This window comes from Musa acuminata, chromosome BXJ2-3 (genome assembly GCF_036884655.1).
Source record: "Musa acuminata AAA Group cultivar baxijiao chromosome BXJ2-3, Cavendish_Baxijiao_AAA, whole genome shotgun sequence".
Taxonomy (NCBI): domain Eukaryota; kingdom Viridiplantae; phylum Streptophyta; class Magnoliopsida; order Zingiberales; family Musaceae; genus Musa; species Musa acuminata.
The window spans coordinates 29,875,079-30,019,257 of record NC_088340.1 but is presented as its reverse complement, the minus strand read 5'-3'; the positions used below and the strand labels follow the sequence as shown (position 1 = coordinate 30,019,257).

The 144,179-nt window shown below is 39.9% G+C and overlaps 3 protein-coding genes, 2 long non-coding RNA genes and 1 pseudogene across 10 annotated transcripts; 2 read left to right on the top strand and 4 right to left on the bottom strand.

Annotated features, from left to right (window-relative positions):
* Nucleotides 1-41,470: 41,470 nt before the first annotated feature.
* On the bottom strand, nt 41,471-44,293 carry LOC103978323 (uncharacterized). Of its 2 annotated transcripts, none has more exons than XR_010485224.1 (2): nt 43,960-44,293; nt 41,471-41,803 (listed from the first exon to the last, which is right to left on the bottom strand). It is a non-coding gene; the product is annotated as an uncharacterized LOC103978323 (long non-coding RNA). The 2 variants fall into 2 exon arrangements; XR_001977060.2 differs by having other exon boundaries at nt 41,471-41,796.
* Nucleotides 44,294-47,384: 3,091 nt separating this feature from the next.
* Nucleotides 47,385-72,730, bottom strand: LOC135586302 (protein SPIRRIG-like; annotated as a pseudogene).
* A 5,370-nt stretch (nt 72,731-78,100) lies between these two features.
* LOC135607671 (protein SPIRRIG-like) lies at nt 78,101-93,831 on the bottom strand. 3 transcript variants are annotated; one of them, XM_065099651.1, is made up of 5 exons: nt 93,235-93,831; nt 79,058-79,190; nt 78,532-78,957; nt 78,408-78,451; nt 78,101-78,201 (listed from the first exon to the last, which is right to left on the bottom strand). In XM_065099651.1, the coding sequence occupies exons 1-3, from the start codon at nt 93,438-93,440 to the stop codon at nt 78,808-78,810; spliced, it is 489 nt and encodes a 162-aa protein (XP_064955723.1). In that variant the 5' UTR covers nt 93,441-93,831; the 3' UTR covers nt 78,101-78,201; nt 78,408-78,451; nt 78,532-78,807. The 3 variants fall into 3 exon arrangements, with proteins under 3 accessions (XP_064955723.1, XP_064955724.1, XP_064955725.1); XM_065099652.1 differs by having other exon boundaries at nt 78,106-78,201; nt 78,408-78,442; XM_065099653.1 differs by lacking the exon at nt 78,408-78,451 and adding an exon at nt 80,681-80,750 and having other exon boundaries at nt 78,121-78,201; nt 78,901-78,957; nt 93,235-93,830.
* A 2,190-nt stretch (nt 93,832-96,021) lies between these two features.
* Nucleotides 96,022-101,300, bottom strand: LOC135607670 (uncharacterized). Of its 3 annotated transcripts, XR_010485222.1 has the most exons (5): nt 101,168-101,300; nt 98,031-98,255; nt 97,127-97,655; nt 96,553-96,920; nt 96,022-96,409 (listed from the first exon to the last, which is right to left on the bottom strand). It is a non-coding gene; the product is annotated as an uncharacterized LOC135607670 (long non-coding RNA). The 3 variants fall into 3 exon arrangements; XR_010485221.1 differs by having other exon boundaries at nt 96,022-96,923; XR_010485220.1 differs by having other exon boundaries at nt 96,022-96,920.
* On the top strand, nt 97,195-99,434 carry LOC103978324 (protein IQ-DOMAIN 19). Its single transcript, XM_009394082.3, has 4 exons — nt 97,195-97,617; nt 98,036-98,269; nt 98,395-99,039; nt 99,141-99,434. Exons 1-4 carry the CDS (start codon nt 97,195-97,197, stop codon nt 99,159-99,161), a joined length of 1,323 nt encoding a protein of 440 aa, XP_009392357.2. The 3' UTR covers nt 99,162-99,434.
* Nucleotides 101,301-127,943: 26,643 nt separating the features above from the next.
* LOC103978326 (sulfate transporter 3.1) lies at nt 127,944-131,687 on the top strand. Its single transcript, XM_009394083.3, has 12 exons — nt 127,944-128,324; nt 128,410-128,617; nt 129,086-129,257; nt 129,477-129,542; nt 129,702-129,815; nt 129,898-130,014; nt 130,086-130,212; nt 130,292-130,578; nt 130,652-130,842; nt 130,913-130,998; nt 131,092-131,168; nt 131,268-131,687. The coding sequence occupies exons 1-12, from the start codon at nt 127,970-127,972 to the stop codon at nt 131,448-131,450; spliced, it is 1,983 nt and encodes a 660-aa protein (XP_009392358.2). The 5' UTR covers nt 127,944-127,969; the 3' UTR covers nt 131,451-131,687.
* Nucleotides 131,688-144,179: the final 12,492 nt, after the last annotated feature.

The following is a 144,179-nucleotide window of genomic DNA, read 5'->3' as shown; positions in this document are numbered from 1 at the left end:
TATTATTGAGTTAAGTGTGCATGATTAACTACGATAACCAGAAAACACAAAGCAATAATACCGGAGTCAAGATCGATGGACGTTTAAGAGTCCGAAGAATCGTCGGAGATGCTGTCGGAACCAACCGAGAAGAAATCGGGAACCTATCAGAATTTTCGGAAGTTCGCTGAAGAGATCGTCGGAGGTTCACGGAGATCACCGAGAAGGCTCGGCTACTCGTTAAAGTCATCACAAGATCGGGAGCTTGATGGGAGTCCGTCGGAAGAAGTTCGTCGGAAAGCTCGCCGAAACAAGACTCGACGTTCGCGGTTGAAAGCTTGCTTAGGATGTGTTTTTGTTATGTAGTTCACTTGTAATTAGGATTAGGATTAAGAGATAATCCTATATCCTGGTTAGGGGCCAACTGGGCCCAAAGTCAGATATGGTTTGGGCTAAAATTAAGCCAAACCAGTGAAATCGGAGAGCCAGGCGGTGGCACCGCCTGGCTGGGCGGTAGCACCGCCCAGCACCCGAGAGCTGGGCGGTGACACCTCCTGGGCTGGGCGGTTGCACCTCCCAGCACCCGAACGTTGGGCGGTGGCACCGCTTGGCTGGGCGGTGGCACCGCCAGCATCGGGAACCTAAAGAGAATTCAAATTTTGGAGCCCAAAATTTGAATCCTCTTGAGGCCTATAAATACCCCTCAAATCTCAGCTGAGATTACAACTTTTGAGAAGCATTTTGATTGAGAGAAAAGTCTTAGAAAGTCTTAGCAAGTCTTGTTTTCAATTTGCTAGAGAGTTCTCCTCCTTCTTTCTTATTGAAAATTTGTAAGAGGTTGAGCTATTTGTAAAAGGTTGTAAGAGGGGTATTTACCCTTCCATTTCAAGAGATTTGCTAGTGGAAGGTGGGAGCCTCATCGAAGAGGGGCCTCGCAAGTGGATGTAGGTCATTTGACCGAACCACTCTAAAATCGGCGTAATCTCTGGTTTGCATTTCATTATTGCTATTTACATTATTGCAAACCTTCTTACATGCTTTAGTTCCTTATTACCTTTGCTGCGTAACTTCAAGAATACGCTTTCAAGTTAAGTCTTTCAAGTTCCGTTCTTATCATACGAAAGATTTTTCTAAAACCGAAGTTTTAATCCGCTGCACTAATTCACCCCCCCACCCCCTCTTAGTGTCGCTCCGATCCTAACAAGTGGTATCAGAGCAAGGTTATCTTTCATATTTGGTTTAATACCCAAGAGAGATGGCTTACTCTGGCATGCAAGAGGGCCACTCTATTGCACGACCACCTTTGTTTAATAGGTCATATTACACATATTGGAAGACTCGCATGAGGATATTTCTCATTTCTATGGACTTTGAGCTTTGGTCAATTGTTGAAAACGGATTTCAAAAATCTTCTCTTCCGGTGAGCGAATGGAATGAATCGGAGAAGAAGGTTTTTGCTTTAAATGCAAAGGCTATGAATGCCTTGTTTTGTGCACTAGACAAAAATGAATTTAATCGTGTTTCAATTTGTGATTCGGCCTTTGATATTTGGAGAACTCTTGAGGTCACTCATGAAGGCACTAGCCGAGTAAAAGAGTCCAAAATCAATATCCTTGTGCACTCTTACGAACTTTTCCGAATGAAACCAAGTGAGTCCATCAGAGACATGTACACCCGGTTTACGGATGTCATCAATGGACTCAAAGCTCTTGGTAAAGATTTTACTAACTTTGAACTAGTAACTAAAATCTTAAGATCTCTCCCTAAAAGTTGGGATCCAAAAGTTACGGCCATTCAAGAGGACAAAGACCTTAAAGCATTCCCTCTTGAAGAACTCATTGGGTCTCTAATGACCTACGAAATGACATGTCAAGCTCATGACGAGCTCGAGAACCCTCTTCCAAAGAACAGGAAGGATATGGCACTCAAATCACAAGAAGACCACTTGAAAGGAACATCAAGTGATGAGGACAGTGACAATGACATTGCACTTTTGACTCAAAAATTTAAGAAATACTTAAGAAAGAACAAATTTAAAAATAATACAAAAAACAAATTTGAACAAAAGAAGGACCAAGTGATTTGCTATGAATGCAAAAAACTGGGACACTACAAGAACGATTGTCTTCAAGCCAAAAAGAGAACATCAAAGAAGAAGGCGCTCAAGGCAACGTGGGATGATTCAAGCGCGTCCGAAGAAGAGGAGTCCAAAACCGAGCAAGTTGCTCATTACGCGTTAATGGCTTTAGGAGAAGAGGTATGTGATTTATTTAATGAAGATTTATCTTTTGAAGAACTCTCTATCGCTTTTCATGAATTATTTGATGAATGTAGAATTGTTAGCAAGAAGTTAAGTATCTTAAAGAAAGAGCATGCTTTGCTTCAAGATAAGTTTGAGAATCTTCAAACTCCTCCATGCTCTAAGTGTGAGCATTTAGAAGCAATAAAAAATAAAAATTTGCTTCTTAAAGAAACCTTAAACAAGTTTAAGGTTGGTAGCAAAGGATTAGATATGATCCTTGCACACAAGGGTCACATCGCAAATAGAAATGGAATTGGATTTGTAAAAGGATTACATCAAAATCCTACCACTTTCATAAAAGGACCTACATTACATGTTTCCTCTTATATGAAATGCAACTTCTGTTGCAAATCCGGACATATTGCCTACAAATGTCCATTTAGGAAAATTAGTTCACAAAAATTAATATGGGTTCCTAAAGGAACTATAAAGGATTCAATAATAAATAACAAAATTAGTGGGTCAATTTTTGAGGCACCCAAAATCAAATGGGTACCTAAAAATCATCCTCTTTTGTAGACAAACCCATAAGCTAGGAGCAATAGATGGTATCTCAATAGTGGATGCTCAAGACATATGACTGGAGATCCATCTCATTTCTCTATGCTCACTAGCAAAGAAGAAGGGTACGTCACCTTCGGAGACAACAACAAAGGCAAAATCATTGGCAAGGGAACTATTGGTAACAAATTTAGTTTTTCCATTAATGATGTTTTACTAGTTGATGGATTGAAACACAATCTCTTAAGTATTAGTCAACTATGCGATAAAGGTTATATCGTTAGATTTGAATCAAATATGTGCATTATTGAAAAACCAAATCATAACATGACTATGATTGCTTTAAAACAAAATAATGTCTATACCATCAATCTTGATGAACTAGGTAATGAAATGTGTTTCTCCGCCGTAAATGATGATGCTTGGCTTTGGCATAGAAGATTAGGTCATGCAAGCATGAAAACAATATATAAAATCTCATCTTAAGAATTAGTACGAGGGATTCCAAATATGAAGTTTATTAAGGATAAGGTATGCGATGCATGTCAACTAGGCAAACAAATAAAAACAAGCTTCAAACCAAAAAATCAAATTAGCACCACTAGACCATTACAATTGATCCATTTGGACTTATTTGGACCAATTGATACAACAAGTCTAGGTGGAAGCAAATATGCTTTTGTGATTGTGGATGACTACTCTAGATACACTTGGACCTATTTCTTAGCTCACAAAAGTGATTGCTTCAAGTATTTCTCTAAGTTTTGTAAACTCACTCAAAACGAAAAAGGCTTCATGATTTCATCAATTCGGAGTGATCACGGTGGTGAATTCCAAAACCGTGACTTTCAAAATTTTTGCGAAGTTAATGGGTACAATCATAACTTCTCAACTCCAAGAAATCCTCAACAAAATGGAGTAGTTGAAAGGAAAAATAGAAACCTACAAGAAATGGCAAGAACTATGTTAAATGAACATAGTTTACCCAAATATTTTTGGGCCGAAGCCGGAAATACGGCTTGTTACATCATGAATAGGGTCCTAATAAGACCATCTCTATCAAAAACTCACTATGAATTATGGAATAACAAAAAACCAAATATTTCTTATTTTAAAGTTTTTGATTGTAAATGCTTCATTTTAAATGAAAAGGATGCCCTAGGTAAATTTGATGCTAAATCCGATGAAGGCATTTTTCTTGGTTACTCCTCCGTTTCTAAGGCCTTTCGTGTCTTTAACAAAAGGACCTTATTAATAGAAGAGTCTATTCATGTAGTTTTTGTTGGGAAATCATAGGGGGGGCGACATCATATGCGCAGCGGAAGAACAAGAAAACAAAAATCCCCGATTCCCAAAAAGATGTTCATCGTCGTGCGAAGATTGGTGCGCAAAATCCGCAAAAACACAAAACTGCGTATAGAGATTGTGTTACCTAGGGAGATCGTATATCCCTGTTTCCTTGCAGATCCTTAGGAGAGGGTGAAGGAGGTCAAGCGTCCTCCTCTCTAGCGGTGATCCACACAGCAGGGTTGCGACGACGCTCCTCAAAACTCCAGGCCTACTCTGAGGTGGAGAGGGAGAGGAGAATAGGAAGGGCAAGCAAAGACTCTAGCCTATGAGGCTGTGAATCCCTCCTATTTATAGAGATCCCGTGTCAAAACCCTAATGGGTCCTTTCCCTAGTGGGTATTGGATCTGCATCCAATAAGACAAGGGCTCCGTCGGATATCTCATATCCGAACCTCTACTCATCGCAATGCCTACCATATGTGTGTGACCCTCTAGGCCCAATATCGAGCTGGCCGTGAGTCATACCTGTCAGAACTCCTTCTAACTCAGTGAATTATTATCTCTGTAATAATTCACTCGACTCATCGACTACGGAAGTACTAGGCTACTACGCCGTAGTCCCCAGACGATACAGGGGAATCCAATCCATTGGACCTGTCTGTCCTTAGTTACCATGTACCTATAGTCCCTCATCCATCTAATATCCCAGAGACCGTATATTGAGCATGGTGCTGTCAGACCCATACGGTTTCTACTCGAGTCTCGCTCTAATCGGATTCTCCCGGAGAACTCTTTCTCTCTCAACCCGAATGACCCTGGCCAGGGATTTGTCTGAGCAAGAACACATGGGATATTCCTCTCATGATACCGAGAGTGGATGATCCTCTATCGACACTCAATAGCCCTCGTAAGGTCGACTACCACTCCCAATAACCAGCTGTACTAGATCTGGGAACAGCCAAACCTATAAGTCTGGTATCAAAGAGTGGAGCACTCATACAGGACATCCTTGGTGTCTCAAGTCTAAGAACCAGATACACCACTAGGACTACGGAATTGTTGTCTGACAATAAGGCATCATCAACCATCCAGCATTCCGTAAGCGGATCAATCAGTGAACTCATTCTCCAATGAGCACCTGTACTGTATCCCTAGTGTCCCTACACGAGCAGCTATGAGACCAGCTGCATCCATCATATGGACGGGTATACAGCACACCAGTCTATCCGGTTATCATGATGTCCCTCTCGAGTAACCTATGACCGGGATTATTTAGGATATGTGTTTAAAGGTGAATCGATCTCATTATCGTGATCTCATCACGATCCGATTCCCATTGCACAAATCCAAGGACATCACAATATATATGCATTTATGCAATAGTTATAAAGTGATATACGCCAAAATATAATAAGCAAAAAGATTCTGTATCAAGTCACACGTGCCATCACTCACGTGATTGGCTTGCTGGGCACTTATGACTAGCAATCTCCCACTTGACCTAAAGCCAATCACCTATGTGTCTGATCCCCATCAGACCCCTGTGACGCTCAAAGACAATCTGAGACAATGGCTTTGTTAGTGGATCTGCAATGTTATCTTCGGATGGAACTCTTTCCACTGCTACATCTCCTCGGGTCACGATCTCTCTGATAAGGTGGAACCTCCTCAGAACATGCTTAGATTTCTGATGAGACCTAGGTTCCTTCGCTTGAGCAATTGCCCCGTTGTTGTCGCAATATAGGGAAATTGGCTCCTCACTATCTGGCACGACTCCCAAATCTGTGATGAACTTCTTCAACCAGACTCCCTCCTTTGCTGCATCTGATGCAGCAATGTACTCCGCCTCTGTGGTCGAGTCAGCAGTGGTATCTTGCTTGGAACTCTTCCAGCACACTGCTCCTCCATTCAAGGTGTACACATACCCTGAATTCGACTTGCTATCATCGACATCAGACTGAAAACTTGAGTCAGTGTAGCCTTCAACCTTAAGGCTATTACCTCCATATACTAGTAAAAGATCCTTAGTCCTTCTCAAGTACTTAAGGATACACTTTACTGCTTTCCAGTGCTCCAAGCCTGGATCCGTCTGATACCTGCTCGTGACACTCAGAGCATGCGCTATATCAGGCCTAGTACATAGCATGGCATACATGATAGACCCTATTGCTGAGGCATAAGGTATCATATCCATGTTCGCCCTTTCTTCTGGAGTCTTTGGGGACATACTCGTAGAAAGCGATATCCCATGTCTCATCGGTATGAGACCTCTTTTGGAATTTTCCATGCCAAACCTTTTGACAATAGTTTCTATGTACCTGGACTGGGACAAGCCAAGCATCCTTTTGGATCTATCTCTATAGATTCTAATCCCCAAGATATAAGATGCTTCTCCTAAGTCCTTCATGGAGAAGTGTCTAGATAACCAAGCCTTTATTGTGGATAGCATTCCTATGTCATTCCCAATGATGAGGATGTCATCCACATATAACACCAAAAAGCTAATAGCGCTCCCACTTACCTTTCTGTATACACAAGGCTCATCTTCGTTCTTAACGAAGTCATAAGATCTGATTGCCTCATCAAATCTTATGTTCCAACTTCGGGAAGCTTGCTTTAGTCCATAAATGGATCTAAGCAACCTACACACCTTATCTGGGCAGTCCTTGGACACGAATCCCTCAGGTTGCATCATATACACCTCCTCCTCCAGGTTCCCGTTGAGGAATGCGGTTTTCACATCCATCTGCCAGATCTCATAATCATAGTGTGCTGCAATAGCCAATAGAATTCTGATGGATTTTAGCATTGCTACGGGTGAGAAAGTTTCGTCGTAGTCAACACCTTGCCATTGACGATACCCCTTAGCCACTAGCCTTGCTTTATAGGTCTCTACCTTTCCATCTACTCCGATCTTTTTCTTAAAGATCCACTTGCAACCGATGGGTACAATACCTTCGGGTGCATCAACTAGGTTCCAAACCTTATTGGAGTACATAGAATCCATCTCAGAATTCATGGCTTCTTTCCACTTCCCGGAGTCTATACTCATAATAGCCTCCTCGTAGGTCTGAGGATCAATATCCTCTACATCCTCTGCTCTAATATGTCCCACATATCTCTCAGGAGGATGGGATACTCTATCAGACCTGCGTAAAGTTGAAACTTGTGTATTAGATACCTGAACAGACTCGGGCTGTAGAGTGGTGCTTGAGCTTGGTTCTCCAACCTCGCTCAATTCTATCATTCTCCCACTGTCTCCGTCAAGAATGTGTTCCTTCTCAAGGAACAATGCTCTCTTAGCTACAAAGACCTTTTGGTCCTCGAGATGATAGAAGTAATACCCACAAGTTTCCTTGGGGTATCCCACAAATTTACATCGCCCTGTCCTTGATTCTAACTTATCGGGGTTGTGTCTTTTAACATGGGCAGAGCAGCCCCAAATCTTAACTACTTTAAGATCAGGCTTCTTCCCTTTCCATATCTCATATGGTGTAGACACCACCGACTTAGTTGGAACTCTGTTCAGAAGGTAAGCTGCGGTTTCTAGGGCATATCCCCAGAATGAGATGGGTAGGTCAGCGAAACTCATCATGGACCGTACCATATCTAATAATGTACAATTTCTCCTTTCAGAGACAACATTGAGCTGAGGTGTATAAGGAGGTGTCCATTGGGATAATATCCCATGGTCCTTGAGGAAGTGAGTAAACTCTGTACTTAAGTACTCATCTCCTCGATCTGATCGAAGAGTTTTGATACTCTTTCCAGTCTGGTTCTCCACCTCATTCTTATACTCTCTGAATTTCTCAAAGGCCTCGGACTTGTACTTCATTAAGTACACATATCCATACCTTGAGAAATCATCAGTAAATGTAATGAAGTAGGAGTAACCTCCAATGGCATGAGTTGACATGGGTCCACATACATCACTATGTATGAGTTCCAACAACTCAGTGGCTCTCTCTCCAGTTCCACTAAATGGAGAGTTGGTCAGTTTTCCACGAATGCAAGGCTCACAAGTTGCATATGACACATAGTCGAATGGATCTAGATATCCATCATTTAGCAACTTTTGAATCCTTCTTTCATGGATGTGACCTAGCCTACAATGCCACAGGTATGCACTGTTCAACTCATCTCGTTTCCTTTTGGACACATTTATATTCATGATATGTGGAGTGGTGTCTAACATAAATAAACCATTATGCAATGTTCCTTTCGTGATGATCTTATCATCTAATAATATCGAACAACCATTGTTCTCAAAAACAAATTTATATCCACTAACTGTTAAACATGAAATAGAGATAATGTTTTTGATAATAGAAGGAACAAAATAACATGCATCTAATGCAATAAAAGCTCCACTAGGCAGATGTAGGGCGACCTCGCCAACAGCTAATACAGCAACTTTTGCTCCATTACCCATCTTGAGGTCCATCTCGCCTCTCTCTAGTCTCCTAGGCCTTGCCAGAACCTGCAACGAATTGCATATATGATAAGCACTACCGGTATCTAATACCCATGTGTTATCATAAGAGTTTGACAAATGGAGACTGATCATGAATGTACCTGAAGCTTCATCAAGCTTTTGTTTCGCCCTTTCTGCAAGGTACTCTTTGCAGTTTCTCTTCCAATGCCCATCTTTACCACAGTGGAAGCACTGGCCTTTGTCCTTTGTTGGGTCTTTCTTAGCAACCTTTGCTTTACCTTGTTTGCCCTTGCCCTTTCCCTTCTTAAGGGACCTTTCTGCTTTCCTTTTCTTTCTGGTCTCACCAGTGTAGAGAACTGGCTTCTCTTTCTTAATAGTACTCTCTGCCTCCTTCAACATATTGAGGAGCTCTGGGAGAGTCACCTCAAGCTTGTTCATATTAAAGTTCATTATGAACTGTGAAAAGGAATCTGGTAGGGACTGAAGCACAATGTCCACACACAAGTTATCCTCTAGGACCATTCCTAGACCTGTGAGTTTCTCTATCCACTCAATCATCTTTAGGACATGGTTCTGAACCGGTGTCCCCTCAGTCATCCTAGCGCGGAAAAGGCTCTTGGATATCTCATATCGTTGAGTCCTTCCCTGTTCCTCAAACAATTTACGGACATGTAGGAGAATGGATCTAGCATCCATCTTTTCATGTTGTCTCTGTAACTCTGGAGTCATAGAGCCCAACATATAGCACTGAGCAAGAGTGGAGTCATCAATGTACTTCACGTAGCGAGCGATCTCATCCTCGCTTGCCCCTTCTTCGGGCGTAGGCATCACTGTATCAAGGACGTACATGATTTTCTCCGCTGTGAGAACAATTCTCAAGTTACGGAGCCAATCCGTATAATTTGGACCAGTGAGGCGGTTGACATCAAGTATGCCACGTAAGGGATTTGAAAGCGACATTTTCTGAAAATAAAGATGTAGCAAAAATGAATAACATGCAGATTTTGCAAGAAATAAACTATCAAGATATGGACTTCTATCTTAATATGCTCCCACTATTTTACTAACGAGTCACGCGACACCCTCAGCACGTGAAACGGAAGTCTCCGGCAGACTTCTAGTGGGGATCAGGATCCAATCAGCGTCTTAGTGTAACCTCGAGGGACTCGACCAATCACACTAAGCCTAAAAGGTAGACAACTCTTGCCGATCACAACTCCTTGTGATTCCCGTCCTGTTCGGCCTCCGAATCACCATGGCCTCGAGGGACTCGACCAACCATGATGCTCGGTTAAGTCAACACCTTCGTTACAAGATGAGTCTGATTTGATGATATACCCTCGAGGGACTCGACCAAGCATATCATGCCCTCAGGTCACCGGTGACATCTCTATGTCGTAAGCAAGATAGCGAATCGCGATATAGGTGAGTCTCGAGGGACTCGACCAACTCAACCTACACCGGGATTCGGTTCCTACTTATAACGATGGAAGGCCACGTGGGTCAATCTAATTGCCTCACGTTTACCGACTTAATATTATCGAGAGATGTTTCTATGATTTGGTCTCCTAATATGACATGTCACACATATACATATTTAATATATATCTACATCACATGCAAATATATATACATATCTAGTATGTGTATAAGCAATCACACCAGATGATCATGGACCACAACCTAATATGATTAGGCCCGAGCCAGTAGGCCTAATCACTCACATCAAGATCTATGTGTGCAACGGTGCATCTCCATGCCTTGTGATCGTCCATCTCGTCCTCGTTGGTTCCGTCGACATCTTGATGCATCTTCATGCATCACGATCGTCCGTCTCGTGGGTCCCGCTATGGCTTCCACGCTCCCGCTGCGCCTCCTCATGTGATTACAACTTAATCATAGGCACGCAGGCCCGACAATAAACGAGAAATATAATGGAGGTTCGCAGACCTCAATAATAATAATCACAAGTACACACATCACACGGTCCATGATCATCCGTCCACTCATCATACATCACATGTATAAATAATCATCATCATGTAGGACTACTAGATAATAATAAAAATAATAATCAACTAAACCTTTTAATTAATTAATATTTTCTGAAATCAGGGATATATAGGGAATTTCTTAATTCCTAAGGGTATTTTCGTAATTTGGACAAAAGACAGAAACTGGAATTTCTCAAATTCCGAGGGGCAAAATTGTCTTTTGCGCAGAAAACCCTAATACCCTTTCCCCTTTTCGCTGCTGCGCCGCCGCCGCCGCCACCCTGCTGGCGGCAGCTTGTGCGGCGAGGGCGAGGGCACTGCCCTCGCCTATAGGTGGCACGCCCGCTGGGGTCGCTGCCGCTGCAGGTGGGCGCCCCCGCGGGCGCCGCCGCCTTCGCGGGCGGTTCTGCCCGCGAGTCAGCGCCCGCAGGTGGTGCTGTCTCGCTGGCGGCCGCCCCTGCGGGGTTTTTGCCCGTGGGAGCAGCGGCCACAGGCGCCGCTGCCCTGCGGTGCCTCAGCCCGCACTGCTGCCCCGCGGCGCCTCTGCCCGCGGGCTCAGTGGCCGCAGGCGCTTCTACCGAGCGGGCTCCCAGCCCCGCCGGCCGCAAGCCTGCTGCAAGCAGACCGCCGGCCGGCTGCTGCAGGCACAGCGCTTGCCCATGCGCCGGCGCTGTGCTGCCTGGCTGCGGTTGCGGCTGGCTGCAGGCATGCAGATCGAGGGCAGCAACTGTTGCTGCCCTTCCTTGCTTTTGCGTCAACGATTTTGACGTCAATATTCTTCCTAAACACAACACACGCAGTTCAAAAACCAATCATTCGCACGAACAACCTGGCTCTGATACCACTGTTGGGAAATCATAGGGGGGGCGACATCATATGCGCAGCGGAAGAACAAGAAAACAAAAATCCCCGATTCCCAAAAAGATGTTCATCGTCGTGCAAAGATTGGTGCGCAAAATCCGCAAAAACACAAAACTGCATATAGAGATTGTGTTACCTAGGGAGATCGTATATCCCTGTTTCCTTGCAGATCCTTAGGAGAGGGTGAAGGAGGTCAAGCGTCCTCCTCTCTAGCGGTGATCCACACAGCAGGGTTGCGACGACGCTCCTCAAAACTCCAGGCCTACTCTGAGGTGGAGAGGGAGAGGAGAATAGGAAGGGCAAGCAAAGACTCTAGCCTATGAGGCTGTGAATCCCTCCTATTTATAGAGATCCCGTGTCAAAACCCTAATGGGTCCTTTCCCTAGTGGGTATTGGATCTGCATCCAATAAGACAAGGGCTCCGTCGGATATCTCATATCCGAACCTCTACTCATCGCAATGCCTACCATATGTGTGTGATCCTCTAGGCCCAATATCGAGCTGGCCGTGAGTCATACCTGTCAGAACTCCTTCTAACTCAGTGAATTATTCTCTGTAATAATTCACTCGACTCATCGACTACGGAAGTACTAGGCCACTACGCCGTAGTCCCCAGACGATACAGGGGAATCCAATCCATTGGACCTGTCTGTCCTTAGTTACCATGTACCTATAGTCCCTCATCCATCTAATATCCCAGAGACCGTATATTGAGCATGGTGCTGTCAGACCCATACGGTTTCTACTCGAGTCTCGCTCTAATCGGATTCTCCCGGAGAACTCTTTCTCTCTCAACCCGAATGACCCTGGCCAGGGATTTGTCTGAGCAAGAACACATGGGATATTCCTCTCATGATACCGAGAGTGGATGATCCTCTATCGACACTCAATAGCCCTCGTAAGGTCGACTACCACTCCCAATGACCAGCTGTACTAGATCTGGGAACAGCCAAACCTATAAGTCTGGTATCAAAGAGTGGAGCACTCATACAGGACATCCTTGGTGTCTCAAGTCTAAGAACCAGATACACCACTAGGACTACGGAATTGTTGTCTGACAATAAGGCATCATCAACCATCCAGCATTCCGTAAGCGGATCAATCAGTGAACTCATTCTCCAATGAGCACCTGTACTGTATCCCTAGTGTCCCTACACGAGCAGCTATGAGACCAGCTGCATCCATCATATGGACGGGTATACAGCACACCAGTCTATCCGGTTATCATGATGTCCCTCTCGAGTAACCTATGACCGGGATTATTTAGGATATGTGTTTAAAGGTGAATCGATCTCATTATCGTGATCTCATCACGATCCGATTCCCATTGCACAAATCCAAGGACATCACAATATATATGCATTTATGCAATAGTTATAAAGTGATATACGCCAAAATATAATAAGCAAAAAGATTCTGTATCAAGTCACACGTGCCATCACTCACGTGATTGGCTTGCTGGGCACTTATGACTAGCAGTTTATAATGAAATTTCTGATTTAAAGAAAAATGATTTTGATGATGATCTTGGTTTTGATAATTTGAATTTAAACGAACTGTTAGAACCCTTGCAGATTCTAAACTTGGGGTTGATCACTTTAGGGGATCGGCCTCCTTGGAACTCTATAGGGGTTCCTCCCTCCAAGTTGCTGCTCAAAGGCTGCAGAAAAGATTCATCTGTTGCTTATGAAAAGAGAAGGAATACATGGCTATTTATAGGGCTTCTAAACCCTAACTCCTAATAGGACTCCTACTTAAGACTCTTACTTCTAACCAACTCTTAATAGGACTCCTACTCAAGACTCCTATTCCCTTACAACTCCTAATTCTTCTCTAAGAAAAAACCTCCTACATGAATGCCCCTCACAATTAGGACTCTCCTAGCTAGAGTCCTAACAGAATGTCCCTCTCAATTAGGACTCTCCTAGCTAGAGTCCTAACATTTTTACATGAATGTCCCTCTCAATTAGGACTCTCCAAGCTAGAGTCCTAACAGACCCGCCCTCTTCAAATCAGCCTTGTCCTCGAGGCTGATTATTCATGAATTCTAAGAATTTGATCTTCAAGTCGTCATAGTTCTCCCAAGTGGCATCTTCTTTTGGTAGGTTCGCCCACTGTATTAGCACTTCATTAGTGGGTCGTCGTCGTCGAGTCACGATCCGTCGATCAATAATGCCACTTGGCTGGGTCTAGAGTTCTCTTTGGGTAGTCATATTTGGTGGGTGGCTTTGGGCTGTCTCCAAGCACCTGTTTAAAACTTCTGGTTGACTGTTGGTTTGTGGGTGATATGTCGTATTCCTTTTCAATTTAGTACCCTACATATAGAATAACTTTGTCCAAAATCTGCTATTGAAGATGCAAGTAGAATTTGTCACAAGCACAATGCGTCCCTTATAGTGTAATTCTTTTGAGTCCCAATTGTAATGAGCCATGGGGCTTGGTGCTTCCTCCAATTTTTTTATAATCTTACTAGTATCTAAATCTTCCTGTCATTCCATCTTAATATCCTCAAGGAAGTCGCTGGTCGAAAGTGAAACGGTCGAAACTTCAACTTGCTCGGGTAGCTGCGAAAGCGCATCTGCAAGAACATTCTCTTTCCCCTTTTTGTAAGTTATTTCAAAATCAAATCGAAGAAGTTTTGTTACCCATTTTTGTTGCTCAAGGGAGGGTATCTTTCGCTCCAAAAAGTACTTGAGGCATTTATGGTCGGTTTTATTTTGAAATCGTCGACCAATCAAGTAGGGTCTCCACCTCGTTGCTGCGCGCACAATGGCGAGCATCTCCTTATCATATGTTGACCTATTTTGATGGGAGGGAGATAATGCCTTGCTAGTGTATGCGAGTGGTCGACCATCTTGTATGAGAATGGCTCCAATTCTGACTCCAGATGTGTCGGCCTCAATAATGAAGGGTCGGTTGAAATCTGGTAGTGTTAGCACCGGCGTCGTCGTCATGGCTGCCTTAAGTTTGTCGAAGGCAGCGGAGGCTCTGTCCAACCATTGGAAGACATCTTTTTCTAGTAAGGAAGTAAGTGGTGCACTGATCTTTCCATAGTTTTTCACGAACTTGCAGTAGTAGCCTGTTAAACCCAGAAAGCCATGTAGCAATTTTATGTTTCTCGAGGTCGGCCAGTTTTGCATTGCTCCAATTTTGAAGGGGTCCACTGCCACACCTTCCTCTGATATGATATGCCCAAGATATTCCACCTTTTGTTGAAGAAAGCAAAAATTCGTGGTTGTTGTGTGTTTAAAAGGTGGTTTTCCGTATGTCTTCTTCGCATGCTCGTATTTGATGATACTCGGATCAAAGGTCCAGCTTTGTAAAGATTTGTGCTCTCTTTCATCTAGCAATTCATCTATTATTGGAATAAAGTATTTGTCCTTGATGATTATGCCATTGAGAGCTCGGTAATCAACACATATTCGCCTTGTTCCGTCCTTCTTGCGTACAAGTAGCACCGGCGAAGAGTAGAGGTTGCAACTTGGCCGAATAACTCCTGTTTCGAGCATCTCTTTTATAATCCTTTCTATTTCATCCTTCTGGAGATGTGGATACTGATATGGCTGAGCATTTGCTGAAGATTTGCCTGGAAGAATCATTATACAATGATCATGCCGACAGGTAAGAGGTAGGTTGCGCGGTTCGTCAAATATATTTGAAAATTCAGCAAGCAAAGGAAGTAGATTTGGATCTTCAAATTCTATTGGCTCTCCCTTAGTTTGCTGCTCAAGTTGTACCAAAAAGCCACTGCATGCTTTATGCAAAACATTCTCCATTTGTTGTGTGCAAATCATTGTTATGTCGCCCCCACGTTTCCCGTGCAATGTCACCTGTTTCTCCTTACTGTAAAATTTCATAATTAGTTTCATAAAATTCCAAGAAATATCACCTAATGTCGTCAACCATTTAATTCTGAGCATGGCCTCATGATTGTTAAGAGGGAGAAGGAAGAAATCTGCAATTATCTCTTGGTCCTGCAGCAATAGTTTCTCCTGCAAGCGCCTATGATCATAATTCAAAATCCGTCCGTTGGCGACCTTAGCGACAAACCTGCTGCAATTCTCAATAGGTAAGTTCATATGGACAGCAACCTTACTGTTTAGGAAGTTATTAGTGCTGCCCGTGTCGATGAGAACAGTGATCGGTTGTTGTTTGAGAAGGCCTCCAACTTTCATCGTTTGCGGGTTTGAGTAGCTAGCTAGTGTATGTACCGTAACTTCGATCGGTTGTGGCTCTTCTTCTGCATCTTCTTCTTCATGTTCAAGGCTCTCTTTTGGATGTTCAATGACCTCTTCTTCTATCAGTTCAATCATAAGAAGTCCCCCTTTACTACCGCGATGCTCACAGCTCCACGGCTCGTCACAATGCCAACATAACCCCTTCGCATATCGCTCCCGAAGCTCTTCTCCTGTTAACCTCTTTGGTGCAGGGACTTGGTCGACAGTAGGGGGGGCTGAGGGCTTCAATATTACTAGTTGAGGAGCGACCCTAGTCCTCCGAGCTTCATGGTTCAATTGCTCCTCTTGATGTCGTGCGAAAGAGATGGTTGCCATAAGCGTGTACGGTTGTCACGCTTTAACTTCTCCTCGGATCTCCGGCTTCAAGCCCTCAATGAAGGTCCACAATAGCTGTTTTTGAGACCAATCATGAGTTTGATTAGATAACCTTTCAAACCTGGTTTGGTACTCCTGAATGGTGGAGGTTTGTTGGATCTTTGCTAGTTGTTCGTCAATATTCTCGTAATCGGTTGGTCTGAAGCGAATCAGCAGTCCTTCTTTGAATTGTCGCCATGAAAGGACTCCATAAGTATGTTCAAACCAGTCAAACCACTGTATAGCATCCCCTTCAAGATGTATAGCTACAATTTTCACCATAGATACATCCGCGGTTTTGTGGTACCGAAAATATCGCTCCGCGCGCGAGATCCAACCAATCGGGTCTCCTTCTTCCCATCTAGGGAAGTCCACTCTCATGCATGGATAGTTGGGGTTGGTCATAGAGCCTACCCTCCCTTGGAAGTCATCTCTTCGGGCTTGGTGTGATTGGGCAAAGCTCTCTCCTTGATATGATTTCTTCGGGCTTAGTGGTCGGCCCAATCTGAGTTCGGTAAAGAGCGTCCGAATCTTATCCTCCATTCGCGCCTCCAAGGCTTCGAATTTAGCATTGATTGCCTTCTTATATGCCATAGTATAAGGCCCCAAATCAATGATGTTAAGATCTCTCTTTTGCTGTTGGGTTAAAGGCATGTATAGGTTGAGAGAAGTGATGGTCGAAAGTGTTGGTGGATTGGTGGATGTAGGCTGCGGTTTAGGCTTGTTTTGTGGCTGTTTTGGGTGCAGTTTGAGGGTGTGGTTTGGTAGAGTTTTAGGGCTGTGGATGAAAGTTTTGGATCTGTGGTAGATGGTAGCAAAGGTTTGACAGAAACCTGTGGAAGTTGCAGCAAGTATGTGCTGTCTTGTAAGAGTAGAATTGTCGTCGAAGAAACAACGGTTTCTCGACGTAATTTCCACCAAAAACTTGAGAGAATTGAGGAGGGAATTGATAGCAAAATCACAGTTTATATGACAGCAAGGATATCTAATTTAATCAAGAAAATTTCGGCAGTATAGCAGCAAAGAAATTGGTGAAAGTTGCAATTGCAGAATTATCGTCGAAAAATTTCAGCGGGTTACGATGAAAATTTGCAGCAACATAAAATTATTTTTAGAGATGAATTTCTTAATAGATCAATCTTAGATGGAAGCCAAGATGATATATGAAGTCTATAAGAAATTTCATTCAAAAAAGATTGCAAATAGATGGGTTAAGGCAACGATATGCAGCTGAAATTTTCTGCAGCATAGATTTTCAAGTGCAGCAGATTGGACATAAAAGATCAGTAGTTTATATTGAGAATTTTTCGATGAAACCAAAGGGAAATATACTGTTAGGAAGTGTCAAAGATGTCATAAAAATTTTGTAGAAATTTGGATAGAAAAAGCACAGTAGCAAGATCAAACAGATGGTGCTATGCGGCTTGAATTCTGCAATTCAAGTGCAGCAGAGTGGACATAAAAGATCAGTAGTTTATATTGAGAATTTTTTGATGAAACCAAAGGGAAATCCACTGTTAAGAAGTGTCAAAGATGTCATAAAAATTTCATAAAAATTTGGATAGAAAAAGAACAGTAGCAAGATCAAACAGATGGTGCTATGCGGCTGGAATTCTGCAATGTATCTTTCGTCGTAGAGATGAAAACTTTGTGATGAAAAGTTTATGCAGCAATATAGGAACGATTTTTTTTTTTTTGATTTTCGAATAAGGATAACTAAATTGCAGCAGCAGTAAGGTAGGAAACCAGAACCTGTTGCAATTCACGGGGAGATCAAAGGATGATCCGTGGTGGTGGAGATGATGACGGAATTCGGTGACGATCTTTTAAGCAATTGTGGGAATTGCTTTGGATGGTTGTGGAGGGTTGATAGATGGCTGTGGAAGGGCAGCGAGATGCCAAGAACGCTGCTCTAATACCAGGTGTTAGAACCCTTGCAGATTCTAAACTTGGGGTTGATCACTTTAGGGGATCGGCCTCCTTGGAACTCTATAGGGGTTCCTCCCTCCAAGTTGCTGCTCAAAGGCTGCAGAAAAGATTCATCTGTTGCTTACGAAAAGAGAAGGAATACATGGCTATTTATAGGGCTTCTAAACCCTAACTCCTAATAGGACTCCTACTTAAGACTCTTACTTCTAACCAACTCCTAATAGGACTCCTACTCAAGACTCCTATTCCCTTACAACTCCTAATTCTTCTCTAAGAAAAAACCTCCTACATGAATGCCCCTCACAATTAGGACTCTCCTAGCTAGAGTCCTAACAGAATGTCCCTCTCAATTAGGACTCTCCTAGCTAGAGTCATAACATTTTTACATGAATGTCCCTCTCAATTAGGACTCTCCAAGCTAGAGTCCTAACACGAACCCCCTCCTCAAAATAGCCATTTGAATGCATCTTCTTCCGAAATTTCTTTACCCAAAGAATGGAAGTATGTAGATGCTCATCCAAAGGAGCTAATTATAGGAGATACAACAAAAGGGGTTCAAACTCGTTCTTCTTTCAAGAATTTTTGTGCTAACGCCGCTTTCCTTTCTCAAATTGAACCTAAATGCATTGACGAAGCCTTAAAAGATGATTTTTGGGTCATTGCAATGAAAGAAGAATTGAACCAATTTGAGAGGAATAAGGTATGAAAGCTTGTTCCTAGACCAAGTGACCACTAAGTCATAGGTACTATGTGGGTCTTTAGAAACAAGCAAGACGAAAATGGTATCGTGGTTAGAAACAAGGCTAGATTAGTGGCCAAAGGTTTCAACCAAGAAGAAGATATCGATTACGAAGAAACCTTCGCTCCCGTGACTCGATTAGAAGCCATAAGGATGCTCCTTGCCTATGCTAGTAGTAATAATTTTAAACTATTTCAAATGGATGTCAAAAGTGCTTTCTTGAATGGTTTTATTTCCGAAGAAGTATATGTCGAACAACCTCCCGGATTTGAAAATTCTCTTCTTCCTAATCATGTATTCAAATTGACTAAAGCTCTCTATGGCTTGAAACAAGCTCCTAGAGCTTGGTATGAAAGGCTTAGTTCCTTTCTTATTTTAAATAATTTTACCAAAGGCAAGGTTGATACTACATTGTTTATTAAACATTTTGAAAATAATTTTCTTATTGTGCAAATTTATGTTGACGATATTATTTTTGGCTCTTCGGATGAATCACTATATGAATCATTTGCCAAATGTATGAGTCATGAATTTGAAATGAGTTTAATGGGTGAATTAACTTTCTTTTTAGGATTACAAATCAAACAACTTAGTGATGGTATATTTCTTAACCAATCCAAATATACATTAGAATTGTTAAAACGATTTAACATGGATAATTCAAAAGCAATAAACACCCCTATGAGTACTGCGACTAAGTTAGATATGGATGAAAATAGTGAAAATTTCGATCAAAAAACATATAGGGGAATGATAGGTAGTCTACTCTACCTCACCGCGACTAGACCAGATATTATGTTTAGTGTAGGACTTTGCGCTAGGTTTCAATCTAATCCTAAATTATCTCATCTAAAGAGTGTTAAAAGAATATTTAGGTATCTTAAAGGAACTCCAAATTTAGGATTGTGGTATCCAAAATCTGAAAAATTCGATCTAATAGCTTATGCAGATGCCGATTTTGGCGGATGCAGGATAGATAGAAAAAGTACATTCGGAACATGCCAATTTTTAGGACATGCACTTGTTTCTTGGACTTCCAAGAAACAAAATTCAGTTGCACTATCTACGGCGGAAGCCGAATACATTGCTGCAAGTGCATGTTGTGCACAAGTCATTTGGATGAAAAATACATTAGAAGACTATGGAATTCACTTTAAAAACATTCCCATAAAAATTGATAATACTAGTGCCATATGTCTTACTAAAAATCCAATTCAGCACTCTAGAACTAAGCACATCGACGTTAGGCATCATTTCATACGCGATCATGTCCTTAACAATGATGTTGTTCTAGAATTCATTGACACAAAGCATCAATTAGCAGATATATTTACAAAAGCTTTGAACGAAGATCAATTTGAATTCATTAGAAGGGAATTAGGCATGTTAAATTGTACCTAAAATGAGCTTCACGAAAAATGACTCGTCCTTTTCCTTTCTTTTGTGGATTTGATTTCTTCCTTCTTCTTCAATTCAAAATGATCCATTAAAGTATAACTTATGATCTTGAGGGAAGAAGCTAAACAAAAGGGAGGAAGAAAATTTTTTTTTCTTTCCTCCGCGGGATGCCAGCGGTGGCACCGCCAGATCCGGCGGTTGCACCGCCTGGCGCTCGGGCGCCAGGCGGTGACACCGCTCGGTTTGGCGGTGCCACCGACCGAGCGACCCTTATTAACCCGAGGGGTTAGGGTCGGCAGTGACACCGCCCCCAACCCGAAAAAAGGGCTCTCAAAACCCTCTCCCATTCCCTCTAAACCTCATTCTAACTCTTAGAAGCATTGGAGAAGGATTCTTGGTGGTCCATGCTTTCCATCTCTCAACATAATCTCCACAAGGTAACACTTGAAATCTCTCTTTTTGGTATCCCATTCCCTCTTTTCTTTCCTCTTTCCCTTGCTTATTTTTCACAAATTTCATCATCATCTTGTCTAGATAATGGCTCCTAAGAGATCAAAAGGAAAAAGGATTGAAGGAGATTCATTTGACCATGATCTTTTTAGATCAAAAGAGGTAGCCCTTAGCTTTCCAAAATTTGAAACACGATGTATCCATAAGGGAAAATACGTTGATCTGGATGAACTAGAGGACTTAAAACCCATTAGGTGGTTTGCACACCTAGAAGCTCTACCTCTACTACAAATAGATGAACCAATCTATCCGCGATTAGTTAGATTGTTCTATGCCAACCTATATGAGGACAACGATAGCCTAAGCACTTACCTTCTAGGAACACCCATTAGAATATTTGACAGCACTATTTGTGAGCTAATTAGCATAACTGAAAAAGATAGGGGATGCTATTTTAAAGGTAAATGGGATGTCAACACAATAGGAGCAACCTATACCGAAGCCGTAGAAACAATTTTTGCAAATCTAAACCTTAACTTCCTACCCAAGAGCTGTGAACACTTACTGCCTTTCAACTCTAAAATTCTTCATCACATTATCACAAGCATCATATTTCCCCAAACAATTTCATCTTGACGAAATAAGTCAAATAGAGATAGGAACCATGTATTGGATTATGACCGGTCAGCATAATTGTTTTGGGTACTTAATTCGCCAACACATGTAGGATATTATGGCTAAAGATACTATATTGCCATATGGGAGGTTAATCACTAGATTTCTTCATGCCTATAATATTTGCATTCCACCCGATGAAGAATCTATTCAAAATGATCGATATAACATAATAAATAAAAACCTACTGAAAAGACTTAGGTGCACTTTTAGCAATTGCATATGGGTTAGGCAGCCTAGAAGGACGGATCTAATTCCTCAACCAATAGAACACCCCGAAACACCAATTCTTATGGGAAATGAATCTCCTCCTCCTAGTCCCTTTGGCGCAGCACCTTCAGCTCCTGTTTCCTCCTCTGAAGATCTCATTATGGCGGAACTGTCTCAGATCAAATCTCAGCAAGTACAAATTCAGAATCAACAAGTTGAAATTTTGAAGACACTACGACAAATGAATGAACAAATAGATATCCTGTATCAGCACTGTGGATTACCTCCTAAGGATTAAATTGATGTATCTTTTTATTCTGTTCTGTTTGCTTTTAACAACAAGTTCAAAGTTTGTCATCGATTGAACGATAACTGATCCTTCCTTTTCGATAACTACTGTTTTGATCTGCATAAATGATGATGTCTTTTGGATAAACTATTTCTGGCAAATTTGAATAATGAACTTTGGTTCCTATTAAATGCTAAACCTTTTTTCTATGATCATCAATTAGCTGGCTTGTCTCTTTTTGTTGATGACAAAGGGGGAGAAGTGATGACTTATACCATAACGATAGCATGACTTATATGAATTACAAAAACTTGTGTGATATGAATGTCTTATATGCCTTGCAAAATCCTTGAAAATATCGCAAGATTGATTGATCATATTGAAGGCATGCCTTACATTTACATCATGAAATTCATGTTGAAAATCTTTATCTTCTATCGTAGTAAAAATTGTCTCTTATCATGATTTTCATCGAAGTTTTGTATTTACTATTGCTTAATGAGAATGACGATAAGTTCTACAGTTAGAACTTATCGGTTTATGCTTGAATTCTATGGATGGAATTCAAGTGTTTTCATCTTCTCATAATATGGCATATAGATAGGGGGAGTTATGTTTAACTCCGTCATCAATTGATTGTCATCATCAAAAAGGGGGAGATTGTTGAATCTCGGATTTTGATGATGAAATCAATTGATGGGTTAATTGATCTAATCCATGTTATTGAGTTAAGTGTGCAGGATTAACTACGATAACCAGAAAACACAAAGCAAGAATATTGGAGTCAAGATCGATGGACGTTTAAGAGTCCGAAGAATCGTCGGAGATGCTGCCGGAACCAACCGAGAAGAAATCGGGAACCTATCGGAATTTTCGGAAGTTCGCCGAAGAGATCATCGGAGGTTCACGGAGATCACCGAGAAGGCTCGGCTACTCGTTAAAGTCATCACAAGATCGGGAGCTTGATGGGAGTCCGTCGAAAGAAGTTCGTCGGAAAGCTCGCCGAAACAAGACTCGACGTTCGCGGTTGAAAGCTTGCTTAGGATGTGTTTTTGTTATATAGTTCACTTGTAATTAGGATTAGGATTAAGAGATAATTCTATATCCTGGTTAGGGGCCAACTGGGCCCAAAGTCAGATATGGTTTGGGCTAAAATTAAGCCAAACCAGTGAAATCGGAGAGCCAAGCGGTGGCACTGCCTGGCTGGGTGGTAGCACCGCCCAGCACCCGAGAGCTGGGTGGTAGCACCACCCAACACCCGAGAGCTGGGCGGTGACACCTCCTGGGCTGGGCGGTTGCATCTCCCAGCACCCGAACGCTGGGCGGTGGCACCGCCAACATCGGGAACCCAAAGAGAATTCAAATTTTGGAGCCCAAAATTTGAATCCTCTTAAGGCCTATAAATACCCCTCAAATCTCAGCTGAGATTACAACTTTTGAGAAGCATTTTGATTGAGAGAAAAGTCTTAGAAAGTCTTAGCAAGTCTTGTTTTCAATTTGCTAGAGAGTTCTCCTCCTTCTTTCTTATTGAAAATTTGTAAGAGGTTGAGCTATTTGTAAAAGGTTGTAAGAGGGGTATTTACCCTTCCATTTTAAGAGATTTGCTAGTGGAAGGTGGGAGCCTCATCGAAGAGGGGCCTCGCAAGTGGATGTAGGTCATTTGACCGAATCACTCTAAAATCGGCGTAATCTCTGGTTTGCATTTCATTATTGTTGTTTACATTACTACAAACCTTCTTACATGCTTTAGTTCCTTATTACCTTTGCTGCGCAACTTCAAGAATACGCTTTCAAGTTAAGTCTTTCAAGTTTCGTTCTTATCATACGAAAGATTTTTCTAAAACTGAAGTTTTAATCCGCTGCACTAATTCACCCCCCCCTCTTAGTGCCGCTCCGATCCTAACAGGAAGGGAGATGATGCCTTGCTAGTATATGCAAGTGGTCGACTATCTTGCATGAGAATGGCTCCAATTCTGACTCTAGATGCGTCGGTCTCAATAATGAAGGGTCGGTTGAAATCTGGTAGCGCTAGCACCGTCATCATCGTCATGGCTGCCTTAAGTTTATCGAAGGTAGCGGAGGCTCTATCCCACCATTGGAAGACATGTTTTTTTAGTAAGGAAGTAAGTGGTTCACTGATTTTTCCATAGTTTTTCACGAACTTGCGTTAGTTGCCTGTTAAACCCAAAAAGCCATATAGCAATTTTATATTCTTCAAGGTCGACCAGTTTTACATTGCTTCAATTATGGAGGGGTCCACCACCACACCTTCCTTTGATATGATATGCCTAAGATATTCCACCTTCTATTGAAGAAAGCAAAAATTCGTAGTGGTCGTTGTGTTTGAAAGGTAGTTTTCGGTATGTCTTCTTCGCACACTCATATTTGATGATACCCAGATCGAAGGTCTAGCTTTGTGAAGATTCATGCTCCCTTTCATCCAGCAATTCATTTACTACTGGAATATGGTATTTGTCCTTGATAGTGATGTCATTTAAAGCTCAGTAGTCGATGCACATCCCCCAAGTTCTGTCCTTCTTGCGTACAAGTAGCACCGGTGAGGAATAGGGGCTGCAACTTGGACGAACCACCCCTGTTTCAAGCATCTCCTTTATGATCTTTTTAATTTCATCCTTCTAGAGGTGAGGATATCGGTATGGCTGAGTGTTCGCTGGTGGCTTGCCCGAAAGGATTGGAATCTGATGGCTATGTTGTCGTGTAGGAGGAAGACCACGCAGCTCAGCAAAAATGTTAGCAAATTCAACAAGCAATTGGGCGAGATTTTGATCTTCAATTTCTATTTTCTTCCCCTTTGGTTGCTACTAGAGATTCATCAAAAAGCCACCATTTACCTTGTGCAAAACTTTCTCCATTCATTAGGTGAAATTGGTGGTTACGTTGCTTCTGTGTATAATGCGTAGGATGATCTGTTTGCCTTTATAATAGAATTTCATAATTAATTTAGAGAAGTTCCAAGAGACATTACCTAGCGCTGTCAGCCATTAAATGTCAAGCATGGCCTCATAGTCATAAATTGGTAGGAGGAAGAAGTCAATGATAATTTCTTGGTCTTGTAGTAATAGTCCCAACTTAATGATACTTTCAAAAAGTTATGAGCATTTACTACCATTAAGCACAAAAATACTTCATCACATCCTAATTAGTATCATTCTCCCTAAACAATATCATCATGATGAAGTAAGCCAAATGGAACTAGGAACCATGCATTGGATCATGAATGGATACAACAATTGCTTTGATTACCTTATCCAACAAAACATGATAGAAATATCTAAAAAGAATTTGATGCTTCCATATGGTGGCATAATCACTAGAATACTTCATGCCTATGATATTACAATTCCACCCGACAAAGAAGTTATAAAGCTAGATAGATTTAGCATCATAAATAAAAATCTACTTTGACGGATGAGATGTATATTTAGAAATGGTATGTGGGTTAGAATGCCTAGAAGAATTGATCCCCCTCAACCTGAACCAGAACCAGAAACACCAATCTTTAGGGGTAACCTATCTCCTCCAACTGGTCCCTTTGAGGAATCACATCCAATAGAGCAAGCACCTCCATCATCTATCGAAGACATAGGGATTCAGATGGATCGCTATGAATAAAGACAAGATCGACTTAAACAACGCCAAAATCAAATCCTATCTGAGCTGCAGTAGATTTATTGACAGTTTGACACATTGTTTAGACATTTCAACTTTCCACCACCTGAATGAGCATATGTATGTACTTAGGAAAAGTAGACACAATTCCTCCTTGTCATGTTGTAATACTATGTTGTTATAAACCGTTTATGCTACTCACTTTGATGATCGCAATGCCACTTACTTTGATAATCGTAAGTTCTTGATATGTTTAACTATTGGTATCTATGACTTGATGTATTATTTGGTGAGCATTTGAGGAGTTAGGAATATTGATTTGTCCAAATACATGAATTTATTTCGTTTTCAGACTTTCTTGATTCGATGCTGAAAATTTCATGATACGAATTCTAGTGTGCTTCAATAACATGTTTACTTTAATATTGAAAATTTTGTGCCCTGATGCTAAAAATTTCCATGATGATGAACATGTTTACCTTCATGATTGTAATTGAAAAGCTATAACAAAACATTGTCCGAATGCATGATTTTGTTGTATTTCTCTTCCGGATTTAATATATTTCTTGAATGGAGCTTTCATGAGCCTATGCCATATCGAATTTATTTCATATACATGCTTCATCACTTAATGATTTTTGATACATGGAATTAATTGACAAATGCATCTCTCATGGACTTATCTTTTGTGAATTTTTATTGAGAAATGGATTTGATGTAATAATTCTTTCACATGAATTCCTTCTTGATGAAGGAAGACTTTTTTTAGATGAACACTTGTAAGGATTTAATTTCACATGTATATCTTGATCCTTGTGAAAAATGAAGCATGATTTTATCATTTTGAATGAAAAATGAAATGAAACTCTCTTATCATTTTTAACTTCATTAAAAGTTGGTTCTTAATGGCTTTTCCTCCTTACTTTCCTCCTTCATGCAAAGTTTTGATGATAAGTAAAAGGAAAGAAGTTAATGAATGATATCATGACATGAATGCTTGAAAAATAATTGGTATGAATTTCTTTACAAGTTGAAAAATGACATGAATTTTGACCACAATTACATATATTGTTGAATCGTTCTCCTTTTTGTTGATGACAAAGAGGGAGAAATATGTGATAAATTGATGATAAATGTATGCAATTTTACACTTGAAATGTTTGCATTATGATAAGATATCAAGAGCTTAATTTGAAATATTACAAATTGATATCTTGTCATAGAATAAATTGCTATGATTGTTATCCTTCATATTTGAAATATAAGACTTGAAAATGGATGTCATGCCTTGATATCATTTTCAGAAAGTTATATCATGATAAGAATCATGATGGGTGTATTGATAAGTTTAAATGAACTTAACTTTTCAATATGTCTCTTAAATTCAAAGGCTTTGAATTCAAGAATGACTTTTCTCAAGTATGACATATAGATAGGGGGAGTTAAGGTTAACTCCGTCATCAATTGATTGTCATCATCAAAAAGGGGGAGATTGTTGAATCTCGAATTTTGATGATGAAGTTAATTGTGATTTGTTAATCTAATATATATGTTGAGAAAAGTATACAGGATTAACTATGATTGCAGTAAGACATGCAGCAGGTGTTGTGCCAGAGTCAAGATCAAGATCACGTTGGGAGTACGAGAGTTCGTCGAAAGTCCGGACGTTCGTCGGAAGTTCTACGGGAACCAACCGAGAAGTCCAAGAGCTTGCCATAGAAGCTTGTCGAAACTCACCAAGAAAATCGTAACGAAGTCTAGGAGCTTGCCGGGAGTCCGTTGGAGCATCGTCGAGGGTTCATCGGAAGTTCGCCGGAAGTTCGTCGGAAGCTCGCTGGAAGAAGCGATTGACACACCGGAACACATAATTACAGTAATCATGTCATAATTATCGTAGTTAGAGCATAGATTAAGTTAGGATTGTGAGGTAATCTCACTAACTTAATTAGGGGCCAACTGGGCCCTTAACAAACCCAAATTGGGCCAAATGGAATAGCCCATTCAGACCCAGAATTCCTGGCCGGCGGTGGCACCGCCCAGGAGACTCGGTCTCCCAGGGATTCTGGGCGGTAGTATCACCCCTGTTAGGCAGTGGTACCATCGGTAGTTATTGCTACCAGCGGTGGTACCGCCCTTATCAAGCGGCGGTACCGCCTGAGCTTGGTCTTCGAGCATTGTCAGGCGGTAGTATCGCCCAAACTAAGCGGTAATACTGCTCAGTGTCCGATGACAAGCGGTAGTACTGCCCAGTAATGGTAGTGGTACCGCCAAGACCCTGGAAATCCGAGAATGGATACTTTTAGGCTCCATTTTTGAACTCATTGGGGTCTATAAATACCCCACCCTTTTCTACATGAAAGGGCACCGAAATCTTAACATTATCTTGAGTCTTTGAGGCCTTAAAGTGTTGTAAAAGCTAGAGTTCTCCTCCTTTCTTTCTAAGTGTTGAGATCATCCAAGAGATGAGTGAAAACTTGTAAGGATTGTCTCCTAAGCCCGTCAAAAGGAGAAAGGCTATAAAAGGGTGGTTGGCCTTCGCCTATTGAAGGAAGGCCTCTAGGGGACGCCGGTGACCTCGTCGGAGGAGGAAGCCGATAGTGGATGTAGGTCACGTTGACCGAACCACTCTAAAATCTCAGTTTGCATTTACTTTGAGCATCTTTCCTTTATAGCAAACTGCCTCTCCTCCTTACTGTGCTTTAAATACATCTACATTCACTTTGACGTAAAACATCTTCCGAGATCGGCTTTCTATGAAGACTTTACAAAATCTACGTTTTTTCATTTGTGTGATTTACATTGCTGTAAATCACTTAGTCTTCTCTTGCATTTTCACTTAAGACTTCAAGCTCAAATTTCTTCCGAAACGAATTGAGTTGAGATCATTCTCGTTGAATCGGCTTTAATCAAAATAAGGTTTTTTGAAATAGCGAAAGTTTTTCGCTACACTAATTCAAACCCCCCCCCCCCCCCTCTCTTAGTACGCTCTTGATCCTAACATGGATCACCACTAGAGAGGAGGACAGTTGACCTCCTTCATTTTCTCCCATAAATTTGTAGGTTTTCATGGATATACGATCTCCCTATGTAACACATCTTTCTTATACGTGTAGTTTTTCGATTTTGTGGATTTTTGCGCACCAATCTTCGCACAACAACGAATACCTTTTTGGGAAATATGGTTTTAATTTTTCTATTCTTCTGCTATGCATGTGACGTCACCCCTAGATTTCCCTATAGTGTCAATGGCCTAAGATTTTTCATGTATTAGATAAACATAGCTATATCTGGATAGGTCATCTATAAATATAATGAAATACCTTTCTCTACTAAAACAAGGAATATAGAGTGGTCCACAGATATCAGTGTGAATAATCTAGTAATTCTTTACTTCTTGTGGTATTTTTCTTTGTATATTTAGTTTATTTTTCCTTAATACAATCTATACAAACATCAAAATCAGTAAAGTCTAAATGTTCCAAACTATTATTCGTCACTAATCTTTCAATTCTTTCCTAGGAGATATGCATCAATCATCTATGTCACAATATAGAAGATCTTTCATTATTGAAATTATGTTTCAATCCAACACTTGATTGTAGGGTCAATAATGCCTTTGTAAACTTAAGATTCAAATTAATTCTGTATAAACCATCATACAGAATTCTATAACCAACTTTTATTGAATTATAAAATATACTGAGTTTACCATTACCAAAAGAAAGACAATATCTTGACTCATCAATTCTAGATAGAGAAACTAAATTTCTAAAAATAGTAAGAACATAATATGTGTTAACAAGATCCATCAGATGACCCGTCTCTAGGCATAGACGATAAGTCCCCACTGACATCACTTTCACTTTGAGACGATTTCTCATAATAATGAATCTTTTATGTTATTTTTGTTTTCGGATTGAAAGAAATCCTTGCATATTATTGGTAACATGAGTTGAAGCACCAGAATCAATCCACCAAGTATTAGAAAGAACTTTTGTAATGTTTGATTTAAAACATAAAAAGGTCAAGTTTATACCTTTCTTTTTTAACTAACTCTTACATTTAATGCAATCCTTTTTCATATGTCTTTTCTTGCCACGAAAGAAATACTTTACTATATAAGCTTTATTTTCATTAGTCTATTTAACATTTCTAGACCTGTAAATTTCTTTGATGGATGATGCTTTAATTTTCTTTTTTTATTACTAACTCATTGAGTAGTAGTCATGATATTATATGAACTTTCCTACCTTAATTTCAATTCTTCATGAATTCACATACTAGTTAACTCATTCAAGTCTCACTTATCCTTATTTGTATTGTAGTGAATCTTGAATGAGCCAAATTGAGAAGGAAGAGAATTAAGAATAAATTGCACGAGGAAAGACTCATCAACATTCATGCCTACTTTAAGTTTTACAACTTTATCAGTCATATTGAGGATGTGATCTTAAATTCCTCGAGTGCCATCATACTAAGCCATAGTCAATTTTTCATTAGTGTGCCAGTCAATGACTTATTAGCAGATTTAAATTTGTCTTCGGTAACCTTTAAATATTCTCGTGTGCTAGTTGCAATTGGTAATGAAGTATTTATGTTATTTGCAATTATCATTCTCATAGACATTAAACTAAGCCTATCATATCTTTCCCAAGCCTTCATTTTATTAACTTTTTCCATAGTACTTTCATCAGTTAAGTTTGTAGGCTTTTCAACAAGCAATACTAAGTCAAGATCTAATACACCAAGCATGAATTTTACATGCTTTAACTATTCTAAATAATTTGATCTAGAGAGTACAAGGACACTAGAAGCATAAGAATGTATGGACGGAAGTATCACTGTAAAATATAAAATAACATTAATGCTTTGAGTTTTTCAAAATTTGATGAACTATTGATATCATCCTTATTTCATCTTTGGATAAAATATTGACATATCCAATGTTCACTCAAGATCATTTATGAATGGCTGATACTATCCTTATGGAATAGTATTATTACCTTTAGGTATATAACCCTAAACTATAAGGATATCCAAAACAGTATCATCATATCCTATCACATAATTATTTGAAGTAGATTTTCCTTTGAGATTATCTAAATCTCCTAATTATATGTGTCATTATGAATATTATTTTCTTAATATCATTTAGGATTAAGTTCTTAATATAATTTTATAAGTTATTGGTCTATGTCACTTTGATGGTTGCAAGACCAATACAATAATATAAAATATAATTTAAAATATTCTATAAATGATAAAATTTTTATTGTAATTCACATCCTAAAACCCTATCATCCTATGCTACTTTGGTAGCTACAAGTTAGATAAATGTTAGGGACATGAGTTACAAATAATATTCATCAAATTTCTTTAATTTAATTTATACTAAGCAGTTCAATAATAGAATAACAACCATAATAATAATTAAACATTAATCAGTAAAAGAAAAAAAACTTATATGATAATTATGATAATATATAAATCATGCCTTCATATGAAAGATAAATATTATTGTAAAATTTCAAATATATACATGAGAATAACCAAATGAATATCCAAGAACAATAATTAGATTTTATTTGCTACATGTAAAAATATAATCAATAAGTGAGAAAACTATAAAAGTAAACCGTAATTTATATTTTTTATTAATCAAAATTAAATCCAATCAAATAATTAAAATATAATCATGATCAAATTCAATCACAATTATAATAAATCATACTTATTAATTTTATAATTGAGGATATAAATTATAAATTCTCAATTTGATAAGGGCCAAACTGTAAATATGTTGATAGGACATAAATTGGAATTACGAGATTTGTAAAGGGCAGAGCTATAATTTGATTAAAAAAACCTAGTCTTAAGGGCGCGGGGGGGGGGGGGGGGGTGAATTAGTGCAGTGGATTAAAACTTATAAGTTTAAAGATGAATTCGTGAATACGAGGAGATTTCGTTTCGATAGTAACTTGAGTAGATGAAAACTGAAAGCTAGTAGTAGTGTAAATAACAATTTCAGGAAAGTAAGAACTCACACATTTAAGGAACACACCAATTTAAAGTGGTTCAGTCAAAATGACCTATATCCACTTGCGAAGCCTTCTTCAAAGAGCCTCCCAACTTCCACTAGCAAATCACTTTGAAGGGGAAGGACAAATACCCCTCTTACAACCTTTTATAAGTGGTTCACACTCTTACAAATTTTCAACGAGAAAGGAGGTGAACACTCAAGTAATTGAAAACAAGACTTGCTAAAGACTTTGCTAAGGCTTTTATCTCAATCTATTGCTTCTCAACAGTTGTATTCTCTATTGAGAATTGAGGGGTATTTATAGACCCCAAGAGGATTCAAATTTGGGCTCCAAATTTTAAATTCTCTTGGGTTCTCGATGCTAGCAGTGCCACTGCCTGTTAGTGGTGGTGCCACCGCCTGTTAGTGTTTGACACTGACAGTGTACTGGCAATGCCACCGCCCGACCGCTCGGGTGTTGGGCGGTGCTACCGCCTAGTCCAGTGGTACCACCACCCGATCCTCGGGTTCTAGGCGGTGCCACCGCCCGACCTTTATCGGTCATTGGTTGGGCTTCAAATCCGGCCCAAACCAAGTCATATTCGGGCCCAATTAGCTCCTAACCAGGATATAGGATTATCCCTTAATCCTAACCCTAATTACATGCAAACTATGCAACTGAAAACATAGTCCTAAGCAAGCTTTCAACCGGCAAACGTCAAGTCTCCTTCCGATAAGCTTTCAGGTGATCTTCCGGCGGACTTCCGATACACCTTAGGATTTCTTCCGATGGACTCCCAGCAGGCTCCCGATCTTGTGACGAGTTCTACGAGTATCTGAGCCTTCTTGGTGAACTCCGCGAACCTCTGACAATCTCTTTGGCGGACTTCCGAAAATTCTGACAAGTCCCCGATTTCTTCTCGGTTGGTTCTAGCAACATCGCTGATGAATCTTCGAACTCTCAAACACCCATCGAACTTGACTCTGGTATCCTTGCTTTATGTTTTCAAGCTATCATAGTTAATCCTGCATACTTAACTCAATAATATGGATTAGATCAATTAACCCATCAATTGATTTTATCATCAAAATCTGAGATTCAACAATCTCCCCCTTTTTGATGATGATAATCAATTGATGACGGAGTTAATCATAACTCCCCCTATCTATATGCCATATTATGAGAAGATAAAAACACTTGAATTCAATCTCTTTGAATTCAAGCCTAAACCGATAAGTTCTATCTGTTGAACTTATCATTATTCTCTATAAGCGTGAGCAAATACGAAACTTCGTATTTCTCATAATTTTTAGCTATGAAAATCATTTTCAAGTTGAATGATAAAAGACAATTATCACTTCGACAAGAGATAAGAATTTTCAACATGAATTTCATAAATGTAAGGCATGATTTTATATGATCTAAGAACTTGCGATATTCTCAAAGAGTTTTGCGATGTATATAAGACATTTGCATTACACAAGCTTTTGTAATTCATATAAGTCATAATATCGATGCGTATAAGATATTTTCATTAAGTCATGGTATCGAATTGGCACAAGTCATGCTATCGATGCATATAAGACATTTTCATTAAGTCATGGTATTGAATTGGCACAAGTCATCACAAGTTATGTTTTGCTCATTCTTCTCCCCCTTTGTCATCAACAAAAAGGAGATGAGATTTTAAGCGTACAATTTGTGATCATAAAATCATTAGAAAAGGAATCCAACATTAAGATTGATCATACAAAATTCAGCATTCATTCAAAATTCACCTCATTAAAAAATATGGTTTTCATACAAAAGAAAGAAGATGACAAAACTTTAACTTGGCATTAAGAGTAATCATCGCATGTTAAGGTAACAAAATAAGAAGGCATATCAATTAATCCTTAGGAGGAAATCCATAGTTCTTATACATGACATCTATTTTTTGATTCATTTATCGTAGTTCCTTCAAAATTTCAATTTACTGAATTTGAATTTGCTCTTGCTGTGATTTGATCTGATGCAATTCTTCCATAATGAGTTCTTCAGAAGATGAAGCAGGAGTTGAAGGTGTTGCACCAAAGGGACTAGGAGGAGATTCATTTCCCCTAAAAATTGGTGTTTCGGGGTGTTCTATTGATGGGAGAATTGGATCAGTCCTTCTAGGTTGCCTAACCCATATACCATTGCTAAATGTGCACCTAAGTCTTTTCAGTATATTTCTATTTATGGTGTTAAATCAATCAACTTGAATTGTTTCTTCATCAGGTGAGACACAAATATCATGAGCAAGTATTAATCAAGTAATTAACCCCCCATATGGTAATATAGTGTCTTTAGCTATTATATCTTGCATGTGTTACTGGATTAAGTATCCAAAGCAATTATGTTGTCCGGTTATAATCCAGTACATGGTGCTTAGCTCTATTTGACTCATTTCATCAAGATGAAATTGCTTGGGAAATAATATGCTAGTCATGATGTGATGAAGAATTTTAGAGTTAAAGGGTAATAAGTGCTCGTAACTTTTGGGTATCATGCCTGGGTTTAGATTTTCAAATATGGTTTCTAAGGCTTCGAAGTAAGTTGCTCCGATTATATTTACATCCCATTTATTTCTAAAGCAACAGCCCCTATCCTTTTCAAAAATTCCAATTAGTTCATAAATAGTACTATCAAAGATTGTAATTTGTGTTCCTAAAAGGTAAATACTTAGGCTTTCGTTATCCACACATAAGTTTGCATAAAATAGCCTAACTAACCTAGGATAAATTGGTTCATTGATTTGTAGGAGAGGTAAGGCATCTAGATGTACAAACCACCTAATGGGTTCTAGGTTTCCTAGTTCATCTAGATCAACTTGTTTACCCTTATGTATAGTTCTTGTTTCGAAATTTGGAAACCTAAGAGCTACTTCTTTGGATCTAAAAAGATTTTGGTCATATGAATCTCCTTCAACCCTTTTCCCTTTTGATCTTGTTGATCTCTTAGGAGCCATTATCTAGACAAAATGATAGATCAAGAATATGAAACTGTGAAGAGTAGGCAAAATAATGAGAAGAGGAAGGAAAGATTTCATATTTTACCTTATGAAAAATTCCTTAAAGGATAAAGAGCTTGAACCAACAAGAATCCCTCTCCTAGGCTTCTAAAGGTTGAAATGAGGGTTAGAGAAGTTTTGAAGGAGTTGTGGGAGAGCTTGAACCAATTTCTCACGAGTTGGGGGTAGTTCCACCGCCGGCCCTAACCCCTCTTCTTATAAAGGGGATCTCGAGCGGTGCCACCGCCAATCCGAGTGGTGCCACCGCTTGGCGATCGAGCGCTCAAGTGGTGCTACCGTCGGTTCTGGCGGTGCCACTGTTGGAATGCCATGGAAGAGAAAGAAAAAATTTCTTTCCTTCCCTTTTTTGTTTTTTAGAGGTGTTTGGCTCAAGATAGGATAGGATCTTGGGTTGTACTTTAATATGTCATTTGGAATTAAAAGAGAAAGAAGAAATCAAATCCATGAAAGGACGGAAAGAGGATAAAAAATCTTTTCAGAAAATACATTCAAACAAGCTTATTCTCAGGGATAATTTAACATGCCTAGTTCCCTTCTAATGAATTTAAATTGATCTTCATTTAAGGATTTTGTAAAAATGTCTGCTAATTGATGCTGTGTCAATAAACTCTAGAACAACATTATTGTTATGGACATGATTATGTAAGAAATGATGCCTAACGTCGATATGCTTAGTTCTAGAGTGTTGAATTAGATTTTTGGTAAGACATATGGCACTTGTATTATCACATTTTATGGGAATATTTTTCAAGTGAATTCCATAGTCTTCTAAAGTATTCTTCATCCAAACAACTTGTGCACAACATGCACTTGCAGCAATGTATTCGGCTTCCGCCGTAGATAGTACAACTGAGTTTTGTTTCTTGGAAGTCCAAGAAACAAGTGCATATCCTAAAAATTGGCATGTTCTGGATGTACTTTTTTTATCTATCCTGCATCCACCAAAATCGGCATCTGTATAAGCTATTAAATCAAATTTATCGGATTTCGGATACCACAATCCTAAATTGGGAGTTCCTTTAAGATATATAAATATTCTTTTAACACTCTTAAGATAAGTAATTTAGGATTAGATTGAAACCTAGCACAAAGTCCTACACTAAACATGATATCCGGTCTAGTCGCGGTGAGGTAGAGTAGATTACCTATCATTCCCCTATACGATTTTTGATCGAAATTTTTATTATTTTCATCCATATCTACCTTAGTCGAAGTACTCATAGGAGTGTTTATCGCTTTTGAACCATCCATGTTAAATTGTTTTAACAATTCTAATGTATATTTAGATTGATTAAGAAAAATACCATCACTAAGTTGTTTAATTTGCAATCCTAAAAAGAAGGTTAATTCACCCATTAGACTCATTTCAAATTCATGACTCATACACTTGGCAAATGATTCACATAGTGATTCATCCGAAGAACCAAAAATAATATCGTCAACATAAATTTGCACAATAAGAAATTTATTTTCAAAGTGTTTGATAAACAATGTAGTATCAACCTTGCCTTTGGTAAAATTATTTAAAATAAGAAAGGAACTAAGTCTTTCATACCAAGCTCTAGGTGCTTGTTTCAAGCCATAGAGAGCCTTAGTCAATTTGAATATATGATTAGGAAGAAGAGAATTTTTAAATCCGGGAGGTTGTTCGGCATATACTTCTTTGGAAATAAAACCATTCAAGAAGACACTTTTGACATCCATTTGAAATAGCTTAAAATTATTACTAGTAGCATAGGCAAGGAGCATCCTAATGGCTTCTAATCTTACCATAGGAGCGAAGGTTTCTTCATAGTCGATACCTTCTTCTTGGTTAAAACCTTTGGCCACTAATCTAGCCTTGTTTCTAACCACGATACCACATTCGTCTTGTTTTTTTCTAAAGACCCATTTAGTACAAATGACTAAATGGTCACTAGGTCTAGGAACAAGCTTCCATACCTCATTCCCCTCAAATTGGTTCAATTCCTCTTACATTGCAATGACCCAAGAATCATCTTTCAAGGCCTCATCAATGCATTTAGGTTTGATATGAGAAAGGAAGGCGGCGTTAGCACAAAAATTCTTGAAGGAAGAACGAGTTTGAACCCCTTTTGATGTATCTCTTAGAATTAGCTCCTTTGGATGAGCATCCACATACTTCCATTCCTTAGGTAAGGAAGAAGATGCATCCAAGTTGCTATTTTGAGGAGGGGGTTCATTTAAATTCAAATTTTCAAAACCAAGATCACCATCAAAATCATTTTCATTGAACTCAGAAATTTCATTAAAAACAACATGAATAGACTCTTCTATAACTAAGGTTCTTTTGTTGAAAACATGAAAAGCCTTAGAAACGGAAGAGTAATCAAGAAATGTGCCTTCATCGGATTTGGCATCAAATTTTCCTAAAGCATCCTTTTCATTCAAAATAAAGTATTTGCAATCAAAAACTTTAAAGTAAGAAACATTTGGTTTTTTGTTATTCTATAATTCATGGGGAGTTTTTGACAGAAACAGTCGTATTAGAACCCTATTCATGATGTAGCAAACCGTATTAACGGCTTCGGCCTAAAAATACTATGGTAGACTATATTCATTCAACATAGTTCTTGTCATTTCTTATAGGTTTCTATTTTTTCTTTCAACTACTCCATTTTGTTGAGGATTTCTTGGAGTGGAGAAGTTGTGATTATATCCATTAGATTCACAAAAACTTTGGAAGTCACGGTTTTGAAATTTGCCACTGTGATCACTCCGAATTGATGAAATCATGAAGCCTTTTTTATTTTGAGTGAGTTTACAAAATTTAGAGAAACATTTAAAACAATCACTTTTTTAAGCCAAGAAATAGGTCCAAGTGTATCTAGTATAGTCATCTATAATTACAAAGGCATATTTGCTTCCTCCTAGACTTGTCGTGTCAATTGGTCCAAATAAGTCCAAATGGAATAATTGTAATGGTCTAGTGGTGCTAATTTGATTTTTTGGTTTGAAACTAGTCTTTATTTGTTTACCTAGTTGACACGCATCGCATACTTAGTCCTTAACAAACTTCATATTGGGAATCCCTCGTACTAATTCTCTAGATGAGATCTTAGATATTAGTTTCATACTTGCATGGCCTAATCTCCTATATCAAAGCCAAGCATCATCATTTAAAGTGGAGAAGCACATTTCATTACTTAGTTTATCAAGGTTGATGGTGTAGACATTATTTTGTTTCAAAGCAATCATTGACATGTTTGGTTTTTCAATAATGCACACATTAGATTCAAATCTAACGATATAACCTTTATCGCATAATTGACTAATACTTAAGATATTATGTTTTAATCCATCAACTAGTAATACATCATCAATAGAGAAACTTAATTTGTTACATATGGTTCCCTTGCTAATGATTTTGCCTTTGTTATTGTCTCCGAAGGTGACGTACCCTTCTTCTTTGCTAATGAGCATAGAGAAATGAGATGGATCCCAGTCATGTGTCTTGAGCATCCACTATCGAGATACCATCTCTTGCTCCTAGCTTGTGGGTTTGTCTACAAAAGAGGATGGTTTTTAGGTACCCATTTCATTTTGGGTGCCTCAAAAATTGATCTACCAATTTTGTTATTCCTTATTGAACTATTTATAGTTCCTTTAGGAACCCATATTAATTTATGTGGACTAATTTTCTTTGGACATTTGTAAGCAACATGTCCAGATTTATAACAAAAATTACATTTCAAACAAGGTGAAACATGTAATGTGGGTCCTTTAATGAAAGTGGTAGGATTTTGGTGAGATCCTCTCACAAAACCAATTCCACTTCTATTTGCGACATGACCCTTGTTTGCAAGGATCATGTCCAATCCCTTGCTACCGACCTTAAACTTGTTTAATGTCTCTTTAAGTAGCAAATTTTTATTTTTTATTGTTTCAAAATGTTCACACTTAGAGCATAGAGGAGTTTGAAGACTATCAAGCTTATTTTGTAGTAAGACATGCTCTTTCTTTAAGATATTAAACTTCTTGCTAATAGTTTTACACTCATCAAATAATTCGTGAAAAGCGATAGAAGGTTCATCGAAAGATAAATCTTCATTAATTGAATCACATACCTCTTCTCCTAAAGCCATTAGCGCGAAGTTTGCCTTCTCTTTGTTGCTAGCTTCTTCACTTTCGGAATCACTTGAATCGTCCCGAGTTGCTTTTAGAGCTTTCTTCTTCTTTGGTTGCTTTTTCTTGGCTTAAGGGCATTCATTTTTTAAGTGCCCTAGCTTCTTGCATTCGTAGCATATCACTTGGTCCATTTTAGGTTCAAGTCTATTTTTGGTGTTATTTTTAAATTTATTCTTTCTTATAAATTTTTAAAATTTTTGAGTTAAAAGTGCAATGTCATTATTACTGTCCTCATCACTTGATGTTCCTTTCAAGTGGTCTTCTTGTGATGTGAGTGTCATATCCTTCCTATTCTTTGGAAGGGGGTTCTCGAGCTCTTCATGAGCATGACATGTCATTTCGTATGTTATTAGAGATCCAATAAGTTCTTCAAGAGGAAATGTTTTAAGGTTTTTGGCCTCTTAAATGGCCATAACTTTTGGATCCCAACTTTTAGGAAGGGATCTTAAGATTTTAGTTACAAGTTCAAAGTTAGTAAAATCTTTACCAAGAGCTTTGAGTCCATTGATGACATCCGTAAACCGGGTGTACATGTCTCTGATGGACTCACTTGGTTTCATTCGGAAAAGTTCATAAGAGTGCACAAGAATGTTGATTTTGGACTCTTTCACTCGGCTAGTACCTTCATGAGTGACCTCAAGAGTTCTCCAAATATCAAAAGCCGAATCACAAATTGAAACATGATTAAATTCATTTTTGTCTAGTGCACAAAACAAGGCATTCATAGCCTTTGCATTTAAAGCAAAAACCTTCTTCTCTGATTCATTCCATTCGCTCATCGGAAGAGAAGATTTTTGAAATCCGTTTTCAACAATAGTCCAAAGCTCGAAATCCATGGAAATGAGGAAGATCCTCATACGAGTCTTCCAATAAGTGTAATCCGACCCATTAAACATGGGTGGACGTGTGATAGAATGACCCTCATGTATGCCGGAGTAAGCCATCTCTCTTGGGTATCAAACCAAATATAAGAGTGAGCCTTGCTCTGATACCAATTGTTAGGATCGGAGCGGCACTAAGAGGGGGGGGTGAATTAGTATAGCGGATTAAAACTTATAAGTTTAAAAACGAATTCGTGAATATGAGAAGATTTTGTTTCGATAGTAAATTGAGTAGATGAAAACCGAAAGCTAGCAGTAGTGTAAATAACAATTTCAGGAAAGTAACAACTCACACATTCAAGGAATACATCAATTTAAAGTGGTTCGGTCAAAATGACCTACATCCACTTGTGAAGTCTTCTTCGAAGAGGCTCCCAACTTCCACTAGCAAATCACTTTGAAAAGGAAGGACAAATACCCCTCTTACAACTTTTTACAAGTGGTTCACACTCTTATAAATTTTCAATGAGAAAGAAGGAGGTGAACACTCAAGCAATTGAAAACAAGACTTGCTAAAGACTTTGCTAAGGCTTTTATCTCAATCTATTACTTCTCAAGAGTTGTATTCTCTGTTGAGAATTGAGGGGTATTTATAGACCCCAAGAGGATTCAAATTTGAGCGCCAAATTTTGAATTCTCTACGGTTCCCGATGCTGGCAGTGCCACCACGTGTTAGTGGCGGTGCCACCGCCTGTCAGTGTCTGATACTAACAGTGTACTAGCGGTGCTATCGCCCGATTCTCGGGTTCTGGGCGGTGCCACTGCCCAGTCCGACGGTTCCATCGCCCGACCTTTACCGGTCATTGGTTGGGCTTCAAATCCAGCCCAAACCAAGTCATATTCGGGCCAAGTTGGCCCCTAACCAAGATATAGGATTATCTCTTAATCCTAACCCTAATTACATGTAAACTACGCAACTAAAAATATAGTCCTAAGTAAGCTTTCAACCGGCAAACGTCAAGTCTCCTTCCGGCGAGCTTTCCAGCGATCTTCCGGCCAACTTCCAATACACCTTCGGATTTCTTCCGGCGGACTCCCAGCAGGCTCTCGATCTTGTGGCGAGTTTTGCGAGTAGCCGAGCCTTCTTGGTGAACTTCGTGAACCTCCGATGATCTCTTTAGCGGACTTCCAAAAATTTTGACAAGTCCCCGATTTCTTCTCGGTTGGTTCCTGCAGCATTTCCGACGAATCTTCGGACTCTCAAACACTCATCGAACTTGACTCCGGTATCCTTGCTTTATGTTTTCAGGCTATCATAGTTAATCCTGCATACTTAACTCAATAATATGGATTAGATCAATTAACCCATCAATTGATTTTATCATCAAAATTCGAGATTCAATAATTTTGCCTAAAACCTCCTTGAGCCCCATCGGTGTGGCCTGCCCGCCGGTGTGGTTTCTATCATTGCGCGACCGTCACGTGTGCGGGTTGCTGCCTGTGCGGCTGCTTGCACGATTAGCCTAATGCTTGGCTTGAGTGGTTGCTGCCTGCACGGTTGTCGTCGCCTACGTACGACTGGCCACGACTCCTGCCTGCGCATGGCCATCGCCTAAGCACAGCCGCTACCCACGTATGACCGTCGCTTAGAAAACTAGACTCTTCTTCTCTTTTCTTATCATGTCAATCTGCTCTCTTCCTATCTTTTTATCTTTTTAAAGGAATACTTAGATTGATGGTTCAGGAAGGTCAAGAGAAACTCATTTATTAGATGTCTCATTTAGTTCTTAGATATCCTATTTATTTATAGACGAGAGTAGAGGATCTATGATAAGTTATTACGAGAGTTCCTCCCATCAAGGATATCCCCTCAGGAATCCTTGGTCAATAATTATTACCAGAATTTAAATAGTTCTATTATATATCCAAAATCCTTGATTGTTTCTATTTCTTGATGACTGCAACAGTTCCTTCAGTGGGAGCAACGGATTGACTGCTTGATCTAATTGGATGCATGACTCACAAAGCAAGCAGACTCTGCCCGGGCTGTTCCCTCTGAACAAAGTAGAGTTCTTCAAAACCCAAAGCATAAATTTGGTCAAGAGAATGACAACAGCTTTTGAGCTTGTTTTAGAACAGATTTTGGGCTCCGATAGAATTGGGACATGTTTTCATTTGATAGTTAGAATAGTACTTTCGTGCTGCATCGCCTGCAAAAAGGACACAAAACATCGAATTCTGACTACCAGCTAACGGTCCTTTGAGGGCCTCAAATTGATGTTGATTAGCTACCAAGTGGCAACAAACAGGCATTAATAGCCACCTGATGAGTTCTTTCCCAGGTTTCAAGCTGCTTCCTCCTGCTTCACATCTGCAGCATTTGTGCCACACTTGACCTAATTGATCATTAATTTCCTTCATTACTAGCATCTCTTTCTAAGAAATGTCTCACTTTTGCTGCTGATGCTATGTTTTGTGCTTAAGCTGCCTCCTTCCAAGAAAATGTAGTTTGTTGTGAGATGTAGACAAGTTTCATGTGAAATTAACAGCAGCACTGTAATTGAACATAATTTGAGCTTTGAAAGTGATGAAATCACATACAAGAAATAAATATGAGTGATGAACTGAGGATTGTTTTCTTCAAGATCATCAGCGTGCATCTGCTTTCGATCAATGTGAGAAAAATGAATCACAATTACTTGATTCGAATATTTGAAAGGAATGTAAGAAATTGCTTCATTACTACATATGAGTTGAAGAACTCTTCGAGTGCTTTCTAGGAGACATTGTTTGCAGCAATAGTTTAGCCATTACTGCTGCCTGAATAAGAAAATGGTCAAGAAATACTGGATGCATGTAAAGACACATACAGAAAGAGGGAAGAAGTAGAAAGGAAAGCATCTTATGGTGCTCAAGAATTTGGTGTATTTTTCTTCTCTAGAAGCAAAACCAAATCCATCCATGTTTGCTAGCCTATGGACTAAAGACAACAAATCCAACCGCAATTAAGTACTGTCAACTTTGAGTAAAACCTTTTGCCGATGATCTAATTGTTAGTGCAGCACTGCACAGACAGGAGTATTATGACACAAATGTTAGTATGATAAACTTGATAATGATATAGAAAATGTCACATCCTGCATGCATTATTTGCAGCAATAAAAACAGAGTTTTTAGTCAAGGAATTTTGGATTGATCAAGTAGATATCTTGCTAAAAGTTTAGCCATATCAAAGCCAATGGCTATTTGCCTTTATCATCAAGAAAGTGGAAATCATCAACAATTGAGCCTCCCTATCTTCCTGAGGTTGCAAACGGGTTTTCCAACGCAGCAACAAAGATGATTAACTGTGCTAATGGTTGTCAAACCGAAAGATAGACCTCAAGCACTTGATCTGCTGTGATGAACAAGCTAATGGTTGTCAATCCAAGAGCCTCTCATCTTCAGTTCCACACTGTCCAATAAATGCAACTTCGAGTTCTTCATCTTCGGCAGTCGTGTCTTTTCAACCAACCATACAAATAAGCTGAGCTAAACAGGTCAACTGAAAGGCCACTTTCGCCATCTTGATGTTAAGATCAAGTGACAAGGTATTGCTCGTCATTTCATAAGGACATCCCAAAGATGCATGCTTGCAAACACTAAAGAGGAGATACAGTTCTCGATCTCCTCCATGCAGTAGCAATAAAGATAACACAAAGGTGGATGACTTCCAAAGTTTTTGTGGCATGGATAGCAATACTTCAGCTTCTTTGAGATAGTATGGAAAAGGGATTAGTGCTCTTTAAAATGAGAGGAGAGAATTGAAGAGAGAGAGAGAGAGAGAGAGAGAGAGAGGTATCAGGAGTGTTTGCACCAAGGAAGGGAAGGGATGATGTGGATAAGACTATCTAGATTTGAAGCCTCAGTGCATGCTTGGGAATCTATAAGCATCAACTCCAATGAAACAAATGCTACAAAACAAACTATATCCAAGTGGATGTGCAGGATAGGGTTCTTTAAGAATATGGCAGGAGTGACCAGTGTTTAGGAAAAGATGAGTCTTCCTGTGTGCTTCACAGAGAGAGAGAGAGAGAGAGAGAGAGAGAGAGAGAGAGAGAGCGAGCAAAGGTCCATTGTTCCGCAGTTCAATATATAGCTACAAAAAGAATTGATGACACTGTTGCCATGAGCTTTTCATCAAACCCAGGACATATTTTCATCCTAGAGAAGCCTATTTTTTGTTCTTTTGTGGAGGGAGAAGAGGAAAGGGGGTTTCAAAATCACTAGGGTTCTTGACACAAAATGATGTAAGAATTTGTGGGTGTGAGCACAGTCTGAAACGCATGATTTATTTGGTTTGACATGCATGCAAGTATGAGCAGGTAGGCTTTTGTCTACTTGTAGGGAATACAAGAGTACTGCTATCAGTCTCATAGTCACAGATAAAGAAGAAAGAAAGCTCAGAGAAGCATGTGGAGGTGTTTTTAATGGTGCTACAAACCAGATTGAAAATTTTCAGCAATAGAACATATCTAAAAACCCAACTTATTACTACAAAATTAGTAATAATAATCCCTAGTATCAGGAAACAGAAAAATAACAGCAAGAATTAATGTTGTGGACATGTACAAACTTCAGCTACTTGAATTAAGCACTAGATCTGACCTCTCCATTGTCTCCCTGAAGAAACCCTGATGAATTAGGGTTAGGGTTTTCATGTGCTCCCATCAGCAGATGAAACTGCCAGATGATCTGAGTTTTTTTTCTCCCTGTGGAGATCCATACAACACACAGATCCAGGATATGATCAGATCATGCTGGCAGCTTCAGCTACTTGTGGTGCACACCGTAGGAAGATGGAGTATCGACATGAGATCAATAGAACAGTAGTCATAGGAATTAAGAAAAGAAGAGAAGAGAGGCTTTTGATGGTTGTACAGAAGGAGGCTTTTACAGGAGGGGAGAGGAGGGGATGATGAGAGGAGAAATATATAGGAGAAGAAAGGAAGAGTGCTAATGTGAAGGGGGTTATAGCTTTTATCATTTAATTTGTGGAAATGGAGGTTGGCATTGACTATAAGAGGAGTTAAGAATAATTTTATGGCAGTGGTCCCAAAGAAAAGGCAATTTAATGCTAATGTCTTACCTGCAGCCTAAGATTTCCATATATTTTCCTTGATCTTTAGAGAGAGAGAGAGAGTAGGGGTCCATTTTGCATGGAGTTTTCTATGTAATGCATATGACTGTCAAGAAAAGGAGTGTATATCATCTTTAACCCAGGAAGCTCAGGAGACATACTCCTCTCTCTCTCTCTCTCTCTCTCTCTCTCTCTCTTTTGTGTTGTCTATTAGGATTTTTTTTGTATATAGAATGATGACTTTTATTGGTGAAAGGAACAGTGCTGCCCTCTGTGGCAGGCCCAGTTGGTTGCTCACTTGCAGTCATTAAAGACATCAGCCTCTAAGCGGCAAGAACTGATCTAAGAACTGTCCCCTCTCTTTAAGGAGGTAGAAAAGGAGATGTGTGAGGCTAAAAGCTTCTGACATGCATCATTTGCATGTAATTTCCCTGGAACTGTGCATCCATGGCCGGTCTCATGTATAGAACCACAACTCTCCAATACAGTTAAAACTCCAACCCCACTGTCATAAATGATGAAAACATTCACATATAATTTGTCCTATATCTTTGTTGTTTAGTAAGCCATCCATGGATGAACTGTGAAGGTCCATTGCCAGCAGTATCAGTGATTGAAGTTGAATCAGCCTGAGGTTTAAGGGTCAAAGTCTGGCAGATAGGACAGCCGAATGAACAACCAGTTTAGAGCTGTCTTCTAAGCCATAAACTTTAATGAGTTCAGACCAGTAGGTGATCACAAGATTGTAGGTGTAACTACTGCCATCTAATGTTGAATTGGTCAGCTTCATATAAATGTGGCCATTTACATTTATAGCTGCAAATTTCTATATGAGGTTACAAGGAGATGGATGAAGTTTATAAATTAGGATATGGTGAAATCAGGTGAAGGCATATATGTTGTTGCCCCCACATGGTCGACAAAAGCAGTAAAAGAAAGGAAAAAGGAAAATCTGATAAGCAGCAATTTTCAGCTAAAAACATTTCTGTAGCTTCCTTCATAGGCTTCCTGTTAACATATGATACAGCAGGGAAAACTATGTCCCAAAAAGAAATATTTGTGAGATAGGAATGAATTGTAACTCATATATCAATCAAAGCATATTGCTTGACTGATGTGGGTGGGGGTAATCAGATTGGGGCATTGTTGTTTTTCTCCTCACATTTTTCATCTCTGCAATCTTGCTACAACGCAAGGTTTATACTTATTGCTACATCTACCTCACAAGCCACCTTATAGATAGGTAGATAGACATCAAATCACTCTCTAGTAGCTTGGACTCTTCCATGCTTCTTGAGAAAAGCCAATTTGGCTCTATTGCGATCTGAAGAAGCACATGCAAAAACAATTTGTTGCTATGTTAATCAGATGAAGGTCTACACCATATAGTCTGAAAAGAAAACAAGAAAAAAGAATTGACTTGGACAAAGTCATGAAGGCCTGTAAACAGAAGACTCAACGTACTGCAATATACATCTTGCATTTGCCACAAACTTCAATAGGCCTATGAAATGTTATACATCTTTTCTCAAGCAAAGAATTGGCATCTGTGTCTCAAGGATATTATGGATTATTGGTTTAGATTTTCATATTGCTCCTGTAATTTCTAGAGCTCATCGCTACACCTCGAAGAACATTTTTCTCAGGTACTGTACTAGGAACATTCTCTCGGTGATGGAGAGTAAATTTATGATCCAGTGTGATGAGATAACTTGATAAGATAATTGATTCGTTTAGAAATTGAACTACTAATCGAAAATGCTTAGGTTTAAGTTAACAATAATACATCACTCTTATAAGTCAATCTAGATCTCAATTCACTTTCGATACGAGACTAAATCGAAAGCATTAGGATAAAGATTAGGATGAGTTTCTTCCTGGTAGGTAGCACGGTAGAATCCCGACTGACGTGAGAGTTGAGAGGGAAGAGAAGGATGAGAAGATTGGCCATGTGATGCAACATGCTCTCCTTTCCATTCTTTAGTGAGTGGGGGAATCTGCCATGCTCAATAATGAACAAATGAAGCTGCCAAGCATGACCTAGCTTTGCAGCAGCTTCACTTTTTTCTATCTTAAGTCTTTTCTTTTGTTAGTCACAATCTAATAATACAGAACTTTTTTGATTTCATGCAATCTTAAATCTTTAATCATCAAATCAGGGTGACATCTTCACTGATTCACCCCTAAAGGTTTTTTTAGTCTTAATCTAATAATACAGAACTTTTTTGCTTTGATACCATCTTTAATTTTTAATCATCAAATCAGGGTGACATCTTCACTGATTTCCTTGGGCACTTTCTGAGGAAGGATCGAGTCAAACTTTATTTGGGAATGATGATGGGGATTGAGGATCAAAAGATAAATCCCCAAGAATTTTCTTTTTCCTGGAATGGATAATTTGTTTGAACAGACAAGATAATATATACAAGCACATAGAGACAAAAAGCGCATGCCCAACTTGGGTGGCCAAAGCATCTGAAAGGAGATTGAGGCGTGACAAAGTGAAAGAACCGCTGCCAATAGCATGCAAAGATCTCGAAACATTTCATGTTCCATCTTTAGTCAGCTGTCAAATGACAAAGGTTAGGAAGCTGCAGGCATCACACCATCTCGGTGCAATAAACGGTCCAAAAGTAAAAGCTAAGCACACGCGAGTCAAAGAACGCTTTTCGAACACCGCAACCGGCAACGAGAACAGCAAGAAAGATGAATCAAACACAGATCATGAAAGCAGAGAAGAGGATTGTAATCTGCAACACACCACAGTCAACTGAAGAAAGCAGGAGATGTAAAGCAAACCACATGAAAGAACGGAGAACACACATTGACTCGAAAGGAGTGACAGGTAAATTACACCGAGCAACACTTGCACTGACTCAGAAGCAGTGACACATACTGCAGCAAGAGGCTGTCAAATAGATGCTACTGACTTCAATGTGTGTCATCCACAAAATGAATGAACAATGGGTGCTAAATGACACTCACGAAAATAATCAATGACTATAAATAATGTTAAATTAAGCAATGTGTGTCAATCCCCTTGTCGAAGCCCTTTCCCACCTATATTACCAAAAGCTAGTCATGGTGCCACCGGAATAATTTATGCTCGGCCTATACAATTTTACAGGCATTGCTTATCATGTATTTATACCAAGACAGGTTAATCACGATCAACTGCATGGGATAAAAGAAGCCGCCCTGCTCGCAATGCTTTGCTTGGTCGTCAGCTCAATCATCATTCCACCCGTTAGCTATCGGAGCTTTTAATGCGATGATGAATAATGCTTTTCTCTATCACTTTCAGGCCAGCCTGTGGTTACTCGAATTCACTCGGAATGCACCACCGAGTTAAGAAAACCATGCCCTGAAGGAGAGGACACAGGCTATATCAAACATTTGTAGATCGATCCAGCAATGTCAACCTTGCCTTAAGAAGCTCTCAGGCTATCCTCCAGAAGGATCCATGAGAGCAAGTGCCCGCTTGAGTCACCGCTCAACAACTGCTTCAGATCGCTCGTAAGATGGAGTGTTGTAACAGGATGCTTGTGGGATTTGAGCACTCTGTGCATGGTCAACTTGTACTCCGGTAACCTCCCACTTAAATCCAGCCTTCCCACTTCATCGGTCAGTGACTCACTCCTTCCATTGGCCTCATCTGTGGAACAGTGCACCATGTTCCACACCTCAGTGCTCCGCTCCGGTGGCCCGTTACGTACCAGTTTGTCTTGCCAATCAGAGTGCATCGGACTCATCACTGACAAGATAAGGTCAGAAGGGAGTTGCGAGGTGTTCACCACCGCAAGGCAGTCCCCTTTGATGCTCCAAACTGTAAGCATAATTCCTGCGGCCATCACAACTATCCCTGTGAGTTCATTCACATGGACAGCAGAGACTGGTGCCAGGAATAAAGGAAGCTGCTTGACAAAGACCAGGTTAGTTAAATCCCACAGAATTACACTAGTCTTCAGATCCCATCACGATAAGTGAGTAAGCCTGGCTGACATGGAGGCACATTATCTTGCCAGTATGGGCACAGAGGGCCCTCATCAAACTCAGGCGGTTGTTTTTGTCAAATCTCCAAACTGCAACAACGCCATCATCAGCACCAGTCACAAGAAACTGTGACTGACTCCAATGCATTGAATCTGGTTTCCACCATGAAGATTCTCATGAGTCGAAAGAAGCTTATCCTGGTCATAGCTCATTATTCTCAAACTTCTATCGGGGAAACCCCAAGAGAAATATTTGTTATATGTCAATGGTTTGAGCAGGCTATTTTCCTTAGCAATGAAAATCTTTTCAGTGAAAGTCACAATCTGAGAGATAGAAGAAGACTGACGGACTTGCTGGGGCATGAGATTGGTGCTGTAACAAAGAGGGTGAGGGGGAATTTTCCTGTCAGTTCGTCGCTTAATGTGGGGTTTCAGGAATAATTGCTTAGGTGTCTGCCCAAAATGATTTATCTGAGCCAGTATTGAGGCTTTCATGGTAGGGTCTGAAACTGAATCTATGTCAACATTTCCTTCATATGTGTAGTGATAGAAAACATTAATAGCTTCTTCAGCTGCCTGTGAAAATTTATGATAAAAACAACTATAAGAACTCATCAGATCTGGCATAAGTCCAGAGTGAAACAGAAAAAAAACTCAATACTGATCATAAACTTCATATTAGTCTTCCATACTGTAAATCAGATTAAGAAAAAGCCACCATTATTTTCTACTATATTTTCATGGGCACTGAAATATTCCTGAAGATGATGCATCTAAAGCTCATGCACTTTGAAAATCATTGCTACAGTTTATTTCAAGTATTTTCTACTATGCTACTGTTGAAGGTTACACAGAATGGCAGGGTCTGCAACCTCATTAAGACTTTACAACAGATTGTGAAGTCTTATTCACATACTGGAACCCTCAAAGGTATACACTTTTCAGCTTCCATGGACATATTCACCAAGAAATTATTTTTTTATGCAAATTTAATAGTTTGTTTCACTGTATAAAGTAATGTCGAATTCAATTTAATTTAAATTTAAATAAACAAAATCGGCGGTGTCCTCCAATAGGAACTTGAGAATGGGGATTCAATGCTCATTTAGAGTTATTCAAGTTTTCAAGTAAGAAGATTTTAGGATTTTTCTGTATTGCTAAATGTTTGGTATTCATAACCATGGTTTCAAATACTGGCCAGACCAATCCAGTATTTGTCAGCCTAACCAAGAACTGCTAATGAATTGTATAGCTTGGTAGCGGTTGGTGTTTTTCTTTTTTGTTATCTCTTCAGCAATACCAAGCTGTACAAGTCTGTACACTGACCAGTATACCAGTCTGACAAGTTGTCAAAACATACCCAATAGTCAAAAGTTGCATTCTCTAAATGTTGACAATAAAATCAGGTGACAAAAACTTCCATCAAAAAAAATGGAAATGCTATATGGGTCATAATCCAACATAGCTAAACTAACAAAGAAGGGACAGCAATTCTAAATAACTGAAAAATATAGGATAAGCGATATGGAATGGGTAAAACAGTGAGTTCATGCTTAATAAAAGTCAGTAGTCTTCTTGGTAAAGGAAAAGGCATACATCACCTGAAACATTTGCCTTGAGCAAGAAATTTTTTGTCGCATCTGGTGACAGGGTACATGGCATGCATGATTTCAAACCATATTTTCCTCCACATGAAGTAAGAAAATTTTTCTTTTAGCAAATATAATTTTTGCATGGATAACAAATTGATAGGTTGGTTGGAGATCATACAAAATTTAAGATCATGATCTATGAAGTGCTAATAAAAATGTTGAGTTTAGAGCTCACCTTCCCCCTCTGCTTATATCCAAAGATGAGGTCTATCCAGCAATGCAGATTTTCAGAAACATAATCTGTTTCCAAAGCTTCCCGGTGCTTCCTTATGAACTCTCTAGCACTGCCTTTGGCCCAAGGGGGCAGAACTACGTCACCAACCTGAGAAAGAACTTCTTCTGATTCTCAATGCACTAAATGTAAACAATGATATCCAACAAAATCAAGGAGAACCCGTATGCATATTTATGTTGCATTTGCAAAAGCAAAATCAAAATTTAGCTCTTAATATACCTTTTCACCTGATTGTTTTATGCCCAAATCTAGATTAAACCGATTCTCTAGAAACTCAGGTATGTAAAGGAATTCGGGGATCATTTCCTTTACATCTGATGTGTTACTCTTTCCAGCTGCACTTAACCATGTATCTTTTACACTATTAAACAAACGATCTGCATGGTCAAACTGGCCCCCCTGTAATTTCTGATTTTCAGTACTGAATGGTGGCAGCCTTACGAGATAGAAAAGAACAATCCCGGCACTAGAATAGTGAAATCCATAGTGAAATTTTGGGACATCAGGGTCATCCCAGGTTTCATATCTGAGAAGGCACAAATATGGAAATAAGACATCCATAATATGAATTTTCAAACATGTGCACTAAAGCAGAGAAACTAAATTTAGTGGAAAATCGGACTAACCATTTCCTGAATTCATCCTCTCGCTCTGCTGTTTGGGATCCCATTGGTTTATCAAATTTACGGAAACTTTGAGGACTTTTCAGATCCAGAGTTTCACTCTCATAGTCTGCAAGAACCCAGGGAAATACTGGATATTGAGTAAGATCACTATAGCCACGTCCAGCAAGAGTGTTCAGGAGCATGAGGTATTGAAAGTTGCTAATTTCTCCATTTTGCCATCTCTTTGAGAAGGACTTAGCCATGACCTTAGAAAATATGGCTTCCTTCATTGCCTTCTTGTTTTGATGACCCAGATATTGTTGTGTCCAGCCTGTCAATTTGTTCTCTCAGGGCCGTATGGAATTAGAATGTTGAATTACACAACTATAATCATGATGTGCAAGAGAGACAAAACAGCATATGTAGAAACAAAATACCACCATCCCGGACATCCAGATGCATCATAGTGACATAGAAGTAAGAACTTAAAACCCAGAATCACATTAACTCTACAATATGAAACAGTGATTCAGGTAATTATAACTAGGGATCACCTAAATGGGTATAGTTTAAACTTCAAAGAATTATCAAAACACAAATAGATGAAAGCCACATGTCAAATGGCGTCAACTTTGCTTGATAACTTATTGTTCGACTGCAAATATTGTACCACCTGGGAGATGTTCCCTTTAAGTCATTTCTCATCATTCAAAAACTAAAAAGAAGATACTATCTATACTTTTGTCTCATAACATCTCATTTATTTCTCATAATACACAAGGATTCAGGTCAACAAGGGCACATGTTTTCAATAGAATTAGTTCCTAATTACAAAAAAACAAAGTCACCAAAAAAGACTCTGATTAAAAAAAAAAGGCAGGTACCAATTGCATATTTATGCACAAAACTTCATTAAATACATCACAATAATAAGAGGATCTGGTTGCTGATAAACAGCATAATTAGCTTGTAATTCAGTTTTTTTTAGAAAAATTAAACCTAGTATACTTTTCAAATTGGATGTATTGAAATAGGCTGTCATCTTCTGCCACATCCCAGATTTATAAAAAATAAACCATTATTTCAATATTCATAATTTAAGAAGACTTTTTTTTATTTTTTGAATTCAAATCCTTGTCTTTACAATAATAAATATTTTTTAACTAAAAGAAGATCACATTTTCTTGGTAAGGCCACAAGTGACAAAAAAGTTTCTTCCACCCAAATATCAGATCTACTATAAAGTAGTAGGCTACTCTGAAAATAAATATAAGAGAAAAATACATCAATAACCACACATGCTAGTAGGAACATTTGAAAAATTATAAAAATAATTATAATATTCATGAAATATATATAAATGTTAACAACTTAATACGAAATAATAACATATTAATTCATTATGAAACTCATATATCTGAAAAATAATGATAATTCTTATACAGTAAACAAAATCATGCATTAGTCATATACAACACATCTCGATGATATATATAACAATCAAATAACAAAAGTATATATCACACCTAATAGTACACTCCCAATAATGGATAAAAATACATACTCTATGGGATGGATTCCTCTTAACAACGGATAGAGAGAACCCATATCGCACTCCCAATAGCGAATGAAATGATATCTCTTACTCGCCCAAGTGGGAACACATTCCTCCCAATACCGAATGGAGGAACCATCTAAAACCTGCTTACGGTTTGGGTTTTTCTTGTTTAGTAAGCTGAAGGTGTTTTATGGCCTAGGAACATCTTCCTAAGGCATTTGTAAGTGTCCCTCTTTTATAGTAGTAATTTGCTCCTCTTTCGTTTGTGGATGTAGGTCAATTGACCGAACCACGTATATCTGGTGTTCTGGTGTTCTTGTCGCTTTTATTCTTTCCGCTTTATTGTCTTTGTTGTGTTGCCAAAATTATCCTTTGGTAAATTTCCTGGGGCTAGCTCTAACAAACTGGTATCAGAGCCTGGTTCTGGGATCTTTTGACAACGATGACAATAACAAAGATTGTTGTCGAGAAATTCGACAGAAATGTCAACTTCGGCTTGTGGCAACTCAAGATGGAGGCCATTCTAGTTCAAGACGGAGTTGATTTGGTACTACAGGGAGCCGAGAGCATTCCAGATGATATGTCAAAAGAAGAGCTTGTGGGTATGGATAAGAAGGCCCGATCAAGCATCATTCTAAATCTCTCTGACGAGGTTTTACAGGAGGTAGCTACGGAGACTACGGCTAAGAGCATGTGGGACAAGCTTAAAGCCTTGTACATGAAGAGGACAGTGGAGAATCGTCTCTACTTGAAGCAGAGTCTGTAAATGCTTCGGATGATTGAAGGTACATCTATACTCTCACATCTTGATAAGTTTGATTCTTTGGTTATGGATTTGGAGAATATAGATGCAAAAATTGATGATGAGGATAAGGCTTTGTTACTCTTGTGTTCTCTTCCCCAATCTTTTAAGCATTTCCGTGATACTTTGATTTATGGAAAAGAAACAATTTCTTATCAAGAAATTAAATCTGCACTGAAATCTAAGGAGCGGATAGACAGGAATATCACTGGGGAAAGTAGAGAGAATCAGACTGATGGTCTGGTTGTTAGGGGAAGAATGGATAAAAGAGAATTTGACAGTAGTAGATCTAAATCTAGATCTAAATCCAGCATAGAAATTTGGAATGCAGATATTGTCATAAAATGGGGCACATTAAATCTGATTGCTTTAAATTGAAAAATAAATTAAAGCAAAAGGAAAAATTTGTTGAAAAAACTACTGAATCCGCTGAAGTTAGTGTAGCAACTGATGAGATTGTTGGAAATATTTTTTCTGCTATTGATGACAGCCCGAGGTCTAAAAATGAATGGATTTTAGATTCAGGTTGTTCTTATCACATGTGTCCCAATAGGGATTTATTTTCCACATATGAATCTTGTAATGGTGGAATTGTTTTGATGGGCAATAATGCCGCATGTGATGTTGTTGATAGAGGTACAATCCGAATTAAAATGCATGATGGTATTGTGAGGACGCTCACTAATGTTAGACATGTTCCTGATTTAAAAAAGAATCTCATCTCTTTAGGCACCCTAGAGGCCCTTTGGTATAAATACACAGCTGAATGTGGAGTTATGAAAGTTTCTAGAAGTGCCCTTATTGTTATGAAAGCTTGTAGGTCTGGTAGCTTGTATATTCTGCAGGGAACTACTGTCACAGGTTCGGTTGCAGTTTCATCATCATCATTGTCTGATTCTGACATCACCAAATTATGGCATATGCGTTTGGGTCATATGAGCGAAAAAGGTTTGAGCATATTGAGCAAAAGGGGTCTACTTTGCGAACAGAGTACTGGGCCACTTGATTTTTGTGAACACTGCATTTTTGGAAAGCAGAAAAGAGTCAGCTTCACTTCTCCGGCAGTTCATAAAACGAAAGGTACTCTTGACTATATTCATTCAGACCTTTGGAGTCCAGCTCATGTTCAATCTAAGGGTGGTGCCAGGTATATGTTGACTTTCATTGACGATTATTCCAGGAAAGTTTGGGTTTATTTTCTGAAGCATAAAAATGATATTTTTCTAACATTTAAACAATGGAAGGCTTGGATTGAGAAGCAAACAGGTAAACAGATTAAGTGGCTTCGAACAAATAATGGCATGGAATTTTGTGAAGGTGATTTTGAAGAATTCTGCAAAAATGAAGGAATCGTTCGGCATCGCACTGTTAGGATGACGCCTCAGCAAAATGGTGTGGCCGAACGTATGAACAGAACACTCTTGGAGAGAGCGAGGTGTATGATCTCAAATGCAGGGTTGACAAAGGACTTTTGGGCAGAGGCGATTAATATGGCCTGTTACGTTGTCAACCGCGCTCCTTCTGCAGCACTTAACTTTAAAACTCCGGAGGAAGCTTGGTCAGGTACTCCTGCTGATTATTCTGATTTAAAAATTTTTGGGTGTCCAGCATACATGCATGTAAATGAAGGAAAATTAGAGCCTCGGGCTAAAAAGTGCATTTTCCTTGGGTATGCTTCTGGGGTGAAAGGATACAGATTATGGTGTTCTGATCCCAAATCCCCAAAATTTATAATTAGTAGAGATGTTACTTTTGATGAATTGTTTATGTTATCTTCCAAAGAAGATTCTACTAGTTGTACAAATGATAGTGCGTAGAAGCAGGTGGAGCTTGAGATTGGTAATTCAGATTCTTTTAAGTCGAACTCTTCTACTCAAAGAATGCTAGTACGTGGTCCCGAGTCTACTGACGCAGATGATCCAGAGGAAGAGCAATATTCCATAGCCAAGGATAGACCACGGAGAGAAATTCGACCACCACAAAGATATGCAAATTTGGTTGCATATGCTTTGTCTGTTGCAGAAGAGACAAGTGAAGTTGGTGAGCCTACTTCCTACTCAGATGCAATTTCTTGTGATAATTCCGCTAAATGGTTGATTACGATAAATAAAGAAATAGAATCTCTCCATCAGAATAGAATTTGGGATCTTGTGAAGTCGCCTTCTGGTAAGAAAATTGTTGGATGCAAATGGGATACCATTGCTGAAGGGAAAGTCCTTGTTCAGAAAATTCATACGAAGGACAATCCAGCTGATATGTTTACGAAGCCTCTTCCGGTTTACAAGTTCAAGCAGTGCTTGGACTTGGTTGGTGTTCATTGTTGGTGATTGCCCGTTGGGGCTTTTATGAAGAAGGTGGAGCAAGTTTTATTGGGATATGCCAAGGTGGAGATTTGTTAGTTTGGCAAGTCCCATAGTCCCACATCGGGAAAATTAGACTTGTTGTCTCGTCTTGGAACTATAAATAAGGGCCTGGGCTTTGAAGTCAGATGTACCACAGGCAGCACAAGAGGCACCACAAGAAAACCTGCTTACGGTTTGGGTTTTTCTTGTTTAGTAAGCTAAAGGTGTTTTATGGCCTAGGAACATCTTCCTAAGGCATTTGTAAGTGTCCCTCTTTTATAGTAGTAATTTGCTCCTCTTTCGTTTGTGGATGTAGGTCAATTGACCGAACCACGTATATCTGGTGTTCTTGTCGCTTTTATTCTTTCCGCTTTATTGTCTTTGTTGTGTTGCCAAAATTATCCTTTGGTAAATTTCCTGGGGCTAGCTCTAACAGCCCTTAACGGGGATCCATAAACAATCATGATCATTTATTTACATACATACATTCATTCATGCATGTATCTAAGAAATAGTATGATAAATATTATAGAGACAATGCTTGATGAATGATCTATTAGACTATGTCCATTGGTGGAACCACACTGTATGGGCCCTTAGCTCCTTTCACAAGCTGTACTTCCAATGTGAACCACTAATATAGTTACATATTCTACATGGTAACAATCACATCAATATCATAAACTTAATCTAAAAGAAACTGTAGAAAACCAATAATCATTTCTAAATGACAGATTCAAATAAAATTTTTAAGTTCATCAAATTATAAATGCATGAGACATCAATCTCTTAATAGCCTTCAATCAACTAGAACCCTAATAAAAATAGCCTAATTGACTGAAACCAAACTAAATCCAATTAGGACCTAATGGAACCAATCTTAAATCCTTATAAAACTGATCTGGAATCACCCTAAACTGATCTAATTTAGATTTAATTGATTTCAATTAGGTCAAGTAGGTTTGAACTAGTCAAGTTGTTTTGAAATCACGTTAAATCGGCTTGAACCGATCAAACCTGTCTGATTCAGTCAATTAACAAGCTCAAATCAATAAGAGACGAAGAAATTAGACTATGTCACATAGTGCTAACCCAGACCAAACTGACCCACTTGAGTCTTAATGGTCACATGTGCCGCATATACGTTGAGGTACTAAGTTGGGTTGAGGTAAAATGGTTGAATAGAGATACAAACTTAGTCCTAGGTACTATTAAGTTGGGTTGAGGTTCAATGGTTGAATAGAGAAATATATATAATGTCAGTCACATAGCTAGGTGGACCTAAGCTTAGTGGTCTGGGTTGAGCCTCACCACTGAACTGGGTCACGCTTGACTCGCAGGCTGGGTCGTGCCTAACCACATTGGTTGGGTCATGCTTGACCACATGGGTTAGGTCATGCCTGGCAACTTGAGTTGCACTGTGCTAAGCCACATAAGCTGGGTCGTACTTGGCCATATGGGTTGCATCATACCTAGCCACATGGTTGGGTCGTACTTGGCTACATAGGTTGGGTCATACCTAACCACATTGACACGGACTTAGCTGGATTTGCCTAAGTCGTGCGGCACCCTTGCGTGTCTGTCCGCAAAGGTCAGCCTCCCCGAAGCCTCCCATTGTCCCTTAGGACCAACCAAAGAGAGAACGGGTTAAAAAGAACGCCTCAATCGGGATCCACAAGCAGACATGTCCGAAAAACACTTTATAGACAATGCAAATTACAAACAGACTTTACAAGCTCTGAACAGTGGCACAACAAAGGGTAAAATGGTCCATTACAGACCGAAAAGCTCTCTCACGTGTCCACATGACACTACCTTTATTTACAAGCCTAAAGAGGCCACCAACCCAACTAAAATGGGACTTATAAGCCTTCGGCTGCCCCTCTACACGTTGTACAAGGCATGAACATGCCAACAGACACGGACAGATATAAGCATTACATCAAACATCCTGTTTCAAAGTTTGTCCGTGACATTCTCCCCCACTTATCCCTTCGACGTCCTCGTCGAAGCCTTTGTGAACACTGCAACTCTTCGCCTTTGCTGAGTCTTCAATCTTCCGCTCCAGCTGCAATGCGCCTCCTAGCTCCCAGCTGCTCTCCGCTGCTGTTTTTTTTTTAGTAGTCGAACCTTTGATCCGCCATGCTGCTTCAACTCGCCAATGACTCTGACTCTGGTGTGGGGTTGGCTGAGTTGTGTTGATCCTCGTTGATTCCTGCGGATCCACCAAATGAAGGAAAAGACCATTCTTACTGCGCCAGTTTCTCAAAATTTCCACATGCTGCTTGAACTGGGTGGATGCTTGTTGGAGCTTTAACGAGCATCGCCTCGCAAACTTCTAAAGTTTTGGGTCCTTCCTCCACAAAATCTGCTCATTGACTCTTCTTTCAGTTAGTTGTCACATCCAAGTAGGTTCGCATCACTTCCGCTTTCGATTGGCATTTCGTTGGGAAATGAAGCGGACAATCTACTCTCAGTAGCACTGATCACCGTTGGTGAGGATTTGACAACTATTGTCTTCCATTATCTTCGAAGGGTCTTTGAACTTGTGCAGAGCTCCTCTGCTGGATAGATAAGAGAACTGGGGTACTCGGTTTCGCCCATTCTCTTAAGAGTTGAGAAGGCAAAGGTTACTTGACTTCGCCCGCCTCCTCGAGGTTGTACTTCATGCATCGAGCTGGTTACTGGCCTTCGCCTACTCTTTGCTCACACTTCTGAAGCACTTAAAGTGTTTGCACTCCTTGCGTTGAGTTAGCTACTGTGATTCACCTTCTCAATGCCATTGAACTTCTGGAATGCAGGAAGTTTTCACCCCAACTTGGAGTAATTCTCTGATAGATGAGGTCGCCTCTGGGATTGTACCGTCTTCTCCATCAACCCTGCCGCCTACTCCACTGAGTAGCAAAGGTACAGCACCACGTACTGCCTGCTTCGTTCCTTGGTCGTGCACTCTTGCATGACCCGAAGTCCTTCACTTACGGCTATCTTGATGAGAAACTTGTTGACACCGGTCTTACGAAGTTTCTTGGCCTCTGCCCTTCAGCCTTGTCTCGGTACTTGGAGATTGCCTCTGCATGCTCCACCTCCTCGGCCCCTTTCACGACCAAGCGCTCTCCCTCCGTGAGAGCAAGGGATCAATGACTTTCACGGAAGTCCCGCCTCTGCGGTACCATGGCGCTGCCATGCCCATGGCACTACTATCCGTCGCCTCGCCTCTGAATCCCTTTTCTTCACAATCAGTAGACATGTCTCCGTGGCACTCCTCTGAGTCCACCTCCATTCTGACTGATGCTTGATTTTGGGTAGCTAAGTCCCTCTAGACTCGTCGTCGCTTCCTTGCCCCTTTCGACCCCCTGCTTCAACACCTCTGTGTTCTCCAAGCAGTCTGTTTGGTCGATGGAAAGACAGACTGCAACTCCCATGCATGGCCTCTGCCATCGCGTTGTAGGGTTTGCACCAATTCTGTTCTCCTTAGCTTCCTTGGTAGCAACGTTCGCTTACTCGACCTTGTCCTCTGACTTGTCGGGCTCCCTTAAGCGAATATGAGCTCTGGAGCAGTCCAACTCTCCAGCTGCTTCGATCATACCTCTGCATGATCAAGTCCCTCCCATGGAACTCACTGGTACTTGCATTCGAACTTTTCCCTTGGTGGAACCCAGCCCCCATATGCTGATGACCAAGGTTTTCATCCGATGCAAAATTCGGTGCACGCCCCGAAGACCCGCCTCTGCGGTACCATGGCCTTCACTCCTTGAATCCATAGCCCTTCTTGCCGTCGTGTTGTTCACCAAAGCGGAGCTCCCAGTAGCTCCCGATCATACCTCCATATGATCTCATCCCTCACGGGACACAGTCGTGTGTATCGCATTGCCACGAACTGTTCCACCACGATCCGCTGCACCATGTCGCCTCCTGGTGACATCTCCATTGCATTCTGATCCTTGTGGAATAAACTCGAATTGTGAACCCTCCATGTGTGGCCTCTGCCAATACATCGCAGGGTCACCTCCATCTTCGATTTTGTTCGCTCCTTTGGCAATCGACCTTCATCCACCCACTCTTGGGTCACACCTAGATGAAGCACTGCTCTAGGACAGTCCGTCGCCTAGTAGCTCCCGAAGTCCACCGACTTCACTGTAATTTGTGCACCATTGTCTGGATCCTAGGCCTCTGCCCCTACCAGCACAATCTCCGCTGCGCACCGCTTCATTCATAGCAACTCGAATGGTAACACTGTGGCATATTCTTCAAGAGTACCCGCCTCTGCGTCCTCTTGCCCCGTGCTAAGGCCTTCTGAACCCAACTTCGCCTCCGCAAATTGAGTCGCCTTAGTTCCTCCATCAAATGCTTCTCCGAGATAAGGTGCATGTGCCCCGAAGCTCCCTTCGTCTTTGGCACCATGCAAGATGAGTCTGCTCCGTCAGAAAGAAGGACCCATGGAACAACATGATCTTACTCTTGCCTCTGCAAGAGTTCATGTCCTTGACCTCTGTCTGAGGAAAGCACTGTGCCTCTGCTCCATGTTCCAACTTCTATGCTGGCTCCCTTCATGCGGCTTGGGTACTTCGCCAAGTTACACCCAAGTTGCTCCGCTCCTCATTTTTGCATTGAGTCGATGGTGGCCCTCGTGCCCACCATTCCACGGGTCAGCCCTCCCTTGAGTCCGATCTCCACATCGACTCCAAGTGTGCCTTCATTTAAGTTGCTTTAGGTCGCTCCCCCACTTGATCTCGCAATGCATCCACCAATGCATTCTCTCGAGCGAGATCATGCGACAACTCCTCGCTGCTTGCTCGGTCCATTGAGCTTCGTGGAGTTATTGTTTGTGAGGTACTCCTCCTCAACATGTGAAGTCCGTCTCACATGATTCTCCCTCTGGAGAGCCGAGACTTATCCCTCCTGGATAACTGTCCCGTTGGAGCAACATCTCTCTTCGTTTCGGAGATCACCATCCCCTTGGACTACTCCGATCTGTTGAACAAACTGTGTATTGTTCTGCCTCTTGGAAACGCACTTGCTAGATTGCGCCTCCACGTCAATACAGCCACCGCTGCACCCCTCAAGGCCTAGCAACATGCTGAACTCATTGCACACTTCAGCCTCCTCCGAACGTATCCTTCGCATGCCGAAGAGAAAGTTTCAATGCTCCATGGCGCCGAGTCTCGGTCGCCTTGGGATGGCCACGAACATTCCGTCGTCCGCATACAAGCCCATGCATGAGTACCAAATTCTTCGAGTTAGCAATTCCCCTCACCTCTGTGAGCTTTGCATAACTCTTTTGGTCGTTGAGCAACTCATTCCACCTTGCATGATCTCATTCTTGCCAAGCGCCTCGCTTGCCTAGAGCACCATCAAGTATAGTTGTCAACGTTGAGCCGTAGCTCAAACTCAGCCATCCCAACCTTTGTGCGCTCCAAATTCTTCCAAGCTTGCCTGTTCTCGTGGTGCCTCTTGCGCGAAGGGTTGGCCATTCCTCTGAATGCCAATCTCAGATGCCCACTCCTCTGAGCGACTCTTTTCCCTACATCTCCATGCCCGTTTTCCCTCAAACGGTCGCGCGTGCGCTGACTGCCCTCAACGCAGCCCCGCTAGGTCCCCCACGTTTGCATGTCAAGTGTTTCTATGAGTGCTTGTCTCGCTCTGATACCATATGACACGGACTTAGCTGGATTTGCCTAAGTCGTGCGGCACCCTTGCGTGTCTGTCCGCAAAGGTCAGCCTCCCCGAAGCCTCCCATTGTCCCTTAGGACCAACCAAAGAGAGAACGGGTTAAAAAGAACGCCTCAATCGGGATCCACAAGCAGACATGTCCGAAAAACACTTTATAGACAATGCAAATTACAAACAGACTTTACAAGCTCTGAACAGTGGCACAACAAAGGGTAAAATGGTCCATTACAGACCGAAAAGCTCTCTCACGTGTCCACATGACACTACCTTTATTTACAAGCCTAAAGAGGCCACCAACCCAACTAAAATGGGACTTATAAGCCTTCGGCTGCCCCTCTACACGTTGTACAAGGCATGAACATGCCAACAGACACGGACAGATATAAGCATTATATCAAACATCCTGTTTCAAAGTTTGTCCGTGACAACATGGGTTGGATCATAACCTGGCTACATAGGTTGGGTCATACCTAACCACATGGGTTGGATCATACCTGACTACATAGATTGGGTCATGCCTAGTCACATGGACTGAGCTGTACCTAGCCACATGGGCCGGGTCATACTTGGTCATATGAGCTAGGTTATACTTAAGCATAGGTTGGGTCATGCTTGACCACACGAGTTAGACCATTCCTAACCACATAGGCTGGGTTATGCCTAACCATATGTGCTAGGTTATACTTGGCTACATGGGCTAGTCTAATCAATCAATTTAACTCAGGTCAGACCCCCAATTTGACCCCTCTTATTAAATTAGATTTTAATATTTTTAATTATTAAAAATAACTTAAATCCATGAATTAAATAATTTAGATTCATGGTCTTAAATTTAAAATTAATTAAATCATAAAAATTCACACATAATTCTTGTAACATAGATATATTTAATTAAATGAATTAGAGCTATTATGTTAATTCAAAAATAAAAAAAATAATAATAAATCAATCTTAAATTTATTTAAGCTTAAGAGACACAATGTAAGTCAAATAGTCATTTTGAAATTAAAACAGTATTATGCATCATAAAATTCTAACAATCCTAATATCAATGAATTCAAAACATAAATCAAAACTGGTTGGAAAAGAATATGAGATCCAACCTCTCCTTAGAGATCCTCTCCTCAATCCTCACATCATCGGCTCTATGAGGAATGAGTGAAGAGCCCTTTTATATAGAAGAATATGAGGTCTCCTAAAAGATAAGTAATAATTTAATTTTTATTTTTATTTTACTTTCACACATAAAGATAGAATTATAATATTTATTTCTTATGGTTTACACACAAAAATAGAATTTAAACTATTTACTTTCTAAAATTCTCATCACTCATTAGGAAATACATCAATTAATAATTTAATTAATTAATAAAATTTTTAACTTATCCATATAATTAAGGAAATCAATTTTAATCATTTCCTTAACCATACTATACAAACAAGAAAGTTAATAATTTAAATAAAATATATTATTTATGGTAATTAATTTATGTTGAGAAAAATGATCGATGATTACATCTTTTCACTTAAAATCATTACTTACAGGTTGAGAGTATTTATGATATTCGTAATATTCTATATCTCCTACGACACCACCATAATTGTCTATTATTTTTACTAGATTTTAAAAACAATTAAGGCCATTAATGTTGTTCTAGAAAGAAATCAAGAGAAAAAAATCTATATAGAAGAACTACAGTGACTCTTCAAGCTCAGAATTATGCTTCAAATGGAAGGGATCTAGTAGTGAGTCTGAAAGAAAGAAAATGTGGGAGGGAGGGTTTCCTTTGTATACAGTTATTTATGCTTGAATTTTTCTTCATTTTTCATAAAGCAAGGACTGGTCTACAAGTCAAAACACTAACAGCTAAAAATGGAACTTGATTTTTATTTAATTTTTGGGTAAAAATATAACAGCTCTTATAATGAGAAGCATTACAACTCCTAAAGAAATCTGATGAAGTTTCAGAAAACCCTCCTTTCCACTAAATATGCTACAAATAAGAAAGATATGGAATTAAAAGAAAAGATTAAAAGAGTAACTAACTTCTTCATATTTCAAAATTCACATTTGAAATGAAAAAAAGAGCAATCAATTATACAAAGCACCAATCAATGTGGAGTCTTGGAATGGTTAATGTAAATAGCCTTCACCCTACAAACAAGGAGGCGATTTCCATGGCCAAAACCTTGGTCATTTATATTGCAATGAAGCAAGCTGCAGAAGACTCACCCTCTTGAATACATCTGAAGTAAAGATGCATATGCTAAGTGCTTTCTATTAGCATTCACATCTGAATTCACAATATGGAATTATTGAGTGGTGCAGATCATGACAAACTTGAGAACCACATAGTAAGACAAATAAAGCAGAACAGGGAAAAGAGAAAGGTAAAAGCAAATGAAATGAACATACATGGAATTCCATGGAAGATTCATAGCAATCAAGTTTTTGAAGACTTCGTCTCTCTCCTTCTTGTGGAAAATCAGAAGATCGTTACATCCATCCATGCTAAATATCTCAATAGCAACAGGGCGAAGCTAGTAATCACATTTCAAGAGTTCATAAATACTATCAAGCTTCCACATACACCATGGATGTGGCAGGTTACTACTGCTACAAACCTTCTCCTTTCCCCAAGCACCTCCATTATATGCCCATGCTCTTCCACCAGCAAATGCCTTTGCTGGTGTGCTCCATGTTGATGAGGATTTTAGCTGGAACTCGCTGTTACTTGAAATATCCATTTTCACACCTAAAGCTTGATCAATCACAGATAGTTCATCCTCACATAATTTTTCACATATGCAGCCAGAGTCATCAATATAGAAGTTTTCGATAACATATAAGCAGAGCTCACCTAAAAGAAATATACCATCATGCTTATCAAGACCCACAACACGTTCACTATTATACCTGAACCTTATCTTTTCTGAAGGTTCAAGGTAAGGCCTGATAAGATATTCACCATTATCAAGCAGTTCCTTCTCTTGCTTATCCACTGAAGCTCTCATATTATCAACCTCAAAAGACAACTGCCTTGGAGAGCCCAATTCAGATTTTGTGCCCTCTGCTATCTGAACAGAGAAGGAACTTGACCTGATGCCAAACTCCATGGCAAAGTGAACACTTGGTTCATGCATACTACCATGACCATTATCATTCCACCCAATCTGAGCAGATGATAAGCTTTCGATTTTAGAACTTTCTTCTTTAAATAAGGTCTCTTCATGGTCACCACCATCATAGCCCTTTTCCTGAGCATCATTTGATGATAAATTAAAACACGAATCTGATTCGGATCCAGATGTATGTGCATCATTTTCATGTTTTTCTGTAACCACCTTTGGATTTTTCAGCATAAAATCTCTGGCAAGGATATTACAAATTGTATCAATTTTTAGTTTGCAACGTTCAAGCTTTTTACGCATCCGATATGGTCCTTCAATTGGACAGAGCTTCCATTCAGGTTCTACAGAGGCATGCAGTATAGGAAAAATCCCTCTTTCATGAACAAGTTGTTGAAGCTGAGTTTGCCACTCACTTTCAGCATGAAGAACCCAACCATATTTATCCTGACAAATAGATCTTAGCTCAGTAGACATTAGATCTTGACCAGACTCGAGTGCATATCTTCACTCATATATTTGTTCCCAGTGTTTTATATCTAACTTTGTAGCTTCCTGTGCTTTCCTACTAATTTTCCCCTTACGACGACCTTCCATTCCCATTATTCTGACCCTTGGAAACTTTGCCGAGCCAGCTACATATTGCAGCCACATAATAGATGAACATTGTTCCAAGACTTTGTTGATAGTTTGCTCAGAGCTCTGAAGCCAGTAAAAAAATGAAGAAGGCCTTCCTGTTAATAACTTATCCAGACCGCCATGCAAAACATCCAAAGTATGCCCTTGGTTTGGCTTCGAAACAAGTAAGTCTTCAAGTGCTGAACGACGACGCACTAATAAGTACTTGATGATGTCCACTGCCAGATTTTGAGCAGCTGATCTCTTGTCATGGAGAATAGCAATTAAATTTACACACAGATAACAAATCAGATAAGTATCAAGATTGCTATGGCAGAGTATCAGTTGCTTGTTAGCAATTAACAGCTGCAAAATCATGCATATATCAACTGATGATTCATCTTGCAGTTCTTTGAAAGGTAAGCCCTTGCCTGTCTGAGATTGAAAGCCTAAACTCAAAAGCAGGTCATCTTCACCAATGGACTTCAAGAATGAAGGGTAAGAAGTAGTACATTATAATGTGATTTGCATTTTTCAAGATGGCATTGATATATGCCTCAAGTTGCTTGCCTCCCCTGGCTATGGACAATATTCCTTTTCCTGCAGGTACTGCATCTTCCACGTGACCATCTTTGTTAGCAAGTTGTAACATTGACAACACAAACTCCAAAGTTCTAATTACCCCAACTGGCTCAGGAAAAGATCCCATATATAAGTGATCAACGATCATCCAGCAAAGAGAATCTAAATTTACAGACCAACAATTCTTATCAAGCTTCTTATCATCTTCTTCATCATCATGCAAGAGGCGCCTCTCCAGAAAGTTCATCAATCTACTTAAACACAATCCCTGAAAAACTAAAGTAGACTCAACATCGACATATAGTGGAACAGACTCTAATATATTCTCTACAGACTGGGTTGCTTTCAACTGTTCTGAGACAACATCAGCAAGAACTTCAGCAATAAAATCTAATGTGGTAGCAGCTCCTGCAGAACAAGGACCACCTCCATAGCCTGAATTATCAATTTCAAGTAATAGCTTTGGGTTTATCAGAAAGAACATGCTTGTGGCAGATGATTCATTCAAAGTTCTTATATCAGGAGATGAATCAAACTCATTTAAAGAAAACGATCTCAAGGATGGAGCAGCAGTTAATTTTGCTTTTGCATCACTTTCACTACTAGTGTTGCCAATCCATGAAGTTAAAGCAGGAATGGGAGATGTACTAGGTGTTGCTGCATCTTTCAGGTTTGATCTCTCAGACAGGGCTAAAGAACAAGGCACACTCATAGAGGCAGAGCTGAGTGAATCAGTTGGCTGAATGGGAATTTGAGTTCCATTGGAATCAAGGTGCTCAATATCAGGCACATTAGAAGTAAGAGATACATGCCTAAAACTTTGTTCATCAAGACTCTCGGTCTCAGTTTCGCCACCTTCTCCACTAACAGATATTTTTGGATTTAAATTTGTTGTATCACCTCCTACTTCAGCATCACCTGAAGGATAATTAGGTGACCCTTGCATTACATCAGCATTGCCCAAAGGATAATTAGGTGACCCTTGTATATCTCCAGAGCTAATAGTTTTTTGCTCATGAGGAAAGCTTCTAGTGCTCACGGAAATTTTCACAGACTGCACATTCTCTAGAGGCTCGCTACAGAACATATTTTGAGAATCCTTTGCATCAACATCAATGTTCTTCTCCTCTGGTGCAACAGTTGTGAGATTTTTGGCCATTTTTAATGCGCAATAAGCCCTGGGTAGCAGTATATTCAGTCACAATACAAGAAACAGTAACTCTTTAAGAAAAATATATTATACAGAAGTTAGGAAAGTGCCTAAATTTGTAATGAAATTAAACAAGGTTTATAATCTCAGTCCATCACTGATGCAGACCGGTGGCCAGACTCGTATGGTATCAGAACAATTTAATGTACTGATAACAGACAGAACAGCAAAGGAGAAGCAAAACTTAAATAAAAGATTAAAATTTCCTGATAACAGACAGTAGGCTTACTGCCTGATGTACCTATTTGTACGGTAACAGTCATATTCAACTGAACCTCCTGACACCATAAGTGGCCCAAGCAGCAAGTGGTACCAGGTTGAGAATTGAGATAGGTTGGTTTTTTGAACCTTGGAATTAAACCCATGGATTGTCAGAAATAAATAAAAATACTACGGCATCTAGCAACAAACCTCACACAAGAAAAATATAGATCAACGCAGCTTTCAAGAAACTCTGTTCTCCTACACACAGCAGAGAATGGTGGACATGTTTTTGCCAAGTCAACCATGAACCGCAAAATTGAAGTTGCAGCAATAGGTGCTCCTGTCATCCCACTCATTAAACATGAGGCATATGTCTTGTGCAATAAAGCTTCACCCCGAAGATCTCCTGCAACATCTGTTGTTGCCTCTACAAGCTTTGCAACTAAGCTACCATTGAAATGTGACATATTACCATCTTGATTAGCAATCATTGATTGCATACTAAATCTATCATATGTAGCCTTTGCCATAGCAATCAATATTTCTAACAGGTCTAAAAATTTGAACTCGCCATAATTACCATCATTTGGCAAAAGGGAAAAGAAGTCAAGCATGCGGACCTCGGGTACTCTTGGATAGACAGCCTTACCAAATATCAAACAGAAGAGGATATAATATATTTCAGGAGAATCATGAAAACTTGGAAGAACACGTGACAACCCATGGTAGCTTCCGCTGCTCTGAAACTTAAAAGAAAATGTAGGAGAAGAAGAAAGACAAACTCCCAGAAGAGTCATGATCCATCTCATACTGGTCGGGTGTACAGCTTCATCAAGGAAAAAGGCAATCAACTTGGATGAGACAGTCTTATGCCACTGCTCAAGCAACTCTTCAGCATTAATAGTTACTTGTAAATCAATAAGCATCTCCAGTAACATGTTTCTCACGATAACATGCTTTCCCACTCGAACAATTTGATCTTGTGGAGTCAATTCAGGTGGATCAAATGTCATAAGAACAAATCTGACAACAAGTTCTAACTCAGAAGCTAAAAAACCATCCTCAAGAATGACGCCAAGCAACACTACCAGCTTTTCTAAAACAACAACTTCCACATCACCACGTTGCAGAGTTACTAGTAAATGCTGAACCAGGTTAATATGATGTAAGATTGTCAGGTTATGATGTCTATACCAGTGCATGGACACCATACATTCAAGAAATCCAAGAAGAGCAATTTGAATTGGAACAGGGGCTCTAACCCACAATGTCCAGTCTAACAAGACATGCTCAACCATGTCAGCATTTGAAAGGACAATACAGTCTGAGTTAGCTTCTGACAAACCAGTATTCTCAAGTTCGGAAAAATGACTGATTGAATCCTTTTGAACAGAATATTCATCCAGATCTCCATGTGAATCAACTGAACAAATATCATCCGAAAATTTTGGCAAAGAAAGATCCTCGATACTTGCTTCTGGGGAAGTTCCAGCAGGGAAACTTGTGCCCATTTTTGCTTGAAGCCTTACTGGTTCAGTAAAGGAGGCTTCACATGCTGCTATATGAAAAAAAATGTCAAGTGAATGCATGTCAAACAGTGACATCCTGCGGTGCAGAATAAGTGCGAGCAAATGATATCCCCTCAAGGATTGCATGTCCTTAACATTCTGTGGACACTGCTGAAGTCAACATGCAAGTAATCCCAGTGCCATGTGTAGCATCTCCTTAGTTTCAGAAGCTTTAACAAGAACAAGCACAATGGGGATTCCATCAATGGAGCGTATGCTATCTCCAATCATGAATTTATTGCAGATGTAAATATCTCCAGAAAGATGACCATAGCGTGGTATACCTGTAAATTGAACAAGTGTTACTTCTCAAAAGAGATTGGGGAGAGAAAGAGAGCAAGAAAGAAAGAGAGAGAGAGATGAAAAAAGAAACATGTGTTGCTTCACATATCCCATGAGGTTACTCCCATAAATTCGTGTACTTTACATACCACCCATAGGAGAAGCAGCAGATGAGGTTGGATCAACAAGATTGAGCAAGGACAATGTTCCAGAAGCTCGTAATGCTTCTGAGGATGTTCCATCAAAAGCAAAGATGGGCTTCTTGCCAGAAATCTGTAAAGAAAGATTTGTTAATCTTTCCAAATCCCAAACAATCCCACTGCAATCTGAATTAGTTGTTCCCTGTTTGCCAGAACTATCTAGTCGTTGGGAACTCGAAGCTATGGGCAACTCAGCTTCCACAGAATCTAGCATTGCTATACTACCCCCACCACATGCTTGGTTTGGGACAAACCTTAGAAGATCTGAATCTTGGAATAGTCCCCTATATCCTCGTCCAAGAATATACATGAAAAAAATATTACCTGAAGTGAGCACCTCCTCATAAAGATAACAGCAACAAAGCTTCCATGATAGATCACTGATTTTTGCACAAGAAAGTGGTGTACCAAGAGTAACTTGCAACGATTTGCCAACAGGAGACAGTGAGTAGCCAAGCTTTCCTGTGTGTATCAGCTTTCCATTGACATACAGATATGCTACACTATTTTGGAATAACCCTGCTAATGCTTTAGGCTTACTATGGACAACTGCAAGGTGATGCCACCTTCCTTCTTCCATTTCTACACCAGGAAATGATAACGAGCAAGAGTTGCTTGTTGCTAGAGTTAAGACACCATTTTCTTGGAGGAAGAGCTCTGCATATAGTATGTCCCCATCATTCATTGCACCAACAGAAAAAATACGCAAAACCTGTCCATCAGAAGCATTCCTTTTGCTAAATCCATTCCTGGACACTTGCACTGATTCTTTAATTTCACTTTTCAGTAAATTACCAAACTGAAACCAACAAACAAATGAATAACCGGCAGCTGGAGGCCAAGTTCTTTCTCCTAAAGACACCTGGATTGATGCATGACCCACTTTGCTCATGTCCATCTCAACAAACGGAGCTACAGAAACACCCTCCGATCTGATATCTTCCATTTGAATTAATTTCTCCATCATATCAACAAAAAGCTGACCTGAATTTTTCAACTTTAGTAATAGAATATGTCTCACCAGAACTCGAAGTTCAGAAGAAGACAGCCTAATAACAAAAGAATTATATGTAACTACAAGCAAACAAGTATACACAGTAGTTGGACATAACTGACTTGCAATGCAGCATTACACAAACCTGAATGCTGCTAGAACTTCCACAATTCGCAAAACATGTGTAAGTAGTAGAGATGAGCCCTCAAGGAATGGGCTTATGGTCTCCAGCAAAAGTGCAACAGATCCTAAATAATTGTAAATACAAGAAAAGCATAAATGCTGCATCCAGCATAATAGAAAACTAACAGAGACTTCATATAATATTTTTTGCCTTACCAACAGAAGTCAAATTTTCCTGATTGAATGGACCAGCACAAGCAAGCTTCTCAATAAATTTCAGAATATCCAATTGCACTTTTGGGGTAAAAAGAAACAAGGATTTTACAAGAATGCCTACTGCACTAGCATTGTATATCCGCACACCATCAAACCTAGACAAACCAAGAGCAACAGTCAAAAAAGAATTTGGCTCATCCTTTAACGTATTGGAGGAAGAAGCATTTTCTTGAAGAACAAAAGACGGTGGAAGAACAGTCTCAAGTGCAAGTTCGAACAACAACTGGACAACTTGTTTCTCACATTCCATGCACAGCAAACCAGACTCAGAAAGAAGCTCATAAAAGGTCTGGGATGACATAATTTCATGGAGTCTCAATCGGTTGACAGCATTATTGCATACCCCAGCAGTGATAGCTCGCATTAGAAAACTAAAAACTTTCATGGAAGATTGAATGTCTTTATGCTCACTGCTCTGAAATCCATGTAACATGATTAACAGTAGGGAAAAGCCTGTGGCCTCCCCGAAAACTCCCTACGTTGAATACTTTGCTCCAAGGATACGCCATATTGCACCTAATATGTCGCATTTAGCATCATTTTGAAGTTTATATTGAGATCCAGAAACATTTGTGACCATCCCACTCTTGAGAATCTCAACAAGTGCACCTAATTCTCCTGGATGAGCCTGATGGGAGAGAGAAACTTATTATCAACAAGATGAAAGAAACAATGTTATCTGGGAGTCATACTAAGCCTTTAAAATAGTAAAAAGCATTTTCCACAGTAGAGAAAAGAAACCTTTAGAGGATAACTTGCAAAGCAAATAACTCCTAGATGAATACAATAATCTACATCAAGCAGAATTAGATACTATTACTGTATTGCATACCTGAAGAGCATCTTCAATAATCATGTAAGACAACAATCGAAGAACACCAGAACGATGACTATCTGATATTAAAAAGGGAAGAATGATGCTGACCCCTTTGGATGATCGGAATGATTGTTGGTTAGATTCAGATCTCCTTAACAAAGAAAAAATACAATCCCATGCTACAGCTGTAGTCCCTTCATGTTCAAATACAGAAAATTTGCCAGAACTAGAACCCCTTAGGTTGGATGAAGAAAGAATGATATCTTTGTTGTCGATATGTTTTCTGAAGCTGCTAAAATTTGATTTTGTCTCTGAACCATGGAAATCCTGTTTTATGGCCCCACTCCAGAAAAAAACTTGTTCTGTTTCAGATCATCCAGTAGAACCTCCAGAACTCCGACCTCCCTAAGTACTTTCTTAAACTTCTGATCGAAGGACAGGAGCTTAACAAAGAAAGCAAGGACAGCATGCTTCAGACTTGCGGTAACTGGTTGCTGCAAAAAGCAGCAAAGTGAAAGCAATTCTAGTTCAGGAATACAGTTTACAACAGTCACAGCATGTTCTAATATTTTGAGAATAATTTCCTGTAATGATGAAGGAATGCCTGCCATGTTAAGGATGAAGAGTGGCAAAGTTCGCAGTTGCTGACACAACTTGTAATTGTCAAGATGACATGAAAATCACCTCTGCCTGCAGTTCCACATTGTCAGCCTTCAGAAAGATATCTTGAAGCATCTGTATAGCTTCAAGATCTTTAACCTTGAAATCACCTTTCTCCTCATCACCAAGCCTATCAAAAGAAGGTGTCCAACTTCCGTGGTTTGTGCCTTTACTAAGTAGATTTTAAAGATTTTCCACCAGCAGGTTCTACATGACCTGTTTGTGCTAAATTCACAAGAACATCAAGTAGCTTTATCAATGCAGGAGAAAGATGCGGCGATGAGGCATCACTTTGACTTTCCAGCTGCCCCAAACTTTCAGCTGCATTTGGATCATCCAATTCGAATGACTCTTCATGTGACAATATTGAGCTGACTGACTGCGCAACCTGAACCTTTTGCAAGCTGGATAATTTCAGGGCAAACTGAACAAGAAACTGATAGCCATGTGCATTGTGTACGTCTCCCCTAAGCCTAATGGAACCAGACTCTGGAGATAAAGTAGAAACAGTATTGCATTAAAAACAAATCACCTGGCTAACAATTGATGGGAGGCAACCCATTATTAGTTTAAATTAGCTCCAGCTCAGATGATAATTTGGCTTGATCTAAGCAAAATATCCAAGTACAACAATTAAAACAAGACAATGTGAATTCAAATTACCAGATCTATATGATAATTCAACACATTCAAGTAGCAATTCTACTATCCCCATGGTGTACATGGCATCGCCCTTCTCAGGACTGTCAATCTTTGACAGCCATCAAAAGGACCTTTATCTAAACACGACCAGATAAAGCATTAGATAAGATAACACACCAAAACCAACACTTTTTGCTGAAGACTCATAATAGGATAAGATAAACGAATAAAGAAAGTAAAAATCAAGAAAAGCTCCTATAAACTTCATATTATTTATTTCACATAATGAAACCAATAATATCATAAGCAGTAAAGAATGATAGAGATGTCTCCTGCCAGCACGATTAAAGTCAACAAGCACAACAACAAAATCCCATAATGTCTGAGCTACTACGGGAGGGATATCTAGATCTTTTCCCACATTGAGCCTTGTATTAAATAATAAATCTAGTCAAATTTCGAGTATTTAATTATCTTCTTATTGTTTCCTAGTAAAGTTTTCTTATATCTCTTTTTAACTCTCTTTACAGCAGTAATTCTAATCATTTCACATCATTAACCATTGTATTCATAAATCCTCCAAATACCATCTTATAGATCAGTCACTCGGGCTTACTCTCTTTCTCTCCTTGTCCAGATCACCATCTCCTTTCATCCTATTCCTCTGCCTCCTTTGACAATCTTCTTCCCTCTTCTCTTCTTCTTTCTCTTTGATTTGGGTCATGATATACAATTTCGAATGGTACCGCCCGGTACAGGTGGTACGTATCGGTCCAACGGCATACCGGTATGCGGACCGCCCGCTACCAGATGGAATGTGCTATAGTGCTACAGTAAGAGGAAGAAATATTTAAAACCGCTCGGTATGCCCTGGTGTACCGCTCAATATACGGTACCGTATCGTACCGAGCCAACCTCGAAACACCGGTATGGTACGGTATTTGCATACCTTGATTTGGGTCATACCAATCCATCCCCATTCTGGCTATCAATCGACATTAGACCAAGCTTTTAAACATGTCTTATGTACCTATCTTATATCAGATTGGTATCAGCGTATTTGCCCTACATCAAACATTTCTTTTTCTTTCTTGGTAATTTCACATCCAGCTCAACATTTTAATCTTAACTACACAAGCTAATTATACATGTTTTTTTAACTAAATAGTAGTTAGATTCATAAATCATGGTTGATTTAACAAATGTCTTATAAAATGTTCTTTAACATAAGAGGCACTCAATGATAACTGGATGGTCCACTGTTAATTCCCATCTAAATTAATAAATATGTATTGGTTTGAATGAAATTGCATTCCTTAGTCTTAAATTCTTAACCAATATTATAAAGCTTCCACCATTTCTCGGTTTATAAAGCAATGCACATGATTAAAATTTAAACATTTTTTTATATTAATTAGTTAAATTGCTATTTAAACCATAAAGCAACAGTGATCATACACCATTGATAGCGGCATGTCCTTGAACTTTTTTATTTGAAAAGTTTCCTTTCAAAGAAGTTCACATGACTATGATTTTGCTCAATCCTACAAATAATCAGATTACATTTCTTTCTTTAAATTGTAAATGAAAACAACAAGATTAAAATTTTGGTCATATCCTTCTAACACTTAAGTTCGCTTTTTATACAGGATTTAGAAATTGACATTAGAAATGAACTGGACAAAACCATCAAGAGACTTTAATCACAATTCTGGTCACAAAAGGAATTAATATTATTTTGATATATCTATTCAAGAAAATCAAACTAAGAAGCAAGGTATGCAATATCGAACCGTGCCGGAGTTTCAACGTTCGCTCGGTACTGTACGATATTGTATACCGTTTAGTATACCGTTCGGCATATATATATATAATTCGGTGACGTCACCTCTCTCTTCTCTCAGGCGGGACAACGTCACCTCGTTTATATATATATATATAAATTAATAAATATATATTTATATATAAAAGATTATATATTTATATATTTTTTTTTATAAAAGGCGACGTCGCCTTTTCCTTCTCCCACGCGAGGCGACATCACCTCATATATATATATATATATATATATATATATATATACAAACACAAGGTATGCAATTTCAAATAATACCGTCCGGTACGAACGGAACGATATATATATATATATATATATATATATATATATATATATTTATTTATTTATTTATTTATTTATTTATTTATTTATAAAAGGCGACGTCGCGTCGCCTTTTTCGATGACATCGCCTCGCCTTTTTCGACGACGTCGCCTTTTATAAGAATATATATATATATAAACTCGGCGACGTCGCCTTTTATAAAAATATTTTATATATAAATATTTATAAATATATATATTTATTTATTTATAAATATTTTTATATAAAATATTTTTATAAAAGGCGACGTCGCCTTTTCCTTCTCCCACAAGGGGCGATGTCGCCAAGTTTATATATATATATATATAAACTCGGCGACGTCGCCCCGCGTGGGAGAAGGAAAAGGCGACATCGCCGAGGCGATGCGACGTCGCCTTTTATAAAAATATATATATAAATATATATAATATTTTTATATATAAATATATATATATATATTTATTAATTTATATATATATATATAAACGAGCCGACGTTCGCTCGATATACAATATCGTACTGTACCAAGCGAACGTCGAAACTCCGGTACGATACGATATTGCATACCTTGTATATATATATATATATATATATATATATATATATATATATATATATATATATATATATATATATTTATTTATTTATTTATTTATTTATTTATTTATTTATTTATTTATTTATAAAATATTTATATATAAAATATTTTTATAAAAGGCGACATTGAGTCACCTTGGCGACGTCGCCTTTTCCTTCTCCCACGAGGGGCGACGTCACCGAGTTTATATATATATATATATATTTATATATAAATATTCTTATAAAAGGTGACATCGCGTCGCATCGCCTCGGCGACGTCGCCGATAAAGGCGACGCAACATCGCCTTTTATAAAAATATTTATATATAAATATTTATATATATATTAATAATATATATATATATATATATAGTTCGTTCCGTCCGGTAAAGGACGATCCGTGTACCGGTCAGTTGACGGACCAGTATGTACCGCCCGTACTAGACGGTATTATTCGAAATCGCATATCTTGCTAAGAAGTCTATGCAAAACTAAAGAGCTAATGAGAAAACGAGTGGACCAATTTTTGTTTCACTAATCATCCTATTTAATCCATTGGCTGATCTTTTAAGAAAAATATATAAGATAATGTTGATAATCTCACTTTAACTTTAATTTTCAAAATTTTGTTCTTATTTAGATATTAGAAATAATTATTACAAAATTCAAGACACAACTTCATTTTTTAGACCAAAATCCTCAGATTTTACCTTTTTCACACTTTAGAATGCATTTATCTATTTGCTTATCATTACAAAACTGATAATTCCCTTGATTATTTTAATGTTTTGAAAAAATCTAAAAACTACCAATTGTTTAACTCTATCTTAAATTTTCAGGATTCGATTCTACTTGTGCTTACTATTTTCTCTCAGTGAGACTAACATACACCATTGCAATGATTTGGCATGAAAAATTAATGAGGAAGACTAATTAGGTAAACAATATACCAAATGATGCTTGTGTATGTACTTTGCTGTGCTTCCATTGTCAATGACAAGAAGTAGGCCAAGTATCTGCACCACAAAGAGCAACAAAATCATTCAAATAAATATGCATACGCAGATCATAAATAAATTTCTACAAACATTTATTACGCACGTATAAAGAATAAAACCTGCATGGCATGTCGTTGAAGTTGAATGGTATGGAAAGGAACAAGGCCATCTTTAAATTGGACAAATACAGCCAAAGAACCATTTGCAACCATATGAAAGAGAACCTGAAGTGAATCATCTTCAATCAAACTTGCTGCTGCTGAAGGATGGGTTGCTAATGCCTTCATAATATGCACTATACTTCCCTCTATCTGATTGGAGACCAATGATAATAAGCGCTCATTAGATCATCAATTAATCACAACTGGAAGCGTGAAAACTATGCAAGAATGAGAACCTATACTAGTAGCTAACTGTAACTTTCTCCATCTCTACCAGCATACTTTGACCATTCACTGTGCTCCCAGATGTCTAAATAAGTAAAATTACTTCAGCATGCCTGTTATAATCTCTTAACTTGGAATATACTTATGAGCATTCATGCACAATTGTCCATTCACAGTGCTCCTAGATAAATAAATAACTACAAAGAGTGCATGAATGCAGAATTTCCAAGCTTAAATTGGCATAACTTTTATGGCATTAATGAGCTGAAATACTTCAGTTAGGTTAGAACTAGCTCAAGTGCCTACTTCTCCAAAATTAGTTACATGTGCTCAGACCTCACAGAATTATACAACAAAAAAAATGACAAACTGAAATTGCACCATTATCACTATAGTTTTCCTCTTATCTCTAGAAGGTACACAAGCATGGATTCATGTCTGCATGCATCCAAGTTATATGTTATACTTCTCAAAGAATATCTTTGTAGTGGTACCTCAAACAAAGTTGCATCTTGAACAGATATTTGGTCTCATAAACAAAAAACAACAAAAAAATACATATCAAGAAAACAATAGAAATCAAGAATCAGCTTTGGTTAAGCTGCCAAGTGCAAAGACAAGAAAGTTGACAAACTCCAATTCTCAATCAATCTTCTCTGAGAATAAAACAAAGGTTCAAGGTGAAAATCTAAAGAATGAAGTGATGTCCAGATATACAGGCATATTGTTTCAGTTATCGAACCCTAAAAACCCTGTGTTTTATAGCACTGAAGAAATGACAAGAAAGAAAAACTTGATTTTAAGCTGGCCAGCTAAGAAACACAAGGCAACAGATCTCAATGGCATCTTCTATGGTCACAACTTCAACCAATGATTACTAATAGATGGCAATTGTTAACTCTCAAATGATGGAACTTGAGCATAGATCTAAATAAATGATAACCTAAAAAAACAATATCTATCTTCATAATTTCATGTAATGGCAGCTATCGGCTCTCAAAAGACAATAGAATTTGATAGAAATCTAAATAACTGATATCCTAAAGCAAACAATATTGTCTTTCATTTTATGATAACCTAAAAATTCCAGTTTTCTGTAATATAGTGAAACAATTCAGAACTGCCTAGCCAGGGATTCATTAAGAAGCACGAATAATTTCAAAATGTGGAAAAAAATCAGCACCAAAACATCTTATTTCAAAAATAACACATAAAGCTAGATTTCTAGTTCCTACACAGGATTTGGACTTCACAGCATGAAAATTATAACTCAGGAGGCCTAATAATTACAACAGTCAAATGCAGTGTTCCTCAATCCACAAGCTTTAGTTTACCTCAAGCTGCCGCACTTGAAGAGCTTTATCATCCATCCTGTTTTCACTTTCATTTGATTCTTCTAAGGTGTCCATTTGTTCTCCTTTGGACTTATCAGCATTCAAAAGCACACTAAGAATATGAATAAGACAGCACAGAATGCCAGAATCCAATAGGGGTTGCTTATCAATTGCCTGTGAATAAACGAAAATCACAATTCAAGTGTTAACTCAATCATCAAGTAGATATACTGTCAAAGATGTGCATGTTGGTGAATGTTTAATTTTATTTCTGCCATTAGCAATCTAACTCTTGATAAACTGCATTTGCATAACTATGTTTTGGAATACCATATTAAGGACATTTGTTTCTTGCACAAGGGGTGATACCATGATAATACCTTCCTAACAGTGCAATTCCATGATGTACCAGTTGCTGCACCCCCTATGCCAGACAACATGTCAGAAATTACCCAGCTATAAGTCAGTTATCCGGACATTGTTTTTCATGGTATATGGAATTACCTCTAGAACAGAATGAATTAACCCTTGCTGACACATGCCACTCAGCTCAATCAGTACTTCATCATGTGTGTTTTTCACCTTCCTTTGGTGAATTGGAGATATTGTTATTTGTTCAAATCAGGCAGCAACTTTCCATAGCAAATTCTCCTCAAAAAGTAGCAGCATTTATCCAAGTTACAAAAAGGAATATTAAATAAAATATCATGTAATTCTCTACTCTAAAGTTCAGGTCTATTATAAATACTGTAAGCAGAATATGTTAGCATCAAATTTTGGCTATTCATCACATAAATTTCGAATACACTTAGGACCCCTTGACAATCCTTGAATGCTTTTATTACTATAATTACAACAAGAACAAGAACATACCCCTGTTACAAGAACTTCTACTGCATGCAACAAATTAGAACCATGGCCAATCCCATCCTGCTCAATAAATAATTACATATTAAGTGCAAGCAGCTTTTTTTAATAAAAAAATTTTTGGGTCTTGAATAATGACAAGTCATAAGTCAGAGTGACAGACCTTAACTTCAATAAATAATTTTATTTTGTCTGTCACATTCAGAGAATTTCCCTTGCTATAGATTCTCAACTTCTCCACATCTGTCACAAAGGCTCTTCCAACAACAAAAGAAAGCTTGTGTACTTCTACTAACCTGTAATAAGAATTATAAGAGAGATTAATTTGACTAAAATAAATTCAAGATGTTTACTGACAAGTCACAACTGCTTTTGTGCCACGAAGATGTGAAGTAGGATGTTTAGTAATCAACAGTGAGCAAAAGTATAACCACCACACTTCCAAGAATATATTTAGAAAGTTTTACTTGAATTCATAGAATTTTTGTAACAACTTCTAGTCACAACTTTATATAGAATGAAATATAAAAGAATTCAAGGTGAGTCTTAAATTGCATAATATTTGTTACTGACATCCTTAAAATTCAATTTAAATATTATAAAATATAATATATAACTATCAGAAAAAATATTAAAATCAAATGAATCGATTGTAACTAGAATAAGAAATAGAATATTTTGCAAATTTAGAAAACATGAACCATGAAATAAATAGCTAGTGAAATGGCTGATCAAGAGATATCATAACCACTCCATTACCTTAGGTCAGCAATTCAACAAAAAGTGAAAAGGCAGGGCATTGCAAACAGAAATATAGCATGACATAAAATTTAAACAACGATGCCCTTGTCATATTTTTAATGACTTGTACGACCAAAACAAACAGCCTGTTCTTTGAAAAGCAAAGCACAGCTGGTCATAAACATCTCCATGCAAAGGATTGAAATTTGACAACAATGATCAAGAGATATACTAGGATAGATGGGATCAGGAATGACTGAGCAAGTTGCAGCTAACAGCAGCACATTAGTTGCTTAAAGCTGCCGACAATTATAGTTCAAAATTTACCATGCTCAAACATGCATGCATAAGTAAAAACTCAGTACTGCTCATTTGGGTTTATGACTGAAAACAACATACCAAACTTAAGCTCCAAGTCCAAGAAAAAGTACACCAAACATGACCAAGCTAGGCAGTTTTCAATTTAAATCTTTTATAAAAAGCAAGCCACCGTCAAGCTAAGTTATTGGTGATAGCTGACATTTCCTTCAATAGCTTATTTATTAAGAACTTTCAAGGCTCTCTACTTCTGTCTACTAGTGTAAAGTATAGAAGTAAAATCCCTGCGAAAATAAAGTAGGTAACTTAAAAGTAAAAGATTTATTTTCCTGCAGAAAGTATAGCTTTGACATGATGCCAAAACCACCAAGCAGCCATAATAATAGAGATTGCTAATTGAAAAAAACTGTAACTTCAGGCAGGATTTTAGTCGAAGTATGTTTCAAGAAGACTATAAATGTAAATTAATAGGCATTGTAATTACTTGCAAAAAGAACAGATAGATGAATTTTTAGTTTGTTCAATCTGAATAAGGTGACTGGCAGCCATACTTGGTAATTAAATGAGAGACATTTGGTTGCTGCTTTACCAGTCTACAGAAGATATCTACAGCCATATTTAATGCTGTTTCTTTCTCCTTCATGGGCAGATTTTCAGCATAAGCATCTATGCTTGAATAGCAAGACTTCAAGAAAATGATAATGTAGGAAGCAAGAGAAGCCTTAACCTTTTCGGAGCTGGAAGAACGAAATTCTACCCAGAACTTCTTAAAGTCCAACTCCAGTTTATGTTTCCCTCTGCATTCATGGAATATCAAGAACAAACAAGAATAAACAAACTACAGAAAGTAGTTTTCATTACTTCTAATAGCAACCAGGACCCAATTACATGCAAATAGAACACCAAAGGTCAATCATCTGCAAGAAGTTTGTCATTTGTTCTTGGTAAAACAAAAAGATAAACACAATACAAAATTTCAGAACCAAGTACAAAAAAGGACATTGTTTCAAAACCAATTTAGCAAAAGAAATTTGATTTGTTAACCTAACACAGCAAACATGCAATTTGGCAGTGAGTGTTAATAAAAGCAAGGACTGCTGTACTGCCTGAAATGGTATGGTACAGGCTGTATGTACTGGTCTGGGTGTAGGCCGATACGTGGGCCACCCCCGTTTCAAACGGTCCGGTTAAAATAATAAAAAAATCAAAAAAGTTGTGGGGCCTTGTCCAACTCAGTGTTAAAAAAGAAAAACAATTTAGGGCTCACGAACATGAGCTCTCTTCTCATGTTTGATGCCGCTGCTCCTGCCACTTCACTGCTGCTGCTGTCATTTCATCATTGCCGCTGCCCTTCACCGCTGTTGTTGCTGCTGCTGCTTCAATGCTGCCACTGCTTCCTAGGTACGCTGTCGCTGCTGCTTCTCCTCCTCTTCTTTCTTCTTCTTCTTCCTCCACTGCTTCCTCTTCTTCCTTCTTCCTTCCTCCTTCTTCCTCCTCTGTTCCTCCACTACTCCTTCCTTATCACCCTCCTTTTTCTTACTCGCCGAAACATGGGTTATGTACCAATTTAACAAATTACCGAAACAGGTCTAGTTTACGAGAAGGCAATCCTTGAATAAAAGTATGATGATTCTACTTGAATAAAAGTATGATGATTTGAAAAGACAGGTTTTAGATTCCTAACCCCAGCAAACCCCATCAATCTATGAAAATTGTTTTGTGAATCAAGATAATATCTACTCAAACATTAACCTGTTTCCTACTTTTTTGAATCTAAACTAAATGCAAAATTTAGCCACAAAGGAACCTCCATTTAAATAAAGAACATAAGGCAGCATTTTCTCAGACCTTCCTGCATAGGGCACATACAATTCATTATCATGCATAAAGTTCTGGCCACAGTAACATTTAGCATCAATTCTAGATGTGGTACTTAAAGAAGAGAAAACCAAATATTTTGGTGGTAAAAGATTTTAGTGATCATGGATTCACTGGGTAGCTTTCATTGAAAACTACTGCATATGTAATATCCCAGATAACACTCTTGCATTAATGGTAAAAAATTGACCACAGTTGTCACTGTTATTTATTTCAAACTTAGTATAAATTATTAAATTGAGAAAGCCTTGTATAAGAGTCAAGGAAGAACTGTAAAAGTATATGTCTTGTTAGAAATTCTTACGTTTTAAGATATGTGCAGCTTTTATCTAATTAGAGTTTGCAAAGTTGGATAGTGTAAAACAAGGTAATAAAAGATCAAACTAGAAGTCAACCATCCTATGATCACTAGGAAACATTTACTTTTGTAATTTGTGCAACAATATGAATACTCAAAGAAGATAGTTATTATTAGTGTATTACACATATTTTTCTCTTCCCTGCTCTGTTTGCTCTTTTCTTTCTCCCTTTGTAACCTTTAAAATATTCTATGTAAAAGGCATCTCTCTTTCTGCAGCCCTTAGTGTCACTCGTTTGCCATTAGTTGGCATCAGAGCAACTATTCCTACATTTGCTTCATTGCAAAAAGGACCTCAAGAATCTAAGGAACACGGATCATGACAATCAACTCAAACCAAATAAAGAAAGAGATGAAGAAGTAGATAATTTGTGTCAAAAAGAAGATCCAAACAATTAGAGAAGGTGGATGAGACTGCATGGTTGAATGAAAAAAAACAAAAAAGATGGATCAAGTACTTACTATTCATGACTGTATATTGGCAGTATCAACTCCAATCTTTTGTTTAGGGTGAAACTAACAAGAGTGGAGGACAGCAACATTTCCAAAATCTGGGATGACATATACCTGATTTTGTAATACCAAAAGATATAAGTTTTAAGGAAACATAAGGTACATGATTTGTCCATCCTTTTGTCGCTTACCATTATTCATGTTACTCCTGACCTTGTTGACATTTATTACCACTATAAAGAAACGGCTAACTATATGCATCTACAAGAGTGTTGATGGCTGATGACCCTTCATCCCTTTGTGATCAGCTTTTTTTAACTATTTAAGGTCTCATTTGCAGAATCACACACACATGCACACACACACAAAAACAAAAAGTGTCTTTGTGTCAACATTTCCTCTCTTTAGTGAAAAATCAGTGCAACAATTCCTATTTATCTTCCTAAAACAATAACTTTTCCTTTTAATATAGAAACCTAAGCCAGTCATGTATGTTTCTTATATATTTGCCTAGATATCCTTCTCAATTCAGTTAAGTCTCGCAAGAAACTATTGAATCTGAATTGTCAAATTACTGCATTTGGTAGTTGATACGACATATTTTGGCCCCCAAGACACGTCAGGTCAGAATCCGTACTAAGGCACTGCTCAGCCTCGGGAACCCCGAGACGACGCCGCCCCTAAGACACGCCAAGTCAGAATCCGTACTAAGGCACTGCTCGGCCTCGGGAGCCCCGAGACGACGCCGCCCTGTCACGAACGGTCGTCGCGCACTCGCAACAACTCCATTCAACGAACCATTTGTCGCTCACACCTACATGTACAGCTGCTTGACAGCATATTTTCTCTTGGTTTTGGATCATTTTGCTTGTAAAAATGTAAGTTCGAACAAGCTGCAGCGTTACAAAGCGACCGCTCACCGAACCAAGCAAAACAGCCCCAAAACAGCTCCGTTTTCGCGTGCCGCGAGCTGATTTCTGGAATCTGCCTCTGCTCACCAAAACGTCAGCCATCTCAGCCCCTTTGAACCCCCCGGGTGGCACAGGGCTGGATGGGGCTTCGGATATATACCGGGCGTTGAACACTCTTTCGCAAGTTCGCACGTTGCCTTGACGGGAACTTGTTATCGCGCTCGGGACCAGGTGAGCGGTTGTTTGTGGGCTTGCAGCTGTTCGTTCAACCTTCTAAAGCCCTTGTTTTCCCCCTCTCCCTCTTTTCTCTTATGCACGCAAGATGCTCGCTGAATTGCTTGTAAAGCTTCCCCTTTTCGCGAGACGTCGGGACTTGTCCGTCGCTCGTTCTTTCGAACTAATCAACTTTCTCTTTTTACAGGTCCTTCGGGACCTGCGAGAGGTTACAAGTGGGCTGATCCTTGCGGAGCAATATCGCAAGGGCGAAGCGCGACTTAGGCAACGCAAGCTAAATTCGCGTCTTTGCCGCAAGGGTGACTCGCGACTTAGGCAACGCAAGCTAAGTTCGCGTCTTTGGCCGCAAGGGTGCCTCACGCCTTAGGCAACTCCAGCTAAGGCCGTGACATTGTGGTATCAGAGCGGGCAAGCACTTCGAGCGAGCAGCGAACGAACTTCGCAACTTCGCCATGGCAAAGCATCGTGGCGAATCAAGCAAGACGAGGCAAGCCGGACCGTTGCCCCAAGCAACCGCAGGTGGGCTGCATGTGCACACTCGCTCTCATGCTGTTGGAGTCGCTCAAGAGGAGCGTGGCAACGAACATGATGAGTGAGAAGTTAGCTACTCTCCGCGAGCGGAGGAAGCGTAATCTGGAGCGCTAACTGGGAAAAAGAGTCACAAGGAGAGACTCACAACGGCGGAAACCCACCTGGATGTTCTTGAAGCGAGCATGGAGGAACTCTACCATGGCCAACAAAGGCTTGTTCGGGTAGAGAGCTCGCAAGAGGAAGCGGAGTCCAGGATCGACAAGGTCGAGGCCCTAGTCGACTGACTATCTGATGACACCAAAGACTCCGTGCAACACTTACAGGATGTTGTGGCGGAACTTACTTCAAAGGTGGCCATGCTCACAAGAACACTAAATGCGGGAGGAAGCAACACCCGCGTTGCACCGCCACAAAATTTGAGGGCACCCGAGCCTCATGGATATGGAGGGGCCAGAGATGCCAAAGAGCTCGAGAACTTTCTGTTCGACATGGAACAATACTTTCGAGCTACGAGGCCCGATTCTGAAGATACCAAAGTTTCTATAGCAACATTGTATCTGAACGGAGATGCGAAACTTTGGTGGCGAACCCGTTGGTAGGAGTGTCGAGTCGACACATGGGAGGACTTGAAGTGGGAGTTGAGAACTCAGTTCCTACTGGAGAACACAGAATTCGTCGCAAGAAGGAAGTTGAGACAACTCCGCCAGAGTACCATCATCCGAGACTATGTGAAACAATTTTCTGCACTAATGCTGAACATACAAGACATGTCCGAGAAGGACAAGTTGTTCAGCTTCCTTGATGGTTTGAAGCCATGGGCTCAACAGGAGCTAAATCAAAGGAATGTTACCAATGTGGTCGGGGCAATTGCTGCTACAGAAAGGCTCACCGACTTTGTTTCCTCTGAAGACCCAAGAAGAAGGAAACAATCTTCAGGCAATCGCCCTCCAAAACATTCTCGAGGGAAGGAACTCGGGGGCGAGCAAAAGAAGAAAAGTTCCCACAAAGGGCCGAACTCGAAAGGCAAGGCCTCAAAACCTGGAGGATGTTTCTTGTGCGAAGGACCGCACATGGTGAGGGAGTGCCCACAAAAACAGGCACTCAATGCTTTGACGGCTTCCATCCACCCCCCCCCCCGATCGGACAAGGGCAAAGCTATTGCTCTTAGTTCGAGCAGTTCTGAATCCAGCAACGACGACGAGGAGTCGCAAGGACCCCAAATGGGAGCAATGAGTTTGTTGAACGCTATGCGGGGTCAAGTGGGGGAGAACACGAAGACAAAGTTACAAAAAGCAGGAAGTAGTGAGCTGATGTATGTGGACATCAAGCTAAATGGCCAAACGACCCATGCAATGGTGGACACGGGCGCTACCCACAACTTTATAGCCGATCGAGAAGCACAGCGACTTGGGTTGATCTTGGAGAAGAGCCCAAGCCGAATGAAGGCGGTGAACTCGGAGGCTAGGCGAATCTCCGGGTTAGCGAAGGGAGTTCCCATCAAAATCGGAACATGGAGCGGGAACACCAACATGATGGTCGTGTCATTGGATGACTTCCAAGTGATTCTTGGAATGGAATTTATGCACGCGACGAAGTTGGTGCCAATGTCGTTCTTGAACTCCCTATGTATAATGGGAGGTGACAACCCCAGCGTGGTTCCCGTCTCTCGGAGAGGAACCAAGGAGCCCCAACACATATCGGCATTGCAATTGAAGAAGGGGGTACGAAAAGGCGAACTAACATTCGTGGCAGCTATGAAGTTAGAGCCACTCGACAAGGAGGCTAATCATGAACCTGCTGTAGTGGCGAACATCCTGAAAGAGTTCACTGACGTTATGCCACCCGAGTTGTCGAAGACTCTTCCGCCACGCAGGGGCGTGGATCATAAAATTGAGCTGGAGCCAGGAGTGAAGCCTCCAGCGAGACCACCCTACCGCATGGCCCCGCCAGAGTTGGCAGAACTCAGAAAGCAGTTAGGTGAACTGCTAAGTGGTGGTCTCATCCGCAGCTCTAAAGCACCTTTCGGAGCTCCAGTTCTCTTCCAGAAGAAACAAGATGGGTGCCTCCGATTATGCGTCGACTACCGAGCCCTTAACAAAGTGACAGTAAAGAACAAGTATCCCATCCCGCTCATCACGGACTTGTTCGACCGGTAGGGCAAAGCTAAGTATTTCTCGAGGCTCGACCTTCGGTCGGGGTAATGGCAGGTACGCATTGCTGAAGGCGACGAAGCAAAGACTACTTGTGTGACCAGGTATGGAGCGTTTGAGTTCTTGGTGATGCCCTTCGGCTTAACCAATGCTCCGGCCACGTTCTGCACTCTCATGAACCAACTATTCAAGTAGTATTTGGATAAGTTCGTGGTCGTCTACTTGGACGATATCGTCGTCTACAATCAAACGCTCGAGGAGCACGTCAAACACCTTCGGACAATTTTCAAGGTTCTCAGGGAGAACACCTTGTTCGTGAAAAGGGAGAAATGCTACTTTGCCCAAACTGAGATCTTATTCTTGGGGCATCGAATCGGTGATGGCTCCATTCGGATGGATAAGTCGAAGGTGCAAGCAGTTGCGGAATGGCGAACTCCTAAGAAGGTGCTAGAGTTGAGATCCTTCCTTGGTTTCGTCAATTACCATCGATGCTTCATAGCGGGATAGTCGAAGCGGGCAACTCCACTGACGGAGTTGCTGAAGAAGGAGCAACCTTGGAAGTGGTCTGACATATGTGAAATAGCATTCCAAGATCTGAAGGCTGCTGTTCTGAAAGAACCGGTGCTCAAATTGCTGGACTATGGAGAGCCCTTTGAAGTCCATACAGATGCTTCGGACTTCGCTATTGGGGGAGTACTCATGCAGGAGGGTCATCCGGTGGCCTACGAGAGCCGCAAACACAACGAGACCGAGCGGCGGTATCCAATGCATGAGAAGGAGATGACAACAGTGATCCACTGTCTACGAGTTTGGCGACACTACCTCCTCGGGTCGCGATTTGTGCTGAGGACGGACAACATCGCCCTGAGCTATTTCCAAACTCAGAAGAAGCTCTCCCCAAAGCAGGCGCGATGGCAGGACTTCCTGGCTGAATTTGATATGACAATGGAGTACAAGCCCGGGAAGGCGAATGTCGTGGCCGATGCGCTAAGTCGGAAAGTGGAATGCATGAATGTCGTACAACTGGAGGGCAGAGGCCAAGCAAGTCAGTTGCACTCCAACTTCCTTTCCCGAATCAGGGATAGACTGTATAGTGACCCCCAGGTAGTTATCCTAATGCAGCTCATCAAAGAAGGCAAGGCACGACGATTTTGGGTCCAGGAGGGACTCGTTTACACAAAAGGGAATAGGGTTTATGTTCCCCGAGTGGACAATTTGAGGCGTGAACTCTTAAATGAGTGTCACGATTCCCTTTGGGCTAGACACCTAGGCATTCACAAAACGTTGGCTCTCGTGGAGAGGGCCTTCTACTGGCCGAAGATGGGGACTGATGTGGAGGAATATGTTCAAACATGCCTTACTTGCCAACAAGACAAGGTGGAGCAGCGGAAGCCGGTGGGACTTTTGGAGCCGTTGCCCGTACTAGAAAAGCCGTGGGAGAGCATTTCCTTGGACTTCATATCAAGCTTGCCACTTATAGGGAGACTCGGATCGATACTTGTGGTGGTCGATCGGTTTTCAAAGTATGTAACTTTTATTGCTGCTCCCCTACACTGTTCAGCAGAGGAGGCGGCCAAGCTAATGATGAAGGATGTGGTGAAGTATTGGGGAGTCCCGCACAATATCATTAGTGATCGAGACGCTTGGTTCCTGGGACGATTCTGGACCGAGCCATTCAAATTGTTGGGGTCAAAGTTATACTTCTCTACAAGCCTCCACCCCTAAACGGATGGCCAGACTGAAAGGATAAACTCACTCCTGGAGCAATATCTTCGGCACTACGTGAGTGCCAACCAACGAGATTGGGTGAAACTGTTGGACATTGCCCAATTCTCCTACAACTTGCAGCGGAGCTCTACATCCAACAAGAGCCCCTTCGAGATCATAACTGGACAACAACCGTCAACTCCACATACCATGGCTATTAGATATATTGGGAGTAGTCCGTCAGCTTACCATTTCGCAAAGGAGTGGCATCGAAATGCAGATATTGCGTGGGCTTACTTGGAGAAGGCAGCAAAAAGGATGAAGAAGTGGGCAGACTTAGGAAGGCGACCGCAAGAGTTCAAAGTTGGCGATTTGGTGTTGGTAAAGCTCCAACCTGCATCACTCCAATTCTTTAGGAACAAAGTCCATAAAGGATTGGTGCGCAAGTATGAAGGGCCCTTCCCAATTATCAGCAGGGTAGGCAACGTCTCTTACAAGTTACAACTGCTGGCGTGGTTCAAAATTCACAACGTTCTTCACGCCAGCAACCTAAAAGCCTACCACTCGGATCCGCAAGATGCTTCCCGAAGTGTTCCAACTCGGCTACCTCCCATCACAGCCTCCTACGAGAAGCGAGTTGAAACCATTCTGGCGGACCGCAAGATAAAGCTACCCAATGGAGCTGAGCAGACAGAGTACTTGGTGAAGTGGCGAAAGCTTCCCCGAACTGAAGCCAGTTGGGAGCCTGAAGACACCCTGTGACATGAAGAAGAAATCATCAACAACTACCAACAAGCGTCGACGAGGGCGTCGACAGTTTAAGTGGGGGAGAATGTCACGAACGGTCGTCGCGCACTCGCAACAACTATGTTCAACGAACCGTTCGTCGCTCACACCTATATGTACAGCTGCTTGACAGCATGTTTTCTCTTGGTTTTGGGTCATTTTGCTTGTAAAAATGTAAGTTCGAACAAGCTGCAGCGTTACAAAGCGACCGCTCACCGAACCAAGCAAAATAGCCCCAAAATAGCCCAAAACAGCTTTGTTTTCGCGTGCCACGGGTTGATTTCTGGAATCTGCCTCCGCTCACCAAAACGTCAGCCATCTCAGCCCCTTTGAACCCCCCGGGTGGCACAGGGTTGGATGGGGCTTCGGATATATACCGGGCGTTGAACACTCTTTCGCAAGTTCCCACGTTGCCTTGACGGGAACTTGTTGTCGCGCCCAGGACCAGGTGAGCAGCTGTTTGTGGGCTTGCAGCTGTCCGTTCAACCTTCTAAAGCCCTTGTTTTCCCCCTCTCCCTCTTTTCTCTTGTGCACGCAAGGTGCTCGCTGAATTGTTTGTAAAGCTTCCCCTTTTCGCGAGACGTCGGGACTTGTCCGTCGCTCGTTCTTTCGAACTAATCAACTTTCTCTTTTTACAGGTCCTTCGGGACCTGCGAGAGGTTACAAGTGGGCTGATCCTTGTGGAGCAATATCGCAAGGGCGAAGCGTGACTTAGGAAACGCAACCTAAGTTCGCGTCTTTGCCGCAAGAGTGACTCGCGACTTAGGCAACGTAAGCTAAGTTCGCGTCTTTGGCCGCAAGGGTGCCTCACGCCTTAGGCAATTCCAGCTAAGGCCATGACAGCCCCCAAGACACGCCAAGTCAGAATCCGTACGAAGGCACTGCTCGGTACGTCCACCACGTCAACCTGCATACGACCGACCCACGTGCAATAATATAAAGACCTCTAGCCAGCATATGGCCGGAAGGAGGAAGAAAAAAATCAATGGATCACTCCACTGACTTGCTCATCAGAGGGGCCTCGTCGGGTGATCCCAACGAGAGCCATTTTTGCAGGAAAACGCGGCCACCTCACGAAGACGAGCTGCCAACCACTCGGGAATTGTCATCCAGTGCACGAAGGAGAGCAGCCAATCGGTCCGGATCCCGACCAATGCCAACCAGCACTCCTTCCCGAGGGCACGGCCACCTCACGAAGACGAGCTATCAACCACCCCGGAGAAGGAGAGACGCAGCTCGGCATACACGATGCCCGGATCAGCACACCAAGGAATGCTGATCAACACCCCATCGCGAGGGCCCGATCAACCTCGGCATCTAGCTCAGCCGATAGAAGAATCCCGACATCGACCCGTGGACCAAGCCATGCTGACTCACTAGCCACGGCACATTTGTTCACTAACATTTTGGCGCTAGAAGGAGGGCCATGTCGCAGGAGCATCCCGCGGGAGCTCTCCCCAAGGGAGAACCACCGACCGGTCATCCTTTTGTCGGGCCCGGAGATCAGCCCCTCCCCGTCCTTCGAGATAGGGGGATCCCGGCCTCGACGTCAGATCGCTACGAGCGCCCGTTCAACGACCCGGGGTTACCACCTCCCGGACTTATCACGGGACCCTCGGTCGTGTCGCCCGAGGCGTTCCTCAGCCTGACCAAGCAAGTACAAGCGATGGCAGGGATGATGCAGACGCTCGTCCTACTCATTCCCCAAATCGTGCAGCTAGCAGCTCTCTCGATTGACCCGACCCGGCAAAGACCGAGCAAGAAGCAGGTTGGGACGGGAGACGCCCGAGACCAAACGACGGACCCGAGAGGTCCGCCCAAGCAGAGCATACCCACACCCTACCGAGTCACACTACCCCACTTCGAGCTTGACACTGTATCGGCGGACGACTCGCTTAGGGCCCAATTGTCCCGGGTCAACCAACGTCTGGACGCGTTCTAGCGTGAGTTTCAAAAATCGCGGGGCGAGTCCAACGAATGCGGCTTGGGCGGGTCCCCTTTCACTCAAGAAGTACAGGACAAGCTGGTACCTCTCAACTTCAGGCTGCCGACATTGGAGACATACGACGGCGGCTCCGATCCCACGGAGCACGTCTTCGCATTCCGGGCTCAGATGGCCCTCTATGGTGTAACATCCCATTAGTCCCACATCGGAAGTGGGCAATGAGTATGATTGGCTTATAAGGGTCTGATGAGTGTACTACATTAACTCCCACTTAAGCATTTTGGTCCGTGGTTGAAGGACCAAAAGGGAGTTATTGACCAGTTGGCTCATCAGACTCAAGTCGTGACATTTGGTATCAGAGCCGACCTAGCATTTGGGCAGGGTAAGACGGCTCGAGTAGGAAAGGGCTACCCGTAGTTGGAGTCGAGAACTCATCACAGCGTGGAGCCACCACTGAGTTAAACCTTACATGCACTATGCTAGGGTTCGATTTAACTCCCACTTAAGCATTTTGGTCCGTGATTGAAGGACCAAAATGAAGTTATTGGCCAGTTGGCTCATCAGACTCGGGTCGTGACATATGGCAGCTCCGATGCATTGATGTGCCGGGCATTTCCGACCGCTCTAAGGGGACCCGTTAGCACTCCCTGCAAGGGTTGCTCCAGATCGCTCCCGACTGGCGACCCGTCAGCACCCCAGCTCGATTCCTGCCCGGGTCGCTCCAGATCGCCCCCGACTGGCGACCCGTCAACATCCAATTCGGAGCCGAGCTCACAAACTCGATCCCCAAACTCAATTCGGAACCGAACTTATTTGGTCTCCAGGTCTGATTCAGAGCCGAATCTATCCACTCGACCCCCAGAACCAGCTCTTGTCCAAGTCGCGCTAAATCGCTCTCGATTTACGACCCGCCGGCACCAAAATCCAACGCTCGAGTCACATCTCGGCCAAATCCAACACCCTAGTCGCATCTCGACCAAATCCAACGTCCGAGCCACACCTCACGGCCAATCTTATGCTCGAGTCACATCTCGGTCGATCCAACGCCCGAATCACCGACCTAGTCCATTAAATCCAAGTCGCTCCACGTCGACCCCCGACTCGTAGCCCATCAAGTCTCTAACCGAGCCGCCCCAGCTCGCTCGCCAACTTGCAAACTCAGCATCCGTAACTCCGAGCCATTCCAAACCAATCATCCGACCTATGCCACGTCGTTTTCGCCACGTCGGTTTCGACATATCGGGCCCCTATGTCTCGATCGGCAAAGTCAATCCTGCCCGTAGCACGGGGTGCCGCCCCTCTAAATCACCTCGTGACGAGTTAATCCAGCTTCCCCTTGTGAGTGATCAGCCTCACTCCGACTCAGGCATGCCGCCCGGCCCCTTAAGGACCCCGCGACACGCCTTGGAGGGGGGGGGGAGTAGTGATACGATATATTTTGGCTCCCAAGACACGTCAGGACAGAATCCGTACTAAGGCACTGCTCGGCCTCGGGAACCCGAGACGACGCCGCCCCCAAGACACGCCAAGTTAGAATCCGTACTAAGGAACTACTCGGCCTCGGGAGCCCCGAGACGACACCGCCCCCAAGACACGCCAAGTCAAAATCCGTACTAAGGCACTGCTCGGCACGTCCACCACGTCAACCTGCATACGACCGACCCACGTACAGTAATATAAAGACCTCTAGCCAGCATCTGGCCGGAAGGAGGAAGAAAAAAATCAATGGATCACTCCACTGACTTGCTCATCAGAGGGGCCTCGTCGGGTGATCCCAACGAGAGCCATTTTTGCAGGAAAACGCGGCCACCTTACGAAGACGAGCTGCCAACCACCCCGGAGAAGGAGAGACGCAGCTCGGCATCCACGGCGCCCGGATCAGCACACCAAGGAACGCTGATCAATACCCCGTTGCGAGGGCTCGGTCGACCTCGGCATCCAGCTCAGCCGACAGAAGACTCTCGACATCGATCCGTGGACCAGGCCGTGCTGACTCACCAACCACGGCACATTTGTTCACTAACAGTAGTATAGACCAGTAAGTTGACTTTGCATATGACACTAAATACAGAAAAATTAATGTGACGAAGGCATCCTCGGCAGAAAGATTAGGTGGCCCCACTGCACAAATCAGTTGTTTCCCTCAATATTTGTCGAAAATTATTTTGCAGCATAATATGCATATCATAATAGCACAGCCAGCAATTCCATGTTTCAGGTTACAAATACCAGTATAGAAGAACCATCTTCAACAACAATGCCAACATACTTTTATCAGGAAATCCCAATCTTTTTTTGTTTTCCGGATTGCATCATTTAATCGCATACCTCGCAGGGGATGAAACGGGCGATCCGTATCCCAACGCCGTGGCCGACTCGGGTGCGCCAGCAGCTCCACCATGTTCGGCAGCGAGGGAGAGCGAAGGGAACAGGTAGGAGGCAGGCTGCGGCTGGGAACCGGAGAGCCCGACCTTCTCCCTAAGGTCCTTAGGCAACGAGGACCATTTCATCGTTTTCCGCGATGACTGGAACATAGATGGTCCTCATCCGAGGCGCACCTCCCGATCAAACGCTGGATCCGATCCCAGCTTCTTCAGGAAACCTCCTTGTTCCCGGATACGGTGGCGGGGGAGAAGAACAATGGACAGAATGCAAGGAAGGGGGCCCCGATCTCGCTCTCTGCCCGCGAGGAACCAATCGGCCTCGGCTCGACAACGGAAACCTTTCAACGGCGGATAAGGTTTCGGTAGGGAGCAATTTGTTTCAGAGGAATGATCGCATTTGAAGCCCGGATTGAGGAGACGACCACCGAAACGAGTCTTTCTCCCTCTCTCTCGGTCTATCGATCGTCTCCCTCTGTCAGAGACCCAAAGAGCCTTCTCTCTCTGTCTCTCTCTCTCCCTCCCTCTCTCTCACGTTGTCTTGAGAGTCGAGAGCGAGACCAAAACCGCCGTGTACCCGATGCCACGTAGGAATGAAGCACGGCTCCTCGGGGACGAGGAAAGGACGTGCGGGCCTCGTTGAGGCCGGATCCCATCCGCATCCGCAGATCTTGCAATTCCCTAGCTCGCAGCCCACGTGGCGGACGATCGACAACGACGTGTTAGTGGCGGAGGCGTGGGTCTCTTCACGTGTTCGTTTAGTATCTCCGATGGCGCGAACGAGAGTTCGCTGACCATGATTTAAAAGGCCCGTAGAAAAAAATAAAATTATATGAATAAATTTCCCAAAAAAAATATTTTTTAGGTTTTTTCCAAAGGGAGTAGCCCTCACTTGTAGAATTTCTTAACAACATCTTTTTTACCTAAAGCCAGTCAGTTAATATATTTTTTTCTCTCTTTATTTTTCACATGGAATGGTCCAAATCGATTCCATTATAATATTTTTATATAAATTTTATAAAAATACTACGCTTATAATATTTTTTATTACTTTATAATATCTTTAATAATATCATAAAAACACTATAACCCAGTAAAAAATATTATAATATAGTGTTTTTACTATGTTAAAATATTTTTTTGGTATTATTGAAAACACTATAATGTAGTATAAAAATACGTTCGATCCATAGAGAAAAAAATAAAGGAAAAAAGGGACAAGGTGATTAGGGATATTTCAGGCATCAGGTTAAAAAAAAAGAAAAAAAAATTAAAATGAGGACACTTGTGATGAAAATCTCAAAAAAATATTTTTTTTGGGGAGTTCCTCCCAACTATAGCAAATCATAAACATAGATCTTTAAAGTCATGTGTTCTTTGATAACGTAGCTGGTGATTTAATTTATTAATCTATTTTTATTACTCCCATTAATTGTACAACAATACCAATCGAAGTGGGGTTACAGCGAAGGCGACTGAAGCTCTCTGGGTCAAAACACAACCCAAAGACGCATCAAACAGAATGAATTCTACGCGTGTGAAGCGTCATCCAAAAGATTGGATCAATACGTGGTCAAATTGGAACCCGAAAGCTACGAGCTGCCCGAGAGAGGTGTAAAGGGTCGACTCGAACCTGTTCGACTGTGGCTAAGATCAATTTGGAGAATCTTGAGCGCGACTACCAACATAATCGTGTATAATATGCATGGTATGATGAGCCATGGCCAGAGAGAAGATGGATGAAGGCCAAAGCCTGGCCCATATATGAAGTATCAACATGAGATCCTCCTTTTCTTTGCCATTACTCTCTTTGCGGTAACAACAATGAGGAGTTGTGTGATGTTGTCTCCTTATCATAATGATCGAGACATTGGTTGTCATTTACTTGCATATGAATGTTTTTGCAGTACATGTGTACTTTTTGTTGTCTCTTTTTCTCATAACATGCATCAGCCCAAAAGATCGTTTTCAGATCTACCATTGTCGACCATCTCCCACATGACAGCCACGTGAATTTAAGATGCATCCTCAATCTTTTTTGTTGAATCACTTTCTTCGCTCTAGTATATTCTCTCATTGTGCAATAGAAAGATACAGTAAGCTCTCTGCTCTATTTGCTTGCAGTGCGTTGCCTATCAAAGTTGTTCTCACATATAATGAGACATCAACTACACGGAGTCCAGATTACATTGCATAGCATGAGAGACTTAAAAGTGTTCTCCTGTTGTGGGATTCGGACAATGCTTCAACTCTGCAACATCTCTCTTTTCCTGTACTATCCAGTTTGTACCAGATCTCTTCGCCACCATCTCCCATCTCTGTACAATTGACAAGACTTAGCGAGACTTATCAGTCGTCCACTATGGAAACGAGTGATGCTTCTGCCAGCTTTATTGCGATGCACATGCATGAGCTTTTGGCATGTGGGTCTGGTTTTAACACCTTCTCACAGAGAGAGAGAGAGACGGAGAGAGAGAGAGGGAGAGAAAAGGCTGTTCATAAACAAAGATAAAAGTACACTGAGGGAAAAGTAATCACTTTCCGATTCATCTTGTGAAAATCATTAGTGTCTAAAGCTACTCTTCCTTTTTTTTTTGTTTTTCACTTTTTGATGAACACATTCCTATTATTCTCGATTCCACATCTGTGCCACATCCAAATTTTAAAGTCAGGAATCTATTCCATACCCACGCCATATGCTAGCAGGAATCAAACAGTTGTGACATCTCATTGATGCAGAAGAAAAAGGCTCTTACACTCTATCGGCTTGCATAGTTAACATCACATTCAAATGTACTATGACAAATGAATGTTGTTGGCAATAGAAAGGAGGAAACTATTAAACAAGAGCAGAAGCTGAGTGATGCTGAGCCTCTTCCCGACAAACAGTCAACGCAGTAGTAGGATATGCAGTCGCATGTGACTGCCAACTAATTCCTTACTTAATGGCTCATTAGTTAATTTTTGTGCTGCTCGATGCATCTTTCCTTGCAGGTATTGAAATGGAATACTTTTGACACACATTCTCTTCCTTCCTTTTGGATTAATGTGGCAGAGCTCCCCCTGTCATTAGCGGATAATGCAATCTTATGAAGATCTGCTCCAGATAATGCCAGATTGAACTGTCCAAGTGATTTTGGAGTGAGCAGCTAGATCGAGTCTCGCGATAAATAACATGAGAGACAAAGATTTGAGTCACGGAGAAGGTAACTCTAATTCGAGAGATTGAAACCATAGAATCGATATAAACATGACAGATCCAGACCTTTCTCCTTCGAGTAGTACCGGCACTGGTTTGGGATCATCAGCCCCAACTGCAGGTACAGGGTGAAAAAGTTGAGGCGGCCTCGGTCACTGTAAGCCAATGATGGGATGAACTTTACGTAAGATGCTGACAACCAGAACTTGCTGTCCACACTGATCCACAGCATGTTCATGGCTATTTCCTTCACATGGCTCTCTGGCCCCTTCCTTAATCCTCACACTGTACACTTACCAGAATAACCTTGCTGAATCCCATCATTACTTCACCAGCAGAGAAGGCATCTTGGAAGTGGAGTGCTAGTTATTCTTGTAGAGAATCATGGGATCACTCTTGTAGAGGCTGGCAGCAAGTGGCTTGCAATGGAAATCCTGCTTCATAAATAAACAAGACCGCAGTTGAGTCCACGACCAGAAGAGATGGTGTGAGATTGGCAAAGGAAAAGGAAAATGGGATTGGAGGTACAATATGCATACCTTGTTAGCTATCGGAGATCAGAAAGGAAGAAGGATGAGTTGTTCAGCTAGAAGAAATTAGAAACAGATGTAAAAGCTCTAGATGCCATCAATATTCATACCTTGTCTCATCTAGCTTTCCCAAGCGAATGACTCTTGACCCCTGCTCCTAGTGGTTGTACATGAGAAAATGGGGAAGGCAGGCAGATGGCTCAGGAGCTTCTTGACGGGGAAGAAGGATGCAAATAAGGAGAAAGCAGAATCTTCATCTCCATTGCCAACCAAGACTCGGTCAGTTCCAATCTTGGTGCCTGCTCCTAAGGAGAAAAAGAGATGGAGCTTTCGGAGATCAGCATGTCCAGGGAAGAGCTCGGGTTCCCCAGAGCTGAGCATAAGCGCGCCGGTTCAGGGGCTATCGGAGGCCGAGATTGAACAGAAAAGGCATGCAATGGCTGTCGTAGTGGCCACGGCTGCCGCTGCCGATGCTGCTGTAGCTGCTGCGCAGGCAGCAGCAGCTGTAATTCGGCTAACAACTGCTTCCACCAAACAAAAAACCAGCGCTGTCGAGCAAGATGCAGCTGTCAAAATTCAGTCTGCTTTCCGTTCATATTTGGTACTTCTCTAATCTTTTCAAGTTCCTGTTGGGTTTCTCTGTTCAAAAGAAGAACAACTGTGTCATTGAACTATAAATTATCTCATAAACAGAAACCAAAAAGTGACAATCTAGAATGAGAAATAAAGGGGATACAAACTGATGCATGCCATAGCTTCCTTAATCTGCAATTAGCTTAAGAAGTAGGACCAATCTCGTGAATCCATCAATAACAGCAGAGATACATCATAAGCATTAAACCAGCAACATCTTTGTAGTTTAAAAAAAAAATCTTCTCCATAAAACCAAGATCAGTTGAGTTCAAGTAAACAAGATGCATATAATTCTGCATTATATGTAAGATCTAGGCTAAAATTTATGGGAATTATGACGGTAGTAGAAGATAATACTAATGTAACAGAATCAAATCTTACTGCAGGCTAGAAAAGCTCTATGTGCATTGAGAGGCCTGGTAAAGCTGCAAGCTCTGGTGAGAGGTCACCTAGTAAGGAAGCAGGCTGCTGCTACCCTTCTCCGCATCCAGGCTCTGGTGACAGCTCAAGAGCGAGCTCGAGCCCAGAGGATCCGCATGGCTGAAGAGTCGCATGTTGTCCCACAGAGGCAGTCCATCCACAGGAGATCACCTCAGCACCCACGATCTAGACAATCACATGTAAGTCAAATCCAATGCCTGAATCTACTAACAGAGAAGAGAGTGACAAATGCATTACTAAACTCATTCAAAAACCAATTTTCTAGATCTACCATTGTTAATGAAAAACATTAACATGCCTGTAGGATATGGATAGAAATGCTGAAGAGAACATTAAGATTGTGGAGATGGATCTTGGTGGACCGAGAGGCAATACAAAGAGTAGATACAGTTATTCAATCACAGAAACTGAAGCAAAAGATCACAGGTTTTCTGGATATTATGGCCATGTCCATACACCTTCCAAGATAGTCCAATACCAACAATTCTCACCTGCTCCATCTGTCTTGACGGAAATGAGCCCTAGGACTTACAGCGGACATTTCGAGGATTTCTCGTTCGCGACAGCACAGAGCAGTCCACAGTACTTATCAGCTATTTCAGTGCCTGATCCATCACACTCTTGTGATTATCCCTTTCCAAACTACATGGCCAACACTGAATCTTCAAGAGCAAAGGCAAGGTCACAGAGTGCACCACGTCAACGAACTGATACAATCGAGAGGCAAACAAGCAGGCGGAGACCATCAGTGGATGGAAGAAACATTCCTAGAAGCATAAAAATGCAGCGATCATCTTCACATCTCGGCATGACGGCCAATGGGTATCAGTATCATCCTTGGTCTATCAAGCTAGATAAGTCCAACATGTCCCTCAAAGACAGTGAATGTGGATCAACGAGCACAGTGCTAACAAATATCAATTACTGCCGATCATTGGCAGGGTTTGAGGTACATATTTACAAATGTCAACATAATCTCTTTGATCACATTTAAGATTGGTCTTTTTTTCAGGAAACACTATCTAATATGCCATAAATTTGTGCTTCCAGGTTCACAGAAACAGGCACTGATTCTATTTCTGACCATCTCAATTGCTATATGAAATGTGCAAAGCGCCAAAGATTGAAGCCGCAGACATTCAGCATTTGGCTTCTCAAGAACAGTAGAAGACTAGTGTCAAGAAGCTACTGAGACATAGAATTGCAATTTTTTCTTCACATGTAAATGTGATTAGAAGCCATCTACATGCTATTTCTGCTTATTGTGTACTTCATGTGTCTTGCTGTAAGTGGGTGTTAAGAGATTGACAATTTAACTAAAATTATGCTGATTATTTGTAACTATATTGAAAGCTCAAACTGATTTTGACCTCCATATTCAAAGCGGATGATGACAATCGGTGATTATCAACAGACCATGGAAATACAAATGAACTGGTCGTCATTCCATAGATAATGAAGTACAGGAATGGCTCAAGTTGTGTCCAATAGCCTAGAATGAGTCACCTATCAGCAACTGTCATGTCAAAATGATATGGGACAGTTACAAAGAGATAGCTGTTGCTTCAAACTTGTAATATTTTATAGTTTGGAAGAAAGAAAACGAAAATTAAATGATCAGCAGCCAGGTTGCTGACATAAAGACAACAAGAGAGGACTCTTCTGATGATGAAACAGTGATCAACAAGAAATGAACATACGGTATACAATAAAAGACATGAAGAATGTAGGATCCTACTTCAAGCTGGCTGCAAGGAGATGACAAAAATGTTCCTGCTTAAATTTCTCTATCGCTACAGGCTTGCCAGCAGAATGACAGATAAAGCAAAGCTGATCTCTAGATGAGATATCAGTTGCTTGCCCACCGACCCTAAGCATGAATCTTGCAGCAGAGACCAAATTCTTCATCATGTCAAACAATTGCAAATATGGATCTCACGTGGCTACACAGTAGATGAAAATAATCTTCTGGCTTGCAAGAAAGCATAGATACCTGTGATGCTAGCTAGAACCAAGGGATACATTAGCCCTATTGTTGTTATTACAGAGTTTATAGGAAGAATACCTGCTAATTCTGTCTTCAGTCTAACTAATTAAGATGGAACGTAATTGAGCTAAATTTCTTTATGGATTTTTTTTTTTTTTGCGATGTTCTCTTTAGAAAAAGTACAACTATTTGAAACTGCTCAGCCCGTAATACTTTGCTCTGAAGCCACCACAATGGCCCAACATATCTATGCTAGATGATTCTCAAAATTTGTACATCAGAGTCCTTAAACCTATAGATATACGATTTCCAAAATTGTTATCATCAGACTCCATAACCTATTAGACATAGGATGCACTACTGCATTGTAATTGCCTTCATTTTTGTAAAACCACTTAAAGATCATTCCAGACTGGTAACTTGTGCATACTGTAAATGCAAAGGAAGGAGGAAGATAATTATATACCTATGCTGATTGTCGACCCAACAACAGCAGCCGCAACTCATAATATCCAAGCTTCTCAAAGTGGTACATCAGACTCCTTAAACCTATTAGATACAGGATTCTTAAACTTGGTGTCATCAGACTCCTTCAACCTATGAGATAGGATTCTCTACTGCGTTGTAATTGCCTTCCACCATTTATGTGAGACCACTTAAAGATAATTCCAGACTCGTAGCTTGTGCATATGGTGATTGCAAAGCAAGAAGGAGACAACCTTATCCAGATTCTTAAAGTAACAAAACTAATTAAGTCAATGCCGCTTGATCTTGGAAGTTGTAACAATAATTAAGTTACCCTTAACATATTACCCAATCACTGAACCCTAAACAAAAAACCCCAATACCCAAAATCGCTTTGTGTGACCAGAAGATGTTCCATGAACAGCATTTCCAGTGAGAGGACACATCACAGCGTAGGAAATCTCAAGAATTCTTGCTAAGCAAAAGTTCTGCATCGAAGCCTAGCGTACTACAATGACTAATTTTAGTCAAATATACTTCGGAAAACCCTATAGTGACGATAAAATCCCACGTGCAGTAAATCAAACAGAGAACTCTGCGTGCTGGATAATCGAAAAGCGGTCACCTTGGGGGCTTGGGCACGCGCAATCCCTGTAACCTCGAATCACGTGCTTTCGGGAGAGAGGAACGGGGGATCAGCCCCGAGCGAGGAAGAGCCACCTGATGCACCAGGCTGGTGTGAGCTTTCCGAGTGGAGACGGAGAAAGGAACCGGGGAGGAGGAGCCAATAAGAGGCCGCGTCCAATGGGTCCGTTCAGCTGAAGGCCCATTATGACTCAAGGCCCATTTATGACCCTGCGTACACTTCCTATCTCCAACTTCTTATATATATATATATATATATATATATATATATATATATTATGTAGTCAATTTGTAAGAAAAACTCTTCTTTTTAGCTTTTTTCCGAAAAGTATCTCTCAATTCCTTAATAGTATTTTTTTTCCCTATATCTAAAATACCGTAGCCACCTATCTTTTTTTTTCAATGAATCAATCCAATTATAATATTTTTATATTATATTATATTATTTTTAATAATATTATAAAAAATATTATAATATAATATAAAATATTATAATATAATTGTTAGAATAGATTTAGATTATTTGAGTTGAAAGCTAACTCAGATTCAACATGGTTCTTCTTTGAGCAAGTCTCAAGGTGAAACTTTCCAAGTTGAATGTTCGACAATGTCCCTTTGATACTTAAGTCAATAATCTAATCAGATGAGTTGGATTGAGTTTATTGTGTATCTCTTGGGCATACCTATGTAGCTCCTTTTATAATGGGTGCTTAGGAGCAATATTACATAATTTGTATGACAATGAAAACATAAAAATTAGCCTTAACCACATGTCATCGGTGTCAAACCATTATATTCATTTGTTACGCTAATCAAAATTGCCATCAACCAATGTTAGACTATTATGCATGTTCACCACATTGTTTGCATGATATTATATAGATCGTCTGTACTCATTTTTCAATTATTATTTATAGGATACAGTTACATGAATTTGAACCAGTGACAAAATATTGCTTAAATTGCTCTCACATATCGGTTAGGTGGTTTGACCATGTGAAGATGAGGTATCAAACATAGAATGATAGTGTTGGCATATAGTGCTGATGGATCAGTCATATAATTTTCACCATAACACATGCCTCCCCACTTCCCGAATTGAGAAGCATAGTGGAAATTGGTCTGGTATTGAGAGGTGTGAAGTCTCACTAGGAGGGGACATGATTACTTCTTGGCTATCACTTCGTAATCTCTACATGTGATTGAACGTTGAGTCCTTTCCTCTTTCGCCACTTTCTTATCTACATCCTTTATTTTCTCAGTAATTATTGATTTCATAATGATGTGGCGGTTGGCCTCTTCCAAAAGTTTTTAAAAAATCATCATAAGTTTGAGTGATAACTTTATAGAAAAACTTAAAAAGCTAGAGATCAATGATATACGCATTGATTAGAATAGAGGGGGTTGAGTTAGTGATCAAATGAATCTCGTCGTTGAATCTCCTCATATAATTCTCTTACAAATTTCTTTTCCTCCTAATGTGTATGGCCAAAAAAGAAGTGGTGAATTTTTTTTAGAGTTTATAGCCAATAAAACTAAATTCAAACTAATCTATCCAATTGCCAAAAGAGGAGATTGGCTTAAGGAGGAGCTTGATAAACCATTCCTATGCCACTCCCCTAAGAGTTGTAAGGAAATTTCAACATATAAGAGAGTCTATAGTCTCATAGAGGTCAGATTTTCTATGCTACTCCCTTAAACATCATAATATGTTTTAAGGGGTCAGATTTTCTATCATAAATGTCCAATAGAAAGTTTGAAGCCTTGAGGGATCGATTATTTACTTATATTTTTTTTATAAAAGAGATTGTAAGTATGAGTATATCTCTAGCTACTTTCCTTGCTTTATTTCTCTAGGAATATCCTTCAACTATTGATCCATTTTATCAAGATTGCCTTAAATCTTAGTTGGGAGGTCGATCGATTAAGCGATCAACTCATTCAGGAATTTTGGTTTCAATGGAGGAATTAAGTTTTGAGCTAATGGCGAGGAGTGCATCTTTGATGATACTTGGGCCTAAGCCAGGCAAAACTTGACTACTACGTTGGGAATAAGAATTAGTAGTGGAAAAAAAGTCATGATTAGTAGAGCGAATGCAAATGGGGTTTGATGGGCAAGCTGTGGAAGGTAGAGAGACTCTTTTAATTAAATCTGCATTTGTTGGATTAGGGTATGAAAGATTTTCATAGAAATAATCAGGGTTGCAGGAGCTATGGGAGGTGGTTGGATAAAGAATGAGTCTTGGAAAAGCCATCGGAAAAGGTTGGGGTCTGGCATGGGGAGAGAATTCAGATTGACTAACATTCTAGATTGCCCTTGGTTTGGGATCATTAAAACTAGAAGATTCGACAAGAGAGCATTCGGAGCTGTTAGAATTAGTTCATTCAAATTTGAGGGATTAAAATCCTTTGGATTCATCTGAGATGGGCTCATGAGTTTTTCTTAAGACATATAGGTCGGCCCTCCTTTTAGTGTAATTTGTTAGAGTCAATTTTGATTTTTCAAGCTAGAGGTTAACTTAGATTCAACCTGATTCTTCTTTTAACCTATCTCAAAGTGAAAACTCTCTGAGTCAGACATTTGAACCCCATAAAAATTATGTCATGAGTATTTTTGACAATACCTCTCCGATGCTTAAGTCGATAATCGAGCTGGATAAGTTGGATAAGTCAGATATAGATTGTTATGTGTCCCCTAGGCATACTTATGTGATTCTTTTTATAGTGGATACTTGAGGAGCTATTATGTTGCTTGTATGATAACAAAAGCAAAAACTGACCATAACCGCCCTTCATCAATGTCAAGCCATTATATCAATTTGTTATGCTAGTCAAAATCGTCATCAAATAGTGCTAGATCGTTACGCCCATTCATCATTCAATTTGCACGATAATGAGTGTATGAAGATCGTCCTTATTCATTTTTCAACTAATACTTATAGGATACAGTTATGTAAAATTGAGATAGTGACAAAAGATCACTTAAATGACTTTCACGTATCAATCAAATTGCTCGACCATATGTAGATGAGGTGTTAAAGATAAAATGATAGTATTGGCATATAGTGTTGATGGATTTGTCATGTCATTTACACCATAATAATATAAAAATATTACATCATAGTGTTTCTAGTATTACTGAAAATACTATAATATAGTATTTTTTATCACATTATAGTATTTTTATATTATCAGAAACATTAAATATAATATAAAAATATTATAACTAGATTGATTTACCTTATGAATCGGTTTATAGGAAAAGGGAGGACAAAGGGATAGGTAGCTCACTCTTAAATCAAGAGTATTATAGATATTAAATAAAAAAGGATGCTATTAGAAAATTAAAAAAATGGAGACTCGAGAAGAGAGAAACTTTTCCAAAAATTCAACTATATATATACTATTTTCATATAAAATACTCATATTTTAGGTATTTCCCAAAAGGTATCGCTTTTTTCAAAATAATAACTTTAAATTAAAAAATCCAAAATATCCGTTAAAAGTTTTTTGCCAAATTTTCTCACCTATTTTTTTATTAATTTTTAATTGTTATGGTATTTTCATTTAGTTTGTTTATAGTGTTTTTTAATTGCATTAATAGTATTTTATTAATATGATAAAAATACCATAAACAACATTGAAAAACATTATAGGTGATATCATATGATGCCTCATTGATTATCATTACTCATAAATCATTATAATATTATATTTTTAGACTTATAATTAGTTTGATTGAGGTCAAGAGTCTATTTAGATAATTTATTATATTTTTAATAAACTTTATTATGCTTTTATTGTGGTGATCAAAACACTATAATAAGCTAAAAAAATTGAGAGATAGCTTAGATATTTTTTTAATCAGGAGTCTTATTTAAAAATAAAAAAATAAAATGTGAGTACTGATTGGAAAAATATCAAAATATGAATATTTTCTTTATATATATATATATATATATTCTCTCTCCTTTGTGCAACAAGTTGAAGGATTCTGATCACATATGTGGCTGAATTATATTCTTCAGGGACAAAGTAATCTTGAAAGGTCAGATTATGTTAAGTACGAAGTAGTCTTGGCTTGTCCGCTCAATGTCTTGTTCTCCCCATCAATTACCATCTTCTCACTGATTCCCATGGCCTACACTGTTCATCATGTTATGCGCCCAAGGGACTGCAACAGTGTCACCACCTCTCAATGCGGGACCAGCCATTATACTTCACATCTCTGCCACGGATTCCATCAGGCTTCTGCTCAGACGCCAAAGGGAAGCATGTTCGTGTTGCATGCACACGTCTTAAAGCTCACAAAGCTCAATTATATGATCCATTTTCTTCACTTCATTGCCAAGAGCTGACTTTAGATCGTTCATGTACCCAATGGGTGGATGATAGAGAGCATGCCCGCGTTGGCTGTTGGCCCGACGACCGAGCTAGCTCCATTGATCACGGGGTCTTCTCTCCTCCCACTATAGCCACCTCCATTGTTGATGCGCGTGCGTAAAAAAGGTGGCTTGATGTGTGTGTCTCCCTGTAAAGGAGGGGCCTTTGGTGAACCCACAATACGAGTGGAAGTTCCTCCCCTCCTCGTGTTCCTTAATTCTCTCAGAACAGTCACAGTGACCGGAATATAGAGTGAAGCATCCCATGATTAATCTTGCAGCATAGATTTGTGCTCATGATGGAACAATTAATGTACTTCTCTTTCTAGAGCTATAATTGATGTGACTTGATCAACTGATGAATTGAGTACTCCTCTTGCTTTAAGCTTGTGCAAGCAATTATTGCCCAACTCAGAGGTGGGAAACTATTGTTTAGATACGAATCGAATCCTTATAGGTGGACACGTTTCCCACTAAGGATCATGTCCTTGCTCTCTTAGGGAAAGTGGGAAGTGAGTGTGGAGGGAGAGGTTGAAACTGGCTTCGTTCTACATCTCACTCGTTTCCTGGGGGAGGTTTTACTCAGCTTTTGGTTTATCCAATCATATTAGCAGCTCCATTATTGTGGCTATCACTATAACTTACCCTTGCATGCATATCATGCTATATATATCTCTAAGGAGCCAGAAGCCCAATGTGCTTTCTTTCTTTTTCCATTCACCTTTTGTGATATAGTGGATATCAACAAATCTCATGACCAGTTCAAAAAGCATGTCAAAAAGGAAGAGAAGCACTAATCTACAGTGAAGATAAAACTCGAAAGGTCATATTCATGTTCTTCTGCCACTTGATCAGCAGCTTTGATCTGAGGTAGGCATTATTTTGTTGCATCAAGTGGAGCAGTAATAATTAACCAAGAAGCACTTATCTGAGGCAGCCATCACCTACAATTGTCCCAATGAAGCATGTGTTGCTGCAGCAGTTTGCCAGAGGATGAGAACGAGCAATCCGGCTTTCCGGCAATCCACTTCAAGGGACATATCATAATCACCAAAAACAACCGGTAGGTGCAGTCACAAAAATCTGAATGCATATATTCGAGAGAAAGGTCAAAGAGGACAACTTTACTGAAGAAACTGTCCGTTCCTTTTGGCATGAAGAACAATGTTGCGTCACCCATGGCCAAGATCTCGACACTGATCGAGTCTCTGCATGTTGCCTTTTCACTGCACCCGTTATCTTCTCTATCATCTTATTATTGGTTTTTCCCTAAAACTCGGAGAAGGGAAAGAGAATAATAGACGGACTTTAAACTATGTTTTGGATTGATGCAATTTAATTTTTAAAACAATGAAAAGATCTATTGAATCTCGTATTTTGATGATCAAACCACTTGATATATGTTTATGATTTAATCTGCGTTTTGAGTAACGCAGGATGCTTCGATCAGGATGAGACAATTAAAGTAGGAAAATCATGTTGTGCCGGAGGAACATGTCAGAAGATTGGACGTCGGGCCGGTGGATCGGTCGACGTATCGACAGAAGGCTTCGGGCCGTGGACTCGGGCATCAGGCCAAGAAAAGCGGGTATTATGCTAAGGATATCGGAGTTGCGGAGTCAACTGGCCGATTGGGCAATAGGCTGCAGGAGAGGACGATGTGCCGAAGAATCGGACGAAGCGTCGAGGGACCAATGACATGCCGGACAACTTGGTTAATTGCTTAGGATTAATTGTCTCGATCGAAGTTTTATTTTAAGTGTGTAGGATTAACTACGATGGAAGAAAAACATGCAGCAGGAGTTGCGCCAGAGTCAAGACGATGATCACGTTGGGAGTTCGAGAGTTCGACGGAAGTTCGGATAGTCGTCGGAGGTTCTGCGGGAACAAATCCGAGAAGTCCATGAGCTTGCCATAGAAACTCGTCGGAACTCGCCAAGTGGATCATCGCAAGTACAGGAGTTTGCCGGAAATCCGCAGGAGCATCACCGAGGGTTCATCGGATGATCGACAGAAGTTCGCCGAAAGCTTGCCGGAAGAAGCGATTGACGCACCGGAGCAAGTTGCAGTAAATGTCTTAGGAAAAATCATAGTTAGCACAATGATTAAGTTGGAAATGGGAGGTGATCCCATTAACTTAATCTTGGGGCAATTGGGCCCCTAAAAAACCCAAATTGGGCCGAATGGATCAACCCATTCGGACCCTGATTTCTGGCGGGAGGTGCAACCGCCCAAGCTAGGAGGTGGCACCGCCTGGGCAAAGTCTGTGAGCGAGACTAGGTGGTGCTACCGCCCCAGCCAGGAGGTGGCACCGCTTGGGCTCAGTCTCCAAGCGAGACTGGGCGGTGCAACCTCCCCTGACAGGAGGTGGCACCGCTTGGGCTCGGTCTCCGAGCACTGGCTGAGTGGTGCAACCGCCTCAGTCAGGAGGTTGCACCGCCTGAGCTCGGTCTTCGAGCTCTGGCAGGAGGTGCAACCGCCCCTGACAGGAGGTGGCACCGCCCAAAGGCTCAGTCTTCAAGCTCTGCCAGGCGGTGCAACTGCTCCAGTCAGGAGGTGCAACCGCTTGATCCTAGAATTCCGGGAATTGACAGTTTTGAGCTCCAAATTTGAACTGGGTTGGGGCCTATAAATACCCCACCCATTCAGCACTGAAAGAGCATGAACTTATACCGAAATCTTGATCTTTTTCTGTGATTCTTAGAGCTCAAAATTGTTGTAAAGGCCAAAAGTTCTTCTCCCTCTTTTCTTCCAAGTTCTGAGTTTTAAAGAGAGGAAAGAAAATTCTGTAAGGGTTGTCTCCTAAGCCCGTCAAAAGGAGTGAAACTGTAAAAGGGTGGTTGGCCTTCGCCTATTGAAGGAAGGCCTCTATGTCACGACCTTAGCTGGAATTGCCTAAGGCGTGCGGCACCCTTGCGGCCAAAGACGCGAACTTAGCTTGCGTTGCCTAAGTCGCGAGTCACTCTTGCGGCAAAGACGCGAACTTAGCTTGCGTTGCCTAAGGCGCGCTTCGCCCTTACAATCTTGCTCCGCAAGGATCAGCCCACTTTGTAACCTCTCGCAGGTCCCGAAGGACCTGTAAAAGAGAAAGAGAGTTAGATCGAAAGAACGAGCAACGGACAAGTCCCGAAGTCTCGCGAAAAGGAAAGCTTTACAAGCAATTCGTCGAACACCTTGTGTGCACAAGAGAAAAGAGGGAGAGGGAGAAAAACAAGGCTTTCAAGGATGAACGAATAGCTGCAAGCCCACAAACAGCCGCTCACCTGGTCCCGGACGCAACACCAAGTTCCCGTAAAGGTCACGTGCGAACTTGCGAAAGAGTGTTCAACGCCCGGTATATAACCGAAGCCCCATCCAGCCATGTGCCACCCGGGGGGTTCCTGGGGTCTGAGCTGGCTGACATTTTGGTGAGAGGAGGCAGCACTCCGCTCACCTCCCGCGGCACGCGAAAACGGAGCTGTTTTGGGCTGTTTTGGGGCTGTTTTGCTCGGTTCGGTGAACGGTCGCTTTGCAACGCTGCAGCTTGTTCGAACTTACATATTTACAAGCAAAATGACCCAAAACCATAAGAAAACATGCTGTCAAGCAGCTGTACATGCGGGTGTGAGCGACGAACGGTTCGTTGAATGGAGTTGTTGCGGGTGCGCGACGACCGTTCGTGACATTCTCCCCCACTTAAACTGTCGACGCCCTCGTCGACGCTTGTTGGTAGTTGTTGATGACTTCTTCTTCATGTCGCAGGGCGTCTTCAGGCTCCCAACTAGCTTTAGTTCGGGAAAGCTTTCGCCACTTCACCAAGTACTCTGTCTGCTCCGCTCCGTTGGGTAGCTTTATCTTGCGATCCACCAGAATGGTTTCCACTCGCTTCTCATAGGAGGCTGTGATGGGAGGTAGCCGAGTTGGAATACTTCGAGAAGCATCTTGCGGATCCGAATGGTAGGCCTTCAGGTTGCTGGCGTGAAGAACGTTGTGAATTTTGAACCACGCCGGCAGCTGCAACTTGTAAGAAACATTGCCTACTCTGTTGATAATTGGGAAGGGCCCTTCATACTTACGCACCAATCCTTTGTGGACTCTTTTCCTGAAGAATTGGAGTGATGCTGGTTGGAGCTTTACCAACACCAAATCGCCAACTTTGAACTCTTGTGGTCGCCTTCCCAAGTCTGCCCACTTCTTCATCCGTTTTGCCGCCTTCTCCAAGTAAGCCCGCGCAATATCGGCATTTCGATGCCACTCCTTTGCGAAATGGTAGGCTGATGGACTACTCCCAGTATAACCAATTGCCATAGTGTGCGGAGTCGACGGTTGTTGTCCTGTGATAATTTCGAAGGGGCTCTTGTTGGATGCAGAGCTCCGCTGCAAGTTATAGGAGAATTGGGCGATGTCCAACAGCTTCACCCAATCTCGTTGATTGGCACTCACGTAGTGCCGGAGATACTGCTCTAAGAGCGAATTTATTCTTTCAGTCTGACCATCCGTCTGGGGGTGGAGGCTTGTAGAGAAGTATAACTTTGACCCCAACAATTTGAATAGCTCGGTCCAGAATCGTCACAGGAACCGAGCGTCTCGATCACTAACAATATTGTGTGGGACTCCCCAATACTTCACTACACCCTTCATCATCAGTCTGGCCGCCTCTTCAGCTGAACAGTGTAGGGGAGCAGCAATGAAAGTTGCATACTTTGAAAACCGATCGACCACCACAAGTATCGATCCAAGTCCCCCTACAGGCGGCAAGCTTGATATGAAGTCTAAGGAAATGCTCTCCCATGGCCTTTCTGGTACAGGCAACGGCTCCAAAAGTCCCACCGGCTTCCGTTGCTCCACCTTGTCTTGTTGGCAAGTAAGGCATGTTCGAACATACTCCTCCACATCAATCCCCATCTTTGGCCAGTAGAAGGCCCTCTCCACGAGAGCCAATGTTCTGTGAATGCCGGGATGTCCAGCCCAAAGGGAATCGTGACACTCTTTTAAGAGTTCACGTCTTAAATTGTCCACTCGGGGAACATAAACTCTATTCCCTTTTGTGTAAACAAGTCCCTCCTGGACCCAAAATCATCGTGCCTTGCCTTCTTTGATGAGCTGCATCAGGATAACTGCTTGGGGATCACTATACAGTCCATCTCTGATTCGAGAAAGGAAGTTGGAGTGTAACTGACTTGTTTGGCCTCTGCCCTCCAGTTGTGCAGCATTCACGCACTCCACCTTCCGACTCAGCGCATCGGCCACGACATTCGCCTTCCCGGGCTTGTATTCCATTGCCATATCAAATTCAGCCAGGAAGTCCTGCCACCGTGCTTGCTTTGGGGAGAGCTTCTTCTGAGTTTGGAAATAACTCAGGGCGATGTTGTCTGTCCTCAGCACAAATCGCGACCCGAGGAGGTAGTGTCGCCAAACTCGTAGGCAGTGGATCACCGCTGTCATCTCCTTCTCATGCACTGGATACCGCCTCTCGGTCTCGTTGAGTTTGCGGCTCTCGTAGGCCACCGGATGACCTTCTTGCATGAGTACTCCACCAATAGCAAAGTCCGAAGCATCGGTATGGACTTCAAAGGGCTCTCCATAGTTTGGCAATTTGAGCACTGGTTCTTCCAGAACAGCAGCCTTCAGATCTTGGAATGCTATCTCGCATCTGTCCGACCACTTCCAAGGCTGCTCCTTCTTCAGCAACTCCGTCAGTGGGGTTGCCCGCTTCGAATATCCCGCGATGAAGCGTCGATAGTAGTTGATGAAACCAAGGAAGGATCTCAACTCTGGCACCTTCTTTGGAGTTCGCCATTCCGCAACTGCTTGCACCTTCGACTTATCCATCCGAATGGAGCCATCACCGATTCAATGCCCCAAGAATAGGATCTCAGTCTGAGCAAAGTAGCATTTCTCCCTTTTTACGAACAACGTGTTCTCCCTGAGAACCTTGAAAATCGTCCGAAGGTGCTTGACGTGCTCCTCGAGCGTTTGGCTGTAGACGACGATATCGTCCAAGTAGACGACCACGAACTTATCCAAATACTCCTTGAATAGCTGGTTCATGAGAGTACAGAATGTGGCCGGAGCGTTGGTTAAGCCGAAAGGCATCACCAAGAACTCAAACGCTCTATATCTGGTCACACAAGTAGTCTTTGCTTCGTCGCCTTCAGCGATGCGCACCTGCCAATACCCCGACCGGAGGTCGAGTTTTGAGAAATACTTCGCCTTGCCCAATTGATCGAACAAGTCCGCAATGAGCGGGATGGGATACTTGTTCTTCACTGTTACTTTGTTGAGGGCTCGGTAGTCGACGCATAATCGGAGGCTCCCATCTTGTTTCTTCTGAAAGAGAACTGGAGCTCCGAAAGGTGCTTTTGAGCTGCGGATGAGACCACCGCTTAGCAATTCACCTAACTGCTTCCTGAGTTCTGCCAACTCTGGCGGGGGCATGCGGTAGGGTGGTCTCGCTGGAGGCTTCACTCCTGGCTCCAGCTCGATACTGTGATCCACGCCTCTGCGTGGTGGAAGAGTCTTCGGCAACTCGGGTGGCATAACGTCTTTGAACTCCTTCAGGACGTTCGCCACCACAGCAGGTTCTTGAATGGCTTCTTCGTTGAGTGGCTCTAGTTTCATAGCAGCCACGAATGTCAGTTCGCCCTTTCGCACCCCTTTCTTCAATTGTAATGCCGAAATATGTTGGGGCTCCTTGGTTCCTCTCCGAGAGACGGGAACCACGCAGGGGTCATCTCCTCCCATCATACATAGGGAGTTTAAGAACGGCATAGGCACCAACTTCGCCGCATGCATAAACTCCATTCTAAGAATCACTTGGAAGTCGTCCAGTGGCACGACCATCATGTTGGTGTTACCGCTCCAAGTCCCGATTTTGATAGGAACACCCTTCACCAACCCGGAGATTCGCCTGGCCTCCGAGTTCACCGCCTTCATTCGGCTTGGGCTCTTCTCCAATGTCAACCCAAGTCACTGTGCTTCGCGATCGGCTATGAAGTTGTGGGTAGCGCCCGTATCCACCATTGCACGGGTCGTTTGGCCATTTAGCTTAATGTCCACATACATTAGCTCGCTGCTTCCTGCTTTTTGTGCCTTCATCTTCATGTTCTCCCCCACTTGACCCCACATAGCGTTCAACAGACGCATTGCTCCCATTCGGGGTCCTTGCGACTCCTCATCGTCGCTGCTGGATTCTGAACTGCTCGAACTAAGAGCAACAGCTTTGCCCTTGTCCGATCGGGGATGGTGGATGGAAGCCGTCAATGCATTGAGTGCCTGTTTTTGCGGGCACTCCCTTACCATGTGCTGTCCTCCGCACAAGAAGCATCCTCTAGGTTTTGAGGCCTTGCCTTTCGGGTTCGGCCCTTTGTGGGAGTTCTTCTTCTTCTGTTCGCCCCCGAGCTTCTTCCCTCGAGAATGTTTCGGAGGGTGATTGCCTGAAGATTGTTTCCTTCTCGCTGGGTCTTCAGAGGAAACAAAGTCGGTGAGCCTTTCTGCAGCTGCAATTGCCCCGACTACATCGGTAACATTCCTTCGATTCAGCTCCTGTTGAGCCCATGGTTTCAAACCATCAAGGAAGCTGAACAACTTGTCCTTCTCGGACATGTCCTGTATGTCCAGCATTAGTGCAGAAAACTGCTTCACATAGTCTCGGATGGTGGTACTTTGGCGGAGTTGTCTCAACTTCCTTCTTGCGACGAACTCTGTGTTCTCCAGTAGGAACTGAGTTCTCAACTCCCGCTTCAAGTCTTCCCATGTGTCGACTCGACACCGACCTTGTTGGATTTCCTCCCAACGAGTTCGCCACCAAAGTTTCGCATCTCCGTTCAGATACATTGTTGCTATAGAAACTTTGGTATCTTCAGAATCGGGCCTCGTAGCTCGGAAGTATTGCTCCATGTCGAACAGAAAGTTCTCGAGCTCCTTGGCATCTCTAGCCCCTCCGTATCCATGGGGCTCCGGTGCCCTCAAGTTTTGTGGCGGTGCAACGCGGGTGTTGCCTCCTCCCGCATTTAGCGTTCTTGTGAGCATAGCCACCTTTGCCGTGAGTTCCGCCACAACATCCTGTAAGTGCCGCACGGAGTCCTTGGTGTCATCAGACAGTCAGTCGACTAGGGCCTCGACCTTGTCGATCCTGGACTCCGCTTCCTCTTGCGAGCTCTCTACCCCAACAAGTCTTTGTTGGCCATGGTAGAGTTCCTCCATGCTTGCTTCCAGGACATCCAGGCGGGTTTCTGCCGTCGTGAGTCTCTCCTTATGACTCTTTTTCCCAGTTAGCGCACCAAATTGCGCTTCCTCCGCTCGCGGAGAGTTGCCAACTTCTCGCTCATCCTGTTCGCTGCCGCGATCCTCGTGAGCGGCTCCAACAACATGAGAGCGAGTGTGCACATGCAGCCCACCTACGGCTGCTTGGGGCAAGGTTCCGGCTTGCCCCATCTTGCTTGATTCGCCACGATGCTTTGCCATGGCGAAGTTGCAAAGTTCATTCGCTGTTCGATCGAAGAGCTTGCCCGCTCTGATACCACAATGTCACGACCTTAGCTGGAATTGCCTAAGGCGTGCGGCACCCTTGCGGCCAAAGACGCGAACTTAGCTTGCGTTGCCTAAGTCGCGAGTTACTCTTGCGGCAAAGACGCGAACTTAGCTTGCGTTGCCTAAGGCACGCTTCGCCCTTGCGATCTTGCTCCGCAAGGATCAGCCCACTTTGTAACCTCTCGCAGGTCCCGAAGGACCTGTAAAAGAGAAAGAGAGTTAGATCGAAAGAACGAGCAACGGACAAGTCCCGAAGTCTCACGAAAAGGAAAGCTTTACAAGCAATTCATCGAACACCTTGTGTGCACAAGAGAAAAGAGGGAGAGGGAGAAAAACAAGGCTTTCAAGGATGAACGAATAGCTGCAAGCCCACAAACAGCCGCTCACCTGGTCCCGGACGCAACACCAAGTTCCCGTAAAGGTCATGTGCGAACTTGCGAAAGAGTGTTCAACGCCCGGTATATAACCGAAGCCCCATCCAGCCATGTGCCACCCGGGGGGTTCCTGGGGTCTGAGCTGGCTGACATTTTGGTGAGCGGAGGCAGCACTCCGCTCACCTCCCGCGGCACGCGAAAACGGAGCTGTTTTGGGCTGTTTTGGGGCTGTTTTGCTCGGTTCGGTGAACGGTCGCTTTGCAACGCTGCAGCTTGTTCGAACTTACATATTTACAAGCAAAATGACCCAAAACCATAAGAAAACATGCTGTCAAGCAGCTGTACATGCGGGTGTGAGCGACGAACGGTTCGTTGAACGGAGTTGTTGCGGGTGCGCGACGACCGTTCGTGACATTTAGTTGACGTTAGTGACCTCGTTGGTGGAGGAAGCCAAAAGTGGAGTAGGTCAAGATTGACCGAACCTCTCTAAATCTGGGTTTGCATTTACTTTGAGCATCTTATCTTTACTGCAAACCTCCTCAATAGCTTACTGCCTTCTGTGCTTTTACGAACGTGTTTCAAAGTTCAGTACTTTCTGAATCGACGTTTAGACGCAAATCACTTTTATCGTATGAACATCGTATTTCAGTTTGCGCTTATATTCTGATTTTCATCATAACTGCAAACTGCCTTCATAGATTTACTTTAACGTCATCTCGCTTGATCTTAAGTTAAAGTAATCTTAGAATCGGCTTTCTTACCAAAATCACTTTTAACGAACGAACGCAGTTTTTATCGTTGAAGGTTTTCCGGTGCACTAATTCACCCCCCCCCCCCCTCTTAGTGCTCTTGATCCTAACAATTGGTATTAGAGCCCAGTATTTCTCATTTTGGATTTACACCCGAGAGAAATGGCTCTTCACGGCTTTCAAGAGGGCTTATCGGTTTTTCGTCCACCGTTGTTTAACGGATTGGACTACACTTATTGGAAAACTCGAATGAGAGTTTTCTTGATTTCTATGAATTTGGATTTATGGAATATCATTGAAAACGATTTTCAACTTCCCTCTAAACCGATGAACGAATGGTCAGATTTGGAGAAGAAGTATTTTTCTTTAAACGCAAAGGCTATGAATGCCTTATTTTGCGCTTTGGACAAAAATGAGTTCAATCGGATTTCTACGTGCGAAACAACTTTTGACATTTGGCGAATACTTGAAATCACGCACGAGGGAACTAGTAGAGTTAAAAACTCGAAAGTTAACATTTTATTGCATGATTTTGAGATTTTTCAAATGCAACCAAGCGAGACTATAGGCGACATATACACCCGTTTCACGGATGTTGTCAATAGTTTAAGAGCTCTTGGAAAATGTTTTTCGAATTTTGAACTCGTAAACAAGATTTTGCGTTCTCTTTCTAAGAAGTGGGATTCAAAAGTAACTGCAATACAAGAAGCTAAAAACCTAAACAACTTACCACTTGAAGAACTAATTGGTTCGTTGATGACATATGAAATAGTGTACAATGCACATGATGAACATGATGAACAAAGTCACCTTCCAAAGAACAGGAAGGATTTGGAACTCCGGACAAATGAATACCACTTGAGCGATGACTCAAGTGATGAGGACAATGATGAACTTGAATTTCGAACACTAAATCTTAATAAGTTTATTAAACAAAAATCTAAAATAGACAATGAACTTGAACAAAGGAAGAGACCAAAGAAGAGGAAGGCAACCAAGGATGAATCAAGAACTTCCAAAGGTGAAACCACGAATTGGGCTTTGACGGGCTTCGACTACAAGGTAAGTAACTCAACTCTCTTGAATTATTTTGAAATTACTTGATGCTCTCATGATGTATTTTCTTTTCTTGTTTAGGATTAATATTTTTTAAAAAAATTATGATCATGCTAGTAATTTCGAAAATGATAATATTACATATTTTATGATAAACAAACAAAATGATTTTGATTAAAAATATGAAATCATGGTTAAGAAGTAATAATGTGTATCATGGTGATGTCCATTGTTATTTCTCAATTTTGAGTATATTAAATCATGTTTAATTTAAAGTTATGATTAATGAGCATATATTTTTGAAATTATGTATGATGATTCTTGATAATTATGGATTATCGATTTTTATGATAATAACAGTGGCTTTAAAAACTAATGCATGTTTGACATAAATGAAATAGGCATGGTTATATGAAATAGTGTAAGTGTCATGCTTGACGATTGTATACTCAATGATGCATAATGATGTAATAAAAACACTAAATGTTTGGATACCACGATTTATGATTTTATGCATGAGATTTTAAAGTTATACATGATGATTTTTGTGACTTATTGGTCTTGATGGTTTTATGATGAAATTCATTTTACGATCCTAAACGTTGATGCATGTTTTCATTTGACATAAATGAAAAGACATGCTTACATGAAATCGATCACTTAAGATGAAACACTTAAAAAAGGAGGAAAAATATATTATCAATGAAATCATGAATCTATTTATGTTATAAATTTTGTAAGCCATAAAAATGATTTTGATGAGTTTTATCAAAATCATGATCATGATTTGTCAAATTGAATGAATTGAAAATGAATGATGAATTTTCTCTTCAAATGATTGTGACCTGTATTCATGATATGATTTTTATGCAATTCTTTGTATTCATGAAAGGTTTATCTCATCACCCAATTATTTTCTTCTTGATATTCCTTATGTGATGATATGAATACATGAAATATTCATTAATTTATTTTGATGTATACAAATGAAAAGTTATGATCATACATAGTAGGATATAATTTAACAAAATTGATACCATCATGATATGAAACATTTATAATTTGCAATGATGCACGCAATACTTGAGCTTTTTAATTATGATGTAATGTATTGCATATGATGTGAATCATGATTTAAAATGCTATGAGTTATTGCTAAAATGAAGTATTATAAATGTTGATTTAATGTGATGAATGCTCTAAATGATGAATGTTTGGCATCATGATCAAAATGAAGTGATAAATACTTAAAAAATATTGATTTAATGTTCGGTATCATGAACACTTTATTATCATACATGAAAATAGTGATAAATACTTTGAAAATAAATGTTTGTATCATGTTAGATGGTTTGACATATTGTGCATGATAAGCTATAAAGATGATTGAAACAATGATTGAAATAATAGGAATGATGATTTGGAATCATAGAATAATGAGTTTATATGTTTTAAAAATATATATGATGATAATGATGCATGCAATGATGAAATATTCATGATAAAATAATTGTTTTGACATTCAAGACTTGAATTTTCATCAATGCTATTTACCTTTGTCATAATTTAGAAATTAACGTAAAGGGTCTCCCCTTCTTTTTGACAATGACAAAGGGGGAGCAAAACATGCTTGAAAGCTAATTTGCTAGCTCATATAATTCAAAAAAAGGAGAAAGAAAATAATTATACTTCTCAAAAGAAAAGAAATTGCTATCTTGAACATCACCAAGAAGTACTATCTTACAAATCTCAAGATGCACAAATGCAAACATGCAAAATTTGTAATTTTGCACATCATTAAAATTTATGATGCTTTAGTGATTATGCATGTTCTAAAATGTTATAAGATTCACTAGCTTGCATGATATAGAACTTGCTATATTGAACATCACCAAGGAATGATATCTTGCAGAAGCAAAAAGTTAATTTGCATATGTAGCAAAACTTATATTTCAAGAAGCAAGAGTTACTTTCTTGAACATCTCAAAATTACTAACTTGCGTGTCTTAAAATTGTAAACTTGCCATCGTACTACCATGATGATGAGCATGCCTTATCTTCATGATTGTATTTGAAAAACTATGGCAAAAATACGTCCTAATGATTGAACGTGTTGAAATTATTTTTTGAACTTTCTTGATTGAATGATCAAATCACTTGATTGCCATAATGATTTTACACAATTACCTGTTGGAAATTATGTGCTTGAATACAAAACTTCCATGATAACAAGCATGCTTTACCTTCATGATTGTAATTGAATATCTATAGCAAAACCTTGTTCGAATGCAAGAAAGAGTCAAATTTCATTTTCGGATTTTCTTGATCCTAACAATCAGATTTTCTCGATACATTACTCTCTTCCGAACTTAACAAGCATATGTCATATCAAGTTTAGTTCATATCATTGATTTTTGACATATGTAATCAACTAGCAAATACATCTCTCATACACATATCATGTGAAAAATAATTTTTTTGAGAAATGGATTTGATGAATATGGATGAAAGTGTTTTTACTTGCAAGGATTTGTTTCACATACATATCTTGATCCTTGTAAAAATGAAGTATGATTTAATCTCTCATCGATTTTAACTTCACTCGAAGTAAACTCACAAATAGCATGTATCACAAATAGTCTCCCTCCTTCATGCAAAAAGATAATAACAGATAAAAAGGAAGAAGTTTTCAAAGCTATCTCCATGTCATGTTTTCCTTGAGATGTTTGTATAATTGATATCCTATCACTCACTATTGGAAAATGATATGAACCTAGTTATGACATGAATAATTACAAGCACTTATGCTTAAAATTTGCTTATATCGTTCTCCTTTTTGTTGATGACAAAGGGGGAGAAATATATGAATTGATGCTATGAACACTGATGCTATGATTATGCCATGCTTGCATCATCAAGAGATATATGAATTGATATGATTGCCATATTTGCAATGCTTGCATCATCAAGAGATATATGAATTGATGCTATGATTGCCAAATTTGCATTATGCCATGTTTGCATCATGCGTTAAGATATCAAGAACTTGTATCGTAATTTTACGCGTTGATATCTTACCATGTGATGAAATGCTACAATTGATAAACACTTGAAATGCTTGCCTTATGATATCAAAGCTTACATCGCAATTTTACATGTTGATATTTGATAATAGCAAACTTGCATGATGATAAAACTTGATATTATGTTTTTCATGCAATCACAAACACTTGATTGTGGTACTTCTCATTTTTGTTGATGACAAAGGGGGAGAAGTATGTTGATGACATGATATGTTATGCATAAGTTTATGCATAAATTCATGATGACGTGTTGCAAGTATTCATGATGAATCTTGCAATGATTTGAATTCAGTTTGAATTCAAGATTCTATCAATATGGCATATTGATAGGGGGAGTTTGTTTAAACTCCGGGAGTTAAGGTTAACTCCGTCATCAAGTAGTTGTCATCATCAAAAAGGGGGAGATTGTTGAATCTCGTATTTTGATGATGAAACCACTTGATATATGTTTATGATTTAATCTATGTTTTGAGTGACGCAGGATGCTTCGATCAGGATGAGACAATTAAAGCAGGAAAATCATGTTGTGCCGGAGGAACATGTCAAAAGATTGAACGTCGGGCCGGTGGATCGGTCGACGTATCGACAGAAGGCTTCGGGCCATGGACTCGGGCATCGGGCCAAGAAGAGCGGGTATTATGCCAAGGATATCGGAATTGCGGAGTCAACTGGCCGATTGGGTAATAGGTTGCAGGAGAGGACGATGCGCCGAAGAATCGAACGAAGCGTCGAGGGACCAATGACATGCCAGACAACTTAGTTAATTGCTTAGGATTAATTATCTTGATCAAAGTTTTATTTTAAGTGTGCAGGATTAACTATGATGGAAGAAAGACATGTAGTAGGAGTTGCGCCGGAGTCAAGACAATGATCACGTTAGGAGTTCGAGAGTTCGACGGAAGTTCGGACAGTCGTCGGAGGTTCTGCGGGAACAAATCCGAGAAGTCCATGAGCTTGCTAAAGAAGCTCGTCGGAACTCGCCAAGTGGATCGTCGCAAGTCCAGGAGTTTGCCGAAAGTCCGCAGGTGCATCACCGAGGGTTCATCGGATGATCGACGGAAGTTCACCGGAAGCTCGCCGGAAGAAGCGATTGACGCACCGGAGCAAGATGCAGTAAATGTCTTAGGAAAAATCATAGTTAGCACAATGATTAAGTTGAAAATGGGAGGTGATCCCATTAACTTAATCTTGGGGCAATTGGGCCCCTAAAAAACCCAAATTGGGCCGAATGGATCAACCCATTCGGACCCTGATTTCTGGCGGGAGGTGCAACCGCCCAAGCCAGGAGGTGGCACCGCTTAGGCTAAGTCTCCGAGCGAGATTGGGCGGTGCAACCGCCTCAGCCAGGAGGTGGCACTGCCTGGGCTCAGTCTCCGAGCGAGACTGGGCGGTGCAACCTCCCTTGACAGGAGGTGGCACCGCCTGGGCTCGGTCTCCGAGCACTGGCTAAGCTGTGCAACCGCCTCAGTCAGGAGGTTGCATCGCCTGAGCTCGGTCTTCGAGCTCTGGCAGGAGGTGCAACCGCCCCTGACAGGAGGTGGCACCGCCTAGAGGCTCAGTCTTCGAGCTCTGCCAGGCGGTGCAACCGCTCCAGTCAGGAGGTGCAACCGCCTGATCCCGGAATTCCAGGAATTGACAGTTTTGAGCTCCAAATTTGAACTGGGTTGGGGCCTATAAATACCCCACCCATTCAGCACTGAAAGAGCATGAACTTACACCAAAATCTTGATCTTTTTCTGTGATTCTTAGAGCTCAAAATTATTGTAAAGGCCAAAAGTTCTTCTCCCTCTTTTCTTCCAAGTTCTGAGTTTTAAAGAGAGGAGAGAAAATTCTGTAAGGGTTGTCTCCTAAGCCCGTCAAAAGGAGTGAAACTGTAAAAGGGTGGTTGGCCTTCGCCTATTGAAGGAAGGCCTCTAGTTGACGTCGGTGACCTCGTCGGTGGAGGAAGCCAAAAGTGGAGTAGGTTAAGATTGACCGAACCACTCTAAATCTGGGTTTGCATTTACTTTGAGCATCTTATCTTTACTGCAAACCTCCTCAATAGCTTATTGCCTTCTGTGCTTTTACGAACGTGTTTCAAAGTTCAGTACTTTCCGAATCGGCGTTTAGACGCAAATCGCTTTTATCGTACGAACGTCGTATTTCAGTTTGCGCTTATATTCTGATTTCCATTATAACTGCAAACTGCCTTCATAGATTTATTTTAACGTCATCTCGCTTGATCTTAAGTTAAAGTAATCTTAGAATCGGCTTTCTTACCGAAATCACTTTTAACGAACGAACGCAGTTTTTATCGTAGAAGGTTTTCCGGTGCACTAATTCACCCCCCCCCCTCTTAGTGCTCTTGATCCTAACATTATATTCTAAATAAATCTTTTCATCCTAATTTATTTATTTAAATCTAAATCTTTATCTTTTACTTTATCTAATCTTAATTATTTAAATTAATCTTAATATACTCCCTTAATTCAAATAGTTGTAACTTAAAGTTATCTTCAAGGTAAAATTTTTCTTTTACTAAAGTTTTTGTGAATATATCGACAAACTCGTCTTCGGTATTGCATCCAATATTTTTACATCTTTAACCTTTTTTTTTGAAATCTTTAGGAATTATTTATCTTCACTTTTCTCAAAAGATTCATGAGAGCTATTTTTTGTTTAATGTTTGATATTTTTTAACTTGTTACCTTTCGAATGTTTATCATTAGAACTTTCTTCAAAGTTATCATCCTCATTTTTATTACTGCTAATGCTCTCTATTTTGGTAGCGGTAGATAAGAAAAAATCTAAAACTTCTTGTTTCTTTGATTTCTCATTGCTTTTATTAGAACTTTCATCAACTTTAGTTTTATTCTAAGACATCATCTTATTAGTTTGAATTTTGAAGAGTTCGTCATGTGAGATAGTTTGTATAGACCCATAAAAATTTAGATAATCAAAACTTTTATATTATAATGTCAATTCATTTAACAATAGCATCTAAGTAGAAATCTGAAAATAATAAAGGAAACATTTTATTTTTTGTCATCCTCATAATTACTATCAATTTTTTAATTTTATTATCATAAATCAAGCATTTTTCATCATTAAAAATAACATAATATCCTTTTCTGATTAATTTCCCTATACTAATGAGATTTTATTTTAAAATAGAAATAAACATTATATCATTGATAATTTTTTTCCAGATTTAGCGTTCCTTTTTCTTCCACTTGAATCTTATTATCATTTCCCATCTGTACTATTAATTTGACTAAATTATCAAGTCTTTGGAATAAACTTCTCCCTTATTGATTACTGAATCTACTATCAAAAACCAAACATGCTATAAAAAAAAATTATCCTTTTTTCATCATTATTTTTCTCATAATTTGTTTGATTTTTATTCCAATAATTTTTTTCAAGATGACCATTTTTTTTTAATAAGATTATAGAGGAACATTTTGGATTTTTATTTTTGTACTAGTAATCTTTTTCAATATGTCTAATTTTTTTGCAACAAAAACATCCGACAGGTTTCTTTGTTACCTTCGTTTGTGTTCCTCTAACCTTTATTTGATCAATCATAATCTTTACTATTATGATCTCTCCCTTAAGATATGGCTTCTAAATTTTTAATTTTAGTCTTTCTGAATTTTTATTTTTAGTTTTTCTAATATATCTTCATTAAATAGCATGTTATGAAGTTATATATAAAGATCTATTTATTTTTTATTCATGAACTAAAAGAGAACCTATTAATTCATCGATAGATAATGTACTTGTATTTTTAGCTTCTTCGGTAGAAATCATATCAAATTTTAAAAATAAACTCTCATATCCCGGATTTATAAAAAGAATAATAAATTAATATTTTATTATTCATAATTTACATAATAAACTTCCTATTTTTTTAATTTTGAATTTAAATCATTATCTTTATAATAATAAATATTTTATTAACTAGAAAATGATCATATTTTCTTAGTAGGGTCACAAGTTTCTTCCACCCAAGCTTCAGATATATTACACAGTAGTAGATTACTCTGAAAATAAATATAAGATAAAAACATATCAGCAACCACACATGTTGGTAGGAACCTCAGAAAAATCATAAAAATAATATTTAATATTCATAAAATATAAACAAATATCAATAATTCAATAAGAAAATATATCGATTTATCATAAAACTTATGCATAAGAAAGACGATGATAATTTCTTCCATAATAAACAAAATCATGCAGTAGTCACATGCAACACATACATAATAACTATATAACAAAGACGTACATCTCAGCCGATAGTACACTCTCCTGGATGAAGAGGCATACTCCACGGGATGGATTCCTCCCAACAATGGATGGAGATAATCCATATCGTACTCCCAACAGTAGATGAAGTGGTATCCCTCACCTACCCAAGTGAGGACACGTTCCTCCCAACAGCGGATGGAGGAATCATCTAACCATCACGTCTGATGGCCCGCTAATCCCCGAAGGGAATCGCCATACCTACCCTCGGCAAGGGATACATAAATATCAATGATCATTCGTTTACACTCATCTATTCACTTACACATACATCAAAATTTTAATATGATTAAATATTATGAGAGACCGTACTTGATGTAAATATGCTAAACTATGTTCATTGGTGGCTCCGCACTATAATGGGCTCGTAACTCTTTTCATTGGTTGCGCTCCTAATATGAACTACTAGTCTAGTCATATCTACTATATGATACTAATCATATCAATATCATAAACATAAGAAAATAGAAAACCTATAGTCATTTTCAAATGACATCTTCATATAAAACCTTTAAATTCATCAAATCATAAAGGCATGAAACATTAATCTCTCAATAGTCCTCAATCAACCAAAACCCTAATTTGAATAGCTCAATTGACTTAAACCAAACTCAATTCGATTATGATCTAATCGAAACAACCTTAAATCCTTATAGAACCAGTCTAGAATCACCTTAGACTAGTCTAATTTAGATTTGATTGATCTCGATTAGGTCAAATAGGTTTAAACTAGTCAAGTTAGTCTGGAATCACCCTAAACCGACTTTAACTAATCAAACATATATGATTTAGTCAATTAATGAGCTTAAACCAATAGGGAGAAAATTGGACTATGTCGTATAGTGTTAACCCAAACCGAACCAACCCACCTGAGTCTTGAACGAGTCACATACACTGCATATACTTATTCCAAGTACTAGGTTGAGTTGAGGTACGACGAGCTATATAAAAGAAGTGACGATATGTCTAATACAAATCGCGTAGCTGAGCAGGCTTAATTTCATGGACTAGGCTAAGCCTCACTTATAAGTTGTGCTAAGCTTTCCCATTGAACTAGGTCATGTTTGGCTTGCGAGTTGGTCCTAGACACATGAGTTGGGGTCGTATCTGATCACATGAATTGGGTTGTACCTAGCCGCATGAGCTGGCCCATGCTTGGCCACATGGTTGAGTCATACCTTACCATATGAGTTAAGTTATATATGGTCATATGGATTGGATCGTACCTAGCCACATGAGTTGGCCCATGCCTAGCCACATGGGTTGGGTCATATATGGTCATATGGACTAGATTGTACTTAGTCATATGGGTTGGGTCATGCCTAGCCACATGGGTTGGGTCATACCTTACCATATGAGCTGACTCATATCCGACCACATAGGTTGGGTCATGCCAAGTCACATGGGCTAGGTTGTACTTGGTCACATGAGCTAGGTCGTACATGACCACATGAGCTGAGTCGATCCGGTCTGACAGATTAACTTGACTTAAGTCAGATCCCAATTAGACTCCTCTTATCAAATTAGATTTTAATATTTAAAATTATTAAAGAATGACTCAAATACATTAATAAAAACTTTAAATTCATAATCTTAAATTTAAAACTAATTAATTATAAAAATTTACATATAAATTTTGAAACATAGTAATATCTAATTAAATAAATTAGAAATATTATGCTAATCTAAAAATAAGAATTAAATTAATATTAAATTTCACTTAAGCTTAAAAGATCAATATAAATCAAATAATTATTCTAATATCATAAAATAATTATCATTATTTACTAATCATGAATTTCAAAATTAAAACATCATTATACATCAAAAATTATAATAATCTCAACATTAAGATTTCAAAATATAAATCAAAACTAATTAAAAAAGAAAGGATCATACCTCTCTTTAATTATCTCTTCCTCGATATCATCTCCTTAGGAAGTCCTCTCCTCAATCCTCCCATTGTTAGACTTAGTGGGGAATGGTGGAGAAGTAGCCCCTTTATATAGGAGAAAATTAGATCTCCTCGAAAGGTAAGTAATAATTTAATTTTTATTTTTAATTTATTTTTCTTTTACTTTCACACATAAAGGAAGTAATATAATATTCATTTCTTATAGTTCACACACAAAAATGAAATGTAAACTATTTCTTTCCTAAATATCAAATCACTCATTAGGAAATAAATCAATTAATAATTTAATTGATCAGTAGAATTCCTAACTTATCCATGTGATTAAGGAAACTAAATTTAATTATTTCCTTAACTATAATAAATAGATATACAAGTTAATAATAAAACAATACATTATTTATAGTAATTAATTTATGTTAAAAAAGAAATTATTGGTGATTACATAAACTCTGTAAAACCTTTTCTACTACAGTTTGATCTTTTATGTTTTCATTATAAGATCTCGTTTGATTCATAATTGATTATATTTTTTAGAAGAAATTAATGATAAATTCAGAATCTTTTATCATAAAAGTTTCGAATTCATATTGAAGAATTTGAAGCCTTGAAATTTTTTACCTTGTTTGTGCCTCCAAAGACACTTTTTAATATTTTCCAAACTTTTGTTGATGTTGATGCGATCATGATTTGGGGAAATAAAGACTTATCTATTGCTTATTGTAGCATGTAGAGGGCTCTTACTTCTTTCTTTCTATATATTCTCATTCATCTGATTTTTTTGATCATTAGTAATATTAGGATCTTATAAATCATACTTAACCAAATCATCTTCTACTAAATTCATAATCCTTATAAAATAAATAAATTTTTTATCTTAAAAACTTAAAATTGATAATTATCGCCTTTGAAGATAGGAAGAAGTAGATTAGAAATACATACTCCAATGACTACAATCTTCTTTGTTTTTGTTTTTTGATCTACTAGTCTTCCCTTGTTTTTTAATCAATGTACTCATATTGATATTTTTCGAACGAGGCTCTAATATCACAAGATGGGGAAGAGAATAAATGAGCAAAATTAGGAATACTTTCAATTTATAGTGCTTTGAATTGACCAAGAACTTTTATTTATATTGACTAAAAGATAAAGTATAAATTTTTTAAAATAATAAAAAATCTATCATATCTCAAATAAAATTTTTCATCTTAATATATTTATTTAAATCTAAATCTAAATCTTTTATTTTATCTAATCTTAACTATTTGAATTGGTCTTGTATACTTTTTTTACTTTCTTCATCACAACCTTTTAGAATCTTGTGCTAGAGGTTTATCAAAGAAAGCTGCTTAGCGAACTCATTGAAATCGAGGATTATAACCACGCATTCACGTACAACTCTTATCACTGTGCTTGTCGTCTATCCAACTATGAAGTCAAAAGACGCATAAAACTAAACCCTTGTTGTCGAATCCTTCTATGTTGTTTGAAACATTGCCCGAAAGCAGTAATCCATGATACAAAAGATGATCTAAAACCCAACTTAGATGTCTTAATTAATCTTGCGTGATCTGTAAAGCAGTGTTCTGGATATCTCTTACAGTATAAAATGGCTAAATAGCAGGTCAAAAGTCAAGAATTAGGTAGCCAATAACCAAAAATTTACAGATTCCAAAACTATTTTTATCAGCATTGACTTGATTGATCCTTTCAATATAAAGATAATGCAAGTAATTGAATAGGGACTTCGACCTACCACCTATGAGAATTGCATATATTCATCCTTTCTAAAATTTCTTTGGAGGAATCGTTTGACATTATTTTTTTCATTTTAAAATATAATTTGAAAACCCCTTTAAATGAAGTGTTTTAGTAAATGTCACATTTTAATTATCTATATATAATAAATTTAACCACTTTTATTAAGCATTTAATTATCAGAGGTAGGCAAGTCCACGTGCAATTTGAGATATCACTAATCTTGTTCTTGAAATCTACCTAAAGCACAAAGCGCATAAATTGGATTACGTCCGACTTTGCATCTCCGGTTGACGCGGAGTCAAAATTGTTGACTCTCACAGAACAGTCAACGTCAGTGGGGCGTGTGACAACCGCCGTCGCGTCGCCTTCCCACGCGTTGTCAAGCCCACGGGAGCTTCGGCACTTCCGTTAATGAGAGAAGCTGTGATGCGTGGGTCCGCGATCCCGCACCGAGCCATCAGAACCAACCACATAGCTTAACTGCGTGGGTCTCACCGTAGCACACAGGCGGCAACGCGTTAGGCCTGCGACCCAACGTGCAATTCCGCCGCGTGTCCTTCAACCACCTGCGGGCCCACACCCCACGACTCTTTCCCTCTAAATAGCTGCCCATCCTTCCCCTCGCTCATCGGCGCTCGATCTTCTCTTCCATCTCCTTGCAATGGTGACGGTGGAGAACTCCGATGCCGTGTTCCCCGCCGGGACCGTCGAAGGGGTAGAGTTCGCGCGGCGCGTTCCACTCCCACCCCCTCGGCCATTCCTAGACACCTTGAGGGCCAACCTCAAGGAGACTCTCTTCCCCGATGATCCCTTCCAGCAATTCAAGAACGAGACGGGGTCAAGAAGGTTCCTAGTGGGATTGAAGTACTTCTTCCCGGTCTTCCAATGGGCTCCGAGATATAACCTTAGTCTCTTAAGGTCGGACCTCGTTGCGGGGTTTACGATCGCCAGCCTTGCCATACCCCAAGGGATTAGCTACGCCAAGCTCGCCAACCTGCCGCCAGTCCTAGGCCTATGTGCGTATATCTTGGTTTGGATTGAAGCTGTTGTGCGATTGACGTAAGACTCGATCATGTATGCTTGCTGTTGTTGTGCATGCAGATTCGAGCTTTGTGCCGCCGATGGTGTACGCAGTGATGGGGAGCTCGAAGGATCTCGCAGTGGGGACTGTGGCGGTGCCATCGCTGTTGATTGCGTCGATGCTGGGAAAGGACGTGCCGCCGTCGCAGAACCCGACACTGTACGTGCACTTGGTCTTCACCGCGACGTTCTTTGCTGGGGTGTTTCAAGCGTCCTTGGGGCTGTTAAGGTACATGGATTCATTTCATCTTTATGTTTTGATGTCTTTTCCTGGCATGAAGTGATCTGAAAACCAAGCCATGTTATGGATGCATGAAGAGCTCGATCGGGGGTACAGAACTAAACATCTGCATGAAGAATTTTATGTTCTCTTTTTTCTCTCTTTTTTGCATCTTGAAGAAAGAAGAGTTCTATATTGCTATCATGAATACGAAGATACAGACCTGAAAGGAACAGATCAGTATGCTAGTGTCGAAGTGCTTTTACATTTGTCAAAAGGAAAAAGAGTTCATGGAGGATTAATTGGAGAGACAGAAGATGTTGTCGTGGAGACCTCACAGACTATACTGTTTCTGGAGAGGAGGTGACCACTGAGGAAGTACTTAGACACGCACACATACATACCATTCTTTTCTTTATTTTATCTCTTTAATAGTCTTTCATTTGGCTTCAATAACTTTAATCTCATCAACTTCAGGCTGGGTTTCATAGTTGACTTCTTGTCGCATGCGACCATCGTGGGATTCATGGGGGGAGCTGCCACAGTGGTGTGCCTTCAACAGCTGAAGGGGATGCTGGGCCTCCAACACTTCACCACAGCTACTGACCTTATCTCGGTGATGGAATCTGTTTTCACACAAACCCATCAGGTTCTTGATCACCTCTCTTCCTAGTGACACTGATCAATTCCAACTAAGTACAGTTCATCCGACTTTTACCGGCACATGTTTTTCTTATAACAAAGAATCTCATTTTTGTCATGCTACCACTTCAGTCTCGTGCATATTTGACCTTTGAGATTAATGGAAATCCTGCATGTCACAAGGTCTCCGACGAATGGTGATGGTTGTGGTTCCTTTTTCTTGCAGTGGAGATGGGAAAGTGTGGTTCTCGGCAGCTGCTTCCTGTTCTTCCTCCTCCTCACACGCTTTTTAGTAAGGAGTCACTCTCACATGACTGTTGACTTGCTCTCATCATTCAATGAATAGAACAAAGCTATGATGACATTATCATTCGTCCTTCCTTCCAAATCATTGGTAATATTATACTTCTATTTCTTTGTTTAACTGTTCAAATATTTTTGCTGTGATCAGAGCAAAAAAGGCCCCAAATTCTTCTGGATCTCCGCAGCAGCTCCATTGACATCGGTGATACTGGGGAGCCTCGTGGTGTACCTCACCCATGCAGAAAACCACGGTGTGCAAGTGGTGAGTTCTCAGTCCCTCTCCTCGAAACGACAGCCACTAGATATAGATCATCCTGAACTCAATCTGGGTTGTCATCTTGAAGATTGGCTACTTGAAGAAGGGTCTGAATCCACCATCACTGAGCAATCTGGTTCTCTCAGCACCGCACATGATGGTGGCACTCAAGACTGGCATCATCACCGGGATCATCGCCCTTGCGGTATATACTTCCTCATGATGTAACATACCATCAAATTTGGTGGAGAAAAATGACTTTGATGTGCACTGCAGGAGGGGATCGCTGTGGGGAGGAGTTTTGCCATGTTCAAGAACTACCATATAGATGGCAACAAAGAGATGATCGCCTTTGGGACGATGAACATCGCCGGATCTTTGACATCCTGCTACCTGACCACCGGTGCGTTTCTCTGCAGGCATTCAAGTTTTCTAGCTAGCTACTGTTTAGGAGTTGTGATCCCAATGCTTTGTACGATCAGGGCCGTTCTCGAGGTCGGCGGTGAACTACAACGCCGGCTGCAAGACGGCGCTATCCAACGTGGTGATGGCGGTGACGGTGATGGTCACTTTGCTGTTCTTGACGCCCTTGTTCCACTACACTCCTCTGGTGGTGCTCTCCGCCATCATCATATCTGCCATCGCCGGCCTTATCGACTACGAGGCGGCGCTGCACCTGTGGCAGGTCGACAAGATCGACTTCTGCGTCTGCATGGGTGCATACTTGGGCGTCGTCTTCGGCAGCATCGAGATCGGGCTTGTCATTGCCGTACGTTCTGCGTCACAATCTATATTGAGACATCAGGACAAGCATAAGCTAACTGCATTAGACGCTGTTGCAGGTGGCGGTCTCCATGCTTAGGATTCTACTCTTTGTGGCGCGGCCGAGGACCACCGTCCTCGGAAACATCCCCAACTCGTCGACCTACCGGCGCATGGATCAGTATTCGGCGGCGCAGAGCGTTCCCGGAGTGCTCATTATCCGAATCGACGCTCCGATCTACTTTGCCAATGTGAGCTACTTGAGAGAGAGGTAAGGCATGCATAAATCTCATGTCCTTTAGTGATTGAATTATCTGATGGATATGGTTTTCATTGATTAGGATAACAAGGTGGATCAACGAAGAGGAGGACATGCTAAAATCCAAGGCAGAGACCAGCTTACATTACGTGATACTAGATATGGGAGGCAAGTGTTTCCTCTTCTTCTCGCTTTCCTGAGATTCGTGATGAATCGATCCAGTTTTGCTTGACATGTCACGACACTCCTCATCTGCGGCAGCTGTGGGTAGCGTCGACTCAAGTGGGACTGGCATGCTGAAGGAGGTCAAGGAGAGTTTGGGCAGAAGGGGCCTTCAGGTACTGAGCTCTCTGGTGGCTCAATCAAGCAGGATGCTTAATCCTGATGCATTTATGTGACCCGGATTTCACCTTGATGCTTTGATGATTATCCATCAGCTGGTGCTGGCAAACCCTGGAAGCGAGGCGATGAAGAAGATGGATAAGTCGAAGGTGCTCGAAACCATCGGTCAAGAGTGGATCTTCCTCACCGTGGGCGAGGCAGCTGCTGCGTGCAACTTTATGCTCTGCACATGCAAGTCCGGCATGGTCGATGAGGCAGAGCGCGAAAACATCGTCTGAGAGCGTGGATGGAGTATATATATATATATATATATATATATATATATATATATATATATATATATATATTTGTGTGTGTGTGTGTGTGTATGGAAACCAAAATTGAAGTGATGGTTTCGTGCGCCAAAAAGAGGCAAAATGTTGGCAAGAACACGAAGCTCTGTTTACTCCTGCTTTCTTGTTCATGCTTTATGTTTTCGGAGGAACATTACTGAATTATCACTGAATTATCTTGAATTGTATCAGAAATGTTGTCTGTCAATCTCCTTGGGCCTCATTTTCTAATGGAAGAAGACTCCTGCCACCACAAGGAGATTTTATGAGATAGCAGCTAAGATTTCGAAATTTCACTGCTCTATTAAGAAAAATCTTATTCTGTATAAATGGGGAGCATATATCAAACACAAAAAATGTCTTCTTCATGTTTCGTTCTTTCATGGGATCATAGCCTCTCTTGCCTTAGCAAGATTTTCTATTCCTTCCTTTCTATCCTCGCTATCTAGTGACAACGATTACTCTGATATCCTCGATGACAACAACTTTGATCCCGATGGTCCATCTTCCCTTGTTCTCTATTACACGACACACTCCCATCTTCCCTGTGTTTCGTGCTCATCGTCGATCTCTTGCTCATTCTCTTCCATCTTTCAACGACCCATAGCGTCTCTCGTTGGGACGATGATCTCAATCACCTCTCGCCCATGACACTCGTTGCATGCTGCTAAAGAGTGAACCCTATTAGGAATGAGTTGACACTAAGAGGGGGGGTAAGGGGGAGGGAGGTGTGTGAATTAGTGCAGCGGTAAAAACTTCGATTCGAAAATCTTTTGTTTCGATTAAACCCGTTTCGGAAAGATCTTAATTTAAAAGCGCAGGGGAGCATAGTGAAAGCAATAAGAAGGTAAAACAATTTGTAGTAAAGATAAATTGCTCAAAAGAAAATACAAACCGATTTTATAGTGGTTCGATCGTCGTGACCTACATCCACTCCCGATTCCTCTTCACTCGAGGCCACCGGCTTCCATTACCGGTCTTCCTTCAATGGGCAAAGACTAACTACTCTTTTACACTCCTCTTCTCCTTTTCACAGGGTTAGGAGATAACCTTTTACAAGTGCTCACTCCTCTCTAAACAGAATTCTAAACTTAGAATTAGAGGAGGGGATCTCTCAAGTGATTACTATAACGTTTTTTCACTTTTAAATTCTCTGTGCTTATGTTTGTTAAGCAAGGATGAGAGATATATTTATAAGCTTTAAGTAGATTCAAACTTAGAGCCTAAAAATGTCTCATCCTTGGTTTTCGAGGTACTGGCGGTACCATCGCCAATGCTGGGCGGTACCACCGCTTGCAGCACTAACATTGGGCGGTACCACCGCTTGACACCCTGGGTGGTACCACTGCCTGACAGTCTCTGGATATTGTGTCTGGACGGTACTACCACCTAGACTAGTGGTACCACCGCTTGACACAGTCTCGGAGACTGTGCCATGGTGATGCCATTTGTTGGGTCACTATTTGGGCCTTTCACTTGGCCCAACACAGCACAAACTTGGGCCTAATTGACCCCTAATTGAGTTGGCTCAATTTCAACCCAATTATGTGCTAACTATAAATTTTAAGATATTCACTAAGCTAAATAAGTCCGTAAGTCTAGGTTTCTTCCGGCGAGCTTCTAACAATCTTCCGGTGAACTTCTGACGATCTCTCGGTAATGTTCCAACGGACTCCCGGCAAGCTCTTGGACTTCATGATGATTTTCTTAGCGAGTTCTGATGAGCTTCTTTGGCAAGCTCCTAGACTTCTCGATCAATTCCGGTAGAACTTCCGACGAACGTCCGGACTTCCGATGAACTCTCGAACTCCTAATGAAATTTTGTTCTTGACTCTGGGACTTCATTTTGCTTTATGCCTTGATCGCTATCATAGTTAATCCCGCACACTTAAAACCTACTTCAATCTAGATAATTATTATAAAGCTATCAAATATTGTCCGGCATGTCATTGGTTCATCGACGCTTCATTCGAATCTTCGGCGCATCGTCCTCTCTTATGGCCTATTGCCCAATTGGCCAATTGACCTCTGCAACTCCGATTTCCTTAGCACAATTTTCGCTCTTCTTAGCCCGATGCCCGAACCTATGGCCCGAAGCCTTTTATCGATACGTCGATCGATCCTTTGGCTTGATGTCTAATCTTCTGACAAGTTTCTCTTCGTTCTAACATAATTTTTCCTACTTTAATTGTCTCACTCTGATCGAAGCTTCCTGTGTCACTCAAAATATATATTAAATTACAAACACTCTCAATTGGTTTCATCATCAAAATTTAAGATTCAACAATCTCTCCCTTTTTATGATGACAACCAATTGATAACAGAGTTAACCTTAACTCTCCCTATCAATATGACATATTGATAGAACATTGAATTCAAGTTGAATTCAAGTTAAAGCAAATTTTAATTATGAATATTTACAACACATCATCATAAAATCATACATAATCAAAATTTCAATACATCATTCCATGCATAATCATTATTATAACTTCTCCCCCTTTATCATCAACAAAAAGGAGAAATGCATTTAGCAAGTTTCAAATCTTAAGTTTTATCATCATGCAAGCTAGCAATAATTTTGAGTTTTGTAAGTTTGTAAATTTTGCTAGATGTGTAAGTTAGCATGTTTTGCTTCTTGAGATAGGTAAGATAGCACTTTTGCTTCTCTTGAGATTGCAAGCTAGCAATTCTTGGTGATGTTCAAAATAGCAAGTTCTACATCATGCAAGCTAGTGAATTTTACATTTTAGAACATGCAAGCTAGCAATTTTGAGATATTCAAGAGAGCAACTTTTTCTTCTTGAAATATGCAAGTTAGTAATCTTTGCTTCTCTTTTGAGATAAGCTACCATGTTTTGCTCTCTTTGCAATGTGCAAGCTAATAAGTTTTAGCTTCTTCTTGTATATATCATCATGCAAGTTAGCATATTTTATCTCCCCCTTTGTCATTAACAAAAAGAAGGGAAGAATATAATTTTGTAATTCCTTTTCCCTTTACAATAATTTTCAAAGCATGACAAAGATAAATAACAAATTTACATCAATATTCCAATCATCAAAAAATGAAAGATTAAGTCATGATTTTTGACATATATCTTCTTTTATATATAGAAGGAATGATAGGGAAATGATTTTGATTCAAAAAGAAGATTCAAGTCTAAAAATCGAGAAATCAAGATCATGATCCAAAAAATGTATACGAAAAATTTATATATTTGGGAGATCTAATATGTCTAAGTTTATCATTCAAGCTAGCAAATTTGGTTCTCTTGAGATACTAGCTATTTTCTTTCCCTCTTTGGTCATTATAAACAAGAAAGAAGAAGGGAAGAATATAATAGTGTAAATGTTCAAGTTATCACAAAAAAATTAATTTGGTAATGAGAAATACAAAGGAATATTAATAAATCATGACATGAAAGATATTAATATCAAATCATGAATGCCACAAGATATGATTTATTTCAACAAATCTCTTCTTTTATAAATAGCAAAAAGAAACATAGGAGATCAATTGATATAATGTTTTGATTCATGCAAAAGAAATCTCAAGTTATAAATCTCGAAAAATCAAGATAAAGCTCATTCATATTCAAATCATCAAATCAAAATTATTTTCAAGAGATTCATAAAAAAGACATAGATAGATTCATTAATCTCTCCTTTTTGAAAAATCGATAAAGTAGAGAAAAAATCTTTTTCAAGGAGAAAGCTTTCCTTTTTTAGTGTTTCAATTCATATAATTGATTTCATATAAGCAGACCCCAAATTTTTATACAAAATAAAAATAAGAATCAACGTTTAAAACTAAAAAAGAATTTTCAATCAATAATCCATAAATCACAAGATTCATCATGCATAATTTTAAAATATAAACTCATTAAGTATAATCATTATGCATTATTACTTTGGGCATGCTACCAAAACATGGTTTTACTTTTCAAGGTATAACATGCATAATTTCAAACTATAAACTCATTAAGCATGATATCAAACATCTTAACATTTTCATTAAAACATCAGTTTTGAACATAAGACATCTTTAATTAAAATTGAAAAGCAATATGGAAATCAACATAATACACATTATTACTTCTTAAAAACATACATAAGATTAATCTTATTAGATATGCAAGTATTATTACCAAACATACAATTGTCATGATCAAAATAATATATATGTATATATATTTAAAACTAATCATGAAAAGCACTAAGTAATTTCATGGTAAGGAAAAAAAGATTCGATTGAGTCGCTTACCTCGTTGACGAAAGCTGTCAAAGTGCAGTTCACCACCTTGCCCTTATTGGTTTGCTCATCATCTTCCGATGAGCTTGATTCATCCCAAGCCACATTGAATGTTTTCATGAACTTTTTAAATTTTATAGTGAGAATTTCAAAGTCATCATCATCATCACTTGAGTTATCACTCAAGTGGTATTCTAGTGTTCGAAGTGCCAAATCCTTCCTGTACTTTAGAATATTGTTCTCATGTTCATTTTGTTTTATATAAGTCATTTCATAAGTCATCAAAGACCTAATAAGTTCTTCAATCGGAAAATAGTTCAAGTCCTTTGATTCTTGTATTGCCGTTACTTTCGAATCCCAATTTTTAGAAAGTGATCGTAAAACTTTATTCATAAGTTCAAGATTTGAAAAATTTTTACCAAGAGTTTTTAGACTATTGATGACATCTATAAAATGGGTGTACATGTCTCCTATAGTCTCGCTTGATTCCATATGAAATAATTCAAAATCATATATCAAAATATTTATTTTAGAGTCTTTTAACTCTACTAGTGCCTTCATATGTAATTTCGAGTGGGTGCCATGTTGAATCTCATATTTTGATGATGAAACTAATTGATTGTGTTTAGATGTTTAACTATATTTTGAGTGATGCAGGTCTACTCGATCAGGATTAGACAGTTGACGCAGGAGGAATTGACATTGCGCCGGAGGAGATCATGTCAGGATATTGGACGGTAGAAGGCTTTGGACGTCGGGCATCGGGCCAAGGAGAGCGGAATTGCGCCAAGGATATCGGGGTTGCGGAGGTCAACCGTCGATTGGGCAACAAGCTGCAAGAGAGGATGATGCGCTGAAGAATCGGACGAAGCGCCAACCAATGACGTGCCGGGCAACAGAATGTCAATTCGCGTTGTAATAATTGTCTAGATCGGAGTAGAGTTTTGGCTTGTGTGTGCAGGATTAACTACGATAACGATGAAGATATAAAGCGAAACAAAGTGTTGAAGTCAAGTGCGAAGGATTTGTTGCAAGTTCGAGAGTTCGACGGAAGTCCGAAGGTTCGTCGGGAATGCTACTGGAACTAGCCGAGAATGAGTAGGGAGCTTGCCGAAGGGTTTTTCGGAAGCTCGCCGGAAGGTTCGTTGGAAGTTCGCAAAGCTCGTTGAGAAAGGTCGGAGCTTGCCAAAGAAGCTCGTTGGAACTCACCAAGATCAAATCGTGAAGTTTAGGAGCTTGCCGGGAGTTCGCAGAATGTTTTCCGAGAGTTTTTCGGAAAACCGTCGGAAGTTCGCTGGAAGCTCGCCGGAAGAAGTCTTGACTTACGGACTTTGTAATAGCTTAGGAAATGTCTTTAAATTCGTAGTTAGCACATTAATTAGGGTTAGGATTAGGTGTTAATCCTATAACCCAAAGTAGGGGCCAATTGGGCCCGAGTTCAAACTGGTTTGGGCCAAGTTTAGAGCCCAACCAGTGAGCTGAAATAGTGTAGGCGGTGGCACCGCCCAGAACCCGAGATCTGAGCGGTGGAACTGCCCAGCACCCGAGAGGTCCGGCGGTGGCACCGCCAGCCTCAGAAACCTAAGAGAATTCAAAATTTAGAACCCAAATTTGAATTCTCTTGGGGCCTATAAATGCATCTCAATTCTCAGCTGAGATTACAACCTTTGAGAAAGCAATAGATTGAGATAAAAGTCTTAGAGAAGTCTTTAGCAAGTCTTGTTTTCAATTGCTTAAGTGTTCACCTCCTTCTTTCTCTTCAAAAATTTGTAAGAGTGTGAACCACTTATAAAAGGTTGTAAGAGGGGTATTTGTCCTTCTCCTTCAAAGAGATTTGTTAGTGGAAGTTGGGAGCCTCATTGAAGAAGGCTTCGCAAGTTGATGTAGGTCATTTGACCGAACCACTTTAAATTGGCCTGTTCATTGAATGTGTGAGTACTTACCCTTCTGCAATCATTTTCTACTCAACAGCAAGTTTTCATTTTTCACTTTACTCAAGTTACTACCAAAACGAAATCTCCTTATATTTTACGAAATCATTTTCGAACTTAGAAGTTTTAATCTGTTGCACTAATTCACCCCCTCTCTTAGTGCCGCTCCGATCCTAACAATTGGTATCAGAGCCACGGTTTTCTACTTTGGTTTAACATCCAAATAGAAATGGCTCTTTACGGCTTTCAAGAGGGTCATTCTCTCATTCGTCCTCCCTTTTTCAATGGGACGGACTACACTTATTGGAAAACTCGAATGAGAGTTTTCTTACTTTCTTTGGATTTGAATTTATGACACATAGTCAAAAATGGATTTGAAATGTCTTCTCTTCCAATGAATCATTGGAATGATTTGGAGAAGAAGATGTTTTCTCTAAATATAAAGGGTATGAATGCCTTATATTGTGCACTTGACAAAAATGAATTTAATCGCGTTTCGATGTGTGACTCGGCTTTTGATATTTGGAGAACTCTAGATGTCACTCATGAAGGCACTAGCCAAGTGAAAGAGTCCAAAATCAACATTTTTGTGCATTCTTACGAACTTTTCCGGATGAAACCAAGTGAGTCCATCGGAGACATGTACACCCGTTTCACGGATGTCGTCAATGGACTCAAAGCTCTTGGTAAAAGTTTTTCTAATTTTGAACTAGTCACGAAAATCTTAAGATCCCTTCCAAAAAGTTGGGATCCAAAAGTTACGACTATTTAAGAGGCCAAGGACCTTAAAACATTCCCTCTCGAAGAACTTATTGGGTCTCTAATGACCTACGAAATAAACAATGTGACAAAAAGGAAACTCGAGAACAACCTTCCAAAGGACAGGAAGGATTTGGGACATAGAACATTTGAAGACCACTCGAGCATAAGCTCAAGTGATGGTGAACTTGAACTCACTAAGAAATTTAAAAAGTTAATAAAACAAAAATTTAAGAATGAAAAGAACAGAATTGCTTGCTTTGAATGCAAGAAAAAGAGCAAGAATTGGGATGAATCGAGCTCCTCCAAAAACAAGGAGAAAATCAAGAAAGGCGAGGTGGCAAACTATGCCTTAATCACTTTCAACGATGAGGTAATCAAAATCCCCTCAATTTATTTTGAAATTACTTGATGCTTTCCATGATGCATTTTCTTTTTATTAGCTTAGAAAAATTATTTTTAATTGCTTAATGTAATGAAAATGAAAAAAATCAAGAATCATGCTTATCATTCTAGTAATTTTGAAAATAATCATGAAAATTGTATGTTTATGATAAAAAAAAATGATTTTGATTAAAAATGCCCTATATGGTATCGTGCCTAATAAATTTTTTTTTTGAAACTATGCATGATGATGATGAGTTTTGGGTAATTTATAATTTATTGATTTTGATGATTTCCATGATGATCTTTTGTGATTTATAGATTATCAATTTTTACCGTGATGAAAGTTGCTTTTAAAAATGATGCACGGCTTGTGTATGCAAACTAAGAATGAAAAGATAGATTCACCTAAAAAGAAAAATGCATGACTACAACAAATAACAAAATGATTTTGTTTGAAAATGCTTTATGCCCAATGAAACCATCATTGATGAATATGCTTTATATTTAATAGTTTCTTTGGCTTATATGCCTTATCATGATAAATGTTTTGAAAAGTTTGTATCATACTTGATGATTGTTATACATGATGATTTTGATTAAATGAAATCATATTTGACTTGAAGTAATGAGTTGAAATAATTTTTTTTGAATTATGTGTTGCACTTTTTTTTTATCTTGATGATTTTTTATCTTTCCGTTTTAAACGATGACGCATGGATTTGAAAAAAAAAAAAGGACATGCATGTATGGAATCAATCAATAAGTTGAAACAAAAGGAGGAAATAATTTTTTATTAATTTTTTTTTTCTCTATCTTATTGATTTCTACCTAAGAGACCAATAAAATTATTTATGCCATTTTGAATCTCTTGAAAGAAATGTTGAGATTTTGATGATTTGGACGATTTGAATTTGAATGAGTTTTATCCAAAATCATGATCTTGATTCCATGATATTTACAAATTAAGATTTATTATGAATCAAGATTTTTTTCATTAATCGATCTCCTAAGATTTTCTTTTGATTATTTATGAGTAGGTTTTACAAAAAGAAATCATGCCTTTTGGTATTCACATGTTCTAATCTTTCATGATATGATTTTTATGTAATTCCTTGTATTCATGAAATGTTTATCGCATCACCCGATTACTTTCTTCTTGATATTCCTTATATGGTGATATAAAATTATGTATGAAATACTCTTGATATTATTTTGATGCATACAAATGAAAAGTTATGATCATGAATGGTAGGATGAAATTTGACAAGTTAATACCATCGTGATTTGAAACATTTATGATTTGAAATTATGCATGCAATTGCTTTTCATTGTGATGATATATGCATATAATGTATATCATGAATACTTTATTATCATACATGAAAATAGTGATAAATATTTTGAAAATAAATGTTTGTATCGTGTTAGATGATTTTACATTTTGTGCATGATGAGTTATAGTGATGATTGAAACAATGATTGAAATAATATGAATGATGATTTGGAATTATGCATATAATGATGAGTTTATATGTTTTAAAAATATATATGATGATTTGGTATTATGTATACAATACTTTAACGTATGATAATGATGCACGAAATGATGAAATATTCATGATAAAATTGTTATTTTGATATTCATGACTTGAATCTTCCATTCTTTTTGCCAATGACAAAGGGGGAGAAAGAGTTGCTAATGTGCTATTTTGAATTGATGTAAAGGGTCATCTCAAAAAGAAATTAGCTAGCTTGCACAAGTCAAGAATATGCTAACTTGCAAATCTTTAAATTTGCTAGCTTGTATGTAGTAAAACTTGCATATCGTAAAAATTGCTAGCTTGTAGAGAAGCAAACAGTTGCTATCTCAAGAAAAGCAAAAATGCTAAATTTGCACATCTTTAATTGCTACATTGCATGATGATAAAACTTGATATTATATTTTTTTCATACAATGTATTGAATTTTTTTATCTCTAAACACTTGATACTTGGAATATTTTAAAATGTGATCTTGATAAGAATGTTTCAAGTTGCTCTTTGTGCTATATCTTTTCAAATGAATCATGAGCCTTGGTATCATATATTTCATAATATAGAAATAACAAGATTTCTTTGCCTTGTATGCCTTATGTGATGATTGTACATCAATTTGCTTTATTATGAATTATATGAATCTTGATCGTGAACTTGTTAAGAATTTTAATGAACCATGAATCATATCTTTGGTATTCATGAATTGATCCTTATTGATATATTTCATGAATTCTTTGCATATTTTGCTTGTTGAATGGTTGAAATTTTTAGCCATTGAGTCCTCCCTTTCTTTTTGACTTTGATAAAGGGGGAGAAGGGTTTGCTAGCTTGTGCATTGAAAATGAAAGTAAATTTCATAGCATGCTAAGGAAGTAAAACTTGCAAGCTTGCACTTCTCAAAAAGAGAAGAAATATCTTGCCTATCGAAAGAATCAAAAAGTGTAAAACTTAGAAAACTTGCAACAAAATTGCTCTTGCCATGCTTTGTATCAAAAATAGGTTGATATCCTTAAAAGTATCACATTAAATTTTTTAGTGTATCGCAATGTATCACATGTATCGTAAATTAAAATTTTTGAGACTATTATCCTATCATGTTTAACAATTGATATCTTTCATTGATATGATAAATTATCATCTCATGATGTATCACATAATGATATCATGATTTGCGATTGTATCATGTGATCCTTGGTGAATTTTCACATTGATATCCTTCATGAAATGATTTCTTTGCATTATTATCTTGTATGCATCATGTGATGATTGAAATATTGATTGATGCAAAGTTGATGTAAAAGTCTAAATCATTGGTTCTTCTCTTCTTTTTGACATTGACAAAGGGGGAGAAAGTTATTGCTAGCTTGCACACTTGAATGAAGAATTTGCTAGCTCGATCATTGTAATGAAGAAATTTGCTATATCAAACATCATAAATATTGTTACTTGCAAAGAAAAGCAAAGTGTAATCTTGCACAAAAATTCAAAGTGTTGAATTGCCATGATTGAACTTAAGAATCTTGCTATGCTTTTGTGCTTATATGTTGTGATAAAAATCTAGCTTCATGTTGCAAAAACTTGTATATCTTTTAAAATAGCTAGAGCTACTTCTCCTTTTTGTTGATGACATAGGGGGAGAAGTATATTGATGACTTCATACATTGAATTAAATATTATATATATATTTGCATGATGGTTTAAATATTTTTCATAACATATGATGGATGTTACTTAGATTTGGGATAATCCAAGTGTTCTATTAATGACATATTGATAGGGGGAGTTTGGTTAAACTCCGGGGAGTTAAGGTTAACTCTTTTAGTCATCAATTAGTTGTCATCATCAAAAAGGGGGAGATTGTTGAATCTCATATTTTGATGATGAAACTAATTGATTGTGTTTAGATGTTTAACTGTATTTTGAGTGATGCAGTTCTACTCGATCAGGATTAGACAGTTGACACAGGAGGAATTGACATTGCGTTGGAGGAGATCACGTCAGGATATTGGACGGTAGAAGGCTTCGGACGTCGGGCATCGGGCCAAGGAGAGCGAAATTGTGCCAAGGATATCGGGGTTGCGGAGGTCAACCGCTGATTGGGCAACAAGCCGCAAGAGAGGATGATGCGCTGAAGAATTGGATGAAGCGCCAACCAATGACGTGCCGGGCAACAGAATGTCAATTCGTGTTGTAATAATTGTCTAGATCGGAGTAGAGTTTTGGCTTGTGTGTGCAGGATTAACTACGATAACGATGAAGACATAAAGCAAAACAAAGTGTCGAAGTCAAGCGCGAAGGATTTGTTGCAAGTTCGAGAGTTCGATGGAAGTCTGAAGGTTCGTCGGGAATGCTGCTGGAACTAGCCGAGAATGAGTAGGGAGCTTGCCAAAGGGTTTTTCGGAAGCTCGCCGGAAGGTTCGTTGGAAGTTCGCGGAGCTCATCGAGAAAGGTCAAAGCTTGCCGAAGAAGCTCGTTGGAACTCACCAAGATCAAATCGTGAAGTCTAGGAGCTTGCCGGGAGTCCGCAGAATGTTTTCCGAGAGTTTTTTGGAAAATCGCCGGAAGTTCACTAGAAGCTCGCCGGAAGAAGTCTTGACTTATGGACTTTGTAATAGCTTAGGAAATGTCTTTAAATTCATAGGTAGCATATTAATTAGGATTAGGATTAGGTGTTAATCCTATAACTCGAGTATGAGCCAATTGGGCCCGAGTTCGGATTGGTTTAGGCCAAGTTTAGAGCCCAACCAGTGAGCTGAAATAGTGTAGGCGGTGGCACCGCTAGATTAGGCAGTGGCACCGTCCAGAACCCGAGATCTGAGCGGTGGCACCGCCACCGACAGGCGGTGGCACCGCCAGCCTCGGAAACCTAAGAGAATTCAAAATTTGGAGCCCAAATTTGAATCCTCTTGGGGCCTATAGATACCCATTAATTCTTAGCTAAGATTACAACCTTTGAGAAAGCAATAGATTGAGAAAAAAGTCTTAGAGAAGTCTTAAGCAAGTCTTGTTTTCAATTGCTTAAGTGTTCACCTCCTTCTTTCTCTTTAAAAATTTGTAAGTGTGAACCACTTGTAAAAGGTTGTAAGAGGGGTATTTGTCCTTCCCCTTCAAAGAGATTTGTTAGTGGAAGTTGGGAGCCTCATTGAAGAAGGCTTCGTAAGTGGATGTAGGTCATTTGACCGAACTACTTTAAATTGGCGTGTTAATTGAATGTGTGAGTACTTACCTTTCTGTAATCATTTTCTACTCAACAGCAAGTTTTCATTTTTCACTTTACTCAAGCTACTATCAAAATGAAATCTCCTTATATTTTACGAAATCATTTTCAAACTTAGAAGTTTTAATCCGCTACACTAATTCACCCTCCCCCCCCCCCTCTTAGTGTCGCTCCGATCCTAACATGCCAAATGTCAAAAGCCATTTTGCAAGTAGAAACCCGATTGAATTCATTTTTGCCTATAGCGCAAAATAGAGCATTCATAGCTCTGGCATTTAAAGAAAAATTTTTTTTTTTCCAAATCATTCCATTCGTTCATTGGAGTAAATCCATGGAAAGTTGTTTTCAATAATATTTTATAATTTTAAATCCATGGAAAGCAAGAAAACTCTCATCCGAGTTTTCTAATAAGTGTAGTCCGTGCTATTGAACATGAGAGAACAAACGATAGAAAAGCCCTATTGAAAACTGAAAAGAGTCATTTCTCTTTGGTATTAAACCAAACAAGAAAAAACGTAGCTCTAATAGTAACTGTTAGGAATGAGGAGGGACTAAAGGGGGGTAGGGGGTGTGAATTAGTATAGCGGTAAAAAC

Bases quoted from the DNA above. Each gene is read 5' to 3' on its own strand.
- LOC135607671 (XM_065099651.1), bottom strand. From the start codon at position 93,440: ATGTTCCAGTCATCGCGGAAAACGATGAAATGGTCCTCGTTGCCTAAG. The intron at 79,191-93,234 runs GTATGCGATTAA...TTCTTATTACAG, and splicing joins CCCGTTTCATCCCCTGCGAG to GTTAGTAGAAGTACACAAGC. The intron at 78,958-79,057 runs GTCTGTCACTCT...TTTATTGAGCAG, and splicing joins AATTATTTATTGAAGTTAAG to GATGGGATTGGCCATGGTTC.
- LOC103978324 (XM_009394082.3), top strand. From the start codon at position 97,195: ATGGGGAAGGCAGGCAGATGGCTCAGGAGCTTCTTGACGGGGAAGAAG. The intron at 97,618-98,035 runs GTACTTCTCTAA...ATCTTACTGCAG, and splicing joins CTGCTTTCCGTTCATATTTG to GCTAGAAAAGCTCTATGTGC. The intron at 99,040-99,140 runs GTACATATTTAC...TTGTGCTTCCAG, and splicing joins GATCATTGGCAGGGTTTGAG to GTTCACAGAAACAGGCACTG.
- LOC103978326 (XM_009394083.3), top strand. From the start codon at position 127,970: ATGGTGACGGTGGAGAACTCCGATGCCGTGTTCCCCGCCGGGACCGTC. The intron at 129,543-129,701 runs GTAAGGAGTCAC...TGCTGTGATCAG, and splicing joins TCCTCCTCACACGCTTTTTA to AGCAAAAAAGGCCCCAAATT. The intron at 130,015-130,085 runs GTATATACTTCC...TGTGCACTGCAG, and splicing joins CCGGGATCATCGCCCTTGCG to GAGGGGATCGCTGTGGGGAG.